Source organism: Aplidium turbinatum, chromosome 13 (assembly GCF_918807975.1).
Source record: "Aplidium turbinatum chromosome 13, kaAplTurb1.1, whole genome shotgun sequence".
NCBI classification, from domain to species: domain Eukaryota; kingdom Metazoa; phylum Chordata; class Ascidiacea; order Aplousobranchia; family Polyclinidae; genus Aplidium; species Aplidium turbinatum.
In genome coordinates this window covers 12740915-12868650 of record NC_137484.1, presented here as the reverse complement: position 1 = coordinate 12868650, position 127736 = coordinate 12740915, and the positions used below count along the sequence as shown (strand labels likewise).

Here is a 127736-nt window from a genome sequence, read left to right as displayed (position 1 = left end):
AAATAGTAGGACGTTTTTCGATAAGGCGGCCTTGATTGGTTACGATGGTAATAATATGCCATTTATCTTCTTTAAAAATCGTGTTACGGCCTTAATGGCAGCTTCGCCCTTTAAGGGGACTTGTTTGACTTTGTTACAAGCAGCTTGTGTTAGAACAGCTGCGCAAACGATTGCTAATTTGGTTTCTGACACCCCTGGCTTGTCAGAGGAAGACAGGATAGAAATGTCGTTAGCTCGCTTGTCCCAGCGTTTTGGGGTTCGTGGAGGTCTTTTTGCAGAACCGGAAATTAGAAAGTATCGCTATGGTAGCAAATTGACTTCGACCTCTTCCAGTGATCTGAAAGAGTTTAAAGATGAATTATCGCAGTGTTTGCTTTACGCGCAAGCTTATGGTCAGCGTGACAAATTGGAAGGACGTTTTGTGTTGGATTTGGCTAAGCGACTCCCGTTTGACGCTAAGCAGCGTTATCTTGACTTTTTAGGTGATCAGTATGGTGGCACTGATGAGCCTACTTTTCAGAGTTTGTTTGAATTTGTAGTACGGGAAGAAACGCGTAAGTCGACTGATTTTAGCATTATGCTAATGGGCGATTCTGGTGAGTCGCAGCAATTTAAAAAGTTTGGCAAAGGAAAATTGCCTTCATGTCCGGTTAGGCAGACGTCCGTAAAACCCCACGATGATGTGATGTCAGGGAGTTCGCAGTACTCGACTGTTGTTGGCGCACCGCGGGGTGGTGAAGCCAGACGTAAAAACCTACCGGCATGCATTTGTTGTTCGTCACGTGGTCAAGTTGAATATCATTTTTTGTCTAATTGTAAAGAATTTTTGCGCTTGACACCTAAAGATCGGAGAGATGTCATTGTGAAAGCTGGCAAATGCTTGAATTGTTTGCGCCAGCATATGGTTAGGGATTGCGTTCATGCAAATAACTGTCGTAAGTGTGGGCCTAACAACGATAGGAAACACTATTTTCTTCTGCATGATTTTTATGTGACGTCACATGATTCTCTGGATTCGGTTGGGAAAGATGATGCTCGTGCCAGAGTTCCTGTGCGTAATGTTAAGATTGGAAATGTTAAAGCAGCTTTTAACCGCGTTACTGCTGCTCGTGTTTTGAATCCAATGACTGGCAAATCGAAGTTGGTGTATTGTCAGCATGATCCTGGTTCGCAGTTGACGTTTGTTTCGAGTGACTTGGTGTGTGAACTTGATCTTAAACCGTACGATAAAGCGTCGTTTAAAATGGATACCCTGGCTGGTCAGAAAGCTACTTGTGCTGACCTTGTCAAACTCAACATCCAGTCGTTAGAGACAGATGAACTGTTTTGTGATATAACTTCGGTGGTTAACCCAGCTTGGGCTGATGATGTTAAAACTTTACCGCATAAACAAGATTTAAATGGTTTCCGTCATTTTCATGACGTGAATATGTTTCATTTGAATGATTGTAGTACTGTAGATGTACTGATTGGCAACGACAACGCTTATTTGATGTGGGCAAAAGAAGAACGTGTTGGTGAAAATCGTAGTGAACCGCATGCTTTACTCACTCCTCTCGGTTGGTTGGCTTGTGGTGGTAAGTCACCCTTAGAGGAAAGCGTTGCTAAAGTGTGCAGAGTGCAGACGTCTTCAGAGTCGGATGTAATCTCTGGCTTTCAGCGTAAAATTGAGTCTCGCGATATGGAAATAGCAGACCTGAATAAAGTCATTCAGGATTTGACGTTGCAAAATGAAACCTGTGAATTGTCTCGCAATGATAAGTTGGCTAGAGAACTTGTTGAACCGAATATTGAGTTGAAAGATGGTCGATTTGAGATACCTGTTCCGTTGAAGGAAGATATTGATCTACCTAACAATTTTGTGTTGGCGTCAGATAGAGTTGCTGCTTTAAGGAAGAAGGCTTTAAAACAACCTGAACTTCGTGATTTCCTTACTGACACCATGAAAGATCTTAAATCAAATGGCTATATTGAGCGTACTGGTGAAGCAGGAAATGTCAAGGGATTTGAATGGTATTTACCATACTTTGTTACGTCACAATTAAAAAAGCGCATTGTTTACGATGGCAAGTCTGAATTTCGAGGAACTTGTGTTAATGATGTAATGTTTTCGGGTCCTGACTTGTTAAACCCTCTGGTAGATGTCTTGGCTAGATTTCGGCTTGGTAGATTTGGTCTCATGGCTGATGTGACTAAATGCTTCTTTCAAATGAAGTTACCCGAGTTGATAGAATCAGCTGAATTTCACAACGCCCTGAGACAGAGAGAGATAAACTGGGAATTTATACCTCCGTATGCTCCGGCGCAAGGTGGCGCCTGGGAGGCAATGGTTAAACAATTTAAAATTGCATTTTTTCACATTTTGGACTCTTCAATTCGTAAGCCCAATTTTATTGAACTGCTTACGTACACAGGCAGTGCCGTTCGGATCGTGAACGAACGCCCTTTGGTACCTTTGAGTGACGACCCTAGAGATTTTACTGTCATCACCCCTGCCTCACTTTTGACCCCATACTTAGACCCATACTGTGCTGTTGGGCAACCACATGATCGTGACCAATTAAGAAGGGATTATCGGTTCAATTTGTCACTTTCTCAGCAGTTTTGGAGTAAATGGATCGATTTTTACTTGCCAGGTCTTCAGGGCCGGAAAAAATGGCTAAAAATGGCCGAGAATTTGGAGCCTGGTCAACTTGTAGTGGTAGGTTCTCTCCAGGACATTGGTAAACGTGGGAAGTATCAACTTGGGAGGGTGCATGAGGTAGTTCCACAAATTAGGAAAGGGAAGCCTGTGGTTCGTAGAGCTAAAGTTGCCGTCTGCAACTATGATGAGAGTAGGCTACGGGGAAAGTGAAAGTAGACTATGTGTTGAGGGATATTTCGTGCCTCGCCCCCGTAAAGAACACCTAAGTGTTAGGGTTTGAGCCTGGTTTTGTCTGCGGTGGCCGACACTTGTCTGAGCCCAGAACAGTCGGTTATTATCGCAATCATTGTATATAGCATCATTTTTGCGTGTACCTAATACCTATGGTACCAATTTCATGTATCGTCGTGTTTTTATTGCTGTTCATTCTTTGCATGCCCTTTGTATTGCGTATTAACTTAAACGTGAGTGATTCAAACAATTTGTGTATCATGTGTTTTTATTCATTGGCTCACAATTGTCGTCAATTCTTTTTTAGTTATGCCATGTCAGACTGTCATAACTAGGGGCCGCTATGTTCCAGACGGTTGTTCGCCTGGTCAAACGTCATGTAGAAACCGTTCGGGTCTACTGAATATTACGTCATGGAAATTCCTAAAACATGAGCCAAAATTGCACCATCGTCCGTAAGACTCGTTTCAATCCTGTTGAAACCGGTTTAAACATGAAATGTTGCGTCGCCTTTGAGTTATCACAAATTTTTCTGATTCATTCTCGAAGTTGTTTGTTGGAAGTCGGTCGCACATTTAACTGGTTTATTTGGTGCTTGCTAGCTGGACAAATTCTCCGTCTTTTATCCAAGTAATCTGTATCGTAGTGACAGTTTTGAGGTGTAAGGCGTTGCACCAGTCATTTCGATAGCCGCGGGCTAATTTTACAGGAATACACTTTAAGAATAGACGTTTCAAGGAGTGTTTCCTTTCGGTCACTATATGCAGACAAACGGATTCGGGAACTTTATGTTACAATTTTCCCACGAAGAGATTATGGTTTACCGCTGTGACCAACAATATAAAACAAACGGAACCTATAGGCTATTCCTTCAAATCAGATTAATCATTTTCTAGCAAAATTATTCAATGTCATGCTTTCAAGAATTACACTGGTCAACACAATTTTTTTGGCAGACAAAGTTAGAATGTTTTTGGGGGTTTTGAAGGGCGCTGATTCCGAATATGGCCTTAGTTGTCCCGAATTGGCTCTAGTTTAGGAGATATTGCATAGGGTCATTTTGACCAAAATCCCATATTTGAGCCTTATGCGCTAGATCAAAAAAAACAGTTTAACCATATTAGATATTTCAGAAATGCAATTTAATGGTCAATTGTGAACAATAAAGACAGTTTTAAGTTTAAATACAGCAACGTCACGAAATTTTTAGGGATATTAGATTTGTCATACTTGAAAACTTGATGTTACCGATGTCATATACAGTACACAAAATACACAATCATATACAGTAGGCTAGTGTAAGTACATAAAACACTAAAAAATGTAGCATTAAATCAGTCAATCAACCTTGTATTATAAAATTTAGATAAAAGGAACCACATTATCTTTTTCATTGTAAATTGAAAACAATGGTATGAAATACAATAAGATTAAAACTATTAACTAATTTGCGCCGAAAAAATGTCTTTGAAAAATTTTCGCTTGTGAGAAACTTTTGGGCAGTTTCTCAACAGGTTCCAGCAATAGTCTGCCATCATGTGCTCATTCCATCTGCCCTGATATCTTTCTTCCATTGTCTTGGTGGAACCTTCCCCCTGCTCCTCATTGTAATCACCAAGATTGTCAGGAAATCAGTCAAGGTGGCTGAATAGGAAGTGAACTTTAATGCTCATGTTAGCTCCAAGTTTTCTAAATGCAGATAACATCTTTCGAACTAATTCTCTGTAATTAGGTGCTTTGTGCTTCCCCAAGAAGTTTTGTAGCCTATTACATCCTTGAAGGTGCTCCATGCAGTGAGTTCATTGCTTTTCATGTGACTGGTGAAATCAGAGTCTTTCATCAACGTTCGAATCTGAGGTCCATCAAAGACTCCAGCTTTAAGCTTTTCATCAGAGAGTCCTGGAAATTGACTGCAAATGTACTTACTACTTGAAGGAATTCCCCTCCTTGTTTAATGCTTTGACGAACTGCTTCATTAACCATAATTTGATGTGCAGAGGAGGAAATACAATTCTATCCCTGAGAACTGAAGGTTCATTGATTACATTGGCTGTCACAACTTGAAGACTGGTGCGTTCTGGCCAGTTTTTCTTGCGCCAGTGCTGGGTTCTCGCCCTGCTGTCCCACAAACACAGGGAGCAAGGATATTTGGTATATCTACTTTGTTAACCAATTAGAAAATTGACCATTTTCATGTCAACTCAGATGAGCCACTTATGGATGGGTATTGTAGTCAAGCTTTTCAAAGACAAGTTTGATGACATCATATTCCTCTTTCATCTTTGGAGAATGTCCAATTGGTACAGGAACAAAATGTAGGAGGGAATGTAGGACTTTACAGTAATTTTTAAATTAGCTTTCGTTACTAATTATTATGTTATACGAAACAAAATTGATAAGATTTACGTCCTTCTTAGTGAGATGTTTAAGGGGTTAATACAGGTAAATACACTAATTTGGGCTAATCTAGGGGTATAGGTATTTTCTAAACTAGAGTCAATCTGGCAAAACCAATGTCATATTTGTAATCAGCGACCTTGAAAACCCCAGAAAACACTCTTAGATGTCCTGCCAAAAAAATTTTTTCTCATTTTGTTGACCAGTGTTATCTATTCAATTTCAATATCTAAATGTTTTCATGATTTGTTTCAAATATATTTCGAAATCAACCCCGAAATAGCCAAACGAAAAACACAAGCCAGTCGAAAAACAACTATATAGGCTGGCGTTGGCCTGCTGGGTGTGGGGGGAACAAGTAGCCTATAATGAAAAATAAATAATTCCATTTAGAGCAATTTGGATGTTATTAGCACTTTTTGAGCGGTGTCAAACCAGGGCTCACCAATCGGCACTGCAGCCGACTTATGGCCTCTCAAATAACCGACCAAATAGGGGCACCACTAAAAGGCGGAAATGTGGAAATTTTATTTTAGGTCTGGGAAAGCTTCTTTGAGAGCTTAATCCTGACTGTTTTCCATACTTGTAGACTGGCTGACTAGATGACCGCTTAGCCTATGGTCTTTCGCTACCATTCTTCGTTTTACTTTCATTTACTCTGCTTGTTTGTTTAAGCTTATATGTGGCGCTATTGAAACAAAATAAGTCGACTTAACTTTCAGAGGCTTTGAATCACTGACGCAGGCCTTGTCACAAAGGTTGACGTAATGGAATTTCCGATAGTAGTTCAAGTGTTGTTGCCGGGAAATTATTTCATCCAATAGGTGCTACTGAATGGAGAGCAGTCCTTAAAATACGTTGCTCAAGCGCACACTCCGAGAGCTGAACCAGCACCGCTTGATCTTGCGTGGTGGCGCAGGCGCTTCACTTTTCCCACTGCTGTATTCGAGGGTATACGGTGGTATGCGCAATAGGCTATACTCTGCTTTATCGAGCAACTATAGTAGCCTATACCCTCTGGTTTTCCAAAGAGAGTGCCTAACTGCTTATATGCTATCCTTACTGATTCTTGACAACTACTAACTAACTACTTAACCTTTATTGAGAACCATTGATAATATGAGCTGCTTGATGTTTATTAATTGCAATGGACCACTTGTGGCTCAATTTACCGCTAAAAATATATAAGATCCTGTCTGCTAAACCACCGATCAGCTAAAGGTACTAGATCATAAATTTGTAAAGCTTTGTAGATTTCTCTCGGCAAGCTGTTTGGAATGTTTATATAGAAAAATAAACAATTTTGGACCTCTCGTCCAATTTGATCTTGATAGTTCATGTTATGGTAGAATGAAGACAAGTATTTTACAAGTTGTGTAGGCTATTATTTATGATTTTGGCAAATCTGACAGTATACCTTGTGCTTTTTTTTACGATTGCAGCACTGACTGTTCCCTACACTGTGCTAACGGGGCAACTATATTTCAAGCTGATTTTTATAAAATAAATATGATTTCTACTAAATTTTTCTTTATAATTTTTCTATACATTTCCATTTTAAGCTTGCTTCAAGTTGTAACGAGTGGGCTACTTTTAGACAATTTGTTATGTAGAAATTGGGCTGGAAGTTTAGAAAACATCTGCCAACACTAAAATTAGGAAATCCTTATTAATCGAATGTCATGTCAAGTGATGTCATGTCAATGAAGAAAAGATGGTGCTTTTCCATAAGTCGCATTCTTGATCAACGAGACAATACGTCAAATTATATAAACGCTGATATGAAAAACATATCATTGTGTATTTAAGTACAAACTTTCATGTCTATATCTCATTTAACATGCTGGGGAGGAAGACAAGCACCTTCACGTGGTCCCCCCGTCAGTATCATACGAAACATAAATGAAACGTATGCGAAACGAAGCTTGCCAAACTAGAGCTAACGAGACTGTTCAGCGCAGGGTGGATAGGGGAATGCCCTTTTCAGGGCACGGCAGTGCTTGCACTGTCGAAAAGTACCGACGACCCACCGTACTGCAGCTGAACACCGAGGGCATCACGACCAGCAAGCTCAGCATCATCGAGCACCTGGCCACCAAGCATCAAGCCCTCATCATCCTCCTCCAGGAGACCCACTGCACATCTGTGGATAAGTTGGTACTAACCAACTTCACACTCGCAGGCGCAACCTGCAGCAGGAAACACGGCCTCGCCACGTTTGTCCATGACCGGCTGAGCTGGTCCTTGGTTGACCAATCCCAAGCTCAATCGGAGATCGAGTGGCTTTGTGTAGATGTAGCAGGCTACAACATCGTCAATGTCTACAAGCCCCCACCTTCGCGGATAACATCAACAGCCATCCCAGTGTTCCTCCACCCTAGCCTCTACGCTGGCGACTTTAACTGCCACCACACTGACTGGGGCTACAACTCCATCAACAACGACGGAGAAAGTCTGGCCACTTGGGCAACCAACAACAACCTCTCCCTCTTATACGATCCTAAGGGTGCAGTGAGCTTCCTCTCCAGTCGTTGGAACACTGGCACGAACCCAAACCTGGCTTTTGCAAGTGATGACCCTGATGATCGCCAGCCGGACAGACGTGTGCTAGAAAAGTTCCCAAGGTCTCAACATCGACCCTCGCTTATCACGTCCCCCTTGCTCGCCACACCTATTCCGAGCAAGCCTGTCAAGCGATGGAACTTCAGAAAGGCCGATTTGGAACACTACAGCTTCCTCACAAAGTACCTCCCGCAGTACCTCCCATTACGCAGGTACCCCCACACACCATCAAAGTGGACGAAGCCTACCAGGACTTCTGTGATGCAATCATATCTGCGGCAAAAGATTCCATCCCGCGAGGTCGACGAAAAAGCTACATACCTTGCTGGGATGTGGAGTGCGACAGGCTCTACCGCGACTTTCTCCGTTCCCCCCAGGGCACCGCCACCTCCAACTCAGCAACAGCCCTGCTGGCAAGATTGGATTCAAAGAGGAAGGAGCGCAGGACAGAAGCCATCGACTCAATCGACTTCACGCACTACAGCCGCACAGCAAACCTCACTGGCAGATCACGTGCCCCTCGTCGCCAATGCCCCATTTCAGCAAATGCCATCGCCTCACAACTTGTGAAAATTGGAGTGCACAGAACGAGAGACCATGAATCAGACAAGTCCGTCCTTAAGGAAATGACTGACCTCTGGAAGGTCCCAACACCTGTCGAGGGAAAAATCTCTGGTGAGTTTACCCCAGAGGAATTTGCCTCCGCCCTCCAGCACCTAAAGCCAGGCAAATCCCCGGGCCTTGATCACCTATGCCCGAAACTAATACTCCAAGCTCCCCCCACTATGAGGTCCTGGTTAGAAGACTTCCTTTCCTGCTGCTTGCGTCACCTGCGCATCCCAAGAATCTGGAGAAGAGCCCTAGTGGTTGCAGTCCCAAAGCCGAAGAAGCCCCCAGGGGATCCAAAGAGCTACCGTCCCATCTCTCTGCTCTGTATCCCCTTCAAGATACTCGAGAGACTTATCTACGCCCGTGTCGAACCGATAATAGACCCTCAGCTCCCTTGGGAACAAGCCGGCTTTCGCCACGGAAAATCAACCGTAGACCAAGTCACTCTGATGACCCAAGACATCGAGGACAGAAGGCTGGCGCCGTGTTTGTCGATCTCACGGCTGCCTACGATACTGTATGGCACAGCGGCCTTACCTGCAAACTACTCCGTCTCCTTCCTGACAGGCACATGGTCCATATGATTATGGAACTTGTGCAAAACCGCAGCTTTACCCTTTCCACCGGTAGCGGCCGACGAAGTAGACTACGTCGACTCAGGAACGGCGTCCCTCAGGGCTCTGTCCTGGCCCCCCTCCTCTTTAACACTTACATCTATGACCTGCCTGACACCATCTCCAGGAAGTATGCTTACGCAGACGACCTGGCTCTCCTACATCCAGCCGGAGATTGGCAGTCAATGGAGAGGAACCTAAGCCAGGATATGTCAACTATATTGACATATCTCTAGAAATGGAAGCTACAGCTCAGCAAGGCAAAGACAGTGTCGGCGGCCTTCCATCTAAACAACAAGGAAGCAAAACGTGAGATCAACATTACCACCGATGACGAACGCCTGCCATACTGCGCCAAACCCACTTACCTCGGCGTAACCCTGGACAGGTCACTCACGTACCGACGACACCCGGAGTCACTGCGCAAAAAACTATCTGCGCGCGTTGCACTTTTGAAGCGGCTGGCGGGTTCCGGCTGGGGAGCTGGCGCGAAAACCCTTCGCACAGCTACCTTGGCACTCGTCCATTCTACCGCCGAGTACTGCGCACCAGTGTGGTGCCGCAGCTCTCACACCCGCCACATTGACACCGCCATCAACGACGCATTACGCACTGTGACTGGATGCCTGCGTCCCACTCCAACGGAATGCCTTCCCATCCTTGCAGGCATCCAACCTGCTGAGCTTCGCCGTAAAGGAGCCATGATTCCCCTTGCTCGTCGCGCACTGGACCCCGACCACCTCCTCCACAGTACATTCCAGCGCCTACCTGGAGAACAGCAGCGACTGAAATCAAGACGCCCATTTGCGCCCACCGCACGACAGCTTCTGAACAACGTTGAAGATCTTGGAATAAGTGCGGCACACTGGACGAACTACACATGGAACATGGAGTGGCAAAACAACACCTCCAGACTCCGTGATTTCCTACCCGACGTCGATCCCTACCCTCCGGGAATGTCCCTCGCAAGACTTGCGTGGGTCCGGCTTAACCGCCTACAAACCGGCGTCGGTCGCTTTCGTTCAGACATGTGCAGATGGGGCCTGGCTCCCTCACCGGGATGCGAGTGTGGTGCCACAGATCAAACAGTAGACCATGTCGTCCATGACTGCCCAATCCATCAACCACCACATGGAACGCTTGGACCGAAGGCCCTGGATGATGAGACTGTCGAGTGGCTGATGACCTCATGCCCTAACATATAGTCCGGAAGAAAGCTCATACGACGAAGAAGATTTAACATACGAACAGTCGTTGTACAAACATAGCCCCTCGACGAAGCTTTCGCCACTTTGGTCTAATGTATTTTAATAACGAATCGATCATTTTCCAGTAGGCTAGTTGCCCTGCGTGATCTGGATCTGACTGTTGATAGTCATACAAGTAACTATTATCTAATTTTTAACAAACTGTTATTTTTGCACACTTTTATAGTCCTCTACTGGTGAACAAATTTGCACGTTGTAGCGTACATGAGACAAAACTATAAACCGCCAGAAAAGAACGTTTTGTCTTGTTAAAGCTACAGATCTGTATTCAATCATATGCAAGCAAAATAATTTAAATAGCCTTCTCTAATGTAGAATCAATCATTTGGATATATTTTACTATAATGGTTATCTAGGCCAGTGCTACTCAAACGCCGGTACGCGTACCGCTGCCGGTACGCGAACACTTGGCTGCTGGTACGCGGTCAGTTAGGAGAAATTGTAAATTGAGTAACTTGTTTTACGTTGATCAGAACGTCTATATAATAATTTTTAGGCAACGATAATGTTCAATCTGCTTTCCCAGCTATAGACTGTTTGGTGGCCCGCTACTACGACGACTTCCAGTTACGTCACAAAGAAATGTTATTTCGTATTTGTTATCCATTATTTCAACAAAGTATCGCAATGTTTGATGCGAGATGATCATCCTTAAGGATCGCAGCAGCACATGATTTTTTTTCTTTCATTAATATTACTGAACATCAGCCTATCTTGTTTCAACGTAATTTGCCGATGCTTGACATTTGTCACATTAAGAACTGGGAAGCAGCTGACTCGATGACTGATATAGTCTTTCGCTGCTTCCTGTCTGTTGTGGTATTTAGATAGCTATGGTACTATTTTATTCGTATTGTTTATAATTGTACCGTACTATTGTCGCAACAGACGAAATAAAAGGTTTCTCTTCTCTCTCTCCTTTTTGTGTGTTTGTGCTGTGTCCACGTGCTTGACCAATGACCATACCTGCAGCGTCTAGTAGGCTAACGAGTAGAGAAGTGAGAGGCTCAATCGATCGGCCACACTCTGACTTCAAAATATCAGATGATTATAGTGAGTTGAGCATGTTTTTACATAGATTTGTTGAAGCTATAAACCTTGTTCTTCTTTAGAAAGTGAGTTAGCTGTTAGCCCATATTAGCCTATGAAAAGTATAGTTTCAGCTTTGCATTTGCACCAACTGTAAACGTAGAAGAGTTAAATATAAGTGTTGATTTAAAAGATAAATTATTGGATCTATCTGCTGATGAAGGTTTGCGAAAATCTTTTGAATCAAACTCCCTTGCAAGCTTCTGGGTCAAAATAAAAGAAGAATATCCGAGACTGTGTACCATGGCCAGTGGCGTAGCCAAGGGGGGGGGGGGGGTTTGGGGGTTACAACCCGTTTGCACGCGTGTGACGTCACGATATTGAGAATGATGCTTTCAGTCTAATAAAAAATTGCCTAGTTTTAAACAAAATTGCATTTAAAGAGCGAGTTTTGCCAATACCAAACGTCTCAGCCAGGAATTAGCAACAAGAAAACACAGAGACTTAGCTTTATTTCCGAAAAATGCCGAAGAAAACACGATCTTATCCTTTTGCTATGCTACCAGACAGCACCATTTTACAGGAATATTCGTACCCACATTTTTGTTGAAAATGCTCTCAGAATGCACCAAATTCAAAGTAATTTTTCAAAATTTTCTGGAGGAGGCCCCCCACACCCCCCGCCGCTGGGTGGTCAAAACCCCCCTTTCAAAATTCCTGGCTACGCTACTGACCATGGCTATTAAACACACTGCTTCTCCCTTCTACATATCTATGTGAAGCCGGTTTTCTACCATGAGCTGTTTAAGGGGAAAACACAGAAACGCGTTGGATATCCATGCTCCTCTTCGAGTAGCGATTGTCTTCCATTGAACCGCAATTGGATAAGCTGGTTGCAAATAAGCAAGCGCACACTTCGCATCAAAATTCGAAAGACCATTAATAAAAGTGATTTTTTACTTGTTTTTTTGTGTATTTGTTACAAAAGTAATAATGACTTTGCTCTTGTCTTTTTTTTTGCAAATTGACCGGGACGCCAAGTGATGGAAGGTGCTCAGCCGGTACACGGCATAAAAAAGTTTGAGTAGCACTGATCTAGACTACATGATTACCAGCTACTATAAAAAGAGGTTCTTTTCAAGACTTAAAAGAATTAAAAATGCATTAAAAACCACTTGTTTGTTTGAACGTTTTATTTCTTTGCCACTCTAAGGGTCAGGGCCCAGGGGGCTCTGCCTTTTACTGTTCTCGAGCAGTGGCAATGGCTCGGTCTAGACGTTTGGGCAGGTGTCGAGCAGTCATTGGGTTTGTTAGTTATCTAGCTTAAGTTAACGCAGGACAGGCACACCATTTCGCGCATAATAGGTAGCACCAAACGCATTCTGTATTTTAGGGGGTGGTTATCGCCCCCATGAATCTGCCACAGTGTAGCACAGTCGCAAATGGTGTGATCTGCGGTATTTTCCTCCTTGCAGCACCCACAGATCGCAGATGGTGCCATCCCCATTTATGCGTACAGCTTATTGTAGCAATGCAACTTGACACTAGTGCGCGGACGACTGAGCCGCACCCAAACCTTTCTTGGCAAATGCGTTTCTGTTGTATGTTGTATGAAGGCCTGCATAGCCGAGTGGTGAGAACACTGTAACGGCATTCGAAAGGGTGCCGGTTTGACACCGCTCAAGAGCATGCGTCTGTGTCTGTGGTAGGACACTTAAAGGCATGCCTGAAGGTGGACACGAAGATTGGCTTCCTTGCCTTCCCGTCCACTTAATCTAAATGTTCAACCACCGGGTGAAACCGTGTAAGCCTGGATACGACAAACAAAAACAAAAAAAGGCCACTGTCGGAGATGAAACTTTGAAGTCTTGTGGAGTTCACAATGTCTTGAGACAGGTTATCTTCAGACTGCACTAAGTATTCTGTGTGTATAAAAGTGACTACGGTACCTGAAACAAATAAATTGTGATGAGATTTTGAATGGTTTTGCTACGAAGGCTAAAAAATGATATTTTAGTCAATCCAAGTATTTCTGATGACAATAGTTCATTTCCAATGTGTTTTAAACCAGACTGTTCAGTAAGAACATATAGGCTATGGATGTGCATGGGTTTATGTTTTTTTTTTATTGAAATGTTTAATAACCCCTGATGACAGCAGAACCGCTTCTGGCGTAATTACGCTTCGATGCCACAGAGGTAACAAAATGAGTCTCAAGGAATTTCATTATTTGTGAGTTCGAATTGCAGAATTTAGAACACTGATTTTTGAATGAATAGATTTTGAATTTGGAAATAAAATTATGTGTTATCTTATCTGGCAAAACTTATTTGTATGGAGGTACATAAAGCGCTTTCAGATTAAAAGAAAAGGCAAGTAGCCTACGGTAATTACGTAATTTAAAATTGGCAAATTCCAACAATAGAACAACAAGAGTAAACTTATGGTAAAATTTCGTCATAGAGGTGAACTGCGGAGATTGAATAGTTGTTGCTTCACAGCAAGTTGAAACTCGTCGTCGTGTGAACCTTGGGGGGCGAGGGTCTATCCTTTTACCATCCCAGATTCACGATGTTCTCGGACTACACTGGAAGGCTACTAAAGAGCAGCCAGTCTTTGGTTTCATCATCCATGACACGCAGACCTTCCACTCCGTTAGGTGGCTTGAAGATGGTACGGTAGGCTACAGTCATTGATGATGTGGTCTGCGGTCTGTTCCTCGGCACCACATTCACAGGAGGAGGATGAAGCTACTCCCTATTGGTTGAGCCGAAATGCCTGACGCCCGTACCGAGACGGTTGACGCGCACCCATGCCTGTCTTGATAGTGTCAGGCCGATGGGGCGTGTGTCGGCGTCGGGGATGAACGAATAGAGTCTGGTGGTGCTTGACTTCCATTCAGAATTCCATTTATGGTCCGCCCAAGTAGCCGCAGAGATGTTTTGTTCATCAGCTTCGTTGATCAGAAGTTGAGCGGCTGGCACGAATGGGTGTCTTGATTTTAGTCGACGGGAGTGCTCGTTTGGAAGAGCAGAGATCTTGTGGTGGAGAAGGTTGTTAGGCTCCAGAAAATTTATCAAACAACCATTAGTAAGCCATGTGGATTAATTGTTTTATATTCTATTGTGTAACATCTTGTTTGCTGCCCATTATCAAATCGGTTCAAAGTTTGTCCTAAAATTTTTTGTTTTAAATTCAGTTGTTTTTTAAACTTTTCTGGATTAGTGTGTGTTGTATCGGTATAAATCAATTTAATTAAACCAGCGCAAGAGTTTTTAATGATAATTTACTTAGTTTTTGACATAAAAATCGAACGTTGGCCAGCAATCAAGCCTTGTCAGTTTTTAAGCAGAGCTGCCAGACAAGTTTGGATCAATCGCACTTAGCCTAAATCGACAAAAATGCTTTTTTTTTCTTGCTTTTATTTCAATGCGAAGTGTTTGATTTTTTTAATTGAATTTAAATTTTGTTGCTTTATGTCAGTGGAAAAGTGACAAAAATTGTCATAAATTGTTATTTTGGGCTCAAACTTTGTAATGATACGTCGTCTGGATGTGATTTTTGTTAAATTTTGTCTGAAGAAAACATTATTGACCTATTGTGTTATTCGGTTACACTCAATTATTTCTCATTTACATTCTATTCAATTTGTTTGTCAAATTATATGGTCACATTGCGCTAGTTTCATGCAGCCTAACAGGTACCCCTGAGAGTCACTCAGCCATTTCTTTTATGACAGAACAATAGGCCTAGGCTATATCTTTTTTTTAAATTGTGATTATTTTTGTATTGTAATACTGTTACTGAAAATGTTTTTACTCGTAGCCTTGAACTATTTATTGGCTTGAACTTTTCTTGGTTGCACTGAAGTTTAAACGCCCTTGCTACAAGAGTTTATTGATTTCAAAAGTTTTTCCTATTTTTAATCACCCGGAATAAAGTTTATATTTGAATAAAACCACAGGACTTCACTTAAGGATCGCAGCAGCACATGATTTTTTTTTTCTTTCATTAATATTACTGAACATCAGCCTATCTTGTTTCAACGTAATTTGCCGATGCTTGACATTTGTCACATTAAGAACTGGGAAGCAGCTGACTCGATGACTGATATAGTCTTTCGCTGCTTCCTGTCTGTTGTGGTATTTAGATAGCTATGGTATTATTTTATTCGTATTGTTTATAATTGTACCGTACTATTGTCGCAACAGACGAAATAAAAGGTTTCTCTTCTCTCTCTCCAGCATCCGTCGACCGAGGGACAAAGTGGCTTTTTCGCGACGAAGCTCAGCGGGTTGGATGCAAGCGAGAGTTAGATGCATGCCAAGAAAATTGACCCCATATTTGAACCAAAGCTGCCGTCTGATTACAGGTTGTCTCAAACCAACCATCATCACGTCGCTGCACATTTTGTCTGGAATTGCTCCCCCCAACATCAGAAGAAGCGTGACCAGCAGAAAGGAAAGATATTGTCAGGACATAGATTTGAGACACCTACTGTATGGCCAAACTCCAGCACACAGGCGTCTGAAGTCAAGAAAAAGTTTCTTTGCTTCAGTTGTCCCATTAGGTCATGACGATGTCGCCGCCAATGTGCGGATTCAACTATGGCAGGAGAGACTGGCAGCCGGACCGACATTGGCCAATATGGAGCTCACACCCATGGAGAGCCTTCCTCCCGGAAAACGTGAACCGTGGAAGTATTGGCGATGCCTCAACCGCTTAAGAACTGGTATTGGCAGGTGTAAAACCTTGATGAGACACTGGGGGTATTCCATGAGGAGCACAAGTTGCAAATGCGGACAGGAGCAAACGATGCAACATCTACTCGAATGCCCTGACCTAAAAGCAAGGTGCTCTGCACAGGATTTGGCCGAGTTCAACCATAGAGCAAGAGCCTGCGTGATGCTCTGGGCTACGGCCGTGTGAAACACGATAAAGAGAAGAAGCGAGAATGGGAGATTGTCCAATGGTGTGTGACGCAGGCATCCGGTCACTGTGCGCAGGGCGCTGTTTATATGGCATATCGATGCCATGGTAGTGAGCACTGCAGCACCAAGCAGGTGCACAGTAAGCTACTCTGCTGAAGAGTAGACAAGGGCTAAGGCTGCTATGCCCAAAGTAGCCTATCACTCCTCGCTCCCCAGCTAGAGCCTGCCAGGCGCTTGAGTAGCGCACTGTGGGATGTCACTTTCTTGTGCAGTGACACCAAATGGTGGCGGTATGTGAGCGATCTGTCTAGTGTCACCCCAAGATACCTTGGTTCAGGGCAGAAGGACAAAGATTTTCCTTGCGAAACTACCAGGAATAAGCAATCAAGGCTTTGTCAGTCCGAGGATAAAGATTTAAAACCAACCAACCATCCAGAAATGCCTACGGCCTTTCCTTAGGCTATGGTCTGGTAAACTTAATATTATGTCACATTTCAAATCTTTTTCTTGGTGAACGTGATGTTCGTTGTGGAGATAGTTACATGCTTATATAGGCTACATTCAGATGAGCCCAATATATTTTGTTGAAGATTTCAATGTTTTTCGTTGATTTAAATTTCCTTTTTCGTTGATGTAGCCTTATTTTAAATGTAAAGTGCAAGAAACAATGGTTTCTTTTGTCGAATTTGCGTTAAGTTTTGGGTCGCAACTCGCAAATAGTAAAATTAGTAGGCTACGCAAATCAGATCTTACAATCCGAGAGTATTTTGATCGAGCGAGTTTTGAGTTTACCTACTGTTTTAAGAATGCAAATTCCATTCTTCTAACTTTGTGACGTCATAATTACGTTTTCTTGGTTTCTGATTTTACTTTTTTTGTCGAAGGGGACTTTTGATACTTTGGTCGTTGTCCAGAGTAGTGATGCAAGCTGCGCCGCGTGCGCGACCGCTTTTGACTTTTTCGCCGCGTGCCGCGCCGCGTGGAAGGATGAAATGACAAAGCCGCGCCGCTTGCCGCGTAAACTTTTTAGAAATTAAACTTTCTTAAACGTAAACTTTCAACTTTTCAAGAAAATCAGTTATGAAACTTCAAATTTAAATTGGAAACACGGATCAGTTTTTTTTCCTTCGGAAACCCTAAGCTGGAAGGTAAGCACTTTAACAGCAAAATTTCAGTAATTGCCTGTAAAACCTCGAGCCATTCAGAAGCTACGTTGTCTGTGACGTGTCGTAAAAAAACGCGCAAAAACCCAAATGGACGACATTTGCATTAGCTTCATAGCTGACGGCGTTGTGCAGAAAAACGCAAGTAGAAATCATGAATGATCATCATGAAACTCAGGTAAGGTTTGTTACAGTTGAGTCAGATCTATTCTTAAGAATAAACAATTTATACTACAAAAAGTGCTGATATTTGAATTGGCTCTTGAGAGTGGTAACCGTATATATTTTAACAAAAAGTAGTGATGTATTTTGGAGATCAACAATTTAGCCTACTTGTTTGTTTTATTATCTTTATCCTGCATTGCGGGAAAGCGAACTTAAGCGCTATGCATCGGTGTACGCCTTCCGACGTACACCTGACCCACGCTGCAGCCGACTGCATGTCTGTTTCCTGTTGTCTACTCTACCTATGACTGAAATTTGGTACTATCCATTACTCGAAATCGATCACTGGGTAGAGGCAATTATCGTAAAGTTTCTTGCCCAGAGAAGCAACAGCAAGTGTGGGTGGCTGGAGTCGAACATGCAGGCTCTCGACTGCGAGCCGACTTGTTTTGTCAGTTAGCCTACGTGGCGTGTGGTTGCACTGTGTTTACTTGCCAGCGCATACAATTATTATTATTATTGTTGTAGTGGTTCACTTCTGTGGAAGATGGCATGAAGTCCATTGAAGACTATGCAGAGAAAACAGCAACAAAACTTCTTGTTGTACAGAAACGAGCATATGGTGTGAATGTTGTTTGCTACATAACATCCTACAAAATTCATACTGAACTGTAACTGTACTGAACTGTTCTTTCAATCTGTCAAGACGCTGGTTTAACAGTCCGAAGGGACGATGCTCGGCCTAAATCTCTGAAGGCAAAGGAGAGCATGCGGATGCAATGCGGGCTGCTTATGGTGCAACATCTCTGGACACAATGAGGAAAACAACTACATAGAATTGACTTGTTTGCAATCAAACCAGGCGACAATGAGCGAATGACACTCGCGATACCCCCCCTGTATTCAGGGATAATATGCGTGTCTGTGACCGCAGGGAACCTGGAGCCGAGTTGTTTTGAACGTTGATAGCACCATGCAGTTGCAAGCACAGTAATACTGAGCTCACATTTTGAACAATTCTGTGATCTTCACACCAAGGTTTTTTTTCAGTTGCTAACACGGTCACAAATCGCAGCGCATATGCGTGCTTAGTGTTAAGTAACAGCCTAGTGGAAAGTGTTGTAGATTGAATTTGCTAGTTCAAATATATTGATTCCGGTACCCAAAGCCTCAAATGAATTCACGAATATCGCAATTGTTAACAATGGCATATAATTTAGGATGTTAGTGCACACAAAGTAGGGAAAATATTGCTTGAAGAGTTGATTCCTGGGACAAAAATTGAACACTGTAGGCCAGGGGTCACCAACCTTTTTTGCATGCGGGCCACTTTGGCACTAAGAAGAGCTGTGGTGGGCCGCACTAATAAAATGTTAGGTAGGTTGACTCTTATGCTAGAAAAGAACGCATTTCGTACCCAGTATCCAGCGTTACATGTTGTTCATATTTAATATGTTGGAATACCGCAGGAACAAAATTAATCGAACAACGCTATTGGCAGGCCAAGCTCCTTTTATAACACTTTTGACTTTTTTAACAATTGCCTAATAAACGAGGCCACTTGTTTTGCGCACTTATAGAGAGGCGAACCGCGGTTTCATCAGGCTGCATAGCCGAGTGGTGAGAACCCTGGAACGGCAATCGAAAAGGCGCACGTTCGACACCGCTCAAGAGCATGCGGCTGTGTCTATGGCAAGACACTTAGCCTAAAGGCATGCCTGAAGGTGGACACAAAGATTGGCTTCCTTGCCTTCCCGTCCACTTAATCTAAATCTTCAACTACCAGGTGTAAACCTGGATACGACAAACAAAAAAAATCAGAATATGCATCGCCAAGCAAGAGTGGTGTTGTCACTTCAATTCACAAAAGATATTTTGCAATTAACAATTTCAGTAAACAAGGAAATGTTTGACACATCGCAATACAGGCAACAATAGTGACCTGCAAACATATCAGCGAAAAATAGGCTCCAATAACAGGGAAAAAGAAACCAGGCATCATGAAACAAACGCTTGTGGAAATCACCGAAAAATCGTAATTCTATCGTAATTCATGAACAGTCTTCCCTCTAAAAAAGCAATGAGTTGGTTTTGGTCCTTTTTGTGAGAGTCTACAAAACCGTCTTTCTTTTATTATTAGACAACTGTCACTTGCGGTGCTTATCAGCGTGGCAAGAATTTGTTGATTAACATTTTGCAGGACTTGCTTCGTCAGAACGTATTCTAAAATTGGAACGATACAGAGAAAATTAGCATGGCCCCTGCGCAAGGATGACACGCAAAATCGGGAAGCGTCCATATTTCTTTTAAAAAAAACATTTTGCAGTAGGCCTACTAAGCTAAATATTTTTATAATAGCCTACAATCAGGGGCGCCGGAAGCAGGGGGGCGGATGCACCCCCTGCCCTCAATTTTTCTGTGGATGGGGGGCAGAGAGGGCAATGGTGCCTTTTTAAGGTCATGTAAGTTACTGCACATTTTGCAATTTAACAATTTCTGCTATTCGCTTTTAGCCAAATTGTAATCTTTCATTATTGCCTCAAAGTAATATTCACGACACAAAGGTCTGTATCACAGTAGGTTACATCGTTATAACATAGCATGATGCCCTTTCGTGCCATTGTGCTTTGTATACACTTATTATATCGTTGCTCGATAATTAATGAACTGATAGATCAGCATTATCGCTATATATCATCTTAAAACTTTAAAAAAATGGCCTTTCTGCAACAAAAGTGCCTTTTCTTCATAATCCTGCTCCCCAGTCAAAAATCGCTGCCTACAATCAGCGCCCCTGCCTATAATCAGAAAAATTCTTTAAATATATATATAAGATTTTGCCAATTTATTATAAATTGAGTTGGCACACCAACCTATTTTGCCAACAAAAACTTGCATAAAGAGAACATTGCTCGTGAAACACAATAATGGTGAAACGCACACTAGTGTTTACATGACATTTGCAAACTTAAAATAAGCAACCCTATGCTCACAGACAATTTCGAAATTCGAAAACAGACGTTTTAATCAACCACTGGATCAGTGTGGCTGGACATCGCATTGGAATAACTTTAAGCAACCCCCACCTAGAACTACAATCTGATTGGTCGGTCGGTGGAATCGTATGCAAAGCGAAAATATGCTTCCCGGAAAGTATTTTTTGGCTTCGTGCTCTTTAACTCCTCAAGAAAAGTATTTTTGGTTATACTTGTACGCTGATACCTTCCGCGGGCCGCAGCGATACAGCGTGGCGGGCCGCATGCATCCCGCGGGCCGTCAGTTGGTGACCCCTGCTGTAGGCTATGTCGAGCAGAAACTGGTTTAGTGTTTTAAGGTGGTCAAAAATGTAAGCATGCGTCTATTTACATCCAACAAATAACGAAACTCTAAACTTCTCAGTTTGGTCGTGAAACAAAAAGGGTTGCGAGGACAAATGGCAGGTCTCATCTAGGCAAGGACAGGAGGGACACATGGATGATGATCTGGCCTAACAATAGTGGAAGTACCATAGTGCATTGGCTATTTACAAAAAGTTAATACCGCACATGTTAAACAAAAGCTGTACATATTTTGAGCACCGCACAGGCAGAAAAAGTTGAGGTAAAATTTAGACAAAAGCAGTTGGAGCTAATTGAGCTAAACTTTTAAATGTGGCAGAGTGCAAACTTACACATTTCAGCTAGAAATATGTTTGATTAAAGTAATTTCACAAAGTTATTGGGATTTATAGTATGAAGAGCATTTTTTTTTGTATCCTGGCTTACGCCCGGTGGTTCAAGATTTAGATTAAGTGAACGGGAAGGCATATACGACCATATGCTCGTTTCTGTGCAACAAGTTCATGCCATCTTCCACAGAAGTTAACCACTTCAACAATAATAATGATTGTATGCGCTGGCAAGTAAACACAGTGCAACCACACTCCATGTAAGCTGACTTGAGTTTCATGACAACCATTCATGATTGTTACGTTCTTACGTCACAGACAACGTAACTTCTGATTGGCTCGAGGTTTTACAGGCTACAATGAATTTTTGCTGTTAAAGTGCTTACCAAGCTGGAAAGCTACCGTATGCAAATTAGAGTTGCCAGATTGGGCTACTTATCGCGAATTGGGCTACTTTTAATTCGCTTCGCAACTTGAATTTGAAGGTTTGCGATTTTTTGACATTTGCGACTTTTTGGGCTACTTTTTACTTCCCAATGCCTAACAAAGATGAAAGTGGAAAGAATCACAGAATAATCGACTTGCATCACGTCTCTCACTTTCGAGCGTTTTTACGATTTTCTCTTCTCTCTTTTTTTGGTAAAAATGACGTGATGACAACGTCCACGTGACCACGTGCACTGTTCCTAGCCAATGGGCGACTTGCTGAGTTACCCAGTTGTTTTGTTTGTTAGTTTTTCATATCTTTATCCTGCATTGCGGGAAAGCGGACGAGCGCTATGCATCGGTGCACGCCTTCCGACGTGCACCTGACCCACGCTGCAGCCGACGGCAATGTCTGTTTCCTGGTTGTCTACTCTACTTATGACTTAAATTTAGTACTACCCATTACTCGAAATCGATCACTGGATAGAGGCAATTATCGTAAAGATTCTTGCCCAGAGAAACAACAGCAAGTGCGGGTGGCTGGAGTCGAACATGCAAGCTCTCGACTGCAAGCCCAATGTGCTAACCACTCGGCCACTGCTGTATTGTAGGCTGAAGCCTCTATCCGGTTCTACACGTTTGTTAAAATGCAGAAGTTTCCCAGGGGTTTTTGTAAGTAGTTGCTATTGTTAGACTTAGAGAGTGAATTTTGTGATAGACTTATTTTTTGTAGTTAAGAGTTGGGTTTAGGTTTGGATTAGTAAACTTTAGACAATAGTTTAATTAGACAAAGACTAGAGGTGTAGTGGGTAGTAATGTAGCAAATCTTATTGGCCTAATGAGGCTAATGTAGGCTAGCTGTGACAGTCTTATAATATTTTAAGTCAGCAACAATGGTAGCACAATAAAGGGAGCTGGTATAAAAGTCCCCTCTCCTCCCCCCCCGGTAACTCATGACAAAGAGGAATTGACCAAAACATGTGGATTGAAGTGTGTGAACAGTAAAGCAAAGGTAAAGTAGTTTCACCCTATATGTTTGGTTAAGTCCTGTCTTTATCATGAGTTACCAAGGAGGGGGGGACTTGTATACCAGCTCCTAATAAAACTAATAGAGTGACGTTAAAACCAATTTTGTGACCAGTTTTCCTCTGGTTAGCGCTACCCTGCGCTAAACTCTTCTCGTTAATCTTTATTGTTGGTGTAAGCATTATTTTGCATATATTTCTGCTCTTGTAATTGATAGTTCTTGTGATCTTTCCGATTAGCCTACTGACTAGCCTACTGAATTGATCTACACTCGTGGGGGCACCTTGACTTAGATAACCGCATGGTTTTTTCAGTGCCTCCATGGTGTAGTTTCCATATCAAAAAAGCGATTTGTTATATTTACTGATGTGTACATTGAAAATGAATGTGGAGCTATACCGAAATAAACTTGATTGATTGATTGACTGTAAATATAATCTTTTTTCTGTTTAGGTAATGGTTGTAAAGTTTAATTGTACAGTAGGAACTGATATACTATGCAATATCTTACAATTGGGACATGTTGGAAAATTATGCAACATACAAAATGCAATTTTTCTTGAAAGAAAAACATCGTGCGGAAATTGGGCTACTTTCAAATCCATTTTGCTACTTTTTGTGAAAGAAATCTGGCAACTCTGTTGCAAATTGCAATTGCAAATGGCTTGCAGTTGACAGGGTTGTGAGGCTGGCTTGTCAGGGAAGCTGTACGAATGTTTTTGGTTAATAGCCTAGCTGATAAGCTCATCTCCCAGTTACCAGGCTATAGGCTTAGCGCAACTACCGCATTAGTTACTATAACAGTTAGCCCAGTGAGTTCAAGCTATAAGTTTTATTCTTGTGTGTGTAGTTCTATGACACCCACATGTCGCCTAGAGTGCACATATGAATATTGTATAGTTCCGATTAGCGTAATTTACTTAAGTTGACTTATTCGGGGTTTGAGTTCTTATTCAAATTGTTCGTGAGTCCTGATTATTGCCCTGGCTAAACTTTTCTGGACAAGACCACAACACATGTTATATTATAAGTTGCATTGATTATATTAAGGCAGTGGCTATTTGACCGGCGCCGGTCTTTGAATCTGAAACACTATTTGACCGGTCATGACGTCACTCTATAGGCACTTCTTTCTTTTTCTCTTTCAAAGCAAAAGACGAGAAGAGTGCGTATATAACTTGTAAATTCGACGATTATCTTCAACTGATTGGATGGCGCGTGGGTTACGTCTTTGGTTGGTGTTCCAGAGGGAATGAGTTCGATACTTCGCGGAGGCGTTTTTTTTTTTAATTTTTAACTAAATTTTGACCTGAAGTGACTCAATCGTTAGGCTGCTGCATTTTTGTAGTCAATTTTTATTTTCGGAAGCCTACAGCCCAATTTTTTATGTCTTTTCAACTATGAGTAATAAAGTCAGAGTTTTTTAATTTTCTTGAATTTGAGAATTTCTCTGGATAATTTTCCGTTCGTCATAAGAGGATGTGACCGTGTTTGCCGAACGACGCAAAAATGTAATGCGTCGTTCGGCAAACACGGTCACATCGCAAAAACGTAATGGGTCATTCGGAAAACACGGTCACGGAAAATTATCCAGAGAAATTCTCAAATTCAAGAAAATTAAAAAACTCTGACTTTATTACTCATAGTTGAAGACATAAAAAATTGGGCTGTAGGCTTCCGAAAATAAAAATTGACTACAAAAATGCAGCAGCCTAACGATTGAGTCACTTCGGGTCAAATTTAGTTAAAAATTAAAAAAAGAACGCTTCCGCGAAGTATCGAACTCATTCCCTCTGGAACACCAACCAAAGACGTAACCCACACGCCATCCAATCAGTTGAAGATAATCGTCGAATTTACAAGTTATATACGCACTCTTCTCGTCTTTTGCTTTGAAAGAGAAAAAGAAAGAAGTGCCTATAGAGTGACGTCATGACCGGTCAAATAGTGTTTCAGATTCAAAGACCGGCGCCGGTCAAATAGCCACTGCCTTATATTAATGCTCTGAAACAGCCTAACACAATAGGAGTTAGGACCAGCCATATAAACATGTGCCGATGCTTGCCGCGCATCTGAGTTGATCAAGATGAAAATCCAACTAAAACCCAACTAAACTCTGGCAAGCAAACACCTGCTTATATGTCTGGTCTAGCCAATGAAATAATCAAATAGGGCCACATATGCGTTTTGTTGACCAATGAAATAATTGCTAGTACTGTATGAAAATGTATATAATTTATCACTCTGCACTTAAGTAATTTAATCTGATGCAGATGTGACATCCTTCGAGTGATTTATGAGTGAGTCCGATATCTTTACAAAAGTTCCGACAAATAAAGAATGACCTAAAAATTCACACACAATATCCTTAATTGCGAAGCTCCGATAGGTGATCTGGGGATAAAACAATAATTATTTGTGCAGTCTTCTGGCCACGCTTCGCACGCATTTCCAATTCATCAATAGGTTCGTTTTTTCATGAAATTACTACTTGGTTAAGAAACACTAAAATACTTTGATATAATGAATCACGCAGGCTGGGTGCCAGATGTTTCGTCCCTGAGATCTTTCGTCCCGACGTTTCGGCCCTACAAGACATCGGCTACTTTGGTGGAAAGTGCGAGATTAACAGCGGCAAAACACCGCGACCGAAAAAAAGTTTTATTCGAAGTCGGCAAGGGGCCGAAACATCTCTTGAGCTGGCAAACACCGCGGGCGAAAAAAAGTTTAATTCGAAGTCGGCAAGAGGCCGAAACATCTCTTAAGTTTTCAATTTAACAACCTTTGGGCTACGGCCGTGTGACACACGATGAAGAAAATCAACAACTATTGCCTTATATGCCTACAACACAGCCACTGCAAGATTCAACATAACAGCATTTGATTATGTTCGTCAGAGGTACCGTAGATGAAGACATGACCTTTAATTTCAACTGTCAGATAGTGGAAACGAAATAATATACAATTGTGATTAAAAAAGCTATATGCTAGCCTAATTATCATGTCAATTCATTGATTTAGACTAGAAAAAGAAACGCATGTCGTTTTTTTGGTTATTCACAAACGTATTGTAGCCTATAGAACATTGCTTGAAAAAGTAGGCTAAAACAGCCACAGTAGGCTACGCTACATCATGTCTATTCGTCTTTCCATTGATCCTGAAGTTGGCCAGAACAATCAAGCAGCGATAATCGCTCCCCGCGGAGAAGCTGGATAGTGAAATCATTTCTAGGTACCGCGGTAATCTACTGTGTAATTTTTTCAAAACGACTTTTTATAGAATAAATATGCCAATGGTGTGTTTAGGAAAAAAAGACAATTGTTACGGTATTTCAAAATATTTATTTTACCATTTTTTCCCATCATCAAAACAAGAATTCGAACGCCCAAAATTACTAGGCTAGGCTACATGGACGTAGATTTCTTTATGAGGTCACTCAGAACAAATAAGTTAAACGTAAGTTTTGAAAATGAATAAATGCAAAACATAGGCTAATATATCTATTCGATCATGTGCATGTTTAGTTTTCTTGTGTAACAAGCCATTTACAAGCTAAGTAATGAGTCTGAGTTATTAATCAAGATGGGCTTTTAAACTCTCGCCTCTTATTTTCTAAGCAGTCGAGGAACAAGTAGGCCAGATTATAATGGAGAGGATTACTTGAAGAAAAAAATGTTTTTGAATGTAGCTTCATAGACGGGTGGATGAGCTGAGGGATACACATATAGCTACTAATTTGCCTCACCGACCCACATTGAGATACGTTCGTAAAACAAAAACGATATTGTAGACGGGTTATCGAGACGACAGGAGCTTGCAGTTGTGAGAGCAGAAGTGCCATTTAACTTGGTACCGGTATAAGCTTTATTCTGGCATACTTTTTTATTCTTCCTGACAGGATGTTTGCATTAAAGTATTTGTTGAACAGCTGGCATTAGTAGATACTTGGCCACATAGTGTCTTGTTTTGATTCGATTTCTAGTAGATAATTGGAAACCTTAGTAGCGGATATCAGTGATTAACTTATATTTCTTTTTTTATTTACTCGTACTGTTGTTACCTATTTTCTTGTCTTCAACACGCTTCGCACAGTAGCCTACTTTATATAAAGCCAAAGTTGTATTCATCTGCGGTTTCAATTTCACAACTTCTTAGAGATGAACGTATCAGAAAAAAGCTCCTGCTCTTACCAGGCTTATCGCGAACATTGTACAGAAAAATGGTCAAACATGAGTGGGAACTGGAGAAATTGCTATGTTTCCAATGTTCGTCTGAATAAGTATAAGTTTATAGCCTACAGTGATATTTTATTAACATACTAGCCTTCACCTATCTTGAACCAGCTGATTTTGGATAGGCTAATAACATGCGGTAATTGCAAATGCTCAGGCTATTGCCAATTTTTATGAAAACCTAGTCGGCCGCGTGAACAATATCTGCGCTTATAATTTGATAATATCCGGCCCCAGTCTGGGCTTGTCAGTTCAGTTTGTTTTTATTTCTGACCATCACAACGAAAAACAATATATGCCAAACATAGCAGAAGTCAAGAAAAAGGTAGAAGCGACAAAACGCGAACGTTATAACGTGATTGATACTAAAACAGTAAAATAAGTTTAAAATATGGCATGATCGCAAGACCTTAGTAGAATTTTAAAATTAAAAAAAAAAGTGATTTTCAACATTTGTATGAGTAAACAAAAAAAAACAAGACAAAAAAATAGACAGTTGCAAGGTTGATCATCAAAAGTGCTGATGGTCTTGAAGAGCAATATAATTTCCCTAAGCCGAGCTTACAGTCAGCCACGCTTGATCGGGACCAAGCCAAACTGGTCTGATTAAGCGGGGAGAGCAAATTCCAATGTTTTTGCATGTTATAGCGTCGTCGCTTTGCTGCCATTTTTCCTGTCCCGTGTTTCTCTGTTTTGTTTATTCCGCACAAGATAAAGTAAAATAAACACAAAACAAAATTTAAAATTTTTTACCAGTCGGGAAAACTTTGCAATTACAGGTTGTGCGGTGGTTGATTTCTTTTGAAAGTTTGAACGTGGAGCAGCTTGTCACAATCATTCACCAAAACACGGCGCTGAGAAGGTCACCACAATAACATTAGTTGCGAAACGAAAGGCAACCGCTAAACCATTTGAACCAGCGACTAAAATTATACGAGAAGAAATTTGAAGAGAAATTTCAAATCCTTAAGATTTGGAAGGACTACCTCCGATAGACAACATGTCCCGATACGTGAACAAGTTTCGGCAGCAGCACCGCCCCCAAGAACCAACAACTAAGGATTTCGAATTGGATTACTTGAATGTGCCCCATGACTTCATATTTGAAGATATCTGTAGCGTCCCTGAAGCTGGTAGGAGCAGAGTCTTGGCCACTGAAAATTTTAGCGCAAGCCAAACGCGTGGTTTATTGACGGTACATTTAAAATAGTCCATAAACCTTTTCAGCAATTGCACACAATTCACGCATTTGTTAAAAAAAATGAACAGAAAAAAAATGAACATAAGCTCATTTATTTTGAACATATATTTATTTTCATTTCTATAGGTTACGTCAGCGTGCATCGCATTTTGCTTCTGTATGACGTCATAAACGTTGTTATTTAACATCAGTTCACGTTTTTTATCGGAGTCTTGTGCGAAAAACGCCGGTTGTGGTCCTTCAATAACTCTGAGGTTTTTTGCATACAGGTTTAAGGTTATAATGTTAAATACCTTTTCAAGTAGGCTACCGCATATTATCGATTTATTATTTTTGCATATTTGTCATGATCTTCTGATGATTCCAAATAAGGGTAAAACAGTTTGTCTACTGTTCAATAGATAAGATGGGCTATTCAATCACACGGCTGACTAGTTTTGCACAGGCGTTTAACAGTTTGTTCGCACTTCTTTCGCCATTTTCATACTGACGCCAATAACGAAATACCCTCTTATGGAGTGCAACATATTTCTTTCTTTGGCGTCGCTTCAAGCATCCCATATCAAGGAGCTGGACATTTATTGGAATGTCGCCAGCTTGTTCATGAAGTAGAGTTACTAACAAATCAAATGGAGTGTTTGGACGGGCCTTCTTGTTTATTTTGTGATGCCATCTTTCAACGTCGTTGTTTGTACGAAAGGGAAGGCCGTAAACGCTTCATTTTTTTTTTCCACACACAATTTTCCATCCAAGTTGATTGCACATGGTTTGTCAGTTCAGATAGGGAAGCAGAGGCATTTGCTTCTTGCTCCAGAGCTTCGAACATTCGTCCAACATGAAGGGAAGGAAGATAGCATAACGCCATCAGCTTCTTGATAAAATTTCTTATGTCGACATTATTGCGATAGGATGCCGATAATCCCAAAGATTGCACGTGTCTGTAAATGGCTTGGGTTAAATGAAACGAACAACCTCTAATATCAACAGCAGGGAAAACGTTTGTGATCGCCTTCCACACAGCCGCTTCGAAATCCAAGATCACGCGTGTAACTGCAGGTCGAAAGAGCTTCTGATACAGCCGTATAGTCTTCTGTCTTCTTTCCAGTCATAAAGACGTAAACAAGTGGAACTTGGACAAACTCTTAATTCTCTTATTATAGCATTAATGTCCTCAGACGCTTTCTATAAAACGACATTTTTTAAGCACTACAATGATATGTTGCACATGTCATCCAAGTGACTCCTTTCGTCTTGTCTTTTTGTGTTTTGGTTTTATTATGGACAACCTTGTCTGATACAAATAAATAATAATAATAATGAGTGAAAACGTCCCATTTCAATTATGTTATTTTAAAGTAGGCTATTTGAGTTTAAATTTATTGCGGTGACGACATTTACTCACCAATTCAGAACGATTGTTCCGAAGGTAGTTACAATCGGCCTTCAGAATAGCAAGCTCCTCAGCAAAACAAAGACCACAATTGTTACGACCACCCCCACTGTTAGGACGAGAATAACTGTGGACCAGTAGCGTAGCCAGAAATTTTGAAACGGGGGGGTTTTGACCACCCAACGGCGGGGGGTCTGGGGGGCCTCCCCCAGAAAATTTTGAAAAATTACTTTCAATTTGGTGCATTCTGAGAGCATTTTCAACAAAAATGTGGGTACGAATATTCCTGTAAAATGGTGCTTTTCGGTGGCATAGCAAAAGGATAAGATCATGTTTTCTTCGGCATTTTTCGGAAATAAAGCTAAGTCTCTATGTTTTCTTGTTGCTAATTCCTGGCTGAGATGTTTGGTATTGGCAAAACTCGCTCTTTTAATGCATATTTGTTTAAAATTAGGCAATTTTTTTTACTAAAAGCGTCATTCTCAATATCGTGACGTCACACGCGTGCCAAAGGGGGGGTTGTAACCCCCAAAACCCCCCCCTTGGCTACGCCACTGCTGTGGACCATAATATGATATTGATAGGACCATGATATTTTATGATCCACACCCTTGTCTTTGAACAATCGTTCTGAATTGGTGAGTAAATGTCGTCACCGCAATAAATTTAAACTCAAATACTTTAAAATAATATAATTGAAATGGGACGTTTTCATTCATTCATTTTAAACATAAATTTATTTTCATTTCTATAGGTTACGTCAGCGTACATCGCGTTTTGCTTCTGTATGACGTCATAAACGTTGTTATTTAACATCAGTTCACGTTTTTTATCGGAGTCTTGTGCAAAAAACGGTGGTAATGGTCCTTCAATAACTCTGAGTTTTTTTTTGCAGGCAGATTTAAGGTTGTATTGTTTAATACCTTTTTAAGTAGGCTACCGTATTTTATTGATTTATTATTTTTGCATATTTGTCATGACCTTCAGTGATCCCACATAAAGGTGAAACAGTTTGTAGAGGTTTTTAGAGAATCACTTCAAACAGATTGATCATGTTAGATCAGCTGTGATCTCCCATACGAACTGCCTCCATTTTGTTCTGTCTTTTGTTTTTATTAGTACTTCCGGCATGCTTTTTTTCCCCGTAATTTGCTTGATATTGTCAAAATATTTTATTTTTTGTCGTCTTTTTATTCGTTTGCACCATCCCAGTCAATATTACATTTTCCAACGCGTTGCTTCTTGCTATGTGTCCGAAGTGTCTCAATTTTCTGAGCCTGATGTTGTTAATCAGACTCCATTTATCGTCTATTTGATGGGAAACAAATTCTTTGTTTTTCTTTGGAGAATAGTAGCCTAATTGTATTTGATGTAATTCGCTCTACTTGGCCTTTTGCTTGGCATTGAGCACTTTTCGTAGTAGCCTAGGTTACGAGCATTTATTGTTGAACAGTAGACAAATGTAGATCTGCAAACCAGCAGTGCCAAACGATTACAGTAGAATTCGCCTATAGTGACTTTGGCTATAGTGACACCTGTTGCAAAGTCCCGTTTGCATACGCAACATTTGAGTAGAATTCGGGCTCGGCTATAGTGACACTTCGGTTATGGTGACACTTTTTCCGCTGTCCCTTCAGGTGTTACTATAGGCGAATTCTACTGTAGTATGAAACAGACTAATAAGTTAAAAGGATGCATTTAAAAAGGTTATTAATAAGCATTGCATTTGAATACATCTGTGAATCACTGTAGGCTATAAATTTCAAGCTTTCGAAAATAAATATTTTTGACTTCGACCTTGCTAGCTATTTTTTTAAACATATGGTAGTCTAGTTTATTTTGCAATTTGCATGTGTGTCACCCAAGTAGCCCATGCTTGTGTTTATTGTAAATCAATACACACGCTTTACGCTACAAGAGTCTGCATGGTTGTCAACTTTACTAACCCAGCTGTTAGTTTCTTACCATCTAGGCGTCACTTTTTGCTCAAGCTAATAAACTGGCTTGTCATCCCCCATTTTCTCACATTGGCTTACTTTACCTATTAGGACCTCCCTGGCAACATCCACTATATGTTTCTTACAGAAGAATATTAGTGACTCAAAAAAAAAACCTTTAACCTACAGTGGGTCATGCAAAATTCTTTGATGTGGTTCCAAGCTAGGTTACCTTTCTTGAACTGGAATGGGTAACTTATGAAATAATAAAATAACACGATCGTTTTTCATACAACAATTGTAGCCTATCGGACACTGGGCAGGATCGTCTTGCATAGAAGAAAAGCAGCTTCATGGCGTTACACAAGCCCATGGTTAACAGGCACACCCAGTGGCGTACGCAGGGGGGGAGCATTGGGCCATTACAACCCCCCCATTTGGCACTCGTTTGATGTCACGATATTGAGAATGATGCTTTCAGTCTCTATGTCTGTAAAACAAAGTTTGCCTAATTTTAAACAAAACTGCATTAAAAAAGCGAGTTTTGCCTATACCAAACATTCAAATATCTCAGCCAGGAATTAGTAACAAGAAAACATAGAGACTTAGCTTTATTACCGAAAAATGCCCAAGAAAACGTGATCTTATCCTTTTGCTATGCCACCGGACAGCACCATTTTACAGGAATGTTTATACCCACATTTTTGTTGAAAATGCTCTCAGAATGCACCAAATTCAAAGTAATTTTTCAAAATTTTCTGGGAGAGACCCCCCAGACCCCCCCGCCGCTGGTTATCACCTTTGGCGAAACCCCCCCTTTCAAAATTCCTGGCTGCGCCACTGCTATCGCCTGTTATTAGCAAATGGGCGTTTTTTAGTTTTTTTTGTTTCGATTTAAAAACATTTTCAATGGCCCCCCCCTTGAGAAAATCCTGCGTACGCCACTGGGCACACCCGCTTAATAAAGTCAATTCCAAGGTAGATGAGGCCTACACTTGAAATTGCCCGCAACAGCTTGACAGGAAGCCAGAAACAAAACCATTACGAGTCACTGTCCAAGATGTTTCGGTCCTTGCCGACTTCGAATATAACTTGTTTTCGGTCGCGGTGTTTTGCCACTCTCAATCTTGCACTTTCCACCAAAGTAGCCGATGTCTTGTAGGGCCGAAACGTCGGGACGAAAGATCCCAGGGACGAAACATCTCGCAAGCCTAGGGCCGAAACGTCGGGACGAAAGATCTCAGGGACGAAACATCTGGCAAGCACGCAGGCTATAGTCTTTGCCAAACAACAATCCATCAAATTGTGATGTGGCTGATAATATGGGATTGTTACAGTTCATATAGCCTAGCCACTGACATTAAAATTGCATTATTGCTTACAAAAAGTGTTCAAAAGGCCTGATACTGGATCCAGGAACATTCTATTTGTCTTAGTTTGTATTATGTCTTAAAACTTAGATGCATTGCTGATAAGAGAATATGATCTGGTTAGCCTAGCCAGTTAGTGCACAACTGTACTGGTAGGTTACCAGTTATATGCCATAGGTGCTTTTTGCTACAACTGACTTTCTAAAAAGTAACGCGTTAAAGTATTTTTTAAAAATTTTGTAATTTGCGGTGCAGTGCAGTGTCAAAGTTCCAGATAAATTGCGGCGTGCGAATAGATGAGTCAGTTGCGGTGCGGTGTGCGGATAAAAATTTTGGGTTCGCTGCATTTCTAGTCCAGAGGGGCACTATTAAAAAAAAGTGTGGGAAACACTGGTTTAAACAATCAATGCAAACTTTTTCAGAACTCAAAGCCTCAAAAAAGGAGTGAATAACAAGCTGCGTTTATTTATCCTAACATTTGAGCCAAAAAGTATGCGTTTCTTAGCTCTCAATACAAATACAAAACTTATTTTTCTGCATGATTGAAATGTTGGAAGAATGAATAACTTGAATTATTAGCTACCATAACTGCGTCATCTTGGAAAGACCTTCGGAGCTGGTGTACAAGTTTTCGCCCTGGTCATAAATGCTATGACGGCCCGGGAGATACATCAAAGATTGGAATTGATCAAGCCATGGGGTGAAGTGCGTGAACAGTAAATCAAAGTAGTTGCTGATTGGTCGATTCCATTGTATGACGTCATGGTATTTTTGCCCAAGAGGGAGAGTGGGAGACCTGTATACCAGTTCCAAACTCAAACGACGATAAACGTATGTTTAAAGAGGTTAATAGTGAGGTCAAAAAGTGCCAAACTTCAATCACACTATTGCCTGTACACTGAATTAGAAATAACATACCGTACCAGTAAGGTTGACTTCTCGTCGTGTGAGCCTCTGGGGCTGTCTTTCTTGCCGTGTTACGAACCCCAATCACTTGCTCTACACTCAAGTCTCTACGAATCTGCGAGTGTGCAATCTCGGCGACTGAAATCAAGACACCCATTTGCACGTGTCGCACAACTCCTGATGAAAACCGCTGAAGACCAATCCATCAGTGCGGCTACCTGAGCGGACCACCAATGAAGCTCGGAGTGGAAGAATAACTTCTCAAGACTTCAAAGATTGATTTTCGACACCAGCCCCCACCCAACTTGAATGCATTTGCCAGGGAAGGTCTGGGTGCGGCTCAACCGCCTGCGTGCCGGCGTCGGACTATTCTGCTCCAGCATGCACAAATGGGGGATGGCTCCACGCACGATCTGTGAGTGCGGCAAGGAGGAACAAACCGCAAACCACACCATCCGTAACTGTGCCATCCACCATCCGCCAAATAGTGTGCGTGGTCTATGTAAACTGGATGATGAATCAATTAAATGGCTGCTCGACACCTGCCCAAACATCTAGACTGCGTCGCTGCCACTGCCCAAGGGTGGTAAAAGGCAAAGCTCCTCGAGTGCAACCTAGTTCATATCTTGAACCATTCGTACAGTCAGTTCGTACCCTGAAAAGATCGAGAGAAAAAATTAAAAAAAGCCGAAGTTGCTGATCGCAGTTTAATAGCACAAAGCCGAAGTCGCTGATCGGAGTTTCCCCAAACAATTTGAAACAAACTCGAGGGTTAGGGTTAGCGGAAACTGCGAAAAAATGTTTGCGGAAACTGCGATCAGCGAGGGTTAGGGTTAGAGCATAGATTACTCTATGGTTAGAATTAGGGTAAGGATTAACGGGAACTGCGGAAAAAATTTTGCGGAAACTGCGATCAGCGAGGGTTGGGGTTAGAGCATAGATTACTCTATGGTTAGAGTTAGGGTAAGCGGAAACTGCGGTTAGCGGAAACTGCGGAAAAACTGCAATCAGCGAGGGTTAGAGCATAGATTACTTTATGGTTAGGGTAAAGGTTAGCGGAAACTGCGGAAAAATGTTTGCGGAAACTGCGATCAGCAAAGGTTAGGGTTAGAGCATAGATTACTCCATGGTTAGAATTAGGGTAAGGGTTAACGGAAACTGCGAAAAAAAATGCGGAAACTGCGATCAGCGAGGGTTAGGTTAGAGCATAGATTACTCTATGGTTAGAGTTAGCGGAAACTGCGGAAAAATGTTTGCGGAGACTGCGATCAGCGGACTTCGGTTTTGAGCTATTTTTTTCTCTCGATCTTTTCAGGGGGAAAATTTAAAAATGATTGCGGAAACTGCGATCAGCGACTTCGGCTTTTTGTTAATTTTTTTTCTCTATCTTTTCAAGGTACGAACTGACGGTCCAAACTGTTCATGGTATGAACTAGGTTGCATCCAAGCTCCTCGACCCTTGAAGTGGTAAAAAAGGTTGAAATGAAGAAGAAGCTTCTGGGGCTGAGGGTCTATCCTTTTACCACCCTAGATTCTTGATGTTCCTGAACAACACTTGGACTACACTGATCACTAGACTACATAACAAGCGAAATCTAATGTTAGTGTTTTTGCTTCTACACACCTACAAAATTATTAAATTAGATATAGTTATTACTCTCTAAAGCCAGGGGTTCCCAACCTTTTTTGCTGCTCGTACCCCTTTGTCAGGTCAGAGCATTCTTTGTACCCCCAAAAAATTCTGATTGAATTTTTCAGGCATATATTGCTAAATTAAATTGCTTTTATAGCTCAATTAAATGTTAAACCGATATTTCACACAAAAATGCAATAATCAAAAGAAAGTAAATGTCAGTTATTTTGTTTGTCACTTCTCAGTGAGATATTTGTTGCTGCTTCATTGATAAAATTCGCTCAAACGATGGTTCCATTTTACTTTAGGGAAACGTCTTCATTCAGTTGCAGACGATTTCGGTACTTATTCTTGATATACATCATGGTCGAAAAGCCACTTTCACAGTTAATAAGTTGTTGAGAAGAGAATTAACACTGTCATGGCTTCCATAGCAAGACTTGGGAAAAATTCATAACAAAACATCAAAAATCTTCTAACGTTGATTTGTCAAATAGCAGTTTCAATTTTTGGCAGCTTTTCATTTCGATGATGTTCTCCTTCAAATTATCCTCATCCGACAATCAAAAAGAAATGGATTTATTATCCAATGCTGGAAGTAATTCAATTCACCAGCAAAAAAGTAACCATCGAAAGAATCAACCAGCATCTTTAAATGGGAAATAATTTCATTTTTGACATTATGCAGCAAAGAGTTATTTGCAATTTGATCAAGACAAGAAAAATTAGCAAGGTTTTCATTTTGAGCAGCAGCAAGTAAAGAAACACATTGTTATGAGACAATGAGGCTTCTTAGCCTACTGAATAACAACAATGATTTGTAGATAATTTTTTTTTTGAAGCAAAGACGGTAATGGCATAATATCATCTATAATTCCAAAATAAAACTGTAGGCCTACTTTGAAATCTGTTTGAAAAGCTGCTCTGTGACACTAGAATCTTCGTACCCCTTAATGTTTAATCTCGTACCCCTAAGGGGTACGAGTACCCCCGGTTGTTAACCCCTGCTGTAAACCCTTGACAGCTCCTGTTTTACCAAAAAGGAGGATCATCAGAAGGTCCTCATTCAAATAGAATTTACAAAACAAAATACAAAATTATTATATTACCGTATTTACTTGATTGTAAGCCGCGGCTTATAAAGTTTTTTTTTCCATCATGTTTGCGGCTTAAATTCAAAGGCGGCTTACAATCAAAGGCGGCTTACATTTTTCCTTTTTTGTTTTTGCCTTTTTCCTTGTCGACTTTGCCATAGATGTTTTGCCGTACTGCGTTGTCTGATGCCGACAATTGTGAAGTTGTGACGTGCATTTTAAATTGTCACATGCATTTATGACATGCAATCGAAAGAAAAAAAAGAGTTGTCAGTTTTATTCATGGTCAGGGTTGCCAACCTTGCGCCTTGCGGTTTTCAAAATTATATTGTAAGATTATATAACAGTATTTGCGGCTTACATTCAAGGGTGGCTTACATTAAATTTTTAACGCTATCACAGGCGGCTTACAATCAAGGCGGCTTACAATCAAGCGCGGCTTACAATCAAGTAAATACGGTATATCATATTCAAGAGATATAAAATACAATGAATTGACAAACACTGCTCAACTCCTTCTTTTGCAGATTTTATTGAGGCTTATTTCTAGATTTAAAATTATCTTATGGCAATGGATAAAATTGTATTAAGTTATTTTGATTCATTGCTTCGTGAATCAGATGTTAAACTTTTGGAATCTGGAAATTGGATAAATGATAGATTAATTGGATTTCTATTTGAGTAAGTTTGCAAGACACTTGGTGCAGAGTAAATGTTTCTAAAATTCTGATTGACATTTTAATTAAGGCTATATACCGTAGTGTAAATATAGCCTCAATAGCTTTGCCAGATAAGGAATTCTGCCCTAATTAGAGAAAAGTTTAAAGCTGTTGAAAGTTACATAAACTTGTCATTGGAATTTTTTTTGTCCTGAGCAAAGATCAAAACCCTAACCTTATTCCGAACATTAACCCTTACCTTAGCCATTCCTAACTTTAAGTCTAACTCTGGCAACACCTGATTGTAACCATGGTAACAAGTGGGTAAAAATAGCCACTTTGTTTAATTAAATACTTAACATGGAAGGTTTTTGCACTCAGCAATTTCATTCCATAACTATAAGTTCAACATAATTTATTTTTATGTTGTTCTTCTTTGTTTCAGCTTATTTTTTATTCATTTTCTTTATATTATATGCTTTTAATTTACTTGCTGCTATAGTGTGCAATTGTTGAGATGTTTCTTGTGGGTCTGACTGGGGGCATTGCCAGCGGAAAATCAACTGTTTCAAAAATTTTTTCTGAGGAGTTTGGTTGTGCAATAGTGGATGCAGATTTAATAGCGAAGCAAATTCTAGTTCCAGGACAGAATGCTTACAATGCTGTTGTGCAAGAGTTCGGCTCAAGTATTTTATGTGCGGATGGTACCATTGACAGGGTTGCACTTGCAGAACTTATCTTTAGTGATGCTGGATATCGAAAAAGACTAAATGCAATCACTCATCGGGAAATAGGAAAAGTAATGGTGTGGGAAATTTTAAAACACTTTTTTTCAGGAAAGAGATATGTGATATTGGATGTTCCACTTCTTATAGAATCAAAATTTTGGTTAAAATTTGTCAAGCATGTTCTTGTTGTGTTTTGTGATCCATCAACACAACTCAGCAGGCTTATTGAAAGGAATGGTTATACAGAAGAAGAAGCATGTAGTCGGATTAACAGTCAAATGGCCTTAGAAGATAAAAGAAAGTTTGCCACTTCAGTTATCGACAATAACAAAACTTTGCTAGAGACAAAGCAACAAGTGGAAGAATTGCATGATATGTTAGAAAAATCTTGGTCACTTAACATATATGAGACAATGTTAGCTATCGGATTGATTGCACTAACTGCTTTTGGAATGTGGCTTTACTAATCAACATGTTTTACCAATGAAAGATGACTTTAATGATTTTTGTGGTTCTGGTTAGAATTGCATCACAATCGGAAACAACTAAAATAACCATCATGCCAGCACTGTAATTTGTAGTTTCGATTGTCCTGATTAGTTGGTTTATTCTCAATTTTTTTATATTTAGTTAAGTATATGTGTGTACGACTTTATACAGATTTTATTTGGTGTACTTTGTAAGTTGAACATAATTTGACTTGAATGAAATGGTAGTTTAATGTTTTTGCAAGTGTGCCATAATAAAAATGCAGTTTTTCTACTATTAAAGCTATGAATTTTGATTGTTTGCAGCAGAACTTTTGTGCTGTTAAAAAGGATTGTTACAGATGTAAGAATAACTGTAATGCTATTGCTATTATTAATTAGCCTAATTATTATTGATATTATTAAAATCTATCTTTTTTTATTAATATTATTAAGATCTATTATTAAGATCTATCTTTATTTATTTTGATTTTTGTGACATAAACTTATTGAATAATTGCCACTGAATTGTTAATGCTGTTGATTGTTACTGTTGTATCTCAATATTTAATTGCCTTTGAAAAAAAGTAACTTGTAAGAGCAATATATATTCTTGCATTATAATTGAGCTGTGGAAAAATAGCTGCATTAAGACTGATGTTGTTATAATGGGGAAAAACTACTGTTTTTATTTGAATTTTAAGGGATTATGACTATGTGCCCCCTTTGGATCCGCTACTGAATATAGGCGGTTGCAACAAGTAGTTTGTCATGTCAATAAATTGCAGTTGACAATATGACAAGTTAAGCCTATGAAACGGCACACAAAGCACACTCATTATTTATTTTATTATCAAAAAAGCAATCTTTGATGATTTGTTGCTAATTGCACTTACCCTACTTCAATTCCTCAGAGTTAACAATTACAACAGATGTTCTGTTCAAGTTTTGGGACTGCAATATAGAAGTTTTACTTTCATATTGTGTATTTGAGCAGAAGGTTTTAATTTGTATCTTATGTAGGTACTTTCAACATGATCTGTTTAAAGAATATTCACAAAATATCTATTTCCTTGATCCAGATGTTGTTCACCTCATTAAACTTTCTCAAGGTGAAATTTTACGTTGTGTTCATTCGGCTGTTTAGTTTATGGTTGTTTTTTTTATTTTTTTAAAAAATTATTTGAAGATACTAAATGAGAATATGGGTCTGCTACTATTCGGCGAGTCCGATTCGGCGAGTCCGATTCGGAGAGTCCGATTCGGAGCGTCTGATTCGGAGACAGCCTTTTTCGGAGAGTTCCCTATTCGGAGATTTTTTGAATTTTTTTTTAAAAATTATTATTAATTTTTAAAATTAATTATTTAAAAATTATAGGTTTACTCTAAACTCCACTTAGGTTTAAACTTCATCTTTTATGGCAAACGCTATTTGGCAACTGTCTTAAAATTTTTAGTTGACACGTTTTCGCTGAGACTTTATCTCATTAACCCCTATTGTTAATCATGAAAACTGTTGTTTTGATGTAAAACACGTATTTTAAACAAACCCAAACAATAAAATTTGTCATTTTTACATTGATTCGAACGTCTGCAGACGTTGAATCAATGTAAAAATGACGGATTTTGCCGTCTGGGAAGGCACTCAAAGGTAAACACTGGATAAAATGCAAGAATGCAAAAGAAACGATATTGTGGAATAAAATACAAAATTCTCTAAATAAACAGAAGAATCGGACATACATCTCTCTGTTATCATTTTTAATGTAAAAATTCCTTTTTGTGGTCCCTATGTCTGTAACAAATAAAAACTGTGCTGTTGAAATTTCCGATTGTAGTTTTGGTCTCAAGTCTCTATCTCATCATCATGATTCGGAGTAAGATGTTTGTTAAGTGATTCACAAGGCTAATTGTTCTGTGGAGTGAGCATTCTGTTGCTCCGGTTTTCTTTGGTAAAGTTATGAATATGGAACGTACCATATCACTAGGGATGTTTCCGGTGTCATAAATATGATTTAAGATCTCAGTGGTTAGGTCTAAACCCCACTCATCTAAAGCTTTGAGAATTTCAACTATAAAAGAAACGATAATGTGGAATAAAATACAAAATTCTCTACTGTAAATACAGTAGAATTTGCCTATAGTGACACCTGAAGGGCCCGCGGAAAAAGTGTCACTATAAGCGAAGTGTCACTATAGACGAATGGTGACGTCGTTGATAACGTCACTTTGATAACGTTGATAACGTGCAGTATCTGCGCATGCGCATCCCATGTTGCTTTAATTCAAACCCAGTCAGCAAATCAATCCTTTATGATTCAACCTCTGCATATGTTAAATCAATGTAAAAAGATGGATTTGCTGGCTGGGAACTGGCAAATGCTGATAAGGACAAAATATGATTCCAACTTAAACTGGAAATACACCGTAAAGTGTCCTTATACAGAAATTTTTGAGCCCAAGGGACAGAAATGTGGTGTCACTGTAAGCAAAGTGTTCTTATACACGAAGTCACTATAGGCGAAGTCATTTCTATGCAAAACATATGGTTTGCAAACGGGACTTTGCAACAGGTGTCACTATAGGCGAAGTGTCACTATAGCCAAAGTCACTATAGGCGAATTCTACTGTAAACAGAAGGCGTTGTTGGATTTAGAATTTTGTAATAGTTGAGGATTCTAATATATTCTAAGTTTGCATGCAGAAGGCGACGCAGGATACATGTCAATTTTATCTGAGCAAACATTAATAGTTCAAAAATAAATTTAATTCGCTTTTTAGTTTTAAGATCTCAATGGTTAGGTCTAAACCCCACTCATCTAAAGCTTTGATAATTTCAACTATAAAAGAAATGATATTTTGGAATATCCTAGTATGCGTATCCTAGTCAGCTAAAGTTCTCTATTCTACATGATTTCAACGTTTAGCGATGTTAAAACGATGTAAAAACGGCAATTTCTGCTGGTCGGGATAACTAGGCTACGGTATTTCAATGTTTAGCGACGTTAAAACGATAGGCCACACATTTGGTTATTTGTTACTACAATGTAAAAATGAACTGTTAGGCTAACTGGGTTCTTGGAACAAATTTTTACTAGTGGGGATAACTAGGCTACGGTACCCGATAATTTCCTTTCAATCCAAGCTGTAGGCCACACATTTGTTGATCCAAACTACCAGTAATCATTTTAACTATTCAAAAGTACTAACTTATAGACATAAACATGATTTTTTTTGTAACATCTTCTTTTTTTCTCTTCATATTTTAAATTTTTCTGAAGGTGTTGCGGCCGTGCCAAATTTCTTTCAACTCAATAACTTACTTCGGTCACAAGTACGTTTTAACGTTCGCGTTTTGTCGCTTCTACCTTTTCTCGACCTTTGCTGTGTTGACGTGTATTGTTTTTGATATGATGATCACAAATAAACACAACTCAACTGAACTGACATGACGAATTTTCATTTAATTGTTCAAACATTTTATTTCTATTTTCTCTGCACGATTTCAACATTTAGCGACGTTGAAGCGGTGTAAAAACGGCAATGATAAATAGGCTACGATACCCGATAATTTTCTATTTTTTTCTGCACAATTTCAACGTTTATCGACGTTAAAACGATGTAAAAACGGCAATAAACATTAGGCTACGGCACCCGATAATTTTCAAAAAATCTCCGAATAGGGAACTCTCCGCAAAAGGCTGTCTCCGAATAGGGAACTCGCCGAAACGGGCCATTCCGTGAGAATATACACTGATGACACACCATCTTTATTGTATCATTAATGCTTTTGCATCCTTCTCATACATTTTTTGTTTTTCTTTTCAGTGGAAGAGGCTAGAGAGATATTGCAGCCTCTTAATCTCAAAATGAGAAAGTTCCTCTTTGTTCCTGTTAATGACAATGATGAGAAGATGAATTGTGGAGGAAATCATTGGTACTGCTACTACATCCATCTTCAATTCTTCATTGATGAAAATGTTATTCCAACTTAGGCTTTGCTGCCTATTAGTTTTGTGAAGTCAAAGTAATGATAATGAAATTCGACGCAGCTTGCTTTTATAGAGACTTTATAAGATTTTATTTTCTATTTCAGGAGTTTACTTGTGTGGGACAGTGCTGCATCCAAGTGTGAGCACTATGACTCTTTCAAAGATATGAATGGTTTTGTAGCAAAGCAAATTTTCTCCAAATTAAGTGCAGTTTTTAAAGGTATTCTTTTTTAAAAGTTATAGCTCCAACACACCTTGTTATTTTAGTTACCGGCTGTTCAGTTCTCTTCTTTGTATAAGCCTTTGAGGCTGAGGATCTATCCGTTTATCGCATCATGTGGCAATGTTTTACTGACCAGTGACCACTCTTGGTCTTGGTGGCTACTGGACACGGAATGGCCCGTTTCGGCGAGTCCGATTCGTCGAGTCCAATTCGGCTAGTCCGATTCGGCAAGTGCCCTATTCGGCAAGTGCCCTATTCGGCGAGTGCTCTATTCGGCGAGAGCCCTTTTCGGCGAGTTCCCTATTCGGCAATTTTTTGAATTTTTTTTTAAATTATCGGGTACCGTAGCCTAATTATCATTGCCGTTTTAGGGGTTGAGGTTAGGGTTGGAGTTAGGGGGTTAAGGGTTAGGGGGTTAAGGGTTAGGAGGTTAAGGGTTAGGAGGTTAAGGGTTAGGAGGTTAAGGGTTAGTGGGTTAAGAGTTAGGGAGTTAAAGATTAGGGGGTTAAGGGTTAGGGGGTTATTTGAACGTTTAGCGATGTTAAAATGATGTAAAAGCGGCAATGATAATTAGGCTATCGTACCCAATAATTTTAAAACAAAATTTCAATAAATCGCCGAATAGGGAACTCGCCGAATAGGGCACTCGCTGAATCGGACTAGCCAAATTGGACTCGCCGAATAGTAGCAGACCCACTGGACAGCAGCCAGTTTTTAGTTTTGTCATCTAGAATACACAGACCCAGTTTGTTTGGTGTTGCTGTTAGTAAGGTAATTGGTCCATTCGCACATTGCGCATTAGCCAGTTTTTATGTATACGGTATGTTACTATCTATTGTGCCCATTGTTGGATTGTTGTTCGTTTGTTTGTCATGGAATTATTACATTGTAGCATCATCACAGCAGGCATTTACATTTAATGTTGAATTGTTGATGATTGCAGAAAAAATGGATTTCTGTTCTGTACCTGTGGCGCAACAAACAAACGGTAAATACCTCACTGTCTTTTGTTGAATTGGTAAAGTGAATGCACTAAGAACAAATCCAAGTTGATGGAAATGCAAGAATTCTTGACATATTAAGATTAATGCTTCAGCCATTGGTGAAGAGGAGTCTTGTTTGACCAATGACCAAGTACACGTTTCATTTCTGCAGACACTACACTTCAGTAGAAAATCTGTCGTTGCGAATCTTATTTTTGCTTATCGTGATTGTTTCTTTGGAAATTATTTATCATCTCAATTTTTAGATATGATTTTAAATGCAAATGTAACAAAAAAATCTGCAAAGTACAGTTCTGTAATTGAAAAGTCATATTAGATTTACAAGTACCGTGTCACCGCAGTTGTCAAATTTAAAGTTAAATTATTGGTTCAAGTATGAAGATGAGGATTCGCTCCAGAATATTTTTTAAGGACCAAGACCAAGAGGTACAGTAAAGTGTTGGAGAAGAAGTCAACATTAACCTTGTTTTGTATTACAGGTTTTGATTGTGGCGTACACGTAATGAAAACAGCCGAGAAAGTATGTAGTTCAAGATTACGAGATGAATCATGGAATCCACTAAGTTTAACGGACGATGTGGTTTCAGCTGAACGCCACAGAATCAAAAATCTAATCTTAAAACTTTCTTCTAGATAAAACAGGCTACTACGTTCTACGTTTGCTTTGAAAATAGTAGCCCTCATACTGTTTTTCATGACTGGATTAGGAGTTGTGCAAATATCACATGACTCTATCTTGTTTTTTTTCACCCCTCCTATATTACTTATCGTCAGCTTGCATGACCATTCTCTGGCATATCAAGCGGTGGATGTTAAACATGACAGAGTCGAACAATCGGACATGCTGCTTACTGGTATTTTAGATTTAGCAATATAGTTTTGGACAACCTTTTCAACTTATTTGAGCACGAACAGTTATTTTTCAATATTCTATACGTTGTTTTTGTGTAGTTTGTGTGTCTTTTTATATGCAGTTTGGTTTATTATAGGAATATTGAAAAACGTTTTATTTTAACTGCCTGGTCTTTGTATAGAATTTTCTTGTAAAGTTGAAACTTTTTGTAGTAGAGTTAAACATGCACTATCAGCAGTATGGTTTGAAGTTCCAAGTGAATTTTGAACCTTTCATTAAAAAACGACTGAGGATTTTTTTTGTTGGACAGATATATTAAAATTGGATGCTAATAGTTATCAAACACTTACAATATTGTAACAAGACGTTTGCACATTCACTAAGCTGACAAAAATATTGCATCCTCATAATGAGAGCAGCTGTCTCAATGACAGTATACTCTTTTATTACTTTTAGCTCTGCCTATTGCGTCTTAAAATTGCATTTACATTTAACTGTGTATTATCGCAATGGATGCAAAATGATTGATTAATATTATACACAGTTACTATTTTTCATGTTTTTCAGCAATGACATGTTTAAGTTAATAAAATTAATTCTTTAAAATATACTGGGATAGACTGGAGTTCTGTTTGCTATGGCATCAGGAATGAAAGACTTTGACAAAGATCTGGAATTCATCTTTGATGATTCAGACACATATGAAAATGAAATTAGTGAATTGTACTCATACACAGAAGAAGCAGAAATTGCTTCAAATTTACAAAATTTTGAAGAATTATTGAAAAGCAAAGGTGGGTAATTAGATAATTATTATCTATGGTAATAAATTATCTATGGTACTGATAAGCAGCTAAACACATATATATGTTTTTTTCGGAATGGCCCGTTTCGGTGAGTCCGATCCCTATTTGGTGATTTTTTTCAATTTTTTTTTTAAATTATCGGGTACCGTAGCTTAATTATCATTGTCGTTTTAGGGTTAGGGGTTAGAGGTTAGGAGCTCACCGAATCGGACTCACCGAATAGTAGCAGACCCTGTTTTTTTATAATATATCAGCATTATGCAGCATAGTAAAAGCAATTATATATAGATGCATTTTCTCTTCCACATGCTTTCACCTTTATTTATCTGTATTTACATATAATTTAATATTCAATCTGTCGATTAATATTGTAATACAACTTAGAATTAGCCCAGGCATTGTAATAATAACTTGTATTAAATCACCTCAATTATAGTCGTGACCTGTTGGCATAATTTGTCAATTCACGTAGTTTGTAACTTTTTTTCTAATCCCCTTCAGGTGGCGAATTAGGCAAATTCTACTGCAGTGGCATTTATTAATTAGTGCCACATCCACACAACAAACTATGTTCCTTGTCGCTGTACATGATGATGGTGATCAATCAATATACTTACAGGTCATCAAAACTGGTGTGATTTATCGATAGAGGAAAAACGTTCATTAGTGTTGCATATTGTGCAAGTCTTTGAACTTGCAAATAAAGTTGAAAGGCAAGTATAGTTTACTCTTAACACCTTTCGTATTTGCATTAAAAATTGAAGTACAAACATATTGTCTTTTACACTTTTTCGCAGTCTACCTTGAGTTTGTCATTCCATCATATGCAGAATCAGTGCATTGAGTTCAGGTTTTACAACTTTTTGTCGTTTTACGTTGTGTGTAGGCTTTTTTACGCTAAAGATAAACACCCAACCAGCAAAATCCGTCATTGTTACATTGCTTCAACGGCTGCAGACGCCGAATCAATGTGAAAATGACGGATTTTGCTGTGTGGGCAATAACATTCTGATTGGAAAGAGAATAATGCTACATTGGTACACGGAATGGCCCGTTTCGGTTAGTTCGATTCGGCTAGTCCAATTCGGCTAGTCCGATTCGGCTGGTTCCCTATTCGGCTACAGTCCGATTCGGCTAGTTCCCTATTCGGCTACAGTTTTGAATTGTATGTATTTTGCATTTTATTCCACAATATCGTTTCTTTTGCATTCCGACAAAGAAAAATAAATTGAAATGAAATTTAGTGCAAAATGTTTGAACTATTAAATTGAAATGTTTGCTCACATGAAATCGACATGTATCCTACGTCACCGTCTGTATGCAAACTTAAAATATATTAGAATCCTCAACCATTACAAAATTCCAAATCCAACGACGCCTTCTGTTTATTTAGAGAATTTTGTATTTTATTCCACAATATCGTTTCTTTTATAATTGAAATTATCGAAGCTTTAGATGAGTGGGGTTTAGACCTAACCACTGAGATCTTAAATCATATTTATGACACCGGAAACATCCCTAGTGATATGGTACGTTCCATATTCATAACTTTACCAAAGAAAACCGGAGCAACAGAATGCTCACTCCACAGAACAATTAGCCTTGTGAATCACCTAACAAACATCTTACTCCGAATCATGATGATGAGATTGAGACCAAACCTAAAATCGGAATTTGAACACCACAGTTTGAATTTTTACATTAAAAATGATAACAGAGAGATGTATGTCCGATTCTTCTGTTTATTTAGAGAATTTTGCATTTTATTCCGCAATATCGTTTCTTTGGCCTTCTTGCATTTATCCAGTGTTTACTTTTGAGTGCCTTCCCAGACGGAAAAATCCGTCATTTTTACATTGATTCAACGTCTGCAGACGTTCAATCAATGTAATAATGACGAATTTTGTTGTCTGGGTTCGTTCGAAATAAGTGTTTTACATCAATCAAAACAACATTTTCCATGATTAACAATAGAGGTTAATGAGATAAAGTCTCAGCGAAAACGTGTCAACGAAAAAAAGACAGTTGCCAAATAGCGTTTGGCATAAAAGATGAAGTTAAAACCTAAGTGGCAGTTTAGAATAAACCTGGATTTCGGCGTTACATGACCTGGAATTTTAGTTTTGATCTCAATCTCATCATCATGATTGAACGATAATTGTGGAATAAAATACAATTCAAAACTGTAGCCGAAGAGGAAGCTAGCCGAATTGTAGCAGACCCATTGCCATTGGTACAAACTGCATGATAACATAATGGCTAAAATTAAGTGTAGTCGTTAAAATCATGTTAGAACTAGGAAGTAACTCTCTTGAATTTATATTAGTTTCCAAGACAGTCAGTAACAGTGTTACGGTAAACTTTAATCAATAGTTGCTAAAGGATAAGGGTAAAGTCTGTAGAAAATATCCCTATTTAATTATATCAAATATAGTTATTAGTCTCTAAACCCTTGACAGCCTGTTTCACCTAAAAGGCAGGATCATCAGAAGGTCCTTATTCTAGTCAAATAGAAATTTAATTATAAATATTTTCACTTCGGTGACTTGGAAATAGCATGTGATTTTTTATCAAGTTGCAAATTTTTTTACACGATATTAGGTTCATTGACATTCTAAATGTATTTGAAACCTTAGTTAGCATTGCACAGTGTGAAGTTGGCATGCTAATAAGTGTTTTCTCATTGGTATGCAGGTTCAAGGCTATTGGGTGGTTGCTTTACTTGGTTCAAGGTGTATTTGGTGAGTCCAAAGATACGAAAGAGCAAGCTGAAAATTGTCGCAGCAACTGCTTACTGCTGTACAAGCTAGGGATTTTTTCTATAACAAAAGAGCTACTCATGATGGAGATAAGGTGGGACATGTGAATTTGAGTATATTTTATCTTGTAGAAACTATATTATATATATACATATTATTTACTAAAACTTGATTTGGTTGGTGAATTAATTGTATCACTTTGGTACATATATTGACATTATGTTTACTGCGGTTGATGTGTTCTTTTTGTAATCATGCGAAATTAAAAATTGTGAATATATTGTATTTTGTTGTCATTATGTGAAGTTTTTATGTTATCTGTTGGGTTTGCAAGGGCTGTGTCATATCCTTGTTTTGTTCATAGCTTATGCTAAATAACTTGCTCTTCCATTTTTATTGTCTTACCGTCTCAAACGTTGCTTTCAGTTCAAGTAATAGTGAAAGTTCTGCTGCAAAGAAAACAACCTTGCTGTCAATAGCGGACAGCAAAGAACTCCGTAGTCTCATCATCATCTTGTATACAATGGTTGAAACCTTGCGTCGTGAAGAATCAACAGATTCCACTGAAAACCAACAAATTCGAAAAGAGTTTTTACATGATTTAGGTAGGATTTTAGGCGTAAAATTACATAGTTATTACAAAGTCTTTTTTCATTTGACGTTTATATACAGTACTATATATATCCGTTGTTCAGATGGTTAACAAGGGCTAACATGTTGTATGGCCGAAAACGTTCGTAATTTTTAGTTTATTTCTGAATAATATGTTAAATGATGTGTCGTTACTTGGTGTTATCCGTTTATGATTCAATAAAATTACATAGTTTCGCAATTAAACAGTGTAACTGAGAATATCTGAAACGTGTTTTTCTCGAACTGAGTTCTTTTGTGCAAAGGTAGGTTACGTGTACGGCTGTACGTAAAGTAGGCTACACTATATCAGTTATGTTTTTGTTTAGAACAAGGTCTAAATGACAGTGAGCCGCTTGTCATCATCCTCTTCAACATGGTTTCAAAATTTTCCTCGGAAAATTCGTCACCCTTGCCAATGAAGAAAGTGCTGTTATTATTATGGAAACTTCTACTGGTAAATACGTTGTACCCGAAAAGTTTTATTTCAGCATTTGGCTTAACTGTTCAGTATGTGACTTTACTGCAAAAAACACCATGTTTCAGTGGTCTTCTATGTGCGTGTGATTCTACCAATGCTACATTTGTTCTTTATGCAGACTATCCTGGGTGGATATCAAAGCATCCATGATAACAAAAGAAAAAAACGTGTAGAAGCAGGGTTGCCAATTTTGAAAGAAGACCCACTTCAAGTAATTCGTGAAATGAAGGCGTCTGTGCCACCGACGTCTGCTGCAGATATCCTCGATATGGCTCAAGTGTCTGGTAAAAGGAGAGGAAGAAAGGTACGTAGTTCAAAGTTATATTACTGTAATAACTTCATTAAGACTTTTGTTGCTAATTTTACATGCAAGGTTTAACCAATGATGCCATTGGAGCTGTTCTCACTGCTCGGAGCAAACCGGTTGTTCGAACATACTAGGTTGCTGTAGATTGTTATCTAAAGATGTAGGCCGATTTGCGGTATGTTAGGATCTTATGATTTAGTGTTTAAACTATATTGACAGAGTATGTTGTATGGATTTGATGGTGAAAATTCCGAAACTGATGTCGATGGAAATCGAAATGCAAAAGGCGACACTGTTGTAAGTTTGTTTAAAACCGATTTTCTCTATTTTTCAAATTCTGTTGCCACAAAACATGTTCCATTTTCTTGCAGAAAATAAACTACCTCTAACCCTTGAATTGTCTAGCTTTTGGGTAACAATTTATGCTTCTTTCATGCATTGAATAGGTTAATTGAAACGCTTTTAACTTTTTCAGCCGTTTGAAGAAGAAAAAGTGACCAGCATCGACGACGATCCATCAACAGCTGTAGACAAGGTGATATCAGAGAGCCTTATAGATAGCAATGAAGTTGCCGATGGCCTGCTTGACAAGACGAACGGGATCATTGCTTTCAGTTCAGAGGATTCTAAAACAGAAGTGAGCGACGTTGCTGAGCCTGGAGCCATGGTGGGTGTTGATTTGGATATGCAGCGTTGATATTGCTGTATTTTTCTAGACAAGGCCGAATGTTGAAGCTTTTACTGTTCTTGTAGTTACTGAAAAAATGGGTTTGTAAAAGCGGCGTTAAAGAGATTAGATATGGCATTAGCTATTATGCAACGAAACATTTGGTTCTGAAGTATTTTATAAAGTCAAAAAATATTTGCCAGCCTAGGTATCCGATAAATCATTTTATAATGAGTAGTGGTATTTGTATGCTCCACTGCAATATACTGCTCCTTACACTTTTATTGATCCATCATTACTACTGTACGAGTTAAAGCTACTTGATGCTTTTTTCCGCGTGCACGCAGGAACGATTTAACGAAGTAAATTTAGACGAAGCTTTCCGAATGCTAACAGCGTAAAAACACAAAACTTTGCAATGTACCTAAAGTTTTTTGTGTGACATTTAGCTCGCTGATGTAATTTCGCATTGCTCCCAAGCACACTTCGTTTGAAAATCGGAAACCACCACACAGTAAATCCACTATTTTTTACATTGATGCAACGTCTGGAAACGTTGAAAAAATGGCGGATTTGCTGTCTGGGTATGTACTTGAAATGTTGTTTCAGACCCCGATGCTGCCACGTAGCGGCCCAACATTGACCAAAGACACAGCGTCGATTGCAGCTAAATTGCTTAAGATAAGGAGAGAACAGCAGGAGGCTGAGAGAGATGCCGATATTCCAACAGTTAAAGTTATATCTGGGCTACCGTGGATACCAAAGGCCAGAGAAAAGGACGTGGAAGCTTTTCTAAACCTCGTTCGTCAAAAATTTATTGGTTTTCCATTGCATGGGTGAGTTACAACTTCCACTTTTTTTACCCACCTAACAAAGCTGCCATTTTGCATCTAACGACATTGAAACGATGTCAAAACACCTGTTGTCAGCTTAATATGTTATAATGGCATGAGATATTTGAATTCGTCAGATTGTGATCAGATTGGTTTGTGTGGTGCCAGTTGCTCTTTCATGTCGTTAAGAAAAAGTAGTTTTATGCAACGTCTAGGCCTGGCGTAGTGGTAGAAATTCTCCTACATTTTCATCTTTTGATACGTCAATACGCCATGTTGTTTTGGCCATCGCGTTTTGTCATTGTTTTCAATGTAACATCATTTGCAGAGACTTGACCACTGAAGCCGGTCTACCCACTCCGACTATGGACAGTGTGAAGATACTTCGAAAACATAAGTACACGTCTCTTTCAGAGCTGCAAATAGCCAAAGAAACGGAAATTTCGAAATATCCACTTACCATTGGTAAAAATGAGGTGCGTAGTTCTTTCTTTGTTTCAGATATCTGCAAGTGTATTCCGCCTGTAATTTGTAACCAATCTTTATAAAGCGGACTTTATTTATTTTGTGCCTTCATAGGTCGTTTCAGAAACCCTAACAGAACGTCTTTACCAAGTCATGCTGCCCAATTTACCGCAATACATGATCGCACTTCTGAAGATACTGCTCGCAGCAGCTCCAACTTCCAAGTCCAAGAACGACTCAGTAATTATTCTATCAGATGTCTTGCCGGAAGAAATGCCGTAAGTATTTTAAACTTTAAAATATTTGATCTAACAATGGATGAAGTTTGTTTACGCTTATTCAAATATCATATGACTCATCTGTTTTCTTTTCTTCACTCCATCTCAAGTGGTGCCAAAAATAACCTTCCGACTGTTTCTCCAAAGGCATCATATGATATTTGAACAGTTTCAGGACAAATGTTTAAGCTGATCTCCAACTGAAATGATGTCCAACTTACTTGCGGTTGGGTCTTGAACCAGTTTGATTTCAGGTAACTTGAGATAATAATTCTTCATTTTTAGATCGACCCCTGTAGCGTCAGTGAAACTTGGCATAGACGTGAATCGGCACCGGGAAATCATCGTCAAATCGATATCGGGGATTATTTTGCTTCTTCTCAAGCATTTCAAACTGAGCCACATATATCAGGTGATCAAAGTTAACTCTGTTTCCAACTTGCAACTTACGCAAGGACTAGTTCCATACAGATGAAACGTAACTTTTTCCATTCGTAAAATAAAATGACATCTAGCAGTAAAATTTCGAACTGTTTTCATGTTTCCAGTTCGAGTACGCCAGCCAACACCTGGTATTCGCCAACTGTATCCCACTCGTTTTAAAGTTTTTCAATCAAAACATCGTTGCTTACGTAACAACGAAGAACACAATAGGCGGCCTGGAATTTCCTGCTTGCGTCATTGGTGAGTTGAGTGACGCATCCTTCCATTTTCTTCAGTCAACTGAAAGTTTGGTCCAACAAACTTGTATGTATAGCATGCGATGGTGATGAAGCGTGTCTACGTTTGACTTAATTTAAACAATAAACTTCCCTCGTTTATTGTTTTCTATCCGAAGCAGTAAATTTGCTTGCAAAGCATCGATTCACGTGATTGATGTTAAAAGTACCATTTTGAATGTCACCAATTTTCTGACACATAATGATGCGTTGTCTAGCAACACAAATGTGATTTGCCTAAGTAGTGGGTAGCGATTTAATTTTGCTACCAGAATTTCCTTCCTGTCCACTATAAATTTTGGAGACCACAGTACATGAAAAGTTATCTATAGCCGCATAAGCAAACGTAAACATTTCTGGAAACTGGTGGCTTAGGAAAATGAAGAAACTACCTCGTTCCCTGTTAACACTGGGTATTGTAAGCTATGGTTTGCTTGATGCCCTCTTAATATACCATATGTGCTTTTTGGGTAAGAATATTGTCAGCAAGAAGAAATCAAATTTATTTCTCTACAAAAGAAAAATTCAGTTTTGCATGACAAAATCAAGCTTCAATTATAGGCAATCAGTCAACTCATAAAAGATAAAAGGTGTAACAGAAGTAGGTTCAATTCACACAGCGTATCTGACCGGTTCTTCATCAATGATTCAAAAACTCGAGTCTGGTTTTTAGGAGAAAAACAAGAATTAACCGCGGAAAGCCTGGAAGGAGTCGACAATAACTCAGGTCCATGCTGGCGGAACTTGTTTTCAAGCATCAGTCTCTTGAGGATTCTTAACAAACTCGTAAAGTGGAAGCATTCACGGACCATGGTACAGCAATTCGGATTTTTATAGTTGAATTGCGTATGTTTGTACCTCATTCAAGCACTACGGGTTATCTTCAGCTGGCAATCTGTTGAAATGTGGTTGCAGGATGGTTTACTGACGCAAAATGATATCTTTTTTTTGTAATTAAATGTTGTCTTCACGTTTTGTTGCATGTAAATCGACTGGGATTATTTAGATGCTGGTTGTCTTCAAGTCCGCTCCTATCTTAAAGCGAGCGTTGAAAGTTCGCCAGGCCATGTTCCAACTCTACGTTCTCAAACTGCTCAAAGCACAGACTAAATATCTCGGCCGCCAGTGGCGTAAGAGTAACATGAAGACGATGTCGGCCATTTATCAAAAAGTTCGTCACAGACTGAACGATGATTGGGCGTATGGGAATGGTAAGGGTTTGTTTTGAGAGTTAAACTGGCGGTGTTGCGATCAACTTTAAACATGAGTTGTTTAATTCATCACCTTATGTCTAACCCTTCAAAGAGTACGTTTGCCTTTACCTGATAATGTATCCAAATTATATTTTTGAAGTTTTACTAGTTTATCTTTGCAATTTTTTGAAAAATGTGCACAGAAACAACATTTTACTTATTTTTCTCAAAGGTGTTTAATTTACCGGTTTTGTTACGCAGACGTAGATGCGCGGCCGTGGGATTTCCAGCAAGAGGAATGTGCTTTGCGTGCTTGCGTCGAGCGATTCAACGCACGTCGCTATCGCATGACTGGCTCTCGGGTCGGGGGAACTCCTAATATTGCGTCACCCGTTGACGAAGACTATTCCCCGGTCGACAACAACTTGCAAAATTTGCTGCGCGAAGAGTAAGTTTATCTAAGACAACTGCGAATTTGCTTTTCTTGTATAAATATTTGAAAAAAAAATCGTTTTTTGACATGGTCAATGACGAGTTGAAACTCGTTTTTTTTCTTTGTCAAATGAGTGCATAGCTTTTCTCCATCAGAAGAAATAAGAGATTTTTTATAACCACAAAAGAAGAGATTCACAACCTTCAATATTAAAGCATCGTTCATCCGTGTGGTGTGCTATGTCATTTGCTAACGAGTTCTTCTTTCAGGGTTGAGTTGCCTTATGACTTCCGAAAATCCTATGACGTTTGGTTGGAACGTGAAGTTTATTTCTCTGAGACAGACTGGGACCAGTTACTCGCCATTTCATGTGTTCAATGAGATTCTGTCCAAAAGGGCCACCTTGGCCGTTAAGTGCGTGACAGACACCAACATAGTCTTTGATTGTCTTTGTTTCAAAATACGAATAGTTTCGATTGTTTTGTTACCTTTTATGGCATTTTCTTGTTGTCGCCATGTGCTATTTTGCACTGTAAAATTCACTTCTCTGTGACATTCTTAACTTTGGTTGCTGCTGCATCATTGTAGTGTTTATCTCATACATCAATTTATAGAAGAACCAGGATTCATACGTTTTTACTAAAGTCGGAATAGAATTAGACATAGAATCATGAATAACAGCGTCTGGATGCAGTAGGTTAAGTAACTAACTTTTACGTTGTTTGGAGCACCGTAGTTTTTATTTTTGCTGTTCAGCAAGTAGTATGATTTCACTGGCGTGTGTGTGCTGGCCCAGTTTGTTGAAGACGATTTTGTCATCATCCTGTCACTAGTTCGTTCTTGGCAATCGTTGTATTAAGTTATCATGACAATTAAACGATATTGGTTCTATGCATTGTCTAAACTTATAGCGAAAACGATTTTCCTATTTTTCACTGCAGCGAATGTGAATATTGAAACTGAGCCGGTATTGAGAAACAACAAACTTCTTTTAATTTTCCTTTACTGCAGTTATTCATTCGGATCACTTTTATTTACGACTTATATTTTCGGTTTTTGACTCAATCGTATGTGATGCTGATCTTCAGATGATGGAAAGCTGTGATCTCAGTCTCCGTAACAAACTACACCACCCACATACTTGTCTGTTTCTGTTGGAAACATGCTTCTATAACGTTTTACAAATATTCTTGTTCCTTCAAAGTTATTGCCACGTTTTGATATTTTTGTCGTGCTTATTACATTGCTGTATGCTTGTAATAGTCTGTAGCGTATATTTTATTTTGTTTGCGCTATAAAGTTGCTTAGCCAGATGACATAAACATCAACCGCGTTAATGCCGCAAATTGATTTCCTTACGTGTTACCAATTTGAGGTTGGCAACCTTCCCTTTGCAATTTTTTTTTTACCAAATGTTGAAGTCATCTGGTACCATGCTTGTACTAATATTTATGAAATTCTTTCCCATGAAGACAACTATGGGTTGATGTATATTCGGTTCTAGAATATTTTTTTAAAAGAGTTCAACTCATCGGGCGTACTCGCAAACTTACAGCAATCTGGTTCTGAAATCATTTCGAATGTTCGAATCTTGTAGCCTGTCGTATGGCACGGTGTCTTGTTTTTCTCAATAAACTGCTGCGAATAGGAGACCCGTTACTTCTAATGTGGCCTGTTGCATTTCAATCTTCTCAATGACACCCTTCAAAACGATAAAGCAATGCTAGTAGCAGCAGATTCAGCACTTGCTCGTCGCTCGCTCGTTTTGCTCGCTCAACCACATTGCGATTAGGTTTGGAATCCGGTTTCGCGAATTCCTGGAAATTGGAGACTTTATTTCCCGGTGTTCAAAACAAAATTCGTGATCGTATCATTATGTCAACAATTTAGACTGGCTGCTGTTTAGATCAAACACTTGAAACCCGCTCAAACGTTGAAACCCGCAGTTGCCCCGCAGCGAACGCTGTGTTTGCAGTTGTGTTGGGCCTTGCGACGGCCTGATTTCATAACTACGACATAGCCTAATAATTTCATAAACATTTCATTCAAACTTGTCCGTCACCTGACAATAGTCAAACCAACGATAGCTTTTGATGTAGGCTCATATTGATGCGTCTACGCACATCCAGTTCGACATAACGTCATGAGACAGGAGAAACTGGCTTCGGGCAATCATCAACACGGTTGCCATGTGGCCTAAAATTCGGACAAAAAACGACAAATTGGCATATTCTGTGTTCGACGGCTAGCAAGTCATTGGGACATTTTTTGTGCGAACAACATTTGAAGAAGAATAAACGGCGACTTTCTTACCAGCTACGTCACCTCCCCCCCTCACTACCATAAAACTTTCTCAAACCTTTATCAAAAAATAGATCACCGAGAAGCAGGCTAATGAAAGGTTGGTGGTGTGACCTTTTTTTTGTTTCTTAAAAGCTTATTTCTGCATGATGATTGTGAACTGCGGAAGTGACAACACCAACCGCTAGCTCAATGTCATAGTAGCCCCAACAGTTTCTGTAAGAGCCAATAGCCTAACCCAGGGGTCATCCATGGCCACCTAAAGATACGGCCTGATTTGTCACATTTTGCAGAAATTTCCAGGTTTTTCTAACTTTGAGCGAACGTTTAAATAATTTTTTGTAAAAATTAGATTTTTACGCTTTATTCTTTTCCCCAGATGACACAATAGGTTTTAACATCCTCACATGTTGAAAAACAAAGAAAAATTGATTTCGAAGATTGTAGTCAGACTGTTAATTTTCAATAGCAGTCTGATTTTGCGTTTTTTAACTTACTTTTTCTCATTTGCTACTGCTTCCCCAAGGCAACAAAAAAGTTTTATGTCATTAGGAAACCGCAGAAAGTAAAAACATCTCAAAAAATGTCGTAATCAAAATGTGACAAATCGGGCCGCATCTCCAGGTGGCCATGGGTCACCAAACTTTTTCCTCTGAAGGCCGGGTTGCTGCGAGATTAACAGCTGCGGGCCGGATGCAAATTGCGAAAAATATACAACTATTTAGAATCTCCATTGACTTAAATTGAGCACAATGAATAATAAAGTCAACGGTGGAATAGCAAAGTTGTGATGAAAATCGAAAGGTTGCTGGAAAATTTATCCCCTGCTGTGATACACTACAGGACATCGTACTCTTGAAAAAACATTACATCTTTCCAAATTTGGCCTAGGCTGTTCCCATTTGTGGTGGCCTAATGATTTACAAAAAGTTTGGTAACTTTTTTTCCTTAACAGTTGTAGGCTAGTAGTGCAGCTGTTATTTCCGCAGCACGTGGCGGGCCGGATGAAATCAGTTTGCGAGCCGTAGTTTGGTGACCCCTGGCCTAACCCACTGGCGGTTGAGAGCCGCTGGCACCCCATTGAGAACCACTATTTTTCGAAGCAACCAACCAATCAGAGATAGCCTAGGCTACATGTAGAATAGCGTTTCAACCAATCAGCAGTTAAAGGTAAAATAGAGAAAAAAGGCAAATACTTCTGATAGAAAGTAAATTAAGGCCTAGAGCAGGGGTTCCCAACCGGGGGTACTCGTACCCCTTGGGGGTACGAGATTAAACATCAAGGGGTACGAAGATCCTTGAGCCACAGAGCAGCTTTTCAAACATATTTTTCGGTACAGTTTTATTTTGGAATTGTATATGATATTATGCCATTACGGTCTTTGCTTTGAAAAAAACAATTATCTACAAATAATTGTTGTTATTTAATTGGCTAAGTAGCCTTATTGTCTCATAACAATGTATTTTTTTACTTGCTGCTGCTCAAAATGAAAATGGAAACTTTGCTAATTTTCCTTGTCTTGATCAAATTGCTAATAACTCTTTGCTCCAAAATTTCAAAAATGAAATTATTTCCCATTTAAAGATGCTGGTTGATTCTTTCGATGGTTACTTTTTTGCTGGTAAATTGAATTATTTCCAGTATTGGATTATCAATCCATTTCTTTTTGATTTAACAAAAATGTCGGATGAGAATAATTTTCAGGAAAACATCATCGAAATGAAAAGCTGCCAAAAATTGAAACTGCTATTTGAAAAATCAAAATTAGAAGATTTTTGGTGTGTTGCTATCAAACCTTCCCAAGTCTTGTTATGAAAGCCATGACAGTGTTAATTCTCTTCTCAACAACTTATTACCGGTACCCAGAGATGGGCAAGATCACCAGTATTGGTGATCTTGAAGATCAAGATCACCAAGAATAAGTGATCTTGAAAATTAAGATCACCAAACTATGTGATCTTGAAGATCAAGATCGAGATCTTGAAGATCAAGATCACTTTCATTGTAATAAGTTAGTGACTGTTGCTATTAGGCCTATCAATTGCTCACGTAGTTTGCGTAGAACCGCAACGTTACACCCAAGGCCGAGGTTAATTACAGTAGCCTAGTAGGCTACGGTTATTTGCAATTTGCAACAATTTGCAACGGTAATTTGCAATTAGTTTTATACTTTTTGTTTATAATAAATAAAAATAAACTTTGAACTGCATCATTTTTTACCAAATTTTTGTCTGGTTCATGTGGGAGTTTTTATTCGTGTTACAAAGTAGTTTTAGGTTTCACTGCATTATGTCAATGTTTATTGTACTATTTACCCATCTGGCAACCTTGATACTGTTGTCTGCTTTCAATACGTTCAGAGGTTTGCGGTCAGACAAACCACTCCATACTCAGACCTTAAACAAGTCTTGGTCTGGTTGATTTGCTGCAATAAACCACTTTACATGACCAAAGTCGGTTAGAATCTAGATTTTTTAACACCGCCATTCTAGACTTTTGAAATATCTAAAATTGAGTCCAACAAAGCAACCATTTCTTTAAAATTCACACATGGAACTTGTGAACGAAGTTAAATCGTTTTTTATCATACGCCAACATAAAGTACAAGGAAGTTGACTTCTTTATTATGACCAACACAGAAAACTTTTTCAATTTTGAAATGGCAACGCTGACCAGATCAGATGGTGACTTTAAATCGTTTTTTGTTAGACACATATTATATTAACAGTGGCTTAATGTTAGTAGTTGCCACTAACTACTTTGTACAGCACGAGTTCTAAAAAAATGCCTCTATCTCTAAGTAAACTTCAATTTTAAAGTGATCTTGATCTTATTGTTTTTCAAGATCAAGATCACACAAAAAAAATGATCTTGAAGATCAAGATCACGCCCATCTCTGCCGGTACCGTACTGTGAAAGTGGCTTTTCGACCATGATGTAGCCTATATCAAGAATAAGTACAGAAATCGTCTAAAACTGGAAGATGATTTATGTGTTGCCTTGAGTAAAATCGAACCATCGTTTGAGCGAATTTTATCAATGAAGCAGCAGCAAATATCTCACTAAAAAGTGACAAACAAAATAACTGACATTTAATTTCTTTTGGTAATTTTTGCACGTTTGTGTGAAATATCGGTTTACGTTTAATTGAGCTATAAAAGCAATTTAGTTTAGCAATACATTTACATACCAGAAAAATTCAATCAGAATTTATTTGGAGGTACGAAGAATGACAAAGGGGTACGAACAGCAAAAAAGGTTGGGAACCCCTGGCTTAGAGGGTTAGGGCTCGGAAATACATTTTATTAATACATGGATTCGATTTCCACCCCTGTCAACTCTTTTTTCTTTTGTAATCACCAAACAAAGCATGGATCAACTCTTTGGCTGAGTGCTAAAAAGGTCACAATTGGACGGTAGTCACTTAAACATAGCCTATATGTTCTGATTGGTTGGGTTGACGGTGTCATTGAGTCTTTCTGAGAATTGACTGTTAGTGGCTACCAAATGTCGGCAGCAGTGGCCGAGTGGTTAGCGCGTTTGGCTCGCAGTCGAGAGCCTGCATGTTCGACCCCAGCCACCGGCACTTGCTGTTGTTTCTCTGGGCAAGAAACTTTACGATAATTGCCTCTACCCAGTGATCGATGTCGAGTAATGGGTAGTACCAAATTTAAGTCATAAGTAGAGTAGACAACCGGAAACAGACATTGCCGTAGGCAGAGATGGGCTTGATCTTGATCTAAGATCACTTTTTTTTGTGTGATCTTGATCTTGAAAGTCAATAAGATCAAGATCACTTTGGAATTTCAGTTGACCTACTATTATATTATGGAGACATTTTTTGAACTGGTACTGTACAAAGTAGCTTAATTAGTAGTAATTACTACCATTTAACCACTATTAATATGACTCATGCGTCTAATAAAAGTTGATTTGAAATCTCAATGAGTTTGGTTAGTGTTGCCATTTCAAAATTGAAAAAGCTTTGTGTGGTAACCAGCTTACGACTGTATATCAACACATGAGAAGAAATGACTAAAATTTGTTTACATTTCTGCTTTGCGCATTCTAAAAATTTGTTCGCTTTTGTTGATCCAATCTTAAATGTTTGAAAAGTTTAAGTTGGGGATGCCAAAAAATGGACTCTAGTCGACTTTGGTCATGTGAAGTGGCTTATTGCAGATTGCAGTGAACCAACCAGACTTAGAATTGTTTAAGATATAGGCTAAAAATAAAATACATAAAATGTGTAAATAGATGCTATCCCTTTTTGTATAGTTTTTAATTTTGTTTTCTACGGTACCCCAAAAAAGATCTTGAAAGTGATCTTGAGATTGATCTTGAAAGATCACCTAAACAGGTGATCTTGCCCATCTCTGGCCCTAGGCTGCAGCGTGGGTCAGGTGTACGTCGAAAGACGTAGCCTACACCGATGCATAGCGCTCAAGTCCGCTTTCCCGCAATGCAGGATAAAGATATGACAAACAAACAAATGTAATTTTATCCGTCAAGTCTCCAAAAATGTCCGTAAATATCACGCTGAGATTTTTTCTTATGGACTGCAGCTGTCTTGTCTTCACAGCAGCTAAATAGTCGATCAAAAAAATTGTCACGAGTGCTCTTTTGTAGGTTATAAAAGTATTATTTGAATATCATAAAATTAAGTGTTTTTTGTGATATTTTAACTGAAATAATTAAAAAAAAATCTTTGTGACATTTCGTTAAAAATTCGGTCAATGCCTACAAATAACCAAAAAAAAAATCTTATTGTCAATCTCCGAACCTTGTATCAAACAAAAAAAGATAATTCAGATAATATGAAACCAAGAAACTTTCAGAAATAATTAATTAAGCTACCATTCAATGTTTTATAGGCAGAGAAAACTTTTTCTCGAACCGTAGAAAATTTCATTGTCATTGTCAAGATAAACAAATAAAGTAATTTTATTTTTAATATACCGTTATAATGTGTTTCATCATGGTTTCATTCGGCTTCCAATAATCCGGCTCACCTAAAAATTGCATCAAAACAAGATCCAAATCTAATACATCGACCAAAGATTCTTCCACCCCAATTCTTTCATTCCTGTTCCATTTCTTTTCCGCCAATTTTAGATCAATCAAAAAAAGCTTTTCCGTTTATTTTTTTTTATCAAGGAACAAGATTAAGGTAGGGTGGTTAGTTGGATTTGAATCTTCATCCTCGGACCGACAAAGCCTTGATTGGTTATTTCTGGTGGTTTTGCACACTTGTAGAAGAGGCTTTTGACGCAGGGTCGGTTACCGAGATTGACAGAGTGAAGTTTTCCGATTGTTGAAGTCTTGTTGGGGGAAATATACGGTACCATGCATTAGGTGCCGCTGAATGGAGAGCAGTTCTTAGAATGTGTTGCTCATGCTGAGCTATCGGGGTGGACATTTTGTATTTTAGTACGGTAGGTAGGCTATTAGACTAATGTACCTACTCTCCTATTTTATTATGCCATATTCAATTTTTTTCATCATTTTTTTTATTTTAAATGCATATTAAGTACATGCTGGTAAGTTTCTTTGCCACAAAAGAAAGTTAAGTTTATGGTTCCAAAAAGAACTAAAGTTGTTGATACACTAAAGGCCTAGCCTATATTATTTGTAAATTTTAGTGACCTAATTTTATTGGCTGTGGCTATATTTACACTATATAGTGTAATAGCCTCAATAGTGTTGCCCGATAAGGAATTCTGCCCTAATTTGAGAAAAGTTTAAAGCTCTTGGAAACAAAAACTTGTATTTTGGAAATTTTTTTTGTCCTGGGCAAAGATCAAAACCCTAATCTTATTCTTAACTCTAACCCTTACCTTAACCCTTCTTAACTTTAATCCTAACTCTGGCAACACCTGATTGTAACCATGGCATAAAGTGTGGAAAAATAGCCACTTTCAATTTTATTAGATTATATTGTCCTTTAAAGGCACAAAAATGTTCTCAGAGTTTCAGAAAACCTTTGAGCTGCTGAGTTTGTAAATAACAAGATTTGTTAACCAGTATCTGTCAAATGTTAATACAAGTAGGCTACGTACCGTACGGCCGTACCTATTATACAGTGTTGAATGCATGATTGCATGTGTATGAAACGTATAAAAATATCTCTTAGGTAGCTGCTATACATATGTATTCTCAATGAGATACTGGTAGCCTACTTAATATGTCTTTGTATGTATCATATATGTTGCATGCAGCAAATATCGCGTCGATGGCGCGAAAAAATGTTGCTTTTTTTCATAACTAACTTTCTTAACACTATTAGCGTTTTAGCACTTAAAATATCCTAAAAATAGCAAAATGAAAGCTTACCGTATAAATTAGGAAGTGGCTATTTTTACACAATGAGGTGTTGCCAGAGTCAGGATTAAAGTTAGGAAGGGTTAAGGTAAGGGCTAGAGTTAGGAATAAGTTTAGGGTTTTGATTTTTGCCCAGGACTAAAAAATTTCCAAAATACAAGTTTTTGTTTTCAACAGGTTTAAACTTTTCTCAAATTAGGGCAGAATTCCTTGTCTGGCAACACTGTTGAGGCTATTCTTACACTATATAGTGTAAATATAGCCACAGCCTATAAATTATGGTCCAAAAACCCCAGATTCAAAAATAAAACCACAAAAGTGCATTAAAAAAACAAGCTCTGGCAGCCCTGAGTGACTTTGCCTGAATAAATCTTTTTGACTTTAACAAGGATAACTTCGCTTGCATTGTGATGCCACTATGCACACATTCATGTGATTATGATGTCACAAACACAAGAACAATAACAACTTGAATACCACCATCTACTCAATACGCAAAATTATTAGAAATATGCCGTATATTTCCTTGAAAATGACCCCTTTCTGGGGGTCCGATTTTGGTAGACTTTTAGTATGTTATTTAGTATGCCCATTGGTAACAGAATCCGTTGAAAAACCTTTTGTATCAATTTTTTTAAGCTTAGGTGCCTTTTTTCCGTATATATATTGACAATTGACTCGTATATCGGTCCCACGAATTACCCATAAGCACCATAGGTACCCATAAGCCCCGTAAGTCGCGTCGAATTACCCATACGCCCCATAAGTTGCGTCAAATTACCCATAAGCCCCATAAGTAGCGTCGAATTACCCATAAGTCGCGTCAAATTACCCATAAGCCCCATAAGTCGCGTCGAATTACCCATAAGCCCCGTAAGTCACGTCAAATTACCCATAAGCCCCATAAGTCGCATCGAATTACTCATAGGCACCATAAGTAGCATTGAATTACCTAGCAGTAACGTCGAATTACCCATAAGCCTGTATAGTGTAGAGCAGTGGTTCTCAAACTTTTTACAGTCTAAGCGCACTTACAATACTACAAATAATTCTGGGCACACTTTATATAAAAATGCACTAAAATGTCATAATTAAGTCAAATAAATAAAACTCAAAAATAAAGAAATTATCTTTTTATTAATGGGGAACATGTGCTTGATGAGCCTGTGAGATTTTCTCAATGTTCGGTCTTATGTTTAAGAGGCAAACTCTCATTTCCTCATCGATGCATTGCAGAGTTCCTCTCTTTTTACACTTAATTGTGGCGAGGGTAGAAAAGCCAAGTTCACATAAATATGACGTTGAAAATTGCAATAAAACAGTCAGTGCTTTTTTAGATATCGCGACATGTTCTTTTCTGATAGAAATCCAAAAAGCTTCAAGAGACCACTGTTTGTATTTCATCATCAATCCACGATCTGTGGACACAGCTGCCAGTTCTTCTTCTTCTGTCAGTGTTAAACTATATTCAGAGGTACTTTCTAAAAAAGGATTTCTAATCCAGTCATATTGCGCAGTGTTAAGTGATGGAAAGTAAAAATTCATTTTTTCTTCTAAAGTTGATAAATGTTCAATTACAAGTGGAAGGATTTCAGTTTTGCAAGTATTAGTTACCAATGGGAACATTTCTAAACTACCTTTAATCGCTGCACTTTTCCAAACGTGTAATTTTTTCTGAAACGCTTTTATCTTGTCAGTGGATGTAAGAACGTTTTGCCCTTTCCCTTGCATACTGGTGTTCAAAATATTGAGATGCTGAAATATATCTGCCAAATATTGTAATTTAGCAATCCAAAATTTACACTGCAAGAGGTCACAAAAATGTGACTGCTTCATTGCTTCAAAAAATACAAGAAGTTCTTGTCTTAACTCGTGTACACGAGTAAGCACTTTGCCTCTTGATAGCCACCTCACCTCGGTATGTAAAAGTAATCGTTTGTGTTGAGATTCCATATTGGTACAGATTTTTTCAAATAGCCGCGATTTTGCAGGTCTTACTTTTATAAAGTTTACCATCTTAACAACTTCATCTAAGACCTCTCTTAAATTCTCTCCTAATATGGTAACTATTCTTTTTGTTTTTCTTATTAGAATACTTTTTTAGGAATGCTGTTGGGCACACCTAGATAACCTCTGGGGCGCACCAGTGCGCCCGGGCACACCGTTTGAGAACCACTGGTGTAGAGTGTAGTCTATAGCCGTCTAGAAGCCTAGTAGTCGACTGCATAGCCGAGTGGTGAGGAGCACTGGCTGGGCGTTCCAAAATATAGTTCGACACCGCTCAAGAGCAGGACACTTGAAGACATGCCTAAAGGTGGACACAAAGATTGGCTTCGTTGCCTTCCCGTCCGCTTATGTGTAATCTGCAGTTTGCTGCAGCAGATGGAGTGTTTTGTCCGATAAAACACCTTAACATTGGACAATTTTTCCTATGAACCAGGTGACTGCAGCATAGCAATCGTTCTCGCACTCAGCCAGAGACTTAATTCTTGCTTTAAACTTGATAATTAAAGAAAAAAAAGAATAATGGCAAGGGTGGGAATCAAACCCGTGTCACCAAATTCAATAGCCTTTGGCTTAACCACTCCGCCACGCAAGCGCTCGTGAAATGTTTGCTTAACTTGGTTTATATGGGTAATGTTTCGAGAACGCTCACAATATTATCAGTTTAGTTTGTTTTTATTTCTGACCATCACAACGAAAAATCAATATACGACAAACTTAGCACAGATCTATAAAAGGTAGAAGCGACAAAACGCGGACGTTATAACGTGCACGATACCAAAGCAGGACAATCAGTTTAACATGACACGGTCGCAACAGCAACCTGCAGATTACATATACGCTGACATGAGGCGTAAGTAATTCCACGTTGCTTATGGGTAATTCGACGCGACTTATGGGGCATTTGGGTAATTCGACGCGACTTATGGAGCTTATGGGTAATTCGACGCGACTTATGGGGCCTATGGGAAATTCGCCTTCAAGTATCCTGCTCTTGAGCGGTGTCGAACTATATTTTCACTTTGTCAGTATCGGTAACCGGCCCTATGATTGGTTAGTGGTGTCCTTGCTACAATTGGAATCTTACTGGGAATTAACATGTTTAAGTGGCTACAAATCTAGCTGGATGGAGTGATTGATTTTTTGCTGTTACTGAGTCAGTGTGGTGACTGTGCTAGTCTTGTATTTATCCCTTATCCTGTAATCACGGGTCTGGGAGGCCCAGTGAGAGAGAAAATTCTTTTAATTTTTTCTTTTTTGGGTTTTTAGAGTTGTTGCTCTAGAAATGCCTAAAATAGTGTCGTTTGCAAAACTTAAAACCGGAGTGTAAGGAATAATATGTCCAAAAAAAATTGTGTTGGCTAAAAACAAAAGGACACCTCAAATTGCAATGTAGGCCCTCATTGTAGGGTCTCGGAGGCCCGGTGGTAGTTTAGAGTAGACTTTAAAATTATAATCAATGTAAGTTACATTGCATTTGTACAGTGGATCTCAATAAGATGAGTTCTTTTTTAGGTGCTATTTGTTTTTGAAATTTAAAAGTTTAAAAATGGCCGACAGAAATGTGTTTCAAATACAGCGACAGCGAAAATCATCAGATCAATATGTGCCCCCTGCTACTTCTGATTTGGAGGAAGATATATTAGAGGAAGATTCAAGGAAAAGAATAGAAGAGGAAAAAGTAGGTGATTCATATGAAGAAAGATCAGCACAAGTTGTTGGTGATACAAGAGTAAACTTCACTGCACGGGATGGAACTGTATGGCAGCCTACACCACCAGAAAGAACAAGGATACAGCAACATAACATCATTCGTTCATGTGCAAAGCCAACTAACATACCAGGAGTAATAACTGACATTCTGCAAGCTTTTAGATTGTAAGTTATATAATAATACATATCCGATAAAGTTCTAGGTATCATTGTAACTCATACAAATACAGAAGCTGAGAGTGTGTTTGCTGCAAAACGAAGATCTAGTATAGATGAGAACAAAAATAGCGCAAAGTGGAGATTGACAGACAGAACAGAAATACTAGCTTACATATGGCTTGTTATTACTGCTGGTCACTTGAAGCAGAATCACTTGAATTAGAGTTTCACTATCCCAACCTGAGTAGTGAGTATATAGCTCCAATTGGGGTTTCAGGGTGGGATTGGGGAATGATTTGGATGTCGGGGGGGGGGCTCTCTTGAGTGTGGAGCTCATTTATCTTGGGTTAGGGTTGTGTTTGTCCATCATTCACATTTCGTTCTTTTAATTTTGTTTCCATATATGTTAATTCATTTACATAGATAGTAGTAAACAAAACGTTAATTTTCAGTACCATATATTGGGCTGCAGATTCATTGCTTTATATCCCATGAAACATACATTTACTGTTTAGTTTTACAAAGATTTAAAACTGTCAACATTGAAGTGATTACTGGTAATGCTTACTGAGTATTCTATCGGTGTGCCCATAACCTAATTAAATTATATCACTAAGTTATGACTGTATTACAATAGCTGCTTAATACATGTGTTATTTATATAACTGCAGTTGTTTGATTTTGACAATGGATAGGCTGAAAATGTAGTTTTTTGTTGGTAATTATTGCAGGGATGAAACCAGTTTCAAAAAATTTGGGTGGAAAAAAGGAAAATCTGGAGTCACCCCAAGAAAATATTTTTGAAACGGTAGAGCTACATTGAATTTAGCACATTCTGTGGCAATTTTGGGATCGTAATTTTTCGGAGGGCAAAATAACAATTTTAGGGGGGCAGTTCCTCCCCTGGGCAATCCTGTTGCTACATCCGTGCATTAAAGGCAACTTTGGCCTACAATCATTTTCTGAAAACGAATACAGCCGATGTAAGGAATTGAGATACGATTGACTTACTTTTTCATATTATGTTAGTATTGGGCGTAAGAGGCCCGTAATCGCTGTTTGTGTTACAGAACAGTAATTACAGGATAAGGGTTATGATGCTGGCAAACTTACACTTTACCAAAATATATGCTTAAGTATGCAGTGTCATGCTCCAGTGACATAGCATAGCCATTAGCCATAGGTTTAGAGGCTATAGTTGCCACATATAGTAACTACCAAATAGCCTCTGCTCTTGGTTTACATTATGCACTATGCAGTGTACGGTAGATTTTCCAAATTGAGAACTAGAAAGATACGGTAGCCTAGTTTCCATTGAACATGTAATCATGTCTTAAACAAAACTTATATTATTTTGCCATTGTGTCTTTGTGTAAGATAAGTAGGTAACTTTAATAAATTTAAATTACAAATGAGGACTTATAATCATCTTAAAATTTTTTCATACTTTTATTTTATGTATCTTCTGTTTTACAGATTGTTGGGTCTAAAAACTAAGCCAGTGGTGTGCAATCTTAACAAACTTATTTTCAGTGGGGTATGCAATACACTACTTTGCATAGAAATAAAAGAAGTAAAAGTTACGTAGGACTACAAAACTGAAATCATTCTATTAGTGACATTTAAAATCTGTGTTTTAGAGATGCCACCCACACATTGCACACTGATGATTTTGTTGTCAGGTGTTGAAGGTGTTACCAGCATCATATATGACATTTTATTACTCAGTATGGTTGACTTTATCAAGAATCTAGAACACTGTAAACCATGTAATATAGGCACAAAACACAAACATACTGGTCCTGATAAAAAAAAAATAGACAAAGGGCAAAATACAAAAACATATAAAAACATACAAGATAGGAGCTACTGGCAATTGTGAATATTGCTTGATAGTTAATAATTAATGTGGTTAGAAATAACTTTACTATGATGAAATTAATGGAGTCAACATTAAATTAGATAGTACAACATAAATTAATTCTTTAGAACAGATGTTGCCATTGGAGTAGTAGAGCTGATTAAAATAGTTTTTGTAAGATCATTGCTTCTGTTTCTGACACAGGGCTGTTGCTTTTATTCAATTTTCTAGAAACAATTTTTATTCCTTACCCAGAATTTTTTCTGAATTTCTTCTAAAAACTTTTGTAGCATTTTTCATTCCTATTTCCATGCTTTTAGCTGTGATCTTTAATACAAACTGCAATCAGTAAAAACTTGGGGTTAGTTACCAATTACCATGTACAGTTGTACACATGTATGTTTTTACCTTGTTGTTTTTTTAAATGTGAGCGCACCACTGCTGCAAACACTAATAAATCAAGAATCAGAAAAGGATTACACCAGCTGGAGAGCTTGGTAGCCACCTGTCCAGTTGATGTATGTTGGTATTGTTTACCAATGGCAATACATACAAAACTGCTGTTGGATTTTTGCAAAGCAATGCTTTTGTATTAACATATTGTATCAATAACATTAACTTCACAAAATATTCTACCTCATTTCAGATAATAATAAATACTAAAGTAATCTTGCATAAAACTTTTGGGTAGTATCTAAACGTTTTTTAAAGTAGTTGTTTTACTGAATTGAATGTATTTGCTTGTGTAAGTTCAGTCCCGTGATTGCGCAAGTTTTGAATGTGACATGTCACGTCATGAAGGTAAGAGATGTCATCACATAAACTTAGAATTAATCCTTTTGAACTTGACATATAATGCTACTGTCATTGCAATTCTTTTTTCCATCGTTGAGCTAAATTTTTCACCCTTCTAGCTTGCATTTGATTGATCTAAAACTAAGGTATGATTAGAAACTATCAATGGTAAATCAAAGTTTTATACTTGAAGCTTTTCATCCAAAATAGTTTAATATAGGAAAATATTTCAATGAGTTTGAAATCAAAGAATATAAACAGAGTACAATAATACTGTTATGGTTGGTTTGAGGAGCAGCAGCAGGGTAAGTTAGTCTACCAAATAATAAAACTGGCAATAGTTTAATGCAATATGTAGAAAAGCCTTCTCAGGTTCAACGGAAAAACATTATCAAAATCATCAGGGCAGTAACACTAACAAAGGTGTTCCTTAACTGGAATACAGTTTATCTGAAGTAAAAATGAGCTTACCCTGTAGCAATGATGGTGAACTCACTAAGCTAAGGACAGAAAATAAAATAAATAAACATGGAAAAACAAAGACAAAAATTTCATTGTTGGTATGATTAATATGGGTCCACGTCTTATAGGCGCTGACAGGCGCTGGTCTAATAGGCGCGCACACTGTGGCGTCTGGATATTTAGGTGCGGAGCACTGTGGCGCCGGTCATTTAAGTGCTATTCCTAGTGAAGTCTGTAGATTGTATCAGCTTGGCAGGGAGGGGCGTAGGGCAATGCTTTTCACACAAAATATTATATTGAACAGGAAAATATATTGTTTTGTTAATGCGTGTGCGTTGTTGGTCATGGCTTCAGTGAGTGAAGTTGCTTAAACCGGCAATGCTTTTTCACACAAAATGTTATATTTAACAGAAAAATACGTTGTTTAGTTAATGCGTGTGCGTTGTTGCTCATGGCTTCAGTGAGTGAAGCTGCTTAAACCGGCAATGCTTTTTCACACAAAACGTTATATTATAATTTTTAAGCAAAAAGTTTACGTAATTTAGTCTTTTTGATCGAGAAATGGCAAAGTAAGGGGTTGCCTAGTCAGTTTTGACTGCCAATTCCAATAAGTGAAAGAAAAAAAATCCACTGCGTCCCCATCTTTAAGAAGTCCTCATCTGATAACTGCACCGCCAAAATATTTTTTTTTAATTAGCCAAAAAAGGACAGGCAAAGACTATGGATCTGCCATCATTTACATTTTTTTTGCTTGAAATAGGCTACCTTTTAACCTTGGACGTAGGGATACTTCCTTGGTCATCATGGCAAAAATTTCAAGACATGTGTATACATCCGTGGTTGCGAAAGAGTTAACTACAAATGAACTCAATAATGTTCGGAAGCTTGAATAATTTATTAATAAAGCTTTCACCAACGCAAACTTCGACTAACAACAAATAAAACAACAATAAATCAATAAAACAACAATATCTTTTTCTGTTCAATATAACATTTTGTGTAAAAAGCATTGCCGGTTTAAGCAGCTTCACTCACGGAAGCCATGATATAATTTTCTGGCAAACTGCCAAGCTGATACAATCTACAGACTTTACTAGGAATAGCACTTAAATGACCGGGCGCCACAGTGTTCGCGCTTATTAGACCAGCGCCTAACTGTCAGCGCTTAAAAGACTTGCTCCCATTAATATTGAGGAACAGATAAATTGATGATATTTGTTAATGAAATAGTAAGTTATGTCAAAGGATTTTACAGTCCATTTGACAGCATTAGTGTAACTGTAAACATAGATAGTAATAGTACACTAGTACAGTATTCAAAACATGCAGGTCTGATCAGCAAAGCAAGGCACTACTTTAGATTTATTTTACTGTTGTAATAGTTCGAATAAATTTAACTTTTATGTGGTTCATTTATATAGTTTTGGTGTTGGACACAATCATAACGTGTTTTGATGTGTATTCTGCAGGTGTCAGCTGTGACAACTGTCTCAAAAGTAATTTTGAAGGCAAAAGGTTCAAATGCTTGGTCTGCTATGACTATGATCTCTGTGAAAGCTGTCACTCTCGAAAAATAACAACATCTCGTCACTTAGCAAATCATGCTATGCAGTGCATTCTAACCAGGAACGAATTTGGTAACAAGAACATTGACCTTTCTATATTAATGCTTTTAACATACTACATTATAAGATTTTTATTCTTGCAGCGAGATGTGTATTATAAAAATGTTTTAAACTGCATTCTCAATTAACAACTCTACTTGTGCTACAACAACATTAGTTATATATATATGTTTTTTTTAGCATCATAGATAATTCATTGTTAGATAATGATATGCCAGTTTTTAATGTACCTCATAACATGATACTTATTGACTTCATGTGATATGTCGGCGTGGAAAATTTGCTCAGTTTTGTTGATCTTTGTTTGTTTAAATTACTTTATCAGAAGCATAGAAGTACAATTGAGGCAAAGGCCAATGGTCCACACAATGCCAGTTGTCAGTCGTTTTGCACAAACTGAGTTGCAGCATGTGATTTTAGCTGTTTAAATATTTTTTGCCAGATCTGTATTATGGTGGAGAAGCAATTTCACCCCAGTCCCCACCTTCCTTTGTTTGTCCTTATTGCTCTAAGCTGGGCTTCACAGAAAATCTTTTGCAAGAACATGTGACTAAAGAGCATTCTGAGGAGCATTCAGAAGTTGTAAGTGCTGGTAGTTCATCTGTTTTGTTCCGTGAAATTAATCCATAGCCGATAAGTAATTTCAGGCATTATTGTTGTTTTTGAGGGTTTTATCAGTTTTGCCTCTTGATCATCCTCCCTGAAACTCAGAAATGTAACTTTATTTATAGTGTATTTGCAAGGATCAGGTTGGTTTAAACCTACACCTGATTGAGTTTTGTTGAACTCACCCCCTCCCCCCAGAAGATACTTGCTGCATCCACCCCTGGCATTAGCTTTGATAAGAAAATTGTCAGGGACGTGCACTGCATTTCTATTTCTTAGCACCTGGTCACGACCTTCTTTGAGCAGTCGAGCACCTATAAGATATTCTTGACGTTTCTTTTGGCACTTTCTTGCAGGTGTGCCCCGTTTGTGCTGCACTGCCTTCTGGAGATCCAAACCTCGTCACAGAAGATCTTGCACATCATTTGTCAATGGAACACCGGAACCAACCCGGAACTGAAGATTCAATAGGTGGTCGCCACATACGCCGTGAGTGGTTCTGGTTTTCTTTGTTACTCTGCTGGTTTCAAACGTAATTAAAGCATTTTTACCTCGCTACTTTTGTCAGCAAGTATTCGGTCTTGAAATGGTCAGAACCTGAGTATGCTTGTGTGAGCAATTTTCTGCTGTTTTCAGCTTGTTTGATTAACATTTGGATGTGAGCAAGCAAACATTAATAATTTTCAATCCCACAACGTGCTTGGTTTTATAACAATAACGACTAACAACCCCTGGACATGCTTCCGCGCATTATCACAGCAAGCATCAAAACAGCCGTCACGGACCAATGACTATTTGATTGGTCACATTCAGGTATGTTCTATCCAGGCCGTGGCATGCGGACACGGAATCACCGGAGCATGCATTTCTCCGGTGGCCATGCCGGCGCCTCAGCCGTTCCTTCCTCCGCTTTGGTGGCTAATAATAACAACACTTCCTCTTCAGTTAGAGAATCCATGGATCCGATCGCAGGTATATGGCAATTTACGTCTTTACAACTTTGGGTGCCTATTTTTTGACTTTTTTCACAACCACCTTTGTTGTGAGAGACAGTTGCTGATATCTCACAGTCAGTCTGTCAGACACTCACATTTTGCGCTAGTCAATTTAAAAATCGATTACATTTATCACTTTGTTTTTGCTATGCGTATCGTCTCTTGGCTTTCAAGATTACCACACCAAACAACCTTGTATAACACCAAGACCAGTACAGAATTTATAGCTCAGTTTGCAATGCGCTATTTCTCAAGACACCGCTTGACAGGTTGATGGCAAGAACCTGACTTTGCAGCAGCAAGTCAATTGCCTTTTTATATCGTTTTAACGTCGCCAAATGTAAAAACGGAAACTTATACCTGTCGGTAACTCATTGAGCTAACCAGTCATGTAATCTTCGAAAGGTCATAAGTGTTATGAAGAACTCAAATGCAGTCACATTGCATCTCCACTGTGCCAAGATTGTACTGTTTTATTGAGTTACGTTTCGAGCACTTTAGGATGTGTGCGGAGCTTTGTGGTCGTAGATGCATTTAGCATGTGCGGAATAAGAACTATTTGCGCTGTTTTTATAAATGGTTTTAATTTAGGTTTAAAAAGTTTATGAACACGGTTTGAATTTGGTTTGTGTGTTGATGATTGAATTTCCTGATTACCTTCTATTTGTTATTGAGAAAGTATTTGAATCTTTGACTAAACGCTGTAACGTTTTATCCTGAGTTTTTCGTATTTGGATAGAGTGATATGTTTGCATGAATATTTTCAAGTCGCTCGTATTGGAAAGTACCACGCAGTTTCCCTGCATGAACACAATATTGCGTGTTCCCGTTTAGTATCACATGCACAAATGCAAGTGCTGTTTTTAATGGTTTCACTTCATTTTTGACACTGTTTTACATGGTGTTCTGTAAGTCTGATAATGAGAAACAACGTGCAATTACTATGATAACGCGCGCATTCTTAACCATCCAGATTTCTACTACAGTAAAATCCTCAGATCAATCTTAGTGACTTTGGGAAGTTTAGGGTGAGCTTGTTTCTTGTGTGACTTGGCATTCTGCCTTTACAGCCCTGTCGGCTGCTTTCGAACTCGGTTTGTTAGATCATCAACTCATGGTCGCACCGCTTGCACCTAATGCGGGGATTTGCTTATTTTCGAAAGTTTTGTGACTCATCGTTCTAATATTGCCAAGTAATTCTCGCGGCCGAACGACCATGAATAGATACTTAGATAGTGACGTTTTTCTAGCAGTGATTTTCTTTGTTTTGTTGTTTAGGGAAGGTATTGCAATGCAGATCACAGCATGGAATGGTAGCCACTTAAACATGACACTTCTCTTTAAGACACCGTCAACTCTCTTACAGACACCGTCATCAATCAGAACATTAAGTGACTACCGTCCTATTGTGACCCCTGTAGCATTCAGCCAGAGAGTTACTTTGAACTTTGGTAATTACAGAAGAAAAAGGAGTTATGACAGGGTGGGAATCGAATCCACGTCATCGAAATGTATTCCCAGGCCTTAACTCTTAACCCACTAGACCAGGCTGACTACGGCGGAACGTTCACTGATTTTACTTTCTATCAGAACTGTTTACGTTTTTTCTCTGTTCGTACCAAAACTTTGTATGTTTAAGTGCCTACCGCATGGAATAACATTCACAATCACAACGTTTTCATTATTAAGGTCTGACGAAGTAATTAAACAACTGGAAGCTGCAAAGGGACCAAGAATTAGGTTTTCGAGTCAAGCGACCACTCTTACAATATGCAGACGTTCAGTTACCGTTCTGAAAATGACTTTGTTTACAGGCTTCACTCGCATTGTATCAATGTTGGAGCATTGGCAAAAAATATTAAAAACTATGGATTGTATCATTCACAATGACATGGTTGTGCAGTTAGTACATTAGGAGATTAATTGCTGTCAAGTAAAAGTCGAGGAGATTTAGAGTTTTAAAAAAAAATGAATCCTCTTTCACTTTTAGTTTCACTTTCATTCCGATCTATGCTAAAATAAAACACTCGAAGTCCTTGAAACGTTAACCTGTTCCTGACCGTTGGTGTTCAAACACTTAGATTTCCAAGCATTTCTCGGTTCCGTTCTTTTAATAGTTTTCCCAAAAGGGCTATGCACAGTGTTTTTTTTTAAGGTGTTTTGGGGGACCGATACGGTCCCCCAAATTTCTCCAGCGGTTTCCCAAAATTTGGACTTGCACCTACAGTAGAAAAGTAATGGTTGTTTCTCGCTATGTCTTGTCGATAATACGAATATAGCCTACGATCAATAGTTCACGTCCGGAAAAAAGAATAAGTGGAGGTACAGCTAACAGCTGAATCAAAGAGTTATTCACAAAAGAAGTGCACCTTCGATACTCGTCAATGTTTATTTCTGATTTATGGCGCGTAATGATCAGTTTTTACGTGTGGAAACATAACAAGCAGAAGCCAACAAGCACACTTTGTGTGATTGTGCAGCAAACTTGTTTGGCGGCCGTGTTTGGCAGGCTGTTTGGTCGCTGTCACAATCATTTAAGCTGTGCCTTGTCGAATAATTCATTTTATGTTGCGTTGATTGTATGTAGTTATGGCTATTTTTTGGTATTTAAATGAAACACTTGCGGTCTCTTAAAACTACTTAGCGGTCACCCAAACCAAACCTTAAAAAAAAAACCTGGCTATGCAATACAGATACTTTTAAGACGATAAAGTTTATTATTAATGTGTAACATTGTGCAAGCATATGTTATTACAATTTTACTGCTACAAATAAGGCGTTATGCGTATAATTTACAAACCCCTTTCCTAGCGTTCACAGAAGAAAGTTTCGTCGTGCTGTTCTGTGTTTCTCAATCGTTTATTTCTGTACACCTTGTTGTTGTCTACAGAACTTCTGTCACAGCTCAGCGGCGTTCGCAGAAGCGCCCAGCAGCTGCAACAAAACGTGTCCACTGCCTCGCAGCTGCAAGAACTCCAATCTCAGTTACAGCTGGAAAGGCAAAGAGCCGCAGAAATACGGCAGCAGGTATGTCTGTGTAACAAACGTCATCTGCATGTTCCTTCAAAGAATATAAGGTGAAAGAGCTTCTGGATAAAGTGATTTCAGTGATGTAGTTGTCACTGCCTTAGAGTGCCTGTGTAATGTGTATTCTCTGCGTTTCAACACAATATCTTTTCCACGCAATATGATCTTTTACGCTTTGCGTCAATGCGTCAACTATCTCCTTGTCTCTCCATTGTGCTCAAAGATGCCTATTCTTCATTCTGAAACATCAAGGTCGACCAGTTGTCTGCAGTGACTCCTCCATTTCTTTCTATTATTGGCATCTTCAATCTTTAAGTTCCTATTTTTCAGGTCATCCTATACAATTTCTTCCCATGTTTTCTTTGGTCTTTTCTTGTCTCATTTTTACCTTCACTTCTTCAACAGATTGATCATGTTTGATCAGCTGTGATCTCCCTTATGAGCTGCCTCCATTTTGTTCTGTCTTTTGTTTTTATTAGTGTTTCCGGCATGCTTTTTATTCCTGTAACTTGCTTGATATTGTCAAAATATTTGATTTTTTGTCGTCCTTTGTTCGTTTGCCTTGCACCATCCCAGTCAACATTGAATTTTCCAACGAGTTGCTTCTTGCTATGTGTCCGAAATATCTCAATATTCCGAGGTTAATGTTGTTAATCAGACTCCATTTATCGTTTATTTGTTGGGAAACAAATTCATTTGTTTTTCTTTCCGGATACCTTCACTACCGTATTCCAAACCAGCTATGAACGTCTAAAATAGTTCGTGATTCAGCATTTTAACAGTAGCTTGCTTTTCATTGGCTCACATTTGGCAATGATTCTTGTGTCGTGGCCCATTGCAGGTTGTTTCAACTGGTGGACAACTTTGTACCTTAGCTGACTAGTTACTGATGACGAGCAAGTATTTTTCCTCCAGCTTGAGAGGTTTCCCAGCAAGGTACAGGGAAGCAACGCTGTCCCGCAATCGGTGAATGTTCACCCTTCGAGCGGGATAGTTTCCTCATCACAAGCTACGGCGAGCAACAAGAAGTCATCATCCGCAACTCGCCACGCGGAAGAAGGGGAAGATTCAAGATATCTTTTATCAAAGTAAGCTTATCAAAAATCAATTATTTTATCGTACAAAAGCGAAAAGGCGTTCGATAGAGATATGTTAGGTCGTCTTGAAGTTTAAAGCATGCCACAGCTGAATGGAGTAAAGTTTTGAGTTGCTTAAGACATCAAAAAGTTATCTTCATAATCTCTGCGATTTTTTACTCCAGGTAAACGTTTCAATAAATCGTGACGATTCGATACATTTCTGAAACGGGAACGAGCAGAACTGTAGAGTAGAGATAATTTGTATAGTTTGGATGGCTCATATCACAAGTTTAACCCTTATTCTCAGTGCGCTTTTGTGCAGAAAAAGTCTAAATTGACTTTTCTAAAAATATGTGTCAAATTCTTTTGGTCTAACTCCCCACGAAAGTGATTGGAAGATGCAACGAAGGATTATCGATGGGGTGATGAGAGTTGGGCCGAATAAATAATGATCGATGATGAAATTTATGTTTTAAAACTTCATGATTGTTTTAGGTTAGATGAAGACGATTTATCAGACGGTGAGCAAGAGAAGCAAGACAAAGAAGCCGCCGATCAGAGCGCATTCATTCAGGAATTATTTCTTTCAATGCTGTCCTTGGATTTAAACAAAAAAACTGCAAACAAAGACAATAAGCATTTAAAACACACTATGGAGCGAGCCACAGCCGTTGAATGTCCTCTTTTATTATCAGCTCCCTTTGTGTCTACAAAAGGCAATACTGGTATACAACTTAGTGAGAAGGAAACTTCTCATTCAGACTTTTTAAGCAGTAGGCAAGTTCCCAATTCTGAAAATAATCTTGATAAATCCTCTCCTCACGACACCGCACAGGATGGGGGAGAAAAAGGTTCACCTATTGATGTAACATCTTCATCCGTTCATGTGACATCAAGCTCAAGAAATCAAGGACAGGAAAACAGTGGCTCTGGAGATACACCCGCATCTGTTTCCTCCAGATCTGCATCTTCTCTAGGTCCAGCTGCATCACCGGACACTGATGGCAGATGGCGGTATCACGGCTTGAACGATGAAGACGAAAAAGATGATGATGAAGAAGACAAACCTCCATCGCCTACTCCTATCCAGCAGCATCATGGGATCCGTTTGCAAGGTCACGTGTACACATCCGCATCCGTGCGTGTAGCCGGTGGAGTGTCCAGCGGTGCCCTTGCAGACTACAGCCAAGATGTTGCCACAGGAAGTCTTAACAAGAATATTCGTTGATCCGGACATGGTGATGTAATCTCACGTCGGATTGACGTGCGTTTGTGACGGAACGTCAACCACAACTTTTGGCTCCAGTAATTTTCATTACGCTTATCGCAATTCAAAGAGATTTACCGCAGGTTTAATTGATTCTACGTTAGAGTGCGGTCTGCGTGGACGATAAGATTTCCAATATCCGTGATTTTGTTATTCTTCATATTGTTTATCCACCGTCTTTCTATCGTAAGTGTGCGTTGGTTAAAGCTTATAGCAACACTGGTTTATGGAAACATATCGTACCCACGACTTGATGGGCATTCAAATGTTATCTGCTCTTGAGCAAAACTATACGGCAGATTTTTTGTGATCCTTCAACCAGTATAGTTCACCGACTTCACTCGGTGAACACAACGCTTGGTGGTCTCAATTATAACCAATATAAAAACGTTTTGTATGTGTTGTTCCGTTTTGGGTTGATTTTCTTTTCACGTGATTTAAGTTGTGTGTGTGTGTGTGGATGTTCTGCACTCTCTTCCAACGGCAAAGTAAGCTTTGCTGCCTTTGTTTTCAAATGGGCTTGAAAATCTGGTACTGTATACCAAAATTTCGTGGTATCATGTGGAAAGTGATTTTACTTGCCCTTACCCCTTTAAGCGCATGCCCCACTTAGCACTAATAGCCATTTTACATTGTTTCATTGAAAACGCAACTTTGCTTGCTAAAACCACAAATTCTGCATCTGTCTACATAGCTTCGACTACGTCCAACAGAACATTTCTTGTCACCGATGACCTAGCCAAGGCGTATAGTCGGTTCCAGTGCTTAGTTGGCTGTTTCAACATAAACTGATCTCTCCACTTCTTTCATCAAGTCTGTAATTTATAAAATAACGCATACCGCTCCTCGATTTCTTTACTGCTGTTACCGTGCAGTACCGGTGCAGAGTTTTTTGTCTGAAGAAGTCACCATCAATTTTGCAAAAGAAAAAATTGAAGCCGTGATGACTGAATTTTATTTTATAGGCTAAATTGCAGCCTGCAAAGAATCCCGTTTTTGTCAGGCTATGATGGTTTTTAGTTTCGAAAAAAAAAGTATTGCGATCACACTGACTCTTTCCGGTTGTGAAGTAATGTATTTTGTAAACACTGTTGTGTTTTCCAAGCAATACTACTAACTTACCAGTGAGTTGATTATTATTATATGTGCTTTCCCAACCACCTCTAGTTCACATTGATTCAAGACCGACAGACGTTAAATTATTGTAAAAAGGATGTATTTGCTGGTCGAAGGAAAGAAGCGGTGGGTGGAAAATGAAATGTATGGTAGCTATATTGTCGGCAAAGCTGTTTGATTGTGCGTTATTTATTGTGGAATTACAATAATCAAAGCTATTGTTTCGAGCTACTCTTTTAACGTTGCGATAGTATATAAATTAATAGAGAAACTACATTGATTTCAATACACCAGTTCTTGTTTTTCCGTTTGCAAAACTTCTTCAGACTTGTATTCGTGGATCGTTTAACAACTGCCCAGCTGACCAAAGTTGTAGTTTGACCGTCTGGTGATGGGTTAGGCCGACTGTGCAGTAAAAGGAAGAAACGTAACCACGGGGTGGCTTTGGGGAGCAATCCCCCAAGCCAGTGCCGGATTAAGGGGGGGGGGGCGGACTGGGCTGAAGCCCAGGGCCCCCAATTTTCGGGGCCCCCACCTCAAAGAAAAAAATCTACTACTTTTTTTAGTTGCTCAGCTGGAGATTACTGCTTTAATTCGTATCTCAAACAAGCAAGGGGGGCGGCTCACCCATATGTGCTGCAGCACCCCTGCCCAGCCCCAGTTATTCAATTTTTCTTCGTTTTTTTTAACAAAAAACATATTTATTTGATACTTTCATATCCGAAAATGGTACGGATTACGGGTCAAAGTTATGATAATGCTGCCAATATGAGTGGCAAGTATAACGGTCTTCAAGCTCTTCTGCGCGAGAAATGTAGTGTAGCTCATTATGTCCCTTGCACAGCACATTCAGTTAATTTAATCGGTAGCCTAAATGTCCTGTAGAAACATGCCGTTCTGCCGCTGAGCTTTTTAAATTGTTGCAAAGCCTTTATTCATGGCTCGTCTCGTCTACTCATCGTTGGCAAGTCCATCGAAAATTCCTAGATGGTTTGCCTGTTTTGAAGACATTATCTGATACAAGATGGTCAGTTAGATGTGATGCAGTTCTTCTTCTTTTATCGAGTCTTCTAAAGTTCGTTGATACACCACAGATTGACACATTCTTCCGCAACGGAGTTGTACACTGACAGGTCCCACCTACTGCACCGGGTGGCAAGCCGAGGGCAAACAAGAAGGTGATCCGCTGCACAGGCGAAGCCAGGGGGGCGAAAGAGGCCATGCCCCCCCCCCCCCCCCCAATTTTCCAAGTTTGGATTCCGAAGTTGAGTCCTTTGTTGAAAATATAATAACGTTTGTAGAAATTTATATCGTTTTCCAAGGCATCTGGCTATTAACACCCCCAAGGACTTGTTTTAGAAACACAGAAAGACACCAATAAATTTTGCAAATCGTAAATCGCGCAAAATTTACACGATTTAGCCTACGTTTCTTTGAACTAATTTGTGAAAGCAATTTCAGAATGGCTTACTCTGTTGGGTTTTTGTGTAGCTGAGTTTTTAGTGTTCTCTAATTTAGCCGCACTTTATGCCCGTTCATGTGTAAGAGCTATCTTTAATAAGTTAATAGCTGTTTATCTGCTAATAAATTTCATACAAATATTGCCCTAAAACTGTTTTCAGAAAGCGCTTTAATCCATTATTTGAGTGTAATTTTTTAAAAAATTTCTGGGGGAGCATGCCCCTGGACCCCCTACCACTTTTATTGCTTCAACCCACCAGGATGCGCCAATGCACATCAAGTGGCGATGGCTTTAAATCAAACACTTTGTTGTTCTCTTCAATTCATCAAATATTTGGACCCCAAAATTTTTTTCTGGCTACGCCATTGGTCCGCTGTTTGGAGCTCGGTGCCACAGGTACATGCAACTAGGCCCGTGTCGTAGCCCCACTCCACCATTAATTTTTAGCAAAAAATGTCACTTGATAAGGGCCCCCACTTTCAGCTCAGCCCAGGGCCCCATAAACCATTAATCCGGCCCTGCCCCAAGCCCATTTAGTAGCTACATTTTGAGACAAACTCTTTCAAGTGTTAAAATGTTTGCCCCCCAACAGTTGTTTTTGACACCTTCTTTTTAGTTACGTCACTAGCAAAAAATGGGAAGTTTTTCAAACGTCAAAGCTGCTTGGATTATTATGCTGGTGATAAGTTCTCTTGATTGCTGTTAATCGCATGAATAAACATCGCTGGAACGCAGTGATGCCAAGACAAAGTATGCACTATTGGTCCAAATATCCAATCAGTAAACCTGCCCTTTTTTCACATCGATTCAATGTCTGCAGACGTGAAAATGTAAAAAGTACTGATTGGCTTAGGTCTATTCTCAAATTCAATGCAGCAAATTTATACCTTTATACGGAAAACGTGGTTTATAACTTAATCGTGTCAACATTCTACAATACATTAGTTAAGATTAGAAACGTAAATAATTTTAAGCACGTAAAAGTTGCTAACAAATATTAACATTTGTAATTACATAGTACATAGGCTTTCGTAGTCAGCCACTCCGGCCATAGCGGAAGGTAGCACTTCGTCAGCAAACGTTGCCGTTTTCTATGTCAAAACAGAAACTTTCGCCGTCTAGGCAACGACAAAAGTTTACGTTTTTGTTCTACATACAATATTGTTCGCGATAGATAAAAGCCAGTATAATTATTAAGGCACTTTCAAAATACATCACGCTCTAAATACATCTCAAAATTAGCGGTAGGACTTAACCGTGCAATGGATTTAATTCAAGTTACTTAAGGAGAAATTCCATCTTTACTGCAAATCTCATGGATCAGTTCTAATACCTCAGCTGAAAATCCCTCTACTTATCACACAAATGAACACGGGATGTTTCTATTGTCGATGTGCACATGCTCTTTCAAGCGGCACATAATGTGCTGAGTATGCAAAGCTGCCAGAATTTAGCTTAAGGCTTCTCGTGATCTTGAAAACGATATCGTGACTAATTGGTTTAACGACCAAAGCTGTGCTCGTGGTTAAAACCATTAGCTTCTACTGCATCTGATTGCCTCCAAAAGCATTGATGAACGAATTCGAAAGCTCTTGTTCAAACCAAACCTAAACCTGGCAGCTTCACACATACAAATCTGACAACAGAAACATTGACCCAGCTCCCGGTAATGTGATTCGTCAGAACCTCTCAATAAAATCGTGGGCCTAGGCTTACTGGTGAGCATTGAGAATACGCTGATGGTTCATTTTAGGCATCACAGTCTGTACACGGCATTTCAAAATTCCACACCAAAGTCTATTAACAAATTTGTAACTTATGTATGCAGCAAAATTGTAGCAACCTTTCGTTGCCAATGTAAAAAACAATAGAGCCGAACAAACAATGATTAAATAATAATTAAAAAAGGTGACTCAACGAAGCATCATGGAAAGGAATTGTGCATGATATACTACAATGAAAAGCTGGTGCATGATCGCGGTCAGCTGCAAGCGACGTAAGCGATTGTGAACGTTCGGCCAATGACTCGGCTACAACTGGACATCAAGTTTCAAAAAAAAAAAAAATAGCCTTTTCCGTATGAAAATCCCTGGAGTGGTTAAAATTGAACCAAATATCTAAAAAAATATAATTCGAGCATATTTGGTTCAATATTGACTGTGCAACGTCGACTTGAGATATTGACTGGCACTGTGTTTCAAAAATAATGTAAAAGTTGAACCATGAGCAGATAAAACCATGTCAAGCATCTGAACTAATGTATGTTGCTTGCCGTTTGAGCACTTTTTCAAGATCGGCAACAGTACAATTTTTTATTCTTTGCAGACCACAAATGGAAAATCGCCAAGCGTGAGTCCATAGCTACCCACGTGGACATCCCCAGTGTCATTGCCCTGATAAGGCCGAAACCGTGTGCCACTGTTAGCGGTTACCAATATGTTTATGCAATAACATGTCCGCATGACACGAACTGTAGGCTACATACATCGGTAGCCTATATCCATGAGTCAGCGAGCACTTAGATTTCGCTCATCTAACAAGTACTATTAAAGGCCATATACTTGGATGTTTATCGTACTTGTGTCAAACCCTCCTGAGAGTGTTTTAAAAATATACGTAGATGTTCTAACGAATTTGACACCAAAATCCACGACGCTATTCTCTTCAAATTCTGCAATCCTCCCCTCACCAAGTAGTTGTCTGCTGGAGGTACTTCGTATCTCTGCTTAACCAAAACCTGATGTGCCTTATTTCCTTAGCTATGTTTAGTTCGTTTTTTGCGTTCCTTATTTCATGTATTTTGTATATGGCTATCAGTTGCTCAGACGCTTGACAAGGGCTGACATCCTTTATAGTTTTAAACGTTCGCAATTTTCAATTTATTTTTGTATGTTATGTTGCCGGGTTTTATCTGCTAACTGTACAACAAAGATACCTGTCTACCAAAATACTGTACTGTAAAACTTAATCCACATAAAAATTCCATTGAATTGTTTGCGATAAAATAGCTAACTGCAAATGAAACTGGAGTTAGGTAGGCCTACCGTATTTACAGTTTTGAATTTTGCTTTAGTAGTCTTCCAGGTGGTCTTCACTAAAATACTACGGAAAAAAATATTTTCTAACTAAACCCTGCTGGATATATATCAAAGGCTTATCACAGTGCAAGAAAGCTCTCCTGGCCTGTAGCCAACAGAACGCAGTTGCAGTTCACCAATTAAAATCAAAGCGATGACGTCACTGGTTCCATTGCATCACCAACAGGAACATGCCGCTGAAAACCACACAGAATGACTCATGTCGAAATCTTTCACGCAATAAACGGGTGATCGTGCTATCATAAGATTAACTTTCAGACTTTCAATGATTGCTGTTGCACGACAATTGAATTGCAGTCGCTGGGTTTTTCTGACAGGATTGACTTCATTGACTGTTGCTCATGTTGAAGGTTCCCAACCTGCAAATAATAGCCAAGTCAATTCACATGCATGGTCAGGCAATACGTCACTCAATGTTGTAACTGAAGATATTACTAACTTTGAACACTTATCTAAACGTAAACCAGCGAGTTTCCTTAATAGTTTTACAATGGTTGTGTCATGACAATGGGGCAATGTGTCATGACACTTAAATGCACGCGTGAAGGTGGACACGAAGACTGGCTTCTTTGTTCCTTGCCTTCTTGTCTACTAAATCTTCAACCACCGAGCGTAAGCTGGGATACGACAAAAAAATAATACTCATAGAGCTGTTGCATCGATCACAATGACTGCGACTTATGTCAAAATCGAATTTTCTTCCGCATTCAGAGAAGTGTGCAAGAGAAAAAAATCAGAAAGTGAACTTACATTCGTAAAATCTCTGACCCGCTGGCGACTTCACTTTGAACCTCTTTCAAGCTGTTGGTGGCTTTGGCCAGGCCTTCTTTCAATTCACGGAATTGTGTTTGCCTGTTTCTGCTGACGGGGGCTGGAGCTTGATTTGGCCGCAAAGAATGATTGCTTGCTGTGTGTTCCAGATTGTTTGTTTTTGTCGAAGGCAACGGCAAGGAAGATGCTTTTCGAGAACTACAAATAGATCAGTCAACCAAGACTTGAAAAAAAAACGTCACACTCGCTAAACATTGGTTTGCGTTTTAAAGTTAAAAATTGGGTTGGGCTGTCATGCTATTTACAATAAATATCGATTTTTAGCAATGGCCGGTGGTTACTAACCGTTCTCATGCTCCACTACTGAAGATTGATGTTTTTGGGAGCACTACGAAGTCGTGCGGAAGCATTACAGTCAAAAAAATAATAATATGGAAAAGCAACAACACCTTAACCAAGATTAATGCAACTTTAACCTAACGGAAACCTTGGGTTTACTTATGCGATATGAGAAGTTCAAGTCAAGACTTGGTGAAAAGTAAGCCTGTATAAATCGTGGCATTCAAAGAATTAGTTTCAAGACAATAGCAGGTCTCCGATTCATGTTAGTCCCGAAACTGGTTTCGCACAGACAAGTTCAAGTCAATAGCATTAATGGACGGTTAATTCTAACAAAAGGCATGGCCCATTTTGATGGCCGAAAGTTTAGTTGAAGACCGAAGGGTTGCAAAAAAAGTTGAGATAGTCGCACTTTGTGACTTTCCTGAAAGAGCTTTGCAGCTCTCTGGCTGGAAAGCGCTGGAACAATTGAAAACTTCATACGTTTCATCTGTTCAACACAACTGCCTTCTTCAGGAGTTCAATTTGTTGGTCTATTTTTGCTTACTTTCCTGCAGTATCTTTCAGTGCTACTTCTACGACCGAGAGTTTGTCTCTGTACGTCCTCTGAAGAGCCCGAACGGAGTCCTCCTGCTCCAAGCATCTATCGCGGAGGTTCATCATCCCATTATCGGATTGTTGAATTTTTTGCACATATTCACTCATGTTACTGAAAATAACAGAAGAATTAGAACCAGCCCAATAGCCCATATTACTGAAACAATGAATGGCTGAACAGGTTTGCTTTTTGAAGCAATAAACGTTCTAAATCAACTCAATACAGCACAAACATATGATAGTTAAACATTAAAGTTTCCAGCACGAGAAGAGACTGCAGCATCGTTATTCTTAAATCTACACATCACCTATTTTTCGAAAACATATACTGTATGTAGTGTTTTAATGATTATCCCTAAGAAAGTGAAGACTCGACAACCTCTCACGCCTACACAGCGCTACGGTCTTTCGCACTCTCGCATTGGATGCACACTGTATGTTTTCGTTTTCTTTAAGAACGTTTTGTTTTGTATCGGAACTAAAATAAACGACTGACCCATTCCTAGTTATGATATTCGAAAAACTAATTTGATGTCCAAAGTTGCATGAATTGGCCTACGGGCTAAAAGTTTTTCACACACCAAGTCATGAAAAAAATGGAATAAAATTTCCCAAGTGATGGTTGAGAAACACGAATCTTTCTTGGCAGGATATTTCGATACAAAGCAACATGAAATCACCTGAACCACGATGTGGAGCTCTTGTGGAGTCGCTTACAGGCAGGGACGCTGCTGTCGGTGAACAACTTCACGGAAGACTCGCAGATTTCAGAGAGTTTTTGCTTCTCAAATTTATGGACTTGATCTTCGGCGGATGAAAGTCCTACAATCCCATAAGCAAAGAAATCAGGAGAGAAAATAAGCGCTTCATCAAAAAAGGAATATTAAAGCTATCGGTAACAAGAACAGATAAAAGATAGGATCCATATAAATGGTACGATGATTCAGCAAGTGGTAAGATTACTTACTTTTCAAGTGCTTCTGCTTTTTAAACAATCGGTATGTCACTCTGGAGGACTCCGCGCGGACCTTCATGGTTTCACACAGCCTGTCTTCCGGATGAGAGCCTTCATCCACAAATATGGATGCTGGCGTGTTATCGTGGATCACGATCTGGTTGAGCGTGTTGACTTGGTCGCGTATCACCTCGTAGTCTGTCCGCATCTACAACAGCAAGACTTGAAGAAGCAAAACACAGCAGCGGAACGACAAAACTTACGATACGAAGCAAATTGAGAAACTTCCAAAGGGTTTGCTTGACAAATAAACTTTTTCCTACTGAAAAAGCATTTTTACTGAGTTGCACTAAAGAAGTTTTGACCCAATAGACCGAGTTCTTCAATAAACTTAGACTGTTTGTAAAAATGGCGCTGCTGAGGCAATCAGTACCTGTCTTAAATATTTCGATTTTTCAGTAATTTGCGTGAAATACATCTTTAGCTCATTGACCTCCGGTGGAGTGGACAACATCATTCCAATGACACGAAGCAGAGAGATCTCTCGCTGATAGCTGCAAAAGAAAACAAAATCAAGGGACGAAAGCTTTGCAACCCGGGGTGCTGTTAATTGATTTCATGCATATCTTTCAAGCACCAACCAACATAGATTAAAATTGTCTCGCGTCTGCTGAATTTCTGGATTTACAAGCAGGTTGGACACCTAGGTTTGTCGTTGCAGTTTTTAAATGCTTTACAAGGTTAAGTAATTTGTCACTGATGTCTCATGTATTTCGACAATTTTTAATTGTTAAAATAAACCTCTTTCATTTTGACTAAAATATTGGCCTGACAGACACAGCATTTTTTTCTACAGATAAGTGGATATGATTGTTCTGTAACAGGCATCCTGCTAAGTACCACGCTCATAAAATACCAATGCTACATGTGTTTCAGCTTTCCACTTCTATAGATATTTTTGAACCAATTTGAATTGTTAAAGCCAAAGAAAAGGATCCCGGCTCTACAAAAAAGACTTTGAAGAGTGTTTTCTTAACAGGGTCAAGAAAAATATCAATTTCTACAGAAAAGTAAACAAACTCAACTGTTCTTCAAATATTTCCAATGACGTTTTCAGGCATCCCACTCGAGTATGTAGTTCACTGCAGAGCAGTTCAGTTTTGACAATTCGATCCTTCAAATATGACCTGCACGGGGACATGTACATTTGTTAACGTCCAATCAAATATCAGAAACTCTTTAAATCAGGTTCGAATGCAAATCACATAAATTAGACATTCAAAAACGTTTAATTTAACAAGCTATTCGTGATTATACTAAATAGCTTTACAGTTACAGCAATTCTTCAAACACTCCACTCACATGAACCATTTTACTGCCAGGCGTATCAGTTGCTGGACAAGAAGCAGATATTTAACAGACTTTCCGATGTCGAACAAAGTGCTGGAACAAACCTTGGACAAGTTGGCGTCGTTCTCAAGCGACAAGGACGGTTTCACTTTTGGGGGCTTACCTGAAAATCACGTGATGAGTAGCAGAAGACAAAACGAGGAGAATTTAACTTCAGAAGCGTTGCAACAACTCAAACAAACCAAACGCAACCATCTTCCCAGCCAGGAAGCGCTGCCTTTTTCACATGTTATATCGTTCAAAAATGGCAATTTTTGTTAGTCGGGATTGCGTTTTACGATAAAATGTTACCTCTTGGGTCTAAAGTCTAGGCCATAGCAATCTATTATACAGGCCTTGCCAACGTGCGACCTGTGATAATGGCTGGAAATAAATTCGATTATGAACTTTAGGCCAACGTACTTTAAATCTCTTTGAAATAATAGTTTTGAAAATCCACATTTTCAAAGTGTGATTGCTGAATCTCAAAGCACTGCAAAACCTCTAGTTTTACGATGAAAAATAGCGTTTTTCTGTTACCAGAAGCTCTTCGGATTTCTTGCACCAGTGCCCAAATCTAGTCCATTATTTGTACAAAAAAAATAACAAAAAAGTGTCTCAAAATCAATCACACACAATATATACAAGCACTATATTTATCAACTACTACTCAAATTGTCAACGTATACTAGCGATTCTGACTGCTATCAGATGCAGCAGATCGCCTCCAATTAAACTTAAAGCTTGCACGCAACATGGCCAGTGTACATTGGTTGCCATGCTCGGGGGCAAGCACTGCTTTCTTGAATAATAAGGTCATTGGGTGGTAAATGGCAATGTTTGCACCCTTAAAAAGTATAAAACCGACAGTAAAGGAGCAACACAGACTGATTTTAATACGATGTTTGATGGTAAACACGCATACATCACTTACATGTGTGAGGAATATGTATAGTTTGAAAATCAGAGATATCAACATTCAATAAAACAAATGGACAATCAGAAGAAGTTTTTGGGTATTCTTTGATGGGCTTGAAGGTTTCGATTTCAAACTGTGCTCCTTCAAAAAGCAAAAGCTGACGGCTTGATCGTATGTCCGTGAGCTCAGCGACATGTTCTTGGAAGGACACCAGCCTGTTGGACGTAAACAAAACGCATTTTAATTTGTCCATTGGCAGCAGTGAATGAAATACTGCGCTTCAAAATGGATTTCAAGTTAGTCAGAAACTCGGTTTTAAACTGAGTCGGTTAGATTCTTTCTGAGTCACTTACACGAAAAATCTTACCGGAAAGTTATTGGTAATAAGTTGCTAAACAATTTCTGCCCTTCAAAACTTCAACAAGAATGCCAATGTCACATTTATTGTAGTCTGCAGATACCAGACAGACATGACTCGGTTCAAAAATTGTACTAACGTTTAGTGTAGTTCATTAAGCACAGTGTAAACACTTACAGTAAACATGTAACTCAGTAACTAAGTTTTCCACAGTAATTAGCAGTTAGAGGATTTACCGGACTAAAACTGTAGTTACAATTGTTGATACAATACTCATCAGAAAAAAAAATTCATATTCGTATACGATTGTATCTGTTATTTACGTTTTTTCTGGAGAGATATAGACTCGATGCAGCATCGCTGTCGGAACGGCAAACACATGGACCACCTGCTTCACGCGAATCTCATCGACTTCAGAAAAGTAGCGATCGAAACTCCATATTTTGTGCGGATCACATTCAAGTATGCCAGAGAGTATGGGAATGAACAATTGTTTGAACCCTCTGAAGAAGATTATTTTTGCTCAGCAACGCAATACACAAAAAATCGGGCAGCAGTCTGTTTTCTACGTCACTGTCGTCCACATATTTTTAACAATACAGTAATTTAGAAAGCGTATTGTCACTTTTACAATTTGATTGTAATCCAAAACATTGTGACGTAACGGTCGAGACTATTTGGCTCCAGACATGTTATGCGTCAAAGGTCGCGACAACGTTTTGTCGTTGCCAAATATCGCAGACTTCCCAACTCACTGTGACAGTCGACAAGTTTTTGGTAAATCTCGGCTCCATTCTATCGTTCCACGTTCTGAATGTTGGACTCCAGATATAACACCTGTTGGTTTCTCTGTGGTAATCTTATGCCTGTGGAAAATGAAAATTTAATTATGCCTGCCGCCGTCATTAGCAATTTTTTTTTATATTTTAAAAACTATTAATTGCAAACCTCCAGTCCAACTGACAAAAAGGTAAAAAGAAATAGTTCTGATTTCAGAGAGCAAATGTTCCAAACCAAACGGGAAGTTCACGTCTTATAGAAAGTTAAAATTAACTAAACCGAAAAAACCGTCATGACGTGTCGTAACGTCATTCTTATTGGTGAATTCCCACATTTTAACCTAAATATAACTGGTAGACGTGAGAAAATGTCCAGTCAAAAGAATTGACGTACTTGGTAAACTTTCAACATGCGAGCATTGCAATCGCCCACACAAACCAATACATTAGTATAACACATACATACATAGCTAAGTAACATCATCGGATTCAACATGTTAATTTTTTAAACACGACCAAAAACTCAATTATCAAACTCCATAGCTCCTTGCGAATGCATTTTTTGCGAGTATCATACAACAAACATGTTGAACCGGAAATGTGACTTGGCTTTGTGTGCTTGTGGTAGAACAAGACGACCAGCAATATCTTGATCTATCACTTACATTACTTCTCTGTTTCTTCGAACACCACCAAAGGGACGAAATGGTAGCTGACCGGTCGCAACGTGGTAGAGTGTGACCCCGATGCTCCACAGGTCAACGGTCGCTGAGAACTTTTTCCCTTGAGGCTTTTTCAACACAGCTCTTTCATAAATGTCCGGATGCTGCAAACCAGGAAAGTAATTTATGAATGCTTGAACTAGATTTGGAAAGTAGTTTATGAATACTTGAACTAGATTTGGAAACTAAAAAAAGTAAATTTGCTTCTTTTGGTTAATAATAACCTACATAAACGTTTTAGGCGATTATGGTTTATAATTTCATAATTCACATTATCGCATACTTTTCCCTCAAAAACATAATTTCGTCAAATCAAACGTTAGTGCCAAACAATTTTTTTGGGCAAAAATTTTATCAAAAAAAAACAACATAAAAAGACTTCTCATCACAAAGCCAACTCACCAAATACTCTTCTGTTCCATAAAGAGACTGAAATTGTTCGTTATCTCCGAGTTCTCTGGCAGCACCGAAGTCGGTCAGTTTATAGACAGGAGTCCCATCTTCAGCAAAACTTCTCATGATGTTACCCGGCTTCAAATCGCGATGGACAATCTCCCGATCATGCAGATGCTTCATCCCGGCAGCTGAGGAGGAACGCAACACTTAATAGCACTTAGAGCAAAAAATGAAATTCGTTTGATGTAAGTGGGCATCAAAACAAGGTTTGGAAGTGAAAAAATTATGAGTACATAGTTGTTTAAGATGTCTGTTAAGCCTTCTGCTTTCTTGGCCCTGTCAGCGCTGCGATAACTTATTCTCATGAAAATAACCGATGCAAAACAATATTAAGAACTTTATTTGCAATGAAAAATTTATCAAGTTTGAGTAATATAACACTGTATAAATAATATCTTAAGTTTGTTTTATGTAGCGTTGTATTTGCTTGAGGTTGTGACGTCATACGGCTGAAACTGGTTTTGTCTAGCGCAGAGATTACCCGTATATGCGGCAGTCAGTCTAGACAAGTGTTTCAGCAAAGCTGTATGACGCCAATGCATCATTGACCGTGTCAAGATATTTCCAGATGGGCTTTGTACAGATATTAACTAAGACATGTGCCCTACTACCCATATCATTATTCACCATAAGGTTTTTCTCTCCATTTTCGTTTATTGGATGGTGGGGTAGGACTTACTGTAAGCGGTACTTCCTTTTTCTACCCTGTACAATGCTAACAACGAAACATAATGACAAATGATAAAACAATACTCACTAATATGACTGAGCACACGCGTGAGTTCATCTTCATCGAGCCCATATAAATTCTCAGGATCGTCGAGCATTGTGAACAAACTCCCGGCAGAGCACAGTTCCATAATGATCACATCATGCTTGTTTGAGATCTGCACATTGACCTATGGTTATACTTTACTAGATGCACAACAGTAATAAGCTAACAAGGAAAAACATCTTTTGCTGTACGCAAAGAAAAGAAAATAATTTTGCTGAGGCTAAGTCCGCTGTCTGCATTGTCATAATTAGACGCAATAAGCCCAGGAGCATGCTGAGCATTTCTGTGGTGTCATTGTCAATCTGTAAGAAATTATATTATACCTCTTCTTCCACATCAAAGAGGCGCACGATATTTTGGTGATCGACCTTCCGTAACACGTCAAATTCTCGTTTCCTCACATCAGGCGACCGTGCCATAAAGTTCATGGTGTTGAAAACTTTAATGGCATATTCTTTGCCATTTTTCTAAAAAAAATCATACAAAAGTGGTTCACATAAATGATTAGATTGAATTATAAACTCACAAAAGTATAAGAGATTTTAACTTTATTACTAGCCTACTGTATTCGTTTTAACTAGAAGATGTAAAAATTACTCAACGTAAAATTAGTTTTCTGTTAAAGGCTTGATGCATAGCCGAAAACGTTAGCTTTTTTGTTTTTATAATGTTAAGAGTTGTGGTGTTGCTCAGTCAGTTATTCCCCTTTGTGGTTAAACTAGAAGAGTACTGTACAATAACATAATGCACACTTAAACGAAAAAAAAAAGATTTAATATTTTTTTGTCAACGTTACTATTGCCAATGAAACAAGAACATACTTTCCCTCTTCCTTTAAATACAAAGCCAGTTGCTCCCTGCCCAAGGATATCTGCAGTTGACCAGACATAGCTGGCGGTCGATCGAAGTGGTGCAGAGTTACTTTGGGGAGAATGTGGAATCATAATACCTGCAATAAATTGAACAGGTTCATTTCTGGCATATTGTTACTCAATAGCTTGAAACCTGAAACTAATATGATGTTGAAAACACTAATTGAAAGTAGTGACTTTAAAAACGAGTTCCCATATATGCAATGGCACTGAGCTAATCTAATCTAGAAATGAAATGACACCAGCAAAGGTGCATCGTCTCTGTTTTCAAAACATCACTTGAGGCTTAATTTTTAAATACAGAAGTGCTCAGTAGCATACTGGCATTTAATGCTACATATTATATTATTACTATAAGCCGCAATATAAGCCCAATTATGATAAAAACACCACCTCCTGCAAGTGTAAAGTTCTATTGATGTGCTCACTAGGGTGATTCAAACGCCCCTTAAAATTTCAAAAACTGCCTGGGACTGCCACAAATTTTTTTATGGTGGAGGCTTGACCTGAAATGTATTTTGCCATCAAAATTTTCAAGATTGATTAACTTTTCACACTTGCCGTTTTCGTTTTATCGTTTTCCAAAAATTGTGAAAAACAGTGAAAATACTGTCATTAAAGTAAATATAAAATATTTAAAGTAATATAAAATGAATTTTATTTCAACCAAAGACTTGTTTTGCACTTTTATTTCTCAGGAAAAATTTGCTTTACTAGAAACAATTATGTCCATGTATACTGCTCACTGTTTAGTTGCATTGAGTTATAATATAAATGAAAGTCTCTGGTAACCATAATATTTCATGCTTGTTACCAATTCAACCATGCACTTAATGAACTACAATATCACCATTTTTTGGTATTCATAAGATTAAGAGTACATAGTTTTAAAACATGAAGTGGCTGTATTTATGGTGTCGTATATAGCCATTCCATACAAAAAATTGTGTACATTTCACTTGCACATAGCCATGTACACAATCCTAATGACTATGTTTCACTTTGCAGTTTTAAAATGAAAAAAGTTTGGGTGGCTGTCTGAAGATGATAGTAAAGTGTAAAATGTGATGTGAATGTATTTTACGCTAACTGACCACTGCAAAAATTGAATAACCTCTATAGTTAATCATGAAACCTGTTTGACAACCTTTTTTTTTCTAACTGAGACTTTAGTTGAGACTTTTTCGTTTATTTGATTGACCTCTATTATAAGATAATTCTTTGAATAAACACATGGTGTTGTGAGGCTCTAGAAATCTCCAAAAAAAGTTGTCTTGTCTCTGAATTGGGATATCTCCAGATGGCGTCTCTGAATCGGATTCTCCAAATAGTAGCAGACTATGACTACGGTATGCTTCCATAGATAACAAATCAAAATTTGAGGGGACATGTTTTGAAGTATCAGTGCTTTTATGGCGTAAGATAAAAGCTTTGATTTATAGTCAATCCAAAGAAAATTAGATTAAAAAATATCCAAAACACGATTTGCTGATTTACTATCAGTCACACATACTTTTCATGGCTTAGACCAGCTATGGCCAACCCAAATGCTGCCCTGGGCCAAAATTTCTGTTTGTGTTATATAGAGCAACTGCAGGAAGAAAATGTTGTAATATTATTCATGAGTGCCGAAGTTATGAAACACTAAAGGGGATGCATGGTGGCAGGCAGCTACCTTGATCTGGCCTACGTCGGCTATGCAATGTATATATATATATTGTTTGAGATATTCATGCAGGCCAATTTGTTTTAACTGTTTAGTCACAAAAAAGACACTTTGTTCCTCGGATGATGAGCACAGGAGTCAAACAATCTTCTCCACATCAAAATTTACGCTTTTTCTATTGAAAACACTTGTCAACTGAAATCAAGACAGTCATTAGTGGTAACCAGTCCACTTCTGCTCATTGAAGCTGATAAATAAAACACTTCGGATCGAGAGAATGGTAAATGGAAATCAGAATGAAGGCAAAGTAATATCCATCAGGCTCAGTTCTTTCATCTCTGACGCCAATACATGTCCTACCAGTCTATCCCTACTATGACAGGTGTGGACTGGATATGGTATCAAAGACTGCCAAGTCTAGTAACCTTTTGGTGAAGTATGAGAAACATCACCAATCCAACAAGTCAGGCTTAAACGATAGACCCTTGATCAGGGTGTATCAAGCATGGCAAAAGTTTGAATTTGCTTTAAAAAGAATTTGCCTGATACAACTAATGTATGATTTACTTTTGCTATACGATATAAAACTAAAAACAAGACATAATAAACAAAGCTATAGAAGTCTTTCAAATGGGTCAAATAGCAGCCCAGGAGCGGATATACTGTAACTGGATTGGACTTGCCGCTACATTTGTGCGCATTCGTACCCATGCATTAAAAGTAATGTAAACACAATGTTTTATGAGTAATAGTTGCATAGTACCATAAATATATACGGAATGGCCCATTTTGGCTAGTCCAATTCGGCTGGTTCTATTCGGCTAGTCCGATTTGGCTAGTTTCCTATTCGAGTACAATCTTTCTCGGCTAGTTCCCTATTCATCAAATTTTTGAAAATCCAACCATAATCCTTCTGTAATCCAGCAAAATCCTTAAGTAAATCCAACAAACCAGCCGAAAAAGACTGCAGCCGAATCGGACTAGCCGAATCAGACCAGCCGAATCGGACTAGCCGAATAGTAGCAGACCCCATAAATATAGCCACCACCTTAAAAAAATTACTTGCCTTTTGAAACGCATCACCTACAATGCCATGACGCACCAAGCAACTTTAGCCAACTGTACACCAATTCATAGTAAATTTACCTTATTGATGAAAGTAAACAAATGCTAATCTGTAAAAACAATTTAAAGTCTAAAGCCAGTATTGAGAAGTACCATATATTAGTATTATTCAGGGTTCGATCTTGACGCTAGTCCGCTAACCAATGGCTAGAGAAAATTTGCGCGGACTAGTAGAAATGTTGCAGTACTAGTCCGATTGGTTAGTGAAAATATTTGCCGGTGAAAAGTTTTGGTTTATAAAATGGCAATTGGTGACGTCACTCCATGAAATACTGCAAAAATTTGCTTGCCAGAGGCGAAATTGCACGAAGAAGGCTGCAAAGTCGGTCAACTGAGCACGTGACTATTTTTTTCTCACAACTTCGCTAGACACGACACGTGGTAATATTAATACGTTCCCAAGCTTGAACATTTTTACAAACAATATTTTATTTGACTTTTATTTCGTTTTTTCCCTCTTCGTTGGATTGCTGCCTCGTCGTAGTTGAAGAGCTCGTGTGCTTCCGTGACCTAAAAAGTTATGCTGACCCAACAAGCCAGACAGGTCTGACGGTAGACCCCTAACCAAACGCAATCCATCCAATAGTCCACTTCTTTTGACAGTGAACGAATATTATGTATATATTGTACCACCCTGGCGAGTGGCATGTCATCTTATACTACAGATGCACACAATGTAATATTAAAACATAAATAAATATTAAGCACAATGCATGCCACATTTATTTTTTATGTTTAAAAATTGCATTGTTTGCATCTGTAGTACGAGTAGGTGTTTTTGTGCGTATTGTTGCTCTCTTGTGCGTACTGAAATCTGAAAGCCTTTACTTTGGTTAGTTTCAGTCTAAGCCAAAACATTTATCTTAATACGTCATCAGACACGTGAAAAGTCAGTAAACTAGTCGGACTAGTGAAAAATCGTGCAGGCTAGTGAAAACGAGGAGCAACTAGTTCAGTGGGCTAGTGAAAAAAAAAGTTAAGATCGACCCCTGTTATTGATAAGATTATGAGAAGTAGTATTGCTTAGCTAACAAATTTAAATTTAATAAGGCACTGCAGTAGGTATGTACGCCTTGTACGGTAAGATATTTACTCAAATGCACAGTGACTGGTAATGTTTATTTTTTATTATTTGTGTGTGTTACATTCAAGGGCAACTTTCTGCTTGCTTTATTGCTTATTTTTTTAATAAACAAAAATGTTGTTGCAATATTTCAAACATAAGCAACCATTCTGAAATGAAGACAGAATATGTTGATCTAAATTCAAATATATACCGGTACTTCAAAACTTTCAATGATACTGTTTTGAATATATATAGCCTAGTCTATGTGCATATTTTCAACTAGTGTTGGGCGATATTGAAAAAAACAAAACGATACGATATTTGAAAAAATACTCGATATTTCAACACTTTTCGATATTTTTGTTCTAATTAAGAAAAGAGCTTCTCAGTCTTCGAAATTAGTGTCGGCAATTGCCGACGCAGATGCATGAATGGCGCATTAACGTCGGCAATAAAAATTAGGGTTAGACATTCCTCCTAGTCGTTATGCCACAGCCATAGATTTGCTCCGTAGTCAACACCCTGATGGAGCTCTGCGAAAGAGGCGTGTGGATGGGTATCAAAGCACGAAAGCGGCATAACGTAGACGCTTCATTGCGAACGGCAAAGACAGTGTTGATTTATAGCCAAGCGATGAGCCTCTTGATGTGTTCGATTCCTATGATGAGACAAAAACCTCATCTCCCGATACAGCATCTGATGATTCTGATATAATTATAGTTCTTCATCAAATAGACTTTGTGTTGCTCGCAGTATCCCAATTGTGCCGAAACTATGTTAATGCATACCGGTACGTAATATAAATACAAGGCAATTTTCTCGCAGGGAGCTATTAATTTGTTACCGGTACTTGGTTGAGCAATTAACGTTATTTTATGATATTTCAACGTCGCTAGATAATAATATTATTAATTAATGTAAAACAAACGTAAATTTCTTATTGGGCATTGTTGTTACGCAATATAACCCCCGGAAAAATTAAATTGATTTGTGCTGACTTGAATGTTGAATCAACCCAAAATTAACTTACTTTTCCTCCCCGTGAATTACTGCAAAACAGCGTGCATATCACGTTGTTCGCTTTATCGCTACTTTTGGTATTATTACATAACAACAAATCAAACAGTGCGGTCGGGATAGACTAGTCTAGTATATTTTTCGCTTCTCGTTTTACATGTTTTGGTACAATTTTTTCATAATAAACATTCTAAGCAATTGCCGAGGCAATTTCAACTTTTGCCATTTTTGTAGGGGTTTGCAGTTACGAGTTAGGGCTGTAATAGTTAAAATATATCCATATTGAAAAGATATCGTATCGAAAATTCGATATATATTATATATCGCCCAACACTATTTTCAACCATATTTTTTTAAGTATCTCTAAAAATTGTATTTGTTAACTTACACAGTTGTGTTAATTTCATATTCTTAGCGTGAAATAGTTTGGCTAAGCAATGTAAGCATGTAGCGTGTAATAAAACAACTTGTAAAAAAAATGCAGTAATGCGATGACAGCAACAACACGCGGAGTCGCAGACCCTGATAAACGTACTTCTCGTTGACATATTTATTTTTATGCGACTTGAAAGTTAGGACGACACTTTTAATTTTAAAAAAAAGAAGTTTTTTTAAAAATATAATTTGAAAACCAAAAATTAAGCCACATCGGTAAATAGCGTAAAAAAATAAAACTTACACAAGTTGTGATAACATTATTGATAAATAAACTGCTAAATTTTTTTCTGTCAAATGATGTAACTTATTATGTAATATTTACAAAAATAGGCAAAATATTTACAAATTTGTGAAGTGGACATAATTACCTCAATGGTCGCAAATACGCACATCAACCCTAGTATCAAAAGCCTTTTTGTTAATAAAAACACAAACTAGAAAGTATTTAAAAGTGAAAATCTGGCCTCAAAATACCGGCAAGCTACTGGGAACTTAAATGTAATTTTGTTACCGGTACCCGCAAGCCTTGCATTTTGGTGTCTTTTTATTTAAACGTTTTTTTTATGAAATTTAATTTTAAAAATGGTTTATAGATTATGGCATAAAGTAAACAGGGGCTCAAGTGAAAATAGTTCAAGCTTTCTTCCTTTTATTAGGTGTGATCTCTTGATACACAATCATGTCGTAATCCAACTCTTACGGTAGTTTGCACCAGTAGAACGTATCAAATTATTTAATCATAATTTATGCTAATAATTCAAACCATTCTAAATTTAATAATTTGCACGTGGAATGAGTTTTTATATCAGGCTTAAAACTTATTCTTCAATTTTTTTTAATCTATAGCCTACAGTACACAGGGATAGGTTTTCAAAGGCTCAATCTACACCCTTTCTGACACAAAAACCACTGAACTAATCATTATTCTTAATAAAAAAAACTACGTTCACTAGGCTACATTACATAAAAAACAATAATTCAATAATACTAAGTCATCTTGTGACTTCTGCCCAGCCCCGTGACCAACAAAGACAGCCAACTCTAATTTAATACAAAAAAATCCACTGGAAGATTATTGAAAAGAACCTTGAGAATCAGCGGATGCGGAACACCGTCACAAGGAGGAACCAAATATACGAATGAGCGGAAATACGGAATAAGTATAGTGTAAAGGCATAATATATGTTATGCCCTGAGACGTCACGCAATGGTAATTACGCAGCACTGTGCGCGTACCTGCCGTTGGGCGACGCAAGGACTGCTACGTGAGCGATGACTGAGGTTTTTGTGATTCATTCGAGACTAACACCAGCTCAGTGGCCGAGTGGTTTCGCCTTCGGCTCTGGTGCTGGTAGATCTGAGATCGATTCCAGGTCGGGTCAAACCGAAGACTTGAAAAACGGTACCGATTGTGTTCTTTCTTGTGTAACGCAGTGAGAATGAATCGGGTAATAATGTGATAACATCGTAAAAACCTGATATAAAATTAAACATGAGCCCTGTCGCTAAATGACCTTAGCTGTTGTAGAGCGACAATAAATAAAACCATAACATTATAATTATTATTCGAGACTAACACAACATGGTGTCAGAAGTGAGATAAAATGTCGCATCAGATAATGTTACCAGATGCGTTTAACTGGCAACATAACGAGTGGGGCCAGTGGATTAAAAGATTCGAACGATATAGGCAAGCATCCCAATTAGCGTCGAAACCTGAAAAAGTGCAAGTCAACTCTCTAGTCTATTTGCTAGGAAGCAAAGGCGAGGATGTGTTTTTTTCATTTAAGTTATCAGAGGCCGATTCGATCAACTACGACGTAGTCAAGGAACGCTTCAACAACCATTTCAAACTGCGCAATAACGTAATTTTCGAAAGAGCAGTATTCAACCGCCGAGATCAACTGCCATGCGAGCGCTTTAATGACTACCGTATGTTACTTCTCTGTATGGCATGATAGAAAAGTGTCAGTATGGCGCTATGTCTGATCAGCTACTGCGAGACAGACTCGTCGTAAGAATTACAAATAAGTCGCTGTCCGAACGCATGCAAATGGACCCAGAGACGCCACACAATGGTAATTACGCAGCACTGTGCGCGTACCTGCCGTTGGGCGACGCAAGAACTGCTACGTGAGCGATGACTGAGGTTTTTGTGATTCATTCGAGACTAACACAACATGGTGTCAGAAGTGGGATTCGAACCCACGCCTCCATCCGGAGACCAGAATTTCACATTTCACGGGCGGAGATGTAGTGTAAAGGCATAGGCTAATACATGTTATGCCCTGAGACGCCACGCAATGGTAATTACGCAGCACTGTGCGCGTACCTGCCGTTGGGCGACGCAAGGATTGCTACGTGAGCGATGACTGAGGTTTTTGTGATTCATTCGAGGCTAACACAACAATAAGGGTCATCAGTTCCGAAATTTGAAACAGATTTTATGTTAAAGATGATCAGAAAACTTTGTAAAAAATACAAAAATATTTTATTTTGTTGTCTTTTTTTGAAGCTTAATTTTAGTCTTGAACACCAAATATATAAATCGTAGCCTACTCAAAGAAAAATATTTTGGTTCGATTATAGTAGAAATTTTGCTGATGACATCACCCTTATATCTGAGCAACCTAAACAACTACAAACAATGCTAAGTGAACTCAATACAGAAAGCAAAAAGATTGGCCTTCATATGAACCTTAACAAAACAAAAGTTATGTTTAACAAACTGGCAGATATCGGCAGCAATATTCTTGTGGACGGAGCGACTATCGAAAAAGTTGATCACTATATCTTGGCCAAAAAATTACAACCAACTCCAATAAAGAAGATGAAATCAAAAGAAAAACATCATTTGGATGGCAAGCCTTCGGAAGAGCAAGTTCGATAGTTAAGTCAAAACTGCCTCTTTCTCTCAAGAAACAAGTCTACGATCAATGCATCCTTCCAACCGCTACATATGGTGCAGAAACTTGGAACCTTACAAAGAAATTAACACTTAAACTAAGAATTATGCAGAGAGCACATGAACGAATCATGATGGGATTAACATGGCGAGATAAAAATACTGCCGAATGGATCAGAAACCAAACGAAATTACGAGATATATTAAGCACAATCAAGAAACTAAAATGGTCATGGGCAGGTCATATAGCAAGATATCAGGACAATAGATGGACTAAAAAATTAACAACATGGACACCACGAGAAACCAAAAGAAAGAAAGGAAAACCAAAAGTGAGATGGAGGGACGACATTGACAAACAATGCAATACAACCAATTGGTACCAACTAGCACATAATCATGTAGCCTAAATTGGCATGAAAAGGGGAAGGCTTACGCTCTGCAGTGGGCTCTCATAGGCTGAAAATGATGATGAATGATAGTAGAAATATTATTATGATTATCAGTTGCAAAGTGGAGTGTGAGATTTAAGATGAACTTGCAATGTTAGCAATGTTTGCGTTTGTTTTGTTTGAAAAAATTGCCAGTTTTAAACACAAAGTTAAAAGAAACATTATCGAATTCAAATTTGCAAAAAAAATGTAGCCTAAATAAAAAACTTAAAATTTTACTCAGAACCCAAGTTAAATTTGCATCACAAACTTGTAAAATAAATATGTAACTTAAGTTTAAACAACAGTAAAGCGAATTGTTTACGCTCTCCTCCACTGCTATGTACCGCAGTGAAGTAAAAAAGTGGCACAGCGCAGGGTTTTGTGGCAGTGAACACCATAGCGAAGTTAGAAACACCATAGGCTAACTTTTCAATTAAACGAGATCACTCACACTCCGATGGTCCGATATTCATTAGCCCAACGCCGATTAGTCGGATGTAAAAATCAGTTCCCTCTACATAACATTTTCCAATGTTTTTTTAACTTTGGTTTGTGGATTCAGCCATAGCATTGTTATAAATAGCCTAGATAGAAACCCGTTAGCTGGGAAGGAAAAGCAAAAGCGTTGATCAAAATAAAAGTTAAACTACCGTAGGCTACTTCCGCTAGGTCTAGTTGTTTCTTCAAATCAAGCCAGCATCTGTTTATATTTTTGGCTAACTTGAGTAAATAAATGTGATTGGCCACAGCGGAAAACCACACATCTCCGTGGGGAAAGTTGTAGAATAAAATTCCCAAATCCTTCGTCTGTAGCCTATGCAATGGCCGAAAGAAACACTTTTCTGAAGAAGTGTTTTCACGAATGTATTTCAGCGAAGAATTGCCACAGGTTGTTAAAAAATAGAGCGTAACACGGTACGCACTAACGTACAAAACAAATTGTCACCGCAAAACAGATTTCCGGATAAAAAAACGGAAATTTCGTCTAGCTAGTACGCAAACCAGAACTGTCTGGTTTAATATCTGACCAGCTTTCTCATCGATAATCTACAAAATGACGAAACCAATTGCCACATTTCAAACGCACATAACTTGCCTGTTATGACGTAACAGTCAACAGGGCTGTTGTCAGGGGCGCCGGAAGTGGGGGGCAGATGCCTCCCTGCCCTCAATTTGTCTGTGGATGGAGGGGCAGGGGGGCAATGGTGCCTTTTAAAGCCATGTAGCCTAAGCTACTGCAGATTTTGCAATATAACAATTTCTGCTTTTCGTTTTTAGCTTATAAGTTAATTACAATCTTTCATTTTTGCATCAAAATAATATTTACGGCACAAAATTCTGCAACACACAGTAGCCTAAGTTACATCATATTAGCATAGCATGATGCCCTTTTTTGTATACCGGACACTTGTATTAATGTATCATTACTCGATAGTGAGCTGCCTCCCAAAGACGCCAAAGACGACACTCAGCGGCGGGGGGTCTGGGGGGCCTCCCCCAGAAAATTTTGAAAAATTACTTTGGATTTGGTGCATTCTGACAGCATTTTCAACAAAAATGTGGGTGTAAATCCCCTAGTATAAATATTCCTGTAAAATGGTGTTGTCCGGTGGCATAGCAAAAGGATAAGATAATGTTTTCTTGGGAAGTTTTCGGTAACTTAATATAGCTAAGTCTCTATGATTTTTTGTTGCTAATTCCTGGCTGAGATATTTGAATGTTTGGTATTGGCAAAACTCGCTCTTTTAATGGAGTTTCGTTTAAAATTAGGCAAACTTTGTTTTAGAGACATAGAGACTAAAAGCATCATTCTCAATATCGTGACGTCACATGCGTGCCAAAGAGGGAGTTGTAACCCCCAAACCCCTCCTCCCCCTTGGCTACGCCACTGTTTTGAACGTTGCCATTCTGTTTGCTTTTATTTTCCGTGTACTTTTGCATTATCAACAAAAAAAAAAAAAAAACGTCCTGTCTGAAAGTGCCGCCCCCCAGATGTGCCACCCCCCCCCCTAGCTACGCCACTGAACGCTACTGCCAGGCCAAGCTCTTTTAACAACACTTTTGACTTATTTAACATTGCCTAATAAACGAGGCCACTTGTTTTGCGCACTTATAGCGAGGCGAGAGGTTTCATCAGAATATTCATCGCCAAGCAAGAGTGGTGTTGTCACTTCGCTTCACAAAAGACATGTTTCAATTAATAGTTTTAGTAAACAAGGAGATTTTTGACACATTGCAATACAAGCGAGGCAACAATAGTGACCTGCAAACATATTAGCGAAAAATAGCTCCAATATTAACAGGAAAAAAGAAACCAGGCACCATGAAACAAACGCTTGTGGAAATCACCGAAAAAACGTTTCTATCGTAACTCATGAACAGTGTTCCCTCTAAAACAGCAATGAGGTAGTTTTTCATCCTTTTTGTGAGAGTCTCTAAAGCCGTCTTTCCTTGATTATTAGACAAATGTTACTTGCGTGGCAAGAATTTTTAATTAACAACATTTTGCAGTAGGCTACTAAGCTAAATATTTTCACAATACCAGAAAAAGTCTTTAATAATATTTTTCCAATTTATTATAAATTGAGTTGGCACACCGACCTATTTTGCCAAAAAAACTTGAATAAAGGAACATTGCTCGTGAAACCCAATAACGGTGAAACGCACATTAGTGTTTACAGGACATTTTCATTTACAAACTTAAAATAAGCAACTCTACGCTCACATACATTTTCGAAATTCGAAAACAGACGTTTTAATCAACCACTGGGACAGTGGGCTTGATATCGCATTGGAATAACTTTAAACGACCCCTACCTTGAACTACAATCTGATTGGTCGGTCGGTGGAATCCTATGCAAAGCGAAAATATGCTTCCGGGAAAGTATTTGTTGCCTTCATGCTGTTTAACTCCTCAAGAAAAGTATTTTTGGTTATAGGCCTACTTGTGCGCTGATAGCCTACCTACCGCCGGCCGCACATAACAGCGTGGCGGGCGCATGCGGCCCGTGGGCCGCCAGTTGGTGACCCCTGCCTTACACAAATATTCCAATGACGTAAGACGCCAGGTAAATTATGACGTTAAAGGTTTCATGTTTTATCTGGGGAACGATTGTCCGTAACGGTAGGCACTTTAACATTACCCACTGGTCGAAGAGATACGCAATCATGCGTGACATGTTCATTCGCGATTCAGCTGATTTCAGTCATGTAACTCGTGACGTGATATTCTGATCGAAAAATTTTCATACAAAGAAATTTAACTGCATGCTTCACCACAACCACCGTTGCCTAATGGTTAGGGCAGAGGAGTATAGTAATTTCGATTTCGTGGGTTCGATTCCCACCCTCTGCTAATACTATTTTTTCTTCTGCAACTGAACTGAGTGCAAGAAGGATCTTAATGGTAGCCACTTTAACAAGTCGAAATTGTGACTAAAACACAAATATTGATTGAACATGTCACGCATGATTGCGTACCTCTTCGACCAGTGGGTAATGTTAAAGTGCCTACCGTCCGTAACAGTGATAAATAAGTGTTTCGTATGCTAAAAAGACGTAGTGTTCCACGAGAAAAATACTTTGAGAAGCTCTGACCTACAGTAAGTTATGTAATTGTTGACGGCGGCAGTTTATACACCATAGAATGTATGGACTGAGGCCCTCAATAGCCACCTGACTAAGCAAATAACTTAGTTAAAGAGTTTGTTAGTTAAAAGTTAGTTGAAATAAAAAAAGGAAAAAGGTGCCCCATTGATTGCCAATCCTAGGCTGCTGGCAATGCTATTCGCTTTAGGAATGCACCGCATACTGGTTCTTGCTATACCGTAGTATATATTTATGCTTTTTGAATAGGCCTATTTATTTCGTCAAGTGAGCGCTGAAATGAGATCAATTTTGATGGAAAGTCGGATTTTTCATACAACTCTCCCGTACATGTGGTCGGCTTTTCAGTAGAATAAGCTAAGAAAATCTACTGTTCCATAAGCTATCCCACCATAAGTACGCACTCCAATAACACCTGTTCGTAATGCTCATGAATAAAACAGCAGCTTAAAATATTATCATCAGAAGCAGCCTGTATTTAAACGTTTATTTTTACCAAACCTACGTCCCATGCTGGGGAAATTCCCATTATGTCAAAAGCCTTCTTCACATTGCGTAACTTGATCTGCGTCAGATTACTGGAATTCTTTCAGTTAGAATTATATTTAAATTATTCGATTGTGTAAATACGTTAACAGGTGCTGTATTTTATATTGTTTAATGTGAAACAAATAGTATTTTTATGCTTTATATCAGTATTTGCGCGTGCTTTCAAATACTCAACTTTGTGGCTGCGAAAATGTTGAACAGAATCCTAACTGAGCAACGGTTAGAAAATCAGAGTTTTGTATTTGATGTAACAGCTTTGTTACTTGCTTTTCATCTGCGGTTGGTAGCATGTTTTTGGCTGCCGTCCCCATTCACGCAAACATGTGATCAATGGGTCAGCTGCCTGTCATAATGCATGTAATGCAAGACATTATTTTAATACAGTATTATTTTGCAGTCATGATTTGTTTTGTTTGGATGTATTAGGTTATTTCCAGATAAGGGGATAGAGTTTCACCGAAAATTTTTGAGTTTAATGTCAGTTACTTTGTTAGCTTGTTGTAGAATATTCTTTTGAGGAGAACAACTAAAACTGTTTAAATTTTTATCAAAGTTCATCACTTTTCATTTCGTTTTGGCAATCAGGTCGTAATCAAAGTGAGGGACGAACCCAGGTTTTTCATTGGATTGAATAGTAGGCCTATTAAAATTTTTCGACATTTATTTACATGTATTTATTCTTCTTTTAGTTGATTAACCGTAAGCAAAAGCAAGCCTGACATATACGAACTTTCATAACAAAAAAAAATCAATCTCTCATTAAACACAATCGAAAAAAACTGAGAAAATTTATCGAAAAATTGCCAATTATTAAGACTTCTAACCCAAATCATTTTACAACTAATTTCTGGAAAACGAATTTATTCTTCTTATTAGCCTTTTGGGAAGTGTTCTGTGTATTTAAAAACAATATAGAAACACTGTTCTAAACCTCAACCCCCACCAAGAAAAGTTGCCATTTTGCACTTTTTTAAAATCATGTGACGTTCAAACGTCCAAAACTCAATTGGAGAGTTGAATCTGAGTCGCTAAATTTACAGTAGCCTATTTCAAACAAATAGGTTAAAATACAGCAGTTATATGATCAGTTTTCATTGTTAGGGTTTTTCCATCGTGCATACAAACATTTCGCCGACTTAACGACTTGTTGTTGACTTAACACAAAGCTCTTTATTTCATCACCTTGCAAAGTTTCAACTGTGACAAGTTGTTGAAGAAGTTACACTTTACTGATCAGTGATCATGTATCGATTTTACTCATGGAAACGTTTCATTGTTTACTTTTATCGCATCAAATCTTCAATGTTTTTAAAGGCAATTAAATTCAGAACAAACACTGCTTGTGCAATTTTAAGCTCAAGGCTGCGGTTTTCCTAGAAGCGTTGAGGGATCAATACAATCTTAAAAAGTACCAGAGATCATCAACTCTCCAATGGAAATTCCCTCATGATAAAACAAACTTTCCATACATAAGTAGGCCAATTAGAAGCTGCTTGTATACGGTACTACGAATAGGCAAACAATTGCGCGCAAAACAGTATATAGGAGACACCTACCAGAGACAGTGGTGTACGCAGGTTGGGCATTGGGCCATGCTCATTTTAATTAAACTCCATAGCCTTTTGCATTGTTATGTAGTCAAAGATGGAGTTCCAACAGATTGCTTTTTTAATCCGAATTCACAACCTATGATTTGAAAAACATTTCAGGCACCTTTATTTAAAAGTAGAGACCCACTAGTGAATTTCGAGGAGGGGGGCTATACGGTGCTCACACGGCCCTGTATGGTAGGCTTTCTTTTTCGTTATATTATATATGTTCAGGGTGCGATAATTTTTGTTTAAAATACCGTGATAACTTGCAAGCGATATTTAAACTTTCACAGAGAGGTTCTATTTATGCTTTAATCTGACGACATTGCCTGTTAATTAAACTATTACAGTTTTTACTTGTTCGTTTCGGCCTATCATCATGTTTTTCATATTCACATATCTAATAATTCAATCCAAAAGTACAGTGACATACACTAAGAGCGTGAGAGGTTATATTTCACCAACGGATAGCCATGGCTACCTTAAATCTTGATCAGACTGTAAAGTTGCATTAAGCTAGGCTACTCTTAATAAAAAAAATGTCAAGTTATATCGAACGCTCCCCTCCCCCAATAAGAAAATCCTGCGTACACCACTGAACGCACCCTCAATACTGTAGGCGTAGTTAATTAGATTGAGTAAGCGTACTACGTCGTTTAAGTAAAACATTATATGCGAAAACGAGTGTTATACCACTTTTTTTTTTTTTCATCACAAAATCTAAGACTTATTCAAACGAGTAAACTTGTTGGTGCAAATTAAAAAATTGTTGTCAATGCTAGCTGAAAATGGTAGGCAATATGACTTACTGGTTGTTGCTGTATTAGCAAATGGGCGTATTTCGGTATTTTCAGTTTGTTTTCGTTTCGATTCGAAAAAAAAAATTTCGAAGGTTCATTAAGAAAATCCTGTGTACGCCACTGACCCGAGATTTCCTACCGGGCGACATGGAAAAAATGAACCCTTCACACAAATTAAGACTGAATCGGACTATAGCTTACCCGAAATAGAGTTTGTTTTTTAAAATTTTGCGTAATTAATTAATTACACCACGATGATCTGTAGGCAAAAATAACTTCCAAACCGGTCCGTAGTGCAATTGAGGTTGTCAATCACTGTTCTGCTTCTACCAACTGCTCTACATGGTGCCCAATAATAACTGAAAAAATAAAGATATGGCTACCAACAATAGTTCTTGCTGAGGAGATTTAGTAAGTCTTAACTGAATAAATCCATTTAACTATACAAAACTTGAATAGTGCAAACAGTATAGGACGATTTACTGCATATCTTCGGATTAGGCTACGCGTTTAGTGAACAGTCTGATCAAGCTTACAATTAATCAAAGCAAATTTAAATTTTCAAAACCTTGCTGCTTTATAACTTTCCGAAAGAATGAACTGGTGGCTATTGGACGATGCCACTTTGAATTAATTTGAAATCCTTCCTGAAACTAAACAACAGCTTTCCATCACCATTTCTGATTTTTTCTTATTTTACGTGCAGTTTGGTTGGTGGTTGGCCTAAATGTATTCATCGATACAATAGAATTAGATCTTTGCATGCACGTCTTAAACCATTACGGTTTTGCCACCTTTTCTTTTTGTTAGTTTTGTTGCAGCATTTTATTTCCACAACATCGTTTCTTTTGCATTCTGACAAAGAAAAATAAATTGAATTCACCTATAGTTTGCAGGCAACGACTTATAAATCAATCGAATGAGTGAAATTCGAAGCATCACTTTGCCTACGCTGTCAAATATTTACTACAGGAAAGTACTACACTAAGTACGCACTACAGTAAGTCTATTACAGAAAATGTGCACTTAAATGCATGCATGTTGAGTACGGTACCTTATGACTCGATCATAGCGATGGACTCAATCTTGTAGCTGCGCGTTGGCAAAGAAATGTTGTGAAACATCTTTTGATCAATTGATCGTTGACTGAAAATTCATTTTAAAGCAAGTTTTCTCTTTCATTGCGAAACTGAAAAGTTAGTTGCGAAAAACAACAACTTTCGCACTGCAAAAGTTCAAAAAAAATTCACTGCTAACGATTTTCAGTGTTTCAATGCTTTTCTTCACAATCAATGGCTTTTCAACACTTTGAAATTTATATTTGAATAATGTTTGTAAAGTTAGGCGTGTGATCACTAGCGGTCATGATTTATGGTGGCGTTAAAGTTTGCTTTAACTAAGTTAATATTAAAGCTCAGCATAAAATTTTCTTCATACGAATCACGTCATTATCGTTTTTCAGGAACCGAATAGAGGAAGATAGGTAACAATAGTTTTCTTTTAGGGTCATGACATTTGTAGCCTAAATCGTGTTACAAAAGCTTCTTAATTAATGCCCGGTTTAAACCTGTGTTGGTAGTACGTGCAATATCTTTGTACGAGACTAAATGAGGCATTGACAAGCAAAGTACAAAAACATTCATTGTAAGCTCCGTGATGTTTACCGCTTCATAAAGGGACGGTCGTCATTGTCAATGGTATTTTTGGAATCCACTAGTCAAGAAATTCTGACAGATCCTAATCCCTGACCCTAGTGACTGCAATGACGCTGCCAACCAATCAGAACATGTTATAAGAGGCTACCGTTCAATTGTGGCCTTCCAAGCACTCGGACATAGATTTCATCCTTGTTTTGAACTTTATTTGGTAATTACAGAAGAAAAAAGAGTAATGGTAAGAATAAAAGCCGCGTCATCGAAATGACTACTTTCTAGCCCTAACCTTAACTCCTAATCTAAGCTAAGCAGTTGCTGAAGAATCCATCACTTAATTTGCTTGTATCATCTGCTTTTCGCGCTTTTTTACGTCACGGAAAACGTAGCTTTTGATTGGCTGATTAGTTCGAGGTTTCAGTGGCTGTGTCAGAATTTTGTCACATTGAAGTGGCTAGCGAGATTTTTTTTCTTCGTTTTAACTCCTCGGATCGAGATTTTATCCTCTTTCCCGGTAGCAAAATCCGTCATTTTTACATTGATTCAAGGTCTGCAGACGTTGAATGTGAACGTCTGCAGACGTTGAATCAATGTACAAATGACAGATTTTGCTGTCTGGGTTACCACCCAGCAGTAGCGTAGCCAGGAATTTTGAAAGGGGGGAGGGGGTTTAAATTTTGAAAAATTGCTTTGGATTTGGTGCATTCTGAGAGCATTTTCAACAAAAATGTGGTTATGAATATTCTTGTAAAATAGTGCTGTCCGGTGGCATAGCAAGAGGATAAGATCATGTTTTCTTTGGCATTTTTCGGAAATAAAGCTAAGTCTCTATGTTTTCTTGTTGCTAATTCCTGGCTGAGATGTTTGAATGTTTGGTATTGGCAAAACTCGCTCTTTTAATGCAATTTTGTTTAAAATTAGGCAATTTTTTTTTTTTTTTGACTGAAAGCATCATTCTCAATATCGTGACGCCATACGTGTGCCAAAGGGAGGGGGGGGTTGTAACCCCCAAAATCTTTTAATTAGCAAAGTCTGCTGCCCAGCCACACACTATCTTTGTAATACTGATTGAAAAACTAAAAAGTAAAGGGTTTTTTCTTCAAATATGAATAAATTTCCCTCCAATTAAAGTTACACCATTTTGTATTTAATTGAGCAAAATAACACACAGAAAGTGCACAGTGTTCAAGTGGAGTAGCTGCCTTGTAGTCCGTTGTCAAAGTTTGAAAAGCCAATCAACTTCATGCCTGTCGTGCATCAGAAATCAAAACAAAGAAAGCCAGTTGCTTCCGGCGAAACTAAACACACGCAACTGCATTTTTGAAACAAAGCCTACAATGACAACCTCAGTCAGCTGATCTCGTTACCACTTTCCCAGCATGGGCTGTTTCAGATAGGCCAAAAGACAAAACAGAATATTCAGGAGGGGGAAATCCGATGTGTTTTCCGGGTCACATCATTTATGTGCAGCCAGTGCAGGATAACTTAACAAAAAATTAAAGATAGGATAAATTGTTTAAAATTGTTTAAACAAAGAAAAGGCATAAAAACTATATGCTAAAATGGCATCATATTCATATTTAGCCTTCCGATTTTGTAACTACTCCCACCTTCGGCATATTTAGCGCATTGTTCTCATTTATTTTTTATGCATTACCAAGTCACATATGGCTTACAAATAGGCTACACAAACTAAACAGGTGAAATAAAAGGGTAGCCAACCACTACCAGTGGGCCGAGCCGAAGCCACTCAAGAATTTAACATCGGAATAAACATAAGGCATAGGGTACTACCTATTGTTCACTGCAAGGTTTTGTTGTAGGCTACTTTTTGTTTTTGTTTTGCAGCGCAATGATTTAGGCCGCTTCTGCAATTCTCGTCATCCAATTAAATGCCAAAATAAGTTGAATGAGACTCATACGAAAGTCACTTTGTGAAATCCAACACATTCTACAAATTGCATGCAACCAACGATTGACCATCTCTGATGTTGAAGCGGCGGTCATTTAATATAGGTATTGCAAGGAACCTTTGCTCAAACTTTTTACGAAAGTTTGAAAACCACATCTTTGTGTGACGCCCTCTGAAATTTCAAACTACACACCAGGCCGTCGCAACGCGCAGTTTGAGGACCATGGGTTAAGACTGATGGTTTTTCAAATTTGCATACACATTGCTTTCAGCTAGGTCGCATTACTATATTTGGCTACAACTTCCTCTGGCAATATTTGATTTGCGAGAACAGGAAACAATAAACATTTTGGCAAGAATCTGAATCAAAACAAAGGTGACTTTTAAGTTTCCTGCATGCAAAACTGAGTAGTTTGCGTCAGGTAAGTTGTAAATATTTAATGTCTCTATACAAGCACAATTTAAACAATTTTTTTCTGATCTGACATGCCTTAACATTGATGGCATATACTAAAACGTTACATGTGTGACAAAATAAACATGTCAAATGTGTTTTACAAAAATGTTTAATTAATTTCCTCATAAAACAAACCTACGTGGGTTTATATTAGTTGTCTAATATGATTTTCTTACAAAGTTGCATAGCGCAAGTGAACGCAACCGAAACCGCGTGTGCTCGCACAACACTCCGGTTTCGTTTGCATTTAGTTTCTAAAGCAAATAGCGGCGTTAAGAAATGTACGTACGTGCAGGGCCGTTGACAGGATTTCTCGGGCCCGGTACCAATTTATTTTCGGGCCCCCTTCATCGACAATGTTATGAATAGGCTATAAAGGTTGTGTACAAACTTTTATTGATGTGCTGTTAAAATGAGGATGACACGTGCCGTTCAAAGTAGAAAATTAACAGGAATATCATTTATATATACTCAAAAATTTGTTGTACCGTATCCACGAATTTTCCCAACTGTGCAATTACGCATTTAGGGATTTCTTCGTAAACTGCAAAATCCTTGCTCTCAATCATGATCTTCATCGATATGTTTAAAATTGTTGTTTTCGGCTGAAATTAATTCTTTGTAAAGTAGAGTAGCCGTAGGAGAGTAAAACATTTTGGGGGGCAAACATAATTTGTCCACATTTTTCAAAATTTGCCCAAATTTTGTCTTTGCGTATATATGTTCAAAAATACAAAATTACTAACAATATCTGAGAGTCATCAACTTGGCCATGTACGAAACACAAGCAAAAAAACACGTACAACAGCAAAACAAGGCTGAACTTACTTTAATTTACGTTCATAGACCTGGCTGTGTCCCAATTAAATAAACCATCAAATTAAAACATTCTTGTGTATCACAAAAAATATATTATACAGTATATTAAGCCTAACTGGATTAAAAAAAATTTGAACTGAAACTTCACCAATAACTGGATAACAATAATTGCTGAATATTCATGTCACCAGATTATATGAAAATCTCCAGCCCAACTTCAATAAAAGGCCTGACCAAAAGTAGCTCAATCTTTTCAATTCAAAGATTGTCCAAAGACTCAATATTTGTAAATTTGCATTGAAAAAAACTAAAATGACAACCCGTTTACTTATCAAACCAGTAGGCTAAAATTACATACTTAATCCATGCTGCTTCAAATCCTACAGCCTGAAAAGAATTTGACAGTTTACCATGCTATGTGCATCAAACTTCCACCTTTGAACAACATACCAAAAATATTGATATTATATTACAATGAAATTATAAATGCTTTTTCAGAAGATCATTACAAAGATAATCTTACTTCACAATGAAGCAGCTAGGCCTACTCAAATCACCAGCACTGAAGAAAAATGACTCCCTGTCTCCCGGATAATAACTTCAAACTCAATCGTTGCCACAAAATACAGACCACATTACCAAAACATGACACAAAAATAGCACTATTTACATTGCCTGATATATTATTATTAACTGCATGAATTGGATGACAAAACAACATACGGTAACATGTGTCTTTATATTTGATTGTTGTTGCTCTAATACTGTGTCATAGATAGTAAATAGCTGAGCATATCAACCCTGGGACTGGCAAAGACAAACATCAGTTTATACTAAAACATTCAATACATATAGAAAACAGTTAAACCATAGCTCACAAAACCATGAAATTAAATCCAGGAAAATTCACAAGTTGTTTTCATTTAATATACTTTTTCACTTTGTGCATAACTACAGTTAGTGGCCGGGATCAATGATCACAAAAGTGGTGTATATGTGGCCTCACAACTGTTGATTATTAAAGTTTATAACAAATGCTTATTTTGTTTGACCATATCTAAAAATGATAAGCTATCTTTGTAGTACCGGTATTTAAGTCAAGTTTTGCGAGCACAGCATAACTCATGGTAAAGTTGACTTATCCAATAATTGGATATTTTTGCCCAAATATTTTTACAAACAACTACATTAGTGGGATATAGAGAAACAACAAAAACTTCGTAAGCTCACCAGAACCCAGCAAGGTTTCAAAATTCTACCAATGAAGGAATGTAGGCTAGTGTGATATTCTAATGAACATCTGCAATAAGCTTATCTCAGCTTGTCGAAGCATTATTTTCTGCAAATACTGAATTGAAACTTAACATTCCGCCCAAATTTTAATACCAAATATAAAAGTTTTCAAAATTGTCGATAGCCTACTCTGTTTTACATTCAAGGCAAAATGTTTTTTATACAAAATGCAACACTATAAAATTATTATTAAACTGGTAGAATGTTGAAAACTTATGGTAAGAATTGATTTGTCCAAATAACTAGACATTTTTGCCCAAATGATTTTTATAATCAACTACATTAGTAGGATATTGAGAAAAAACAAAAAACCTCATAAAGTTACCAGTACCCAGTAGGCTTTTAAATCTTACCCATGAAGAAATGCAGCCTACATGTTAGTGAATATCAGTAATAAGCTTACCTCTGTTTCCCAACTGTGCTTTTTTACAGTTCTATTTTGCAGTTGTCGAATCGAAACTTATCATTCTGCCCAGATTGCAATACCACATGCAACAGTTTTCAAAGTCAGTGATAATACATTTACATTCATTGGAAAATATTAATGTATATATCTCATAAATTACAACAATTATGTAAAGTTTCTAAACTGGTGAGGCGTCGAAACATTGTGGTAAGATTGATTTGCCCAAATAACTGGACATTTTTTGCCCAAATTTGCAACATTTTTTTTAGCGGGGGAGCGACTGCCTCCCCTCTCCTACGGCTATGTAATGTAGATGCAAGTAGCTAGAAGTGATTACTACCAAAAAATATATATATTCATAATTAAAGAGTAGGTAAAGATAAATATTTCGTGTTTTTGAAAAAAAATCGTGGTTAGAGAAATCACTATACCCGGAAAGGGGCCCGGTACTTGACCATCTGACGGCTGAAGTGGCTGTTTTAACCTTTGATGGCAATTCCTTTGGATCTGATTATATTAAGATCTTGATAATGTTTGAAGCCGCGGGGAATTTTTTAAATCCGGACCCCCTAAATATTCCGGGCCCGGGTCCAAAAGTACCACCTAGACCCCCCTGTCAACGCCCCTGCGTACGTGTGCTTTCTGTAAGCAGTCAAATGTCAAGTCAATCAACTTTTACAAAATGCAAAAACTTCCGAAAGTTTGATATAGCCTATTCATCAAATTTTGTAAAGATTTCAATTTGTGGGCAAATGAACATTTTTTTGCAAAATTGACCCGAAAGAGCATTTTCGTAAAACGTACGCACTGCTAGTAGAAATGGATTTAGGGAGGTACTTTTTCCACAGCCTTGGTTTTTTATTGGCACCAAACTACGAAATTCGTAGTTGATTTGATATAAGTTTCGCTTTTTTCTTGTCTTGATGATAAAACGCAAACCCATTAGAAGAACACTTTGGGCCCAGTACGGATGAGAAATCGGAATTTGCAGTCATACGCTGTTGGTTCATTCATGGTTTATCTCTAAATGCTTTCGGTTGGATTGTACGACGCACATAGCCTAATGCACTATTAGGTTCTGGGCTTGCTATACCGTTATTGTGGTTACGGAGTCTTGTTTTTGTCACAAGATACGAACAGCGTAGCTATTAGTATTAGTATTCGTTGTTTTAATATAGCTGTCAAAAGATTTACATGGTGCTGTAATTTTTTTACCTCAACTGTTACAAACACAAAAAAGTATGAGTTTCTGCTGCATAGAGCTAATACGATTTTGTTAAAATACAAATAGGCCTACCAACCTTTTTCTTGTTCAACAGCTGGCCAAGCATAATTTGCAACAACTTAACCCGTTAGATAAGTCATAATAATATTTTTAACAACAATAAAAGTAAACTACTGGTCGATTTTGGCTACGTTTACGTTTTAAAGAAAGCAAACACAAGAAAACTCAACACCTTGAACGATAGACACTCGGACCTCGGTATCGTTTGGCTTCTACAAGTTTTAGAATTTTGCTGGAATTTCATTGGAAGCAGAACTGAAGTATTACTTAGAAAATAGTATAAAAAGATGGATTTACGAATACATTAATTTGATATACTATTCAGTTAAAGCTTTCACTTTATCAATCTTTTACGTTTTGAGTTGAAAATTTTCTTGATAGTTACTCCTCGTAAGTTACTTATTGGATAAAGAAGTACCGGTAGTGGAAAGTTTATCACCGCTTGCCAACTACGACAGAATCCATTAAATTATCACTGCGCAACATATATTACTGGAGCACAAAGCAAAGTAGTATAATTATACAATTATACATATGTTAAACATTTTTGGTGTTATTTTGTCTTTTATTGCTCAAAATTTGGACCATTTAAACAGTTTTTTGTTTTATTTTTTGCTGCAGTGCAAACTACTAAAATTGTGTACGACTCTTTGTACTTGATGTTAGACAATACAAATTTAGAAAAATGGTTTAAACCAGGATTTTCCACCCAGGGGGCCATGGCCTCCTAGTGGGCCACGAGCCTTTTTCAAAGGAGCCATGGAAAAATTTAGAAAATTGTAATTTTTTATTTTATCATCTGTAAGTCCACTCCAACACGATATAACAAAAGAAAAAAATTAAAATGTAATAAAAATACTATTTTGCCCAAATCTTCATAAATTGGTCTTTAATTCCCGGTTGTTTCAAAAATAATAATATAAGATTTCTATGTAAAGTTGTAAACAGTTGTAAAAAATAAGGTTGAAAAAAATAGGTGGCCATTGATTTTTCAAATTTTTTAAAGGGGGCCACGGTGTAAAAAACATTGGGAACTCCGGGTTTAAACTAAGCTCAATCTAAAACGCCGTTAGCATTACATTTACAGTAGTATAGGCTAACAAAAAACAAGAAACACAAATTTTATTGGCTATCCCCACCGTTGACCAGTTCAATTCGACTGCAGCTTGACATTTCAAACAACGCACTGCTTTATCTGCCGCAGCTTTTCAGCACCATGATTTAATGTTATACCAAAAAACACACAAGCAGAAGCACTATAAAACTGAAAAGAACTTTCAGCGAGACCTCGATACAAAATCAATGCAATTCAGTGATTGGATTTCATGCCCATTTGCAATAATGTAACTGCCTGTCTTCACAATTCACATCAAAATAACTCGAAAAGTACTAAATTTTATCAATCTTGCAAAGCTAAAGGAAAGAAAACCGAGCTTCCGCAGTAAACCTAAATGAAACCACTGTCAATTTAGCTGCAATCATTTGACAAACAAACTTTAAAACATATGACGCTGTCAGTGTAGGGGTTTGAAATTGTAAAAGCGAATACTGCCTGCTTTTGCAGAAGTAAAAATTTGAATTATGTACTTTCAAACAAAGCATCGAAAATCCCCTTGAGCCAAATATAGCACCAAAGCATCTACACTCGGCTACGTGTGTACTGTGTACAGCTGCATTGACATTGTCTGCTTTGTAAAGCGCTGTGTAGCAACGAATTCTGCGATGGACACAGCGCTATCTAAAAACAAGCATTATTACTACTATTATTAAAGAAAAGTTAAATTAATTATTTGGCTACCTGAGAAACTTAGTCAAGCAAAGCTGATGACACACGTTACATCTAAAATTCTAATATAGACGATCATGGGATATTTTGAATTTTCTAAATCAACCTGCTAGACAACAGATCCACATCTTATGGTACAATTGTGTAGGCTGTATGACACCAAAGGAATGAGTCTATGGTAAATTTTTCTAAACTAAAATTCCTAGTCCTTCTATCATAGTCGGAATTCAATACCTTTCCAAATGCGTAACTTATTATGTCGGATAAACCGAAAACACTCATAGCCTATGTGAAAACGCAGAAATACAGAAGTTTGCAACAAAAAACAAATTCTACAATCTTGGTCCATTTAACATCACATTGGAACAACTTTGGAGTTGTAGCTCCAGGAAAATCTCTAATTTATACTAAAAATGTGGATACACGACGTAGAATAAATTCGAAACAAAACTAAAAGCAAAAGTTCTCTGGAAAAGTCAATGATAATGCAATCTACTGGATGCCTTCATTTCTACACTGCAAGAGGACAAATTTACGAATCAGGCACCAACAAATGGAAAACCGAAACAATAACTTAAAAGTAATTTGCCGATGCTTGACATTTTTTGAACAGCGAAGCAACTGACTCAATGACTGATATAGTTTTTCGCTGCTTCCTGTCTGCTGTGATATCTAAATTGCTATGGTGCTATTTTATTCGTATTGTTTATAACTGTAGGCTACTATAGGCTACTATTCTCGGAACAGACAAAATAAAAGTTTTTTCTCCCTCACTCACTCTTTTTACCGGCAGTGCTTGATTGATTTCAGTGATACATACTGCATTTAAGAACTGAATTTTCATCTTGCTTTAGTTCTTACCATTAGTTTTCTAGAGTCTAGTCTAGAAGATGGTATTGCGTGGTTCAGTAGGCCTGTTCCATTTAATGTAGGCTAAAGCAAGTAGACGCAGTAGCTAACAAGACAAGTATCAGACTTAAATTAATAGTTGACAGAGCTGAATTCGAATCAAACTTTGAGTTGATCACATTGGCTTATCTTTTATAAAAACAAAAAGTATATCTTGTACGCTGCCAATCAGATGCCATTAATATTTGGTTACAGTTTATTTACGTGAATAACTATTTTCATCAATGAAACTTAAGCCTACCGAGAGCAGGTTGAGAGCGGATCAGCAAAACTGGCTGATAAAGCAAACTGCAACATGCAAACCATTTGCAAGGTGTTATCTGCTTCTTTTTGCATCCAGCTCACCATCTGAAGTTAAAAAACTTTTAACCAAAAGCAACATGAGAAATCACATACATTTCTATTGTGCTTGTCGATACATGTAGACATGTAAGTTATGTTGGTTTATTTAGTGCTTTCGTTACAAATTATTATGGTGGAATGGAGAAGCGGATAAGGCGTTGGCTTTGCAATAATAGCCTACTAGCCTGGTTCGACACCAGGCTTAAGCTCAGAGGCGCCGGAACGATTTTTGACTGGGAGGGGCAAGACTACAAAAAAAGGGCACTTTTGTTTACTAAAAGGCCATTTTTTTTTCAAGTTTAAAGATAAGATGTAGCGATAATGCTAATCTATCAGCTCACTATGTATTGAGTAATGATAGCCTACAAGTGTCCGGTATACAAAGAAGGGCACCATGCTATGTTATAATGATGCAACCTACTGTCAAGCCTTAAAGCAGCCTGCGGCCATGGCCGCTAAGTAGTGCTTGAATGACCGCCGGTGCTACCTCCTCAATCGGCCAAGTTTGGCCGCGGGTCTCTTCTAGCCAATTATTTAATTTCGCAATAGAATGATCGTGGATTAACTGTCGAAAATATGTAGTATCAAAGAGTGACGCAAAATTAGTTCAGCGCGTCATAATCGCCACTGTTGCATTGTGCGGGAATATTTGTTATTGATGGAATATATCCATCTGCGATCACCAGCGCTGTAACTGCAAGTCTTGTTTGTAATTCCCGACGTTTATTTTAGCAAAGTCTTAATCCGAAGTGCTAATTTACGTCGGCTGGCAATATTGTCGTTTTTATGTCGATTCGATGTTGTCGGACATTGAATCGTTGTTAAAAAGGAGAACTAGGTTAGTTGACATCCGAGGGAAAAACATTATTTGATCATATTTTGCAAAAATTATGCTTCTTTTAGTAATGTCCTTCAGATCATTGAAATACTTATTTTATTACCTTGCCGTCATCGTTAACACATGCCGAATGTTGTTTTTCGTTGCTAAAAAGAATTCTAGGGGAGTGGCGAACTTCTTTAAAATCAGCCACATTGGAGACACTCGTGCGAGTGTCGTTAATTAGATGGTCCCGCAGTACTGGATTACAATCCCGATAAAGCAGTTGGTGCAACGATTCTATTGTAGGACGTCGCCCAGGCCCAGACTTCAACAACGCTAAGTGATCATTTTAGCATTGTTGCAATTTGCAAGTTTAATTCTATTGAGCTTGCTTGTGCTATCGTTATTTTCATTTTGTATTTTGGCCTCTAAACAAGCAGATTTGGCCGCCGAGAAGGAGCTCCCGGTAGACCACGATGGCTGCCGAAAAAAAAAACGTATTTGAAGGTCTGTACTGTGTTGCAAAATTTTGTGCCGTAAATATTATTTTGAGGCAAAAATGAAAGATTATAATTAGGCTAAAAGCGAATAGCAGAAATTGTTATATTGCAAAATGTGCAGTAGCTTACATGACTTTAAAAGGGCACCATTGCTCGCCGGAAGAGGGGGGTATCCGCCCCCCTGCCCCCCCGCTTCCGGCGCCCCTGCTTAAGCTGGTTGTTGGTAAACACGGGTACACGGGTAGATAGAAAAAAATTGCCGACCCCTGTTCGTAAATCAAAAACATAAGATGAAAACGGCTTTCTTGGCAACTTCAATATTGCTATAGCCTAGTATGACTAAATACGTCAAATTTCCTTTGATGATTTGAAATTTTTGATTTGACTGCAAATAAGAGAAAAGTGAGAAAATTATCTGATTGTGAATTTGGGACAGACCGTATTATTAGAGACTGCACCCTTTTTACCCATTAAAGAAGGTTTGCAGGGGTGCGTGTTATGGGAATGGCGAAACCAAATTCTTACTACTTTCTGACTTTGCGCTCAGTGCAGCCTAATCCGAAATATGTCTTCGAAACAGAAAAGCATAAATTCCACCAAGAGCACATCACATAGCCTATGTTAAAATTTTATAAAACAAAGAGTGGATTGGATCAATCATTGGCCTATATAGCAAATCAAAAATGCTACAGTATCAGTATAGTATCACTTGATAATAACTAATAAGCTTATTATTTCGAAACAACAAGATTAAAGGAGCACCATAAGTGGAATAGACACAATCAGAACTATGTTGGTTAAATGTTTGGGTGGCAGCTGCCTTTGGTGATCTTTTGGTCTTTCGCTGCCCTCCTTGTTTGCGAAGTAGACTCTGTTTGCAACCAGTTTGCAACTTACAATTTTTTTCTCACCAACAAAAACAAATCAACTGAACTAAACCGAAACACATAACAACCCTTGCCCTACAGGCTAGGTTTTTTATTTTTGAAATTTGTCAGTTCAATGTCGATTACATTTTACTCTGCTATCACTGGATATGCTTGAATGTAGCCCTCGGCCATAAAGTAGATTTGCTTTTGTTGTTCAGCATGTTCGTGGAACATTCCTGTTCTCCAATATAACAAAGTAAATACTCTGTTTTCCATATAGTAAAGTACACTCACAAACCGTCACAACGATTGTTGTTGGTAAATTTCCTCTTCGCACATCTTATATGCAAATATTTTTTCGATAAGGTGATTTGGTCTAGCAATTTTCAATAAAAAAAACGAGAGGAGGCGAAAGCACGCCAATGGAAGAACGAGGTTGCTGTAGGCTTTTCATTAGCTATAAAAAAATCATCGTTTTAACGAAAGAGAACATCGCAGACACGTGCCTGACTTCACGGAAATTTGAATGTAGTCAATGGGGGGGAGTTTGAGACAATGACGTAGATAGAAAGATTGGCGGGGGAAAGAGTAACTCTTGGGAGAGCAAACGTCATTCATGATAATAAAACGTTGCAATAGTATTAAAACATACTTTTTTGGAGGAAAAGATAAAGATTTTGGGGGATTTTTCCCCATGGCTACGCCCCTGGTTTGGAGGTCAACCTCCCCATTCAACTTGACATCTAAATTATTTATTGTTTTGTTGCTTATCTTGGCTTTATTTAATGCGTTATCCTGTATTTTTTTTTACCAACCCAACTTGTTACCGTAAGACGTAAGTGAAAGTAGTCAGAAGGCCATATCTTATAAATAAACACTTTTTACACTAATCCGCGTGTTTTGCGGCTTGCGAAAATCTGGTGGCAAACCTAATATAGCAAGCCTACATCACAACAAAACTACTTATTCACAAAATTCGACTTACTTAAAAATCGCTGAGGATGTTACAAACAATTAAGACACAGCATACTTCAAAATTGTTTTTTAATAGGCTAATTAGAGGGTTTGTCAAGATTTTTTTTACGTCTTTGCACTTTGCAGGAAATATCTGCCAAATATTGCGTGCAATACCTATTTGTGGAAAATGGATTGCATTCATAAATTTACATTGAATTGCCAACAAGTTTACAATTTATAGATCAACACTGTCATAGATCTACTTTCGTTTCTGCCGTAAAAAAAGTAAAATAATTTTTTCAATCCCCCCACTTCCACTGCAATTTGCTGCGTAGGCCTACGCTATGAAGAGCAGTGTGCCAAAACCTCTTAACTTTGTTTGTCTCCCAATTTTGGTCTGTTAAGATTGCACTGTTATGCACTGTTATCTGTTATGAGTGCAAATTCATTTTGGTCTGTTAAGATTTTTTGAAAAGTAGTCTACCTGCTTGTAAAGATTAAGAATGGAAAATTTCATGTTAAAATTAAGACTTTTATAGTTGGCCATGTGACCCACAGGTTCAGAATAGTTGCTTGTCCTGAGAACCAGCACAAAAATGTTTCATGCAGCTACACAGTATTCGTTTATGTGGCTTAGACTACATGGGCTACTGAGCAATGAGCATATTTATCAGTTGCTTGATTTGTGGCTAGACTATGGGCCTTAAAAATTCACCTTACATAACTATTTTATGTTCATCATAATTGGTTGTAGACCTTTAGGTATCGAAAACATGCTCCATTTATGTTAAACACGTTGAAATATTGCTTCAAAGACTTGTAAGGACCCATGATAAATATTCATTGTTTTCAACCTTGTGCAAAATGTTTTTCTCCCATAATATTTGTGTTCTTTAAAAAACTCACTTGTTGTGAACAAAAATAATTGATAAATTGTTTTATAGCCTATCCAATAGGCCAGTAGCGTAGCCAGGAATTGTGAAAGGGGGGGTTTTGACGGCCGACGGGCGAAGCCCGACGGCGTTTTCGCCAAAAGCGACACCCAGCGGCGGGGGATCTGGGGGCCTCCCCAGAAAATCTTGAAATATTACTTTGAATTTGGTGCATTCTGAGAGAATTTTCAACAAAAATGTGGGTATAAATATTCCTGTAAAATGGTGCTGTCCGGTGGCATGGCAAAAGGATAAAATCATGTTTTCTCGGGCATTTTTCGGAAAAAAAGCTAAGTTTCTATGTTTTCTTGTTGCTAATTCTTGGCTGAGTTGTTTGAATGTTTGGTATTGGCAAAACTCGCTCTTTTAATGCAGTTTTGTTTAAAATTAGGCAAACTTTGTTTTAGAGACATAGAGACTGAAAGCATCATTCTCAATATTGTGACGTCACATGCGTGCCAAAGGGGGGTTGTAACCCCCAAACCCCCCCCCCTTTTGCTACGCCACTGCAATAGGCTAACCCAGTGGTTCTTAACCTGTGCGCTACCGCCCCCTAGTGGGCGCTGTTAACTTTTAGAGGGGCGGAAATATTCAGGGGGCGTTATAGGGGGCGCTACATTCAGAAGATGTAACGATATTTTTCTCACTGCAAATTTGCTTTAGTAGTTCTGCTGGGGGTACGAGAATCCACCGAGGATGAGGAGCTATATACAGTATAGAGATTGTGTTTAACAAGGGAAGTAGTGATTCTCTCTCAGAGCATTCTATGTTGGCCTATACAGCACAATGCACAACACCATCCCACAAGCGTGGACGTCGGATGGTGTTGTGCATGGCCTTTGTTGTTGATAATGGGCATTGTTTCCCTTTCCTTGTAGTAAGTAAATGGCATTTTGTGGTCAGCTTTTGGCAGGGACAGCGGGCAGGCAGTGCAAGCAAACCATAAGGACTGGTCATAATAATAGTCATTCAATAATGGTTATTAGTGTAACTCTTACTAACTACTAAAAAATCAGCAGAGATGTGCCTTAAGACTTTTAAGTTAAGAGCCTTAAGGCACATCTGTGCTGATTTTTTAGTATTAAAACTAACATCGGCTTAAACTAGTTTTTTCTTACTAACTAATAACTAATTACTACTGGCTGTAGGCTAGCCTTACAGTCTTGGAAGAAAATGTCATTAGTAGGCTACAGCCCTTATGTTATAGTGGGCGCCAGACTATGGAAATCTCTGAAAAGGGGCGCTGGGGAAAAAAAGGTTAAGAACCACTGGGCTAACCCAACCGCAGCGTTCACTAATGATTCTGCTCAATAGCGATTGATGGCTTTCAATTTTTTCCCTTTTTGGCAAAACGTTACGTTATGACGTCAAATCGGTGATTTCATCAACAATAACTTTTCAGAAATAGGCTAAGTCAGTCTCAATTTATGCTGTGAAGTAACAACTAAGCTATTCAATATCTCCGCAATTCACCTCTGGGACGAAATCTTACCATAAGTTCACCCTTCTTGTTCTACAATCGTAAACATATTGTTGGAATTTGTCAATTTTAAATTACGTAATTAGGCTACTTGCCTTTTCTTTTAATCTGAAAGTGCTTTATATAGCCTACCTTTACACAAACAAGTTTTGCAATAGATAACACATCATTTATTTTCAAATTCAAAATTGTAAATCATTTCAATAATAAAAAAAGCTAAACCCCTGCAAACTAATAAGAAGCTTTAGGCCTATATATGGAATGGAAGGTTGACAATTTTTTCTCTAGCAACCAACAGTTGGTAAACAAAGTTTTAGTTGTCTTATTTTCATTTCTAAGGGGCTACCGGTACTGTTTTGTTGTGCAGACTTTAGCCTACTTCATGCTTCGCCTAAATGAAAAAGCTCTTAAATGAAAAAAAAATATTTTCACATATTTGTAACATGCTACATGCTACCCTCAACAGACCAGCCAGAAGAAGCCAAGTACTTTTTTATAAAAAGCTTACAGCAGTTCAGTTTGTTTTTATTTCTGAGCATCACTGCAAGAGCAATAGGCCTAACTTAGGCTATATTCCATACCAAAATAGCAAAGGTATGAAAAAGGTAGTAAAACAGTAGATTTACGTTGAAGTTAAATTTTTATTTTTTTAAGTTAAGTTGGCTACAGCAGTTTAGATGTAGTTGGCTTTCGCCTACCTATACTATAGCCTACAATTTGTAGGTTAAGTGCTCTACCTAACGGAAAAGTTTATTTTAAATTGTGATTCTTGAACTCACACACAGTGATCTGGCCAATTGCTAGACTATGAATTCTAATTTGGTATCTCACGTAAATGGCTTAATGTACACTCACGTTAGTTGCCGTGAAGAAGTTGTCCCGTAAAAAAATCATATGACAATAAAACGAATCACAACGGAATGCAAGTAAAAAGATCCAGAAATTGTGTAACAGTAGACGTTGGATAACCTACATTGATACGAAATAAAGTTTATGGACAGCACTAGCCAGTAGCGCACCCAAAAAAAAAATTTAGGGGTGGGCTAATTCAGAAATGTCGGACGAGTGATTTGCGATAATAATGACAGTGACAATAGGCCAATAGGCTACCCATCCCTTTGATTATTTAAAGGCACTCACGGCCCACAACCCACCAGCTGCCGATACATCAGGATTTGTTCTCTCAATCAGTTTACAAGTTGGCCTATAGTGAACTCCATGCTACTAGCACCTTCAGCATCCTCATTCCTACGTCTACTTTCGCAATCTTCTATAGATGTCGACTTTTTTCTCATGTATGACAAAATAGAATTAGCTTTCTGTTTGCCAACACAAATACCTAAGTGCGAAAACAACAACTAGCACGAAAACAGTTTAAAACAAAACACTAATTTTGTAAACAGTAGCTACGGTAAATTTGATGTGGACGTTTTGCCTACTTACAAACTATTCAAAATTGGTTCGCATTTTGAACTAAAGTCCCAGACGCCTTCGTCTCTCTGCTCAAATTTCGTACACCGGTACAGTTTTACATGTCCGTGTGATGCAGCATTGACCTACGGTAGCCTACATCGGTAGCCTATCTGTCCACCAGACATTTGACCACGAGAGCATCTGAACTTTAAAAGTAGCCTACCATCAAAGACCATATCATGGAGTGTTCTTTTTGTACAGATCGAAAATTCTCTGCTGACTCATTCAAAATTTTACGCGAGGGCAAATCTCAATTTGACACTAAAATTCAGGAAGCAGAGTTAATCAAACGCTACAACCCAAATTTAAACAAACAATTAACTTATTTAGCCTACTGGAGGCGAGTCTATTCTCCTCAACATTTATTTGATGTAAGCCTAGGTATCACGTTCCCTGTGGTGCAATTTTTTTATAGTTATTCATGTATTTGCCTTTTCCTAATGTAATTTTACCTTCAAGAAGTTGAGGTTTATTGCATTTTTATAAATATTTTCAGGTTCCTGATGAGGGCTTAAGTTAAGCTGAAAAAGTTTGACTGTTAAAACTATTTGTAAATATGTCAAATATATTGTTCTAATGTTCAGCCCTGTTGTATTGTTGTGTCTTATTCATATCTTACCTGTAAGCAAAAGATATTAATGGGGAAGATACAAAAACTTCACTTTTGATGGAGGGTTTGGGGGGGGGGGGGCTTGAGCCCTTAGCCCCATGCTGGATGCGCTACAGGCACTAGCAATACTGGCTGAAAGTATTGTCGAGTTCGAGTAAAACAAACGTTCACGTCCGAGATTAGGTTATTGATTTTATAATTTTTAATTACGGTATCGTTTAGTTTTTGGCTTTTAAAGTAGGCCTATGAGTGCAAATTCATGTTCTTTGTTTCAAAGATTTTACAAGTTCAAAATTAGCTGATTTCCTGCAATTTCAACTTTGTGTTTCAAACAATACCTTATAGCCTACCTAATTGTTGTGATCAAATGCCAACGTATACTTAAGTTTATCACCTCCCTTATAATTAAAGTCTAGTGCCCTCGAAAGTAAATGTACTTTGCTGAATATTAATTGCTGAAGTGCGTGTATAACTCACACTACTGCTTCGCAAATGTATTGTCTACTCTAAATATTTAAACAAATAATATTAATTTAAGTTAATAATATAATAGTTTACCAAAAATCCTACATGTGACAATAGTGACATGGCTTCTTACCTAAAAAAAAACAACATTGGACGACATAAAAAAGAGATTTGGTTTCTAGCCCCTTTAAAAAAATACATTCATAAAATTTCCCACAATTCAAAGTTTTACATGATGAAAATTTCTTTTTCTAAGATTTCTCTAAGCGTGAAACATGAAGGCTAAGGGTGAGGTATGTTTTGATCATTTTCACTTATTTTTTCTATATTTTTCTCTGAATTATATTGCGAAAACTTTGTCCACTGGTAAATCGAACTTAACAGCCTTTACCCAGTTTTCGGATTTACAGTACCGTAGCTACAACAAAAATGTTGCTGTTCATCAATTGATACATTTTCATATATGAGCTTTTTTGGGTTAAAAATGAATAGCCAAAGATGTTTTGAATAAATCTTTTCCAAGAGGACAGAAACTAGTAGGCTACGTCTTTGTATATACTTGTAGATAACTATTTCAGCTGATATAAGAAAAATCCATCCATTTGAGCTTGTGATTAATATCTTGGCAATATATTGTAAGATACATTTATTTTTGCTCAAAGATGTTATTTGCAATTATGTCACTGCCAATTTACAATATGATGCAAAATGCACTGGTGTTTTTTTATGCATGTAAAACTCCTGCTTGACTTTA

The 127736-nt window shown here is 38.3% G+C and overlaps 6 protein-coding genes and 1 non-coding gene across 8 annotated transcripts in view; 6 read left to right on the top strand and 1 right to left on the bottom strand.

The window, feature by feature from the left end:
• Positions 1 to 19814: 19814 nt before the first annotated feature.
• Positions 19815 to 19919, top strand: LOC145782649 (U6 spliceosomal RNA). The gene has a single exon (XR_014290875.1). It is a non-coding gene; the product is annotated as a U6 spliceosomal RNA (small nuclear RNA).
• Positions 19920 to 37031: 17112 nt separating this feature from the next.
• LOC145781600 (sentrin-specific protease 8-like) lies at positions 37032 to 44988 on the top strand. The gene is made up of 6 exons (XM_082593271.1): positions 37032 to 37177; positions 39374 to 39462; positions 42179 to 42287; positions 42447 to 42562; positions 43509 to 43553; positions 44049 to 44988. The coding sequence occupies exons 1-6, from the start codon at positions 37062 to 37064 to the stop codon at positions 44204 to 44206; spliced, it is 633 nt and encodes a 210-aa protein (XP_082449397.1). The 5' UTR covers positions 37032 to 37061; the 3' UTR covers positions 44207 to 44988.
• On the top strand, positions 37673 to 38719 carry LOC145781599 (dephospho-CoA kinase domain-containing protein-like). Its single transcript, XM_082593270.1, has one exon. The coding sequence runs from the start codon at positions 37673 to 37675 to the stop codon at positions 38348 to 38350; it is 678 nt and encodes a 225-aa protein (XP_082449396.1). The 3' UTR covers positions 38351 to 38719.
• A 5-nt stretch (positions 44989 to 44993) lies between the features above and the next one.
• Positions 44994 to 55652, top strand: LOC145781598 (striatin-interacting protein 1 homolog). Its single transcript, XM_082593268.1, has 17 exons — positions 44994 to 45216; positions 45848 to 45941; positions 47923 to 48081; positions 48414 to 48592; positions 48947 to 49074; positions 49217 to 49402; positions 49625 to 49702; positions 49881 to 50072; positions 50682 to 50908; positions 51234 to 51381; positions 51485 to 51648; positions 51934 to 52060; positions 52197 to 52332; positions 53041 to 53180; positions 53374 to 53578; positions 53822 to 54008; positions 54263 to 55652. The coding sequence occupies exons 1-17, from the start codon at positions 45060 to 45062 to the stop codon at positions 54372 to 54374; spliced, it is 2619 nt and encodes an 872-aa protein (XP_082449394.1). The 5' UTR covers positions 44994 to 45059; the 3' UTR covers positions 54375 to 55652.
• Positions 55653 to 69007: 13355 nt separating this feature from the next.
• On the top strand, positions 69008 to 79699 carry LOC145781904 (E3 ubiquitin-protein ligase KCMF1-like). 2 transcript variants are annotated; one of them, XM_082593597.1, is made up of 8 exons: positions 69008 to 69154; positions 71080 to 71247; positions 71678 to 71817; positions 72198 to 72330; positions 72670 to 72813; positions 75727 to 75863; positions 76779 to 76951; positions 77438 to 79699. In XM_082593597.1, the coding sequence occupies exons 1-8, from the start codon at positions 69139 to 69141 to the stop codon at positions 78168 to 78170; spliced, it is 1644 nt and encodes a 547-aa protein (XP_082449723.1). In that variant the 5' UTR covers positions 69008 to 69138; the 3' UTR covers positions 78171 to 79699. The 2 variants fall into 2 exon arrangements, with proteins under 2 accessions (XP_082449723.1, XP_082449722.1); XM_082593596.1 differs by having other exon boundaries at positions 72655 to 72813; positions 77438 to 79698.
• Positions 79700 to 83755: 4056 nt separating this feature from the next.
• LOC145781909 (serine/threonine-protein kinase TBK1-like) lies at positions 83756 to 95660 on the bottom strand. The gene is made up of 17 exons (XM_082593603.1): positions 95550 to 95660; positions 92767 to 92894; positions 92269 to 92412; positions 91928 to 92057; positions 91117 to 91298; positions 90658 to 90818; positions 89969 to 90079; positions 89537 to 89716; positions 88871 to 89070; positions 87910 to 88060; positions 87633 to 87734; positions 86981 to 87101; positions 86560 to 86755; positions 86273 to 86414; positions 85543 to 85704; positions 84636 to 84854; positions 83756 to 84244 (listed from the first exon to the last, which is right to left on the bottom strand). The coding sequence occupies exons 2-17, from the start codon at positions 92887 to 92889 to the stop codon at positions 84211 to 84213; spliced, it is 2358 nt and encodes a 785-aa protein (XP_082449729.1). The 5' UTR covers positions 92890 to 92894; positions 95550 to 95660; the 3' UTR covers positions 83756 to 84210.
• A 31536-nt stretch (positions 95661 to 127196) lies between these two features.
• LOC145781958 (large ribosomal subunit protein eL20-like) overlaps positions 127197 to 127736 on the top strand; it is a 4986-nt gene continuing 4446 nt past the window's right edge. The window contains exon 1 of the mRNA XM_082593669.1: positions 127197 to 127275. Within this exon, the coding sequence (XP_082449795.1) occupies positions 127258 to 127275 (18 nt within the window). The 5' untranslated portion in view covers positions 127197 to 127257. The remainder of the gene's footprint in view (positions 127276 to 127736) is intronic.

What these genes read in the sequence shown, in the direction of transcription:
- LOC145781600 (XM_082593271.1), top strand. Translation starts at nt 37,062, where the DNA reads ATGGCAATGGATAAAATTGTATTAAGTTATTTTGATTCATTGCTTCGT. An exon ending in AATTGTGGAGGAAATCATTG is followed by an intron (nt 42,288 to 42,446) that starts GTACTGCTACTA and finishes TTTCTATTTCAG; the next exon opens with GAGTTTACTTGTGTGGGACA. An exon ending in TGTGGCGCAACAAACAAACG is followed by an intron (nt 43,554 to 44,048) that starts GTAAATACCTCA and finishes TTTGTATTACAG; the next exon opens with GTTTTGATTGTGGCGTACAC.
- LOC145781599 (XM_082593270.1), top strand. Translation starts at nt 37,673, where the DNA reads ATGTTTCTTGTGGGTCTGACTGGGGGCATTGCCAGCGGAAAATCAACT.
- LOC145781598 (XM_082593268.1), top strand. Translation starts at nt 45,060, where the DNA reads ATGGCATCAGGAATGAAAGACTTTGACAAAGATCTGGAATTCATCTTT. An exon ending in TTGCTGAGCCTGGAGCCATG is followed by an intron (nt 50,073 to 50,681) that starts GTGGGTGTTGAT and finishes ATGTTGTTTCAG; the next exon opens with ACCCCGATGCTGCCACGTAG. An exon ending in GTCTTGCCGGAAGAAATGCC is followed by an intron (nt 51,649 to 51,933) that starts GTAAGTATTTTA and finishes CTTCATTTTTAG; the next exon opens with ATCGACCCCTGTAGCGTCAG.
- LOC145781904 (XM_082593596.1), top strand. An exon ending in CTGAGGAGCATTCAGAAGTT is followed by an intron (nt 71,818 to 72,197) that starts GTAAGTGCTGGT and finishes ACTTTCTTGCAG; the next exon opens with GTGTGCCCCGTTTGTGCTGC. An exon ending in AGGTGGTCGCCACATACGCC is followed by an intron (nt 72,331 to 72,654) that starts GTGAGTGGTTCT and finishes GGTCACATTCAG; the next exon opens with GTATGTTCTATCCAGGCCGT.
- LOC145781909 (XM_082593603.1), bottom strand. Translation starts at nt 92,889, where the DNA reads ATGATTCCACATTCTCCCCAAAGTAACTCTGCACCACTTCGATCGACC. An exon ending in ATGGAACAGAAGAGTATTTG is followed by an intron (nt 90,819 to 91,116) that starts GTGAGTTGGCTT and finishes CCTGGTTTGCAG; the next exon opens with CATCCGGACATTTATGAAAG. An exon ending in AAAACTTGTCGACTGTCACA is followed by an intron (nt 89,717 to 89,968) that starts GTGAGTTGGGAA and finishes AATCTTCTTCAG; the next exon opens with AGGGTTCAAACAATTGTTCA.